The sequence below is a fragment of the Anoplopoma fimbria genome, chromosome 8 (assembly GCF_027596085.1).
Source record: "Anoplopoma fimbria isolate UVic2021 breed Golden Eagle Sablefish chromosome 8, Afim_UVic_2022, whole genome shotgun sequence".
NCBI lineage: Eukaryota > Metazoa > Chordata > Actinopteri > Perciformes > Anoplopomatidae > Anoplopoma > Anoplopoma fimbria.
The window spans coordinates 13,646,520-13,777,348 of record NC_072456.1 but is presented as its reverse complement, the minus strand read 5'-3'; the positions used below and the strand labels follow the sequence as shown (position 1 = coordinate 13,777,348).

Here is a 130,829-nt window from a genome sequence, read left to right as displayed (position 1 = left end):
CGTTTGCATTGCAATGTGTTTCACAGATAAAACGTGAGATGCTACTTTTGCTAAAAAAAGAAAGTTGGAGGCTAAATTGGCATCCCAAATGATGAGTGCTGAAGATGTTATGGATTTGGGTATTCAGCCGTATTCAGCCGGAGAGAGGCGGCTCATTCTCCAGCTGCTGTGGGGAAGAAATAGCCGACGAAGACCCTCCAGAATCTAAGCTGCTGAGAACAAGAACCGCCTTGCCCTCCGATGACAACAGCAATGGACTCATTATGCTGTAAAGAATGTATGAGTGGGAAGTTTTTGTTGGATGCTGTTGCCAACTCCAACCCAGACAAAGCAAGCTGTGTGTGCGTTACTATGCATGGAAGTTCCCCCCTCACTCGTATAGAGGTGTGCGGGAGACCTCGGACCCCAACTATAATCTGTTAAAATCAAGCAAAACTAGCAAGGCGACTTTTTGGTGATTTTGTCATTACATTTTTCTAAATGGTCTGCTTCCAAAGACGGAGTTAGAGCCTCAAACAAGGGGGCTGCAATAGCCAGCAGGGCAGAGAGATACAGTGGGGGGGAGTGTGAAGCCGACACATTTTCACATTTTACTCTGTGAATTAAGGATTTATTTTGACCAAACCAGACTTGCTGATTTTTAGATAAGTGGAGAAACTCACCGAGCTGTGTTTAGTGAGTTTTATTTTGTTAACGATGAGTAAACAAGGCAATTAGTTCTTAGTTCAGTGTAAAAGAGAAACTTGAATTTAGTAACGTTAAACCGAAAAAAACGAAAGTACAAAGAACATTGGAAGTAAGAATATGTATTTTATTGTCATTTTTAGGAGTTTATTTAGTATACTTATTAGATTAAAAGAGAGCAGGTTCATGCAGGCACAGCTCTGCAGCAGGAGAGATCAGCTTTCTCATTAGAAATAGCATGACCTATATATTTCTTAAGTGGACTACATTTACCATCAGCACTGTTAGAATATCCATATAAAAAGGTAGCACATTTTCCTTTTAGCTATTGTCAAGCTATTTTGTTTACAATTAGCAAACAGTGATGCTTTCTTTTTAAATTATCAGTAAGGGTTGCCTTAAATTAAAAATTAATAAAATGATCTCTGAAATCACCATTGCTATGTTGTGAAGCAAAACTGAACCAGACATGTGCCTGAACAGTCATGCCAGGATTAATTCTACTTTCATGACACTAAAAGGTCAAACACAACATTTCATTACAGTAGATTTTAAATGATCTTTATGACAATGTGAAATGTGACATTAGGTGACACATTTCCTAAAACACTTTTCAATAATAATTCCATAATGAAACAGGGGTATAAAGTATGAAAGAAGACAAATAGAAATTGTAAAACTAAAGTTACCACTCAGTTCATGATTATTACCACATTTGGTTTTGGCCCAGTCTGATGTGTTGGGTTTATCTTGATTTATTGGAAGATGTTGTAGATACCAGCATTCTTCTAAAGCACAAGACAGTCAGCAGGGTGAAGGTCGGTCTTGTGTTGATCAACATGCTCAAGTGTGACATGGAGGGTGAACCTAGGATTCAAAATGGTAATTTGTAAAGATGCATCCATATGGAATTTCAGGGCCAATTATCTGTTTATTGTCGCCAATAACCTGACCCGACATTACAGGTGGACCCATGGAGACCAGGCCCGCCCATCAAGGGATACGAACCCCCCAAAAGAGAAATCACTATTATTATTGTTATAATCATATTTATTATCATCTATATTTTCTTGGTTGTGATCTACTATTATCATTGTTGTTATTTGACGTGCCTTATCCAAATGTTTCTTTAGTATTAAACTATCTTGCAACATTGTGTATGGAATGTCTTGTTTGTATTGTTATTTATTTTAATTCAACTCTGCAACTTTCTCACTAGACTACAGTGGAGGACAAATGGCATATTTTGACATTACAATGCAAAATCTGAGATTCAAAAAATGCTTTTCCAGGTAAACATTTTTTATTTTTAAGAAATGTAGCCTACTTTGCATATAAAAAAGGTACCAGAGTGCATAAAGAAGCATTCAAATGGAGCTTGTTTATCAAAGAAATTACCAGAGAGGATCCTCCCGGACCGGTAGCTAAGGTAAGCAAAAATGTTACATCATGTTTACTTGCATGACTCTGATGGCCACATCTTGGCAGCGCCCCAGAATATGGCAGCGTTTCCATTGAGCTGCTACATAGGCTAAAGGCCTATCAACTGTCAATGACTTCTAAACAAAAGTGAAAGTGAGTGAAATTTCTGACGTGCATGCTTTAGGGATGTGCTTATAATCGTACAGTCCACCTGGTCAATACACTCATGTGCCACAGGCATGTTTACATTGGGCCTACTTAAGGAATTCAAATGCCCCCACAAATGTATGATAGGTGTGCAGATACTGATAAACAATAATATTAATCTTTGTCATAACATTGTAATAATTCAGTATTAAGTTTAAATAGTACATATGACACGTATCTAAAATATGCGAGGGAAAACTACATATGTTTTTGTCTTAACAAGTGTATTTCTGTAATAAAACACCAATGTTAAGAGAGACTTCACCATACCCAATATTAAGAATACCTTAATTTAATTTTGTTTGACTAATCAATACCATACTCCATCTCCTTTGACAAGAGTTAGCTGAATGCACTGCAAAAACCATTGATCTTCTCCACCTCCCTCTGCTGCTGATGTCAGGCACTGCCGGTACACAGGAGAGGCTGGTTGGTCTCTGCCTCAAGGACTACAAGACTTAAACTAATTTTTAGCTTGTTCACAATTGTCTACTATATGATTGTGTAAAACAAATGAAGTGTGGATTAGGAAGGAGCCAAAGAACTACACCTTCAGATGTAATTATTGGCTGAAATGCCATTATTGGAACAATAATTACATTTTCTCACTTAAACATAAACATAGGTTAAAGTATTTGAGTGTGTAAGTCCCTGGGACTATTTGTCTGTATTTGTTTTTATTATGACAGAGGTGTATAGATCTGTTTCGTTTTAAGAATCACAGCATAACTCAAAATGTGGCCAAGCAGATATCTTTACAGTGGTGTTTATGATCAGTTTTAATTTCTTTGAAGAAAAAAGAGGAACATGCCTAACAAAAACCATGAAAATTTGTGGAAAACAAGTATGCAAAATTAATATTCTTTTCAGGCACAACATAAAAGACACAATCAAACAAAGAGCTGTCTGAGTAGGACCGCCCTTCTCTAAATAGGAATGGGAATTGAGAACCAGTTACAAGAACCGAGCAAGGTTGTCAATTCCTTTTATTGATTATCCGATAGTTGCGTGGTGCAAAAAGTCATGCGTCTGACGTCAAACTCTACGTCTTTGCTGCTGGTAACTTGCAACAAGAGTCGAGGCTAAGAGGAAGGGAGAATCATTGAATCCCTTATGAAAGTTTAAATGTTTCCAATAAATCACCTCGACTGTGGCAGCCAATAACTTTTTTTCTTTTGCTTCCATGTCTAAAAGAAGTTGATCTGTTTATTATTATTATATTATTTTTCAGTTTATATTTTTTCCAACTAATATCCTTTTAAGAAAAGAAGCCTTGTAATTTTTTCTAAAATTTGGCTTCCAGGAATCTTGCATAAAAGATTCAAACATTAGCCGTATTTTTAAGTATAGCATTAGAAAAGCTGTATGTAAACGCCATTAAACTTCATCAATTGCGAAAAAAAGAGTTTGTTTTTATCGAATTCACAAGGTTATGCATTAAATGGATTATGAAATGACTTCAGGGCTTTCTGCGGGAAAAAGTTTATTTGAACCCAAACCATGATCTTGATCATGAACCTTACCAAGTAGGTTTGTTTGCCTTAACCGAAGGACATTTCTGCCATAAAAGCCTACAGCGCCAACTTCTGACCAAACTACGCTGTTGATGAGTTCCTTTGCTCCAGACCTGTTGTTTAAAATAAGACAAATTTACATTTCTTTTTTGGAAAAATGTATCACTCTTTATGTGACTGAGAAGGCCTTTTAATATTTTCTATAGCTAGTCGATAATTCATATTAAAGACTGAGTTAAAAAACTTCAGAAGGAGTTTTTGAGTTGAAAAATAAACTTGCCTATTTACTTATTTTCATGTTTTAATCCTTATTCCTAATCCAAAACTCTGTAAAATGCCTAATCCAAGATAGTCCAGGGCTATATGTTAGCCATCTGCTGAATCTCATTCAACTTCATTTCACTGCTCAACGGCTTCAAAAGCATTTTGAGGCTTGCATGTGAGTGGTGGTTGTTCCAAGAACTAAACTAGTCTTCTGTGACCTCAAATCAAAGCATCGGATTGTTATGTATTTCAACTGAAATCACAGGATCAGTCAAATGCTGTTCCAAGGCATTTAATGCATGGGAATTTGGAATTAATTTGTGTGGTGATTTTATACCTCGTCAGTGGGGAGAGTTAAAGCCTACTCAAGAGCACAAATCTGACATTTTTCCCATGTAATCATTTCCTTCATGGGTGTCTTGAGGCTTCAGTGATGCTGTAGGCCCCACATCAGGGTATAAAAAAAGAGGGGAAGTCATTTCCGAGGCCACGGAGCAAACAGTGTTCAACTGGGCGTATTTCTTTGTATCCTGCGGTAACTTTCACTGAAAGTAGAGTAAAGAGCTAGAATGGAGTATCAACATGCTTCAGAGATGAATGGAGGAGATGAGAGGAACCTGAACATATGCAAACATACAGGCTTTTGCATAGAAAAGAAGGACTCCAAGGACGCTGCAGATGCAAAAAAGCTGTCTCACATAGAGAAGGCTTATACCACCGTACTGAGTGAGCTTGGAGAGGATGTCGACAGAGAGGGACTTCTACGTACACCACTACGGGCAGCCAAAGCCATGCAGTTCCTCACCAAAGGCTACAAAGAAACAACTCAGGGTGAGGATGGATTTCTTTGCTCTACTTGTTGAAAACAAAACTTTCAGTGGTGCTATCTTGATTCAAATCTCAATAGTTGAGCAAGTAAAGACATTCCATATTAGTTTTGAAGAGAATAATAAGGATATTTTGATAGGACTGGGGATGTCCTACATTTTTTTTCTTGTATAAATGCTAGGTTCTTACTAATAAATGAATTATCCACCACTTTTGAAGTCATCCTTTGCTCCTCTATGAATGAAAATATTTAATCCCCAGATGTCTTGAATGATGCAATCTTTGATGAAAACCACGAAGAGATAGTGATCGTCAAGGATATCGAGCTGTTCTCTCTCTGCGAACATCACCTGGTGCCCTTCTTTGGCAAGGTAACTATTCACTGTCCCCAATATCTGTGTGTGTGTGTGTGTGTGTGTGTGTGTGTGTGTGTGTGTGTGTGTATATGTGTATATATATATATATATGATATTTAATAAACATGTACAAGCTTGTTCTGAACTAATATGTATTATGGAGGGTACTTTAATATATATTGCATATCTTATGCATAATCATTACTTTGCTTAATTATTGCAGGCTCACATCGCATACCTCCCAAACAAGAAAGTGGTTGGCCTCAGTAAGCTTGCTAGGTAGGTGATTAAAACCCACCCACACACACACATACATACACACTCACACAAACACGCACACACAAAGGGACATACCAACATCTCTTACACTCTCCTTTTTTCCCAGAATTGTTGAGATCTACAGCAGGCGGCTTCAAGGTAAAAATGAACTGCCATAACACTGTTTACACATATCTTTCTATGAAATGTTTCTAATCTTTTTTTTGTGTGCGACATCTAATGTGTTACTTCCTCTACAGTTCAGGAACGTCTAACCAAACAGATTGCTTCAGCCATCTCTGAGGCGTTGGAGCCTGCCGGAGTAGCAGTGGTGATTGAGGCTGTGTGAGTGTTCAGCTTTTGTTTCATCCATATTAGATCATAATTAGATCTTAATCTCTTTTGGATGAACCAAAAAGTCTATTTTACTTTCTCATGGCTCTATTTATCCTGTTAACTGTCGCATACGAGTAGGGCTGTCACAATCATGAATTTTATTTGATGATTTATTGTCATTAAAATAAATGCAATTAATGATTAAACTGTGTGTTTGTGTTCGTTTTATGCCTCACAGCGGTGCTGATGTGTTTGGCTTTGCAACTAGAGCTAAACCCATCAAAAAAAGTGGTTCAAGACAGTTCATTTATGTAAAAAGAGGCTGGATTTTATTTTTAAAAAGTTAAATATGCAACAGGGAAACACAGTCTGTGTTAACTGTTCCTGCTTCAGCTTCCGGATCGTGGTCGAGAGGCACGGGGGTACTTTGTTTTTTCTCCAGGGTGGAAAATGATGCACACTTCACTATTAGACATTACGTTACTCTGACTGATATCCTTTGAGAGACTGGTGTTGACCCGCTTTGAAGGACATCACAGTACCCTTGCTAGACACTCCTTTTCCTACTTGGCAAACAGGTCAGTGAATGATGCAGTCAACATGGGACTGCACTACATCCTAGAACACCTCGACTCTGCAGGGACATACGCAAGGATCCTGTTTGTGGACTTGAGCTCAGCATTTAACACAATCAACCCAGACCTACTCTGCACCAAACTCACCCAGGTAACTGTCACAGCCTCCACGTGTCATAGGATCAAAAACTTCCTGACAGTCGAGAGGCAGCAGTTGAGGCTTGGAAAAATCCCATCTAGCATCTGGACCATTTGCAATGGCGCCACCCACTCCAGTGATGTGTGCTCTCCCCATTGCTCTTCTCCCTCTACACCAACAACTGCAGCTTAAGAAAAACACTTTGTCTGCTGTGGAAGCCTTTAAGTTCACCTCCAGAGTCAGGAAACCTCACTGCAGACCCTTCACACCCGGGACACAACCTGTTCCAACTTCTACCTTCTGGGAGGTTTTACAGAGAACTGTTCGCCCGAGCAACCAAACACAAGAACAGTTTCTTCCCACTCTGCTGAACACTTAACTTCAGTCATACACGGTCTAAAACTCTGTAACAACAAAATATCCACTGCTGCCTTTATAGAAACACATTTTACAGTTATTTGTAAAAATAAAGTACAAATCATGAACATATTGTACTTGTCACTGACAATATAAATCCTACTCACTATATACAGTATAGAGACATCTTTATGTACAGACTGTACATAATCATCCAGTCTATGTATAGCCATTCAGTATTTAATTATTTGCACTATAATTTTGTTTACAACTTCCAGAACACTTTACTAGTATGTAGATGTATTATTATTTTTTGGGGCATTTTATTTATATTTATATAACACTTATATTTACTCCTACTTTACTTTTGTGAACATAACAGTCCTGTCTATTCTTTACCTTTATCGGTCCTGCTTTGCTATCCTGTCCCTTCATGTTATATCTTTTTCTGTGTACATTCAAATTCAAAAGTACATTGTAAGAGAATCAAAAATGATGTTAAAATCACTTCTGAATCTTTATTGCTAATTTCGTCTTTGCTCAAATTTTCCAAGAGCTGTCTGGTATCAGTGCATCCACTGTCACTGTCTCTCTCTCTCTTACTCGACCACACACTCGCTATGCTTGCATTACGCACTGAGCTATTGCTTTAAAGATCCAAGCAACTCTTATAATATCATGTCTCCATCCAAATATCTTTATGTAACTTATATAATTAGAACAGCTATACATTAGTGACAACTCCAGCATGACTTTCCCCAGAGCTGTCAAACCCACTGCTGCACCTGTAGGGGAGACTCTTCACAATGAATAAAGATACACAGTAATGGCACCTCTCGCTTCGTAAGCAACAAATATGGACTCATATGATCTAAAACAGAAGAACCTTCCCAAAAGCAGTAAGATCAAGACAGCCAGGCTTTATTTCCCATGTTTGTTTTTTCATGACAATGGAACCTTGCACTTTATTTACCCAGAGGAAGAATATTCACCTAATTCACTTTCTATTTGTAACATTGCCGTTACATACCGTTCATAATGGGATATTCGCATTCCGCAATTGTTTGAGCCCCTTAAATCTATTTTCAATGATGCTAAGTGTGAAATTACTTAAATATCATCATTAGCGTCAAAGCAGCACGCGGGTTTTGGTTGCTTAATAATGGTGTGCACGACAGAAGCGCAACTTCCTAAGAAATCTTAGGTTAGAGTGTGAAAGCGGCAAGGCTGGCATTTTCCCGCGTTTTTTAACACAACATGTGATCAGCCCCTAATTGTGGAAGCCAAATATTATATAATCACGGTCAGGCAAAATGTAATGGCTTTCCAATGCTAAATAGCTAAATAGCTTCATGTTGATAAAAATCAACATGAAGCTATTCTTATTTGCTAATCCTTATTCTTTGTTTTTTTAAAGGACAATGTCTTTGTTATTTCAGATGGTATTTCATGCTCTTCATGCTGTCATGCAATGATAGCAGTGGTAGAAAAATCCTATGATCCAATGAACTGTACTGAGAACCCACTATAATCAATCACTAAATCTAAATAACCATAAGAAGAATCATGGAAAAATCATATAAAACACAATTCGGATCAAAACAGAGGCAACAACAACTAAAACCAAAACAGCCATTTAAAAAAAAATACACCAAAGGTAAAACAAGCCGGTTTTCGGAAGGATTAATCAGTTAACTTATTCTCTACTGTATTCAATCTGCACATTTATACAAGTGGTTTCTCATCCCTGCCTGACGTAAAGTACATTTATGCTGACAAAAAACAGTACAACTGGTACAATAAAATATTGGTACACACCATGGCTTCACATTAAGCAACTGAGACACTAGTATAATGTATTTACATGCTTGCTAAGAAGACCTCTTTACATCTAGTTATCATGCCATTACATTGTATTCCTTAGTCACCAACGTTTGGTGGTATTTACTCAACAGCTGTGTCTGACAAGCACTGCAGACAACCAAATTCATCTGTAAACGAAATCAGTAATTATGAGATTACCAGTGACAGAATCTGTTTTAAATGTAGAATTGAAGTATCATTTATTTACAAGTAAAACATGACTCAGGTTAGACATGTTATACTGCCATTACAAACTGAACTGGAAGACCTATCCATCCCCTGGATAGAGACGAGAGGATTTTTTCAGCTAATTAAAGTGGAGAATGAATTTCATTTCATTCTCTTCCTTCCTCTATATTTTTGCTGCAAATATTGTTTGTGAAGATTTAGCAATACTGACAGTATTCACATTAATAATATTAGCTTAATAATAACAGAGATGATAATGTATGACAGAATATAATTCATAAAATATATATTAAAAAAATGCAAGGTATAAGGTAAAAAAGCATACACCAGCAAACAAATTATAGGCAGCATCCTTTAAAAACAAATGTCTTTTATCTTTGCTCACCAGTAACAATTTGTTTAATTTTTAATGCAAGGACCTAATTCATTACAGCAGAACTTGTGAGTATGAGATCGCTATAAATAGAGAAAAAAATCATCTAAATAACAAGATATTTAGGGGATTTCTTCAATCTGTCCAGAGAACAAAAATACAGTGCAATCACAATATATATCGGTGTTTCATAAATATCAGCATATCAGCAATGTCACAGAAGATGAATCGGTTTTCTCCTGTCTGTTTATTCGTAACTGTTCTGACTGGGATACCGTGGAGGGAGTTGGGATGGTGGGGGTCTGTGTCTGCTGTTTTGTCTATGGTGCCGTAACATCTTTTTTAACCAGTTACTTCCACACCACTTCTTTCATTATGCTGATCTGTGAAGTGGAACGTAATGCTGGCTGAGTTGAGAGGTCAGGGGCTCCCGCTGCCTAGATACATACAGTCTAATATTAGAACGTTTCCTTGATTTGTTAGCAGCATCTCTGCTGACTCCTGAGCACATGGCAACAGGCCGGCCAATAGGATTTCAGGAGACCACTAAGCCTCTCGCTCTGTATAGCAACAGTGGCATCCTTCCCTTATTTATTTATTTATATAGGAGTTTTTTTTCCCACCGACTCATTTTCATGCTTCTGTCCCCCCACTGTGCTTCCACACTGTGCTCTCAAACTGTGAAAAAGAGTTACGGAGCGAAGAGCAGAGCTGCTTTTACCTTTGCCTTTTCCTTTACCTGCACAAGCTCTAAAACCTACTTCATTTTTATAGATTTTTTCAAATATTTGTATCGTTGTTTTTTATACGGCACCCCATAGATCAGTGGACTTTTTTTCTGTGCATTGCATGTAAAAGTAAAAACTAAGTGGGAAATGTCTTGGAAAAGGCTTGATTTTCTTGAAGACGTGAAGTGTATCGTTGACGAGGAGAGGAAATACCCGGAGGAATGGCATAGTGGGAAAATGTGGCACTCAGAGGGGATGGACAACTACCAAGTGGAGAGGATCTTTAAAAGATGGAGGACACAGGCAGAGAGGCAGTACGGGTTGGGAGGAGAGGGGGGGTAGAGGGACATTGGATGGCGTGAGGACCGAGGCCGGTGGTTGGTTTGATCTGAGCCACGTGTGCGTCCAGCTACGTCTCTTCGCCCCCTTCATGGATGTTGATGAAACGTTGGCTTCCCCCGCCGCCCGGTCCCTTCTGTCTTGGCCCAGGTAGGTGCGTACTGTCCCGTCCTGCTGAGTTTACTCATGATGATTCATTTTTTCAGGCTGTTCCGATTTTATCTACACCAGAAGTTGCCATTTTGAAAGTTCCGTGCATGTTCAGCCTTCGTATCTCTTCGTCATTCCAAGCTTATAGATATGGGACGACGGAAAGCTTGGAGGCGTTGGGGGAAATATGGCGGATATAAGCCGTCCCGTTTTCGTGATGCAACACTGATCGATAACGGAATACGACCGGAATATTTAACAAAAACACGTTCAGAAGACGGTCAATAGCTAAATAAATACGTTCTCTTTATTTTCTGATCGGGAATTGACGATTTTAATTGGCCGACGTTCGGAAAGTATGTGACAATTTCAAAAGAGCGTTGCTTTAAAATGCAACATACGTAAAGAGATTTTTAGGACTCCGACTTTACTTCTCACTATTGCTTTTCCTTATTTATCCACTAACCCAATAATAATGCATGAGCCTAGCAAACAACATTTACTTTTTTTGATTAGGTCATCATTAAAGCACATCCTAGTTTGGGACAGGATGATTTTTTCATTTACAAAAATAAATAGGAATCTTGATATTGATATCAAAAAAGGTCATCAATGAAATAACCAAGTACGATGGATGCACATGGAAAAAAAATTTTTAAGAAATTATTAAAACATTAGAAAATTGGCTTATGTGATAAAGATTACAGGACTTTGTTGAAATCAGATTTAGTATCTTGCATCATCTCAACAGGATCTGGACACAATGTCCCATGAACATCAAGCCACAAAGACTTCATGGCTGCGTACCATTGGAAGTATTTAGACGATGGCGACGCCATTTCCAACGCTTTGACTTTTGATCTGCATATTTCATCACTCAGTAAATTTAGATACTACCATATCCTTCTTTTGTAGAAACAGAACAAATTCTAAGTAATCTATCTAAACAGCACCAATACAAGTTAAGTGAATTTGAGTTGTCACATAATCTATATTTTTCAAGTTTTTTCGATACATCCGATACCAAAAATAGATGCTGAGAAGCATTAATTGAACAGATTTAGTAATTGAGAAAAGGTTTTAGTATGAGAAGTTAAATGAGGTAACTGAGTTTTTTTTCAATTGCAGTGTAGGTAAGTAACTTTAACCTCTTGTTTTTCTATTAAAACCACACCTACTGTGAGAAAATCAGATCAATCATTGTATAAAAATAATCTCATCTTTCATTCAGATTTATTTTGATGACAATTAAATTACAGTTATTTTACTCTTATAACGCAGATGATACCCCAATATCAAATCTCTTGTCACGTTGTAAAGGGTATAGGAGGATAATAATCTGCTGACTAATCCAAGACGCTTGGGAGAGGAAGAGGATTTTAGTCACAGTCTCCTTGAATTCTTTACTATGTAATGGATTTCATGATATAACACTGTACAGTCATTATATGGAAAAATTATTAATGCCGACTTCCAAAAAGCAAATCCCATGGCATCCCGAAAAGCAATTTCCTATACTCTCTTGTACATTTTCTGTAGCATATAATCTGCTTAAATATGTTTCCAGTTTACATTTATTGGCAGCATTTCCCACACAAGTCTGCCAGATGTGTTAATGGATATAAGTATATGCCAGTTTAAACGTCATAGAAAAATGTCTGTCTTTGATAGGTGTTTAAACCATCATTCTGCGGCTTCAATTTGTCAGACATCTATGGTGTTGAACGTTTCAATGCATTAACATGTCAGTAACAGAAATGATTGCGTTTATATAAATCTGTTTTGCTGGAAGCCCCGATAGGTACTTTGACTGATAATGCCAGCGGTTAAATTTAGAAATGTCTTGGCATGAACGCACTGGGTAGCAAGTCTGAAACATTAAGCTGTAACAAGTTAGGGTTTAACTGCCTACAATATCAAATAGGGGACAGATTTGTGATACAGTGCAGATTATTAAACCATTATTTGGCGAGATGTTTGCATGCAAAAAAGGCTTATTTTCCCAATTTGCAGTACTGATTCTCCCGCTTTATTTGTGCATTTTTTGTTTTAGGTTTTCTGAAATGAGATGATGCGTGAGTCCTTGAGAATTACAATCAGACAGTCGTGCTTCAGTCTGTTACTCTCCAGTGGGTTTACAGCTCAATAACTAGTGTCAAGGTGCCTATGAAGCAGGCAGTCAGCTGTTCAGTAACAAACTGTGGTTGTTCTGGGTAGCTACAAGATATGAATCCCTTTAAGAAAATGATTGTGAAGCAGAACAGAGAAAACTCCCACTGAGTACATTAAGGTCAAAAAACAATGAAGCAATGTCATCGCTCTGCTCTGTGATGAAGTTCAACCGGGGATCCAGGCTGAGAAACATGCTCTACCTCCACAACACAGGGCAGCCTTGAACTCTGCACCGTCACTCTCTATCCTCAGCCATGAGTGTAAGCTGATAGTATGTGAACAACAGCGCTGTGGCTCCCAACATCCTGCTGCTTCTCCAACTCAACAAAACCTAGCTGGAATATTCAGTCTGTGAAAATGGCAGAAGAGGGTTTCCAGCTCAGAGCGCTAAACTGTGCAGAGGACAATAAGCCTCAGCCAGCTGACTTCCCAACGTCATCACTAGCATCCCTCCATCTCAGGGACGAAGCTGTGGTCATCGACGAGAGCACCAACCATATGGGGGATGATCCCGAGCATCATTCTGTATTTTCTGTGATGTCATCACCGCTTAACCAATCTCAACAGCAGACAGACATATCCACGGCTACTAGGCCTGAGCCTTCACCAGCAGTTCAAGGTAAGATTTGGTGCTATACTAAGCATTTCAACACATCAATACTGATATAACTTTGATAATAGTAATTGTGATGCACATGAAGAATTATAGTAAATGGATGAGAAAATCATGCAGGCTTCGCTAAAATGTCTTCTCATCGTTTTTTGTGCAACAAAGCAGAACATATTCTATCCATTTAATGAGACATTAGAAACTCTTAAGACATTCCTGTCAGTAATGACTAAGTACATTTATTTGATGTCAGTTTGTGTCATCCGTGTTGATATGCACAACTGTTACTCCACTGGGTGACGGTACAATTTACAGTGATTATATTGCAACCTTATAAACTATGATAGATGGTATTCATACATTTACAACAGAGTAGAAAAGTGAAGTTATTTCAGTTATCAAGGGCTCAGGGAGCAAAAGCCACATTCACTTTTTTCTGTCTTTTTGAGTCATGCCAAGGCCTGGATAGGCATTAAACATTAAATGAGTGGGTATTAAAATGATATGGTTCTTTAATGCAATACAAACAAAGTGAAGGTGCAAAGCCTGTGGTACATATAAACTAAAGGAGAAAAGTCAACTACGACGCCGAAGAAGCTTTGCAGTAAGAAACATCAAATTGAAGCCTAATTAAAACTTAATAGAACTCAGTTAATACATTCAATAGTTAGAATCACTTTACTCTGTAATATTGGCTTAGTTTTGAATAAATTCGAGAAATAGCAGCTTCCTATTGACCTTTTTTAATGACCAACAGTCCCAAACCAAAGTATTTTCTCAAATTATTTTAACAATTAAATTAAAACATATTTGATATTTGATTAATGAATTATCAAAAATGTTGGCAATCGATTTTCTTACAATCTTTTAACAAATTTTAACAATTTGACAAAGCAATTTTAGCAGCTGGGATCACATAGTTTCAAAGGCTTAGTGAGTTGAATGATAGATTTATTATTTCTCAGGTTTCTACTGCAGGCAAGTTTTGACAGAGCTTCACTGTTTGTTGGCCCTGGGTTAATGAGTTTACGCCCTTTTCTAATTTTACTACAGTATGTGTGATTCCTCCAACATACAACTCTATTTGCAGCAGCAATTTAATGCATCTCCAGACATACCATCACAAGTGCTGAAGGGATGATTTACATCAACTGCTAACAGCACGCCCATCACATACTAGTAAACACAAACAATTCACACATAAATGAAATGCCTGACAGACAGATTCTCACCTTCCACTGCTCTCCTAATGCCACATTAACACACACACACACACACACACACACACACACACACACACACACACACACACACACACACACACACACACACACACACACACACACACACACACACACACACACACACACACACACACACACACACACACAGGGACAATTAACTCAATCAGACAAAGCAACACATCATCAGCTCCCGTCCTTCATGCCCATGGCATCTTGCTGCACACAGCTGTTGTTTGTTAGGCAAGGCGAGGCGAGGCAAAGCAAGGCGAGGCGAGGTCGAGCCCTGGCAGGGTCTGGCTGAGTGTTGAGGAGTGCCCTTTCTGGTATTTTAGGCAGTCAGACAGTGTCACCTGTCAGCAGGCTAGTCTGGACAAACTCTCCCACATGGTGCAAGACTAAGCAACACAGCGATATCTCCCTCTGGAGTCCTTGTCAGTGGGCCAGCAGTGTGTGCTGAGCCACCACAAAGTGCAGATAGCCAAATACAGATCAACCTCGTTTGACATCGGGAGTAACACTGGGTCGTTGTGTGGTTGATGCAGCAGAGTCCTGGGAGCCTGAGATGGGCCAAAACGACGGAGAGCCTCAGTCTTGCACCCAGACAGCATTCCTGCAGGACTTTTCCTCCCCTGTCGATCGTGAAGATGTGTTTGCTGCTCTAAGAGCCAACATTGTCAAGGAAGGAGGTAATCTCCAGCATCTCTTTGTTCTGCTTGTTAAAAGTATAACAGATCTTTTTTTGTTTATCTAATCCCCTTTACTCTACAATAAGCAAAAGGTACAACAGAGCACAAACGGCTCATTTTATGCCTCTCCTGTTTTGTAATTTAGTTATAATTAAAATCATGATGTAATGTATGACCTGCTGCTGATCAACAAGAGTAAAAAAGGATAGAAGGGTGGGGACTGATGAATAATCTTTTATAGAAGTACTTTTGTATACTTAGTCTTTGAAACAAAATGTAGGCCTGATGTCTCCCACAATCCAGACTTAATAATAATAATAATAATAATAATATGACCTTTCTTGTTTATTAAAGATTACTTGGTTAACTGCTTTTGATTTTATTTTTTATTAAACAATTTTTGTCTTTGCTATTCTGTGGTCAGAAATTCAACGCAAGAACAACATAACCAAAGCAATGGCAGCATGTGAGTCCAGCGCTGATGACAACCATCTGTCTGATGCCGAGTGGTACTGGGGAAATACCTCGAGGTATTGAATGTTTTCATACGGCATGTTGATGATTTGATGTACCACCTGCTAATATAATACTGAACAATAATTTGTTTTGTTTGCAATATCTAAATGTTGAATTTGCAAGTCAATTTCTTAAAACTCCTACATGAACAGTTTGAAACCTTAATGCCCTTCTGTGGTTGTCCAGAGAGGAAGTAAATGAGATGATGAGAAACACTCCTGATGGCACCTTCCTGGTCCGAGATGCTTCCAGTAAGGTTAAGGGGGAATACACTCTCACATTAAGGTAACTACTTTTAACTTCTTTGTTGTGAACACATGCAAAAATCACATTTCAACAACTGGTTAAGAGCTCTGCATGTGTAATAAAGTATTTGAGCTGCTAATAATATAATTATTAACTCTGTATCTTGTGGGAAGGCTATGTTGAAAACATGTAGTCAGAGGTCAGTTATTATTTCCTGGTTCCAAAGTCTAACTTGAGTTGTCTGGTTTCAAAGTCTAAATTTAGTTTTACCGGTTTTATACTGTAACTTTATACATTTCTGTTTCCGTTTAGTTGAATCACGACAGACTAGGTTTCAGTTATAAAGCTTTGTTGATCTGAGCGTGGCAACCACTCCAGTGGTCAGAAACATAACACCTTTTTACACGTGTTTTTCTAGTCATTCGTCTTACTTCTGTCTGACAGACCAGACACACTCCAAACAGTCTTTACATTTTTGAGAGAGGACACTTTGTTGGTTGGTTGTTGGAATTCAGGTAAAGGGTCTGTACAGTACAACCGTTTCAGTGCAACATCTGTGCTGAGCTTTGCAGGCCCCGGGAAATGTTTGAATCACACACGATAAAGCTATCAGGCATGTGAAATATATTGCTAAGCAAATATCAAATATTGATTTCTTATGGCTACCTCGCTTCACCATCAGTTTTTTTAATTTGACAGGGTGTGTTGTTGAATGGAGTTGAACAATTTGAAAACATAATACGAAAAAGTGTTACGAGATGTATACAATAAAACAGAAGTCTGAAAATTGACAAAATGGTCCTCTCAAAATAGAAAAAGACTATCACTGAAAATGAAGATTTTTCTTTGACTAGAATCGGCCTAAAAAAGGCACAGTTCTGTAATGGCGCTTTCATACCTAGGTCTGGTTAAAACAAATTATTTTGCCCACTAAGTACGGTTCATTTGGGCTGGCATGAAAGCTGTTCATTGACCAAACGGTGGAATTACAGTTTTCGGGTCCGTCATGTGATGCCATGGTGCCCAATAAACTTTTTCCCACAGACTTGCATTGGTAAAGAGACATATGTAACTCAGTGGATAATTCGTATTGAGATGAAACAACTTCCCAGTATGAACACAAACAGCCCCGTTTTAAATCATTGGGATCTAAAAGAGGTCAAATCAAATAATAACCAAATCCAGAGTTATCTTTCCTTCCTCTGTTCTATGTTGACCGCAAGAGATAAGAAAACAATAGTTTTACTCTAGACAACTTTCTCGTGATGATTTTCTGTGTGATCAGGGTCAGAACTGGGGTTGCGTGGCAGATTTGTGTAACAGTTATGGTTTAACTATTGTAGGAAAGATGGCACCAACAGACTGATAAAGATCTTCCATCTTGGGGGGAAGTACGGCTTTTCGGAGCCACTGGTCTTTACCTCTGTGGTGGACCTGATCAAGTATTACCAGAATAAGTCTCTGGCCCAGCACAACTCCAAACTGGACACACAGCTACTCTATCCCATAACCAGATACCAGCAGGTGGGTTTATGATGCCTTGAGTTCTCAATTTGTGCCTTCTTATAGTACAACTGTATAATTACTGAATATAAAAAGGAAAACCGTGTCAGTTTTTTTATTGTTGAGGTTTATTGTTATTGTTGGGATTTATTTGAAACTGTGTCGGCCTTTATGTGATTTTGGCAGCATCAGAGCCAGTATCAGAGATCATGAATAATGAGTTGATTTCAAGGATCCTTTTAATTGCCCCAAACCCTTTGTAATGTTCAGATCAGATGAATTGAATCATTGGAGCTTTAAAAATGAACCTGGTCCTTAATATCCTCTTGTATCTTTCTAAATATCTTAATCTATCTCAATATTCTCGTCTGTAGCAGCAGGTCGTGATTGACGTTGACATTGATGCAGTTGGAGAACAGCTGAGGATATTTCAGGATCAATACAAAGAGAAGAGCAAAGAGTATGATCGTCTGTTTGAGAAGTTTAACCAAACCTCTCAGGTACAACAGCATCCTAATCATTGAGACTTCATTTTACTAAATAAATCAGTTGTTTTATTGGTAAAAGCCAAATCTTTAAGTAAATATTTTACATCTAAATGCTTTACCTCAACTGAGCCTGACCGTAAGGCCTTGAATGGATAAGTAAAGATGTGCTGCTTTTCCTCATCAGGAGCTGCAGAGTAAGCGGACAGCCATAGAGGCTTTCAGTGAAATCATTAGGATCTTCGAGGAGGAGTGTGAAACACAAGAACGCTACAGCAAAGAATACATCGACATGTTCCTCACATTGGACAGCAGTACACAGTCAGACAAGTATGCTTTAAAACACATTTTTTCCAATTTTGTGTATTCAATTTGACTTGTTTTTCAGCATTTAACGGAAAAAAATGAAAGGCAATATCAAAATTTAAAAAAAAAAAGGTACTTGCTGCTGGCCATGCCCACAGCAAACCAGCAGACTCTGAATTGTTAACTGAAGTTGTTCCATCTTATCCTCCTCCTCCTCCTAGGATTCAAAACAATTCAGAAGAGCTGCAGTCGAGGGTGGAGGAGATCCACAACAGCAAAAAGAAGTTGGAGGAGGAGCTGAGGAGGAAGGCGTTGGCTCACATTGAGGTCGACAAGAAACTGGACAGCCTGAAGCCCGACCTAGTGCAGCTCAGGAAGATCAGAGACCAATACCTGCTGTAATTAAACCCTACGCACCTCATGCTCTAGATTTTTGTGTGCATCACTTGTAGCCATTTAGGACACAATGCCATGGACATAAAGCCCACAAATAGGTATTTGCATAGTTTGAACCTATGCATTTTTCAAGAAGAATATTAAAACGTCATTCTTCGCAACTGTTGACAGCCTAGTCTGTACAGATTATAGTCAGATTAATACAGATGTGATATCTTTAACCTTTTTTCATTTAAAAAAATATCAACTACATGAAAAGCACAAAAATGAGCAAAATAGGAGAAAGCGTGCAGATGTACTACAGAGCAAGAGGGGGGAAGCAACTGCAAGATGACTGTAATGTTGGTAAATTGAGTGTTTGTGATAGTGACCACACTCTTCATTTTACTGTACCAAGCAGGTATATCTCTTACTGTCTGCTAATCAGGTGACCCCACAGGGGGTCCAAAACCCCAGGGCATATCAGATGTGTCAACATGACTCTTAATTAGAGTCTAATAATTATCATGAGATAAAATCCATCTGATATACGATTGATTTTAGTTTAGTTCAAAACAGTCATACCAGTGACACAGCTGAGTTGTAAACATGGAAAAAACAATCAGCTATTCTGCATCATGTTGCCTCATCTGTGAATGTCCAGTATGCTCAGCACAATGCTGCCTGATGCCAAGACTATATAACTGTCTTTATAACTGACTCAGTCTTCAGTAGATTCAAATGAACAGATGTGTCGTGTTCAGGGTTTTTCCTTCAGAAATATCCCAGTGTGTTGTTGCAATGTATAATGGGACAGCTGCATATTCAAAAAATATTTTATTTGCTTTGTGCCTAGGTATTTTATCTTGTTTTTTATCTTACTGTGTTTCAGCTGGCTCACCCAGCAAGGCACTACACAGAGCCAGATAAATGATTGGCTGGGTATCAGGAATGAAGAAGAAGAGTGAGTATCCTAATTAAACTTTTTTAAAGTAAAACAGAGGAGTGAAGAATGTACAAGAATATATTTTACTATTTCTATTTTTTACGAGTTACTCCATATGCCACTCACAAAAATCTGAAACATGCTTTTATGTGTGCAGATCTCATGCAAACATCTGTGCCTGGTACAGATAGAATATGGCAGCGAGGGATGTATGCAGTATACCAACAGCCCTATATTCTATTACTTAAAATGTAATGGGCATAAATGCATTAAAACACAAGCTAAAGAAGCTTTTTTTCACTAGCTAACTTTAAAAACAGTGCCTCACTGTGCCAGTTGTATTACTATTTTTTATACTGGTACAATAAATTAGGGCAAAGTGTCCTTATGTTTGTACAAAGGTATCAGATGAGGACTTATTATTGTTTATATTTTTAGAGAACAGTATGCTTTTAAATACATACTTCCTGACTAATCGAACTTTTCCACCTCCCCATCGTCCTTTAGCCCGTACACTCTGGCAGATGATACCGACCAGGAGGAGAGGAGCTGGTACGTTGGTGGTATGAGACGAAAGGAGGCAGAAGAGCTGCTGAGAGGGAAAAGGGACGGGACCTTCCTAATCAGAGACAGTCAGACTCAGAGAGGCTCCTTTGCCTGCTCTGTTGTGTGAGTACCATCAAATTTGCATATTTTGTGTAAAAATCACATTGATGGATTGTACATTTTAACAAAAGTGGGTGCAGTGAGAGTTAAACTAGTAACCTATCCTGTGTTGGATTTGAGCTCCAAACTACCATAGAGCATTCATATCATTATTATTATTATGTTTTGTCTCCTGCAGTGTGGACGGGGATGTGAAGCATTGTGTGATCTACAGAACATCCACAGGGTTCGGCTTTGCTGAGCCCTTCAACCAGTACCCATCGCTAAGAGAGCTGGTCCTCCACTATCGACACACATCCCTGATCCAACACAACCAGCAGCTGAATGTAACCCTGGCCTGGCCCGCTCTCAGCCAGCAGCCCAGCTGAGACACACCAGCATGCAACCCTGATGGCACTTTCCCAAAGCTTCACTATTTCCACCATGGATGCACCAACATGGACACTGGCTCTCACAAAGTACCGGTCCGTGTTGTCACCATACGTCACCGGAAACGGTTTCAGTGCTCAAATCTAAAAATCCCACAGTGGTAAGATGTCACAGCAAACAAAAAACAAAACTGTCACTCAAATGATTTGCTAAGTCACGTGAAACTGATTTTGAACACCTTTTCTCCAGTAGTTTTGAGGTTGATTAGTTGATGTCAGCTTTGTTAGTTAAATACGACGGTTGCATATTGACTGCAGCTCTGTGCTAAGCTAGCCAATTTCTTTTGTAAAGCTATTATTCCTAATACTGGAAATCCCATTTGCTCGCCATCTGCACATACAGCTCGCAAAAAAATGACAATTGGGATTAAGTACTTAGCTGAATTCAACATTAAACTAAATCTTTTTGGCAGTACTGAAGTAGCACTGAAATACTGCTATTAAAGTTAAAAACTCTTAACAGTGCAGTGGTTTATAATGACAATATGAGGGTTACACAGGATACTACTCTACTATAGAACACTGATACTAAACTGCTTTCTATAAGTAGAACAATCAAAGCAATTGTTAAAATTTGGCTTGCTATTTTCAAGTATAAAAGGGGTGGTATGTTTCCCTAGTGGAGAGAAATTGATTGAAGCTATCCAATAATCCAGACACCACATCTTTTATGAAAGTAAAGCACAAGAATCATGAATCCATAAATTAAACATTACGTTTCATATATAATTGAAGTCATGGTGTGCATCAGCCATCATCCCTCCTCAGTACATATCTTAAATCCTTAGAATCAGTGATGTTGCAGTGTTTAAGGTGCTTCTTGGAAACTGAGCTCAGGATGGAACTCTGAATTACCATGCACATGTGCATTATGGGTAGTGTCATATAGAAACTGAGGAGACACACAAGCACTTTATCCAAACGAGACAACCAGAACACAGTTAAGCACAGAAATGAGAGTTGAAGATTTGTGAGACGCTCATTTCACATATTGATGTTGCTGGTTAAAAAAAAAAAAAAAAAAAAAGGTTTTATTTTAGTGGAATATAAAAGTTATTTTCTTATTGTCATCTTCATTCTGCACTTTGACAGTATCTTCGTTACATTAAAAATAATAGGAAAAAATAGCTGTGCATGGGGGACCTCTGTGGAGTATTTATACTATATATCCCCTATGTGTACAATGTGTTTTGTCATTATAGCGATTCAGTTATTGGTAGATGAAGATTTGTGTTCATAGAAAAATGAGACAATCAAGCTTAAGTTCTTGTGATCTATGTAAATGTGTCTGTTTAACACTTTAACGTGTTAGTTATAATATATGAGCGGGTATTAACTGTGAAGCAGCAGACACGAGGCACAAGCAAATAATGAAAGCATTTCTGTGGGTGGTGTACATGCCTATTTTTGAATACCAAGCCAATAAGCACAGTTACTTAGGCCTATGGGAGACCAGTCTGCTTTAGAGGAACCTTCGATTAATCAGACAGATGTATTTACATTTTTTTTTTTTTGAGGATTTAGCTGGATTGGTGATCCAAAAGCTTTGATAAGTCTCTGGATGTGGCTAGTGTTGATAATACACGTTTAGATTTTGGGTTGAAAAGTGCCCTTAAGTGCTCCTGTTCGGCCATCATAATTTCCTTTGTGTTACTCTCAGATGTCGTCTTGTCCCCTTTATGAGTATGATGGTGGTTAACAGCAATGTTCTGATGAAACAAACACTGAGGTTGTGTCTCGCTGGATACAAGGCTACAATAGCACAAATACCTTAAAGCACATTCAAGGAGAGTATTATTATCAAAGGTAATTATTATCCCTATAATAGTATCATATTAAAATCTTTATATTTAATAGGGCTGGGTATACTTAATACCTTTAAAAGGTATCAACTGAGTAGTATCTAAACTTCTCCAGTCAAATGACACCTGCTATCGATCCTTTTTGTGCCCAGATCTAGAAAAAGTGATCATTGGTTTTGCTCGCAGCCAATCACAACAAGCGTTCTTCTATTCAATGCGACGTGTGATTGGACGGTTACTGCAGCAGCTACAATCTATACTGCCTAACAGTTTTTCCCTGGGGAAGAACTGAAACCCTCTAGGGCGTTACACTTCCCAACGACGTTGGTCTTGCCACTGTGGGTCAGGGGACGGCATGATCAGCGGTTGACACTGTATGAGTGCTGTTCACTGCTCCATCTGTTAGCTACCAGTGGGACATACGCACTGTTCCAATGCACATTATGGGTATCAAATTAAGTACTCTGTTGGTATCGGTATCACTTTAAGAGTACTGGTATTGGTACAGGCATAGTGATTTTTAAACAATACCACGCACTAATATTTAACTATTTTGTAAACGTGATTGTCAAATAGACCTCATTTCCCCAGGCGTTGCCACTAGTGACTAGCTAAAAAGATAGGATTCAGGCTGTGGATCAAATAGTCTATTCTTTGATAAAAATGGGACAAATTATATTGTAATTAACTGGGTTTGATAAATGTTGGAAGACATCAGCAGAACATACCTGAATACCTACTGAAAGTTGTTAACGTTTCAGGCCCATCCTGGTCGCTGTGGCCCTTTAGGGTTAGGTAACAGGGACTCCTTTGATAGTGCACTGTGTGTTACATTGAGTTACAGTGAATCATTTGAACTATTTTTATAAGCGAAAAAACATTAGTCATTAACAATGGCATTGTTAGTTTGGGGTGCCCGTTAATGTATTTTTTTCCTGTTTGATGAGTTACTTTGAATGCAGTTCTCTCTGAGTGGTCATATGTCAAATGCTTGTTGATCGTTGCACACTAGGAAGTTCTCAGTTCTGTGAGAGTGTTAGAGAAAAAAAAATGGTGTCCAATTCATACTTTGTGGCACTGAAAAGGTGTAAATGTTTGATTTTGCATGTCATTGTTGTGTAACAGATTACCTTGGAATTATATACACTTACAATTTATAATATAATATAGACATGATGGCTGGGTACTGTTTTGATACCAATTCTGGTACTATAAATTCACCACCAGCTATAAAAGAAATGTTGTTCGCTTCTTTGATGGGTTAGCCGTATTCAGTTTTTTTTGTGGCTTTGTCTCCATCATTGGTGCTAAGCAGCCATTGCTGTAGTTTTCCTTAAATGCACCTCTCTGAGATCACCTGTCAGTCATACAGGATGAGAATCATCAACGTCAATGGAAAAGCTTTCATGTTGGGTGTGGTCTGTTGTTCTTGTGACCACATGAATCTGCGATATAGTGTTACACAGCAGTAAAATGCAATGTGCTACATTGCACAGGTTGTGGACAGAACCACTAGATGGCAGTGCAAGTAGGACTTGTACCCTGTGTAGTTACTCTGTAGAGCAAAGAAGCTAATTTTGAAATGTTGCTCAGCTATTTATGCTGTTTTGTGATACTCAGGTCTTATGGGCAAGCAGTAGCATACTCCTGTGTAGAAATAAAGAGAGAGAGAGAGAGAGAGAGAGAGAGAGAGAGAGAGAGAGATAATTCACTTTACAGTTGTAAACTGTGTGTGTGTGTGTGTGTGTGTGTGTGTGTGTGTGTGTGTGTGTGTGTGTGTGTGTGTGTGTGTGTGTGTGTGTGTGTGTGTGTGTGTGTAGCATCAACTTCGGCCGGGTTCACTTAAGGTGGACTGATCTTTAAGGGTGACCAGCTTTTCTCTGCTCCTTGACAACCAGGTGAAAAATATCACTTCATTACCAAATTGAAGTTGAAATATAATAAAGGAATATAGTAACAAGTCACAAAAGTGAAATAAAAACGGTCGGGACATTGAGAATGGTGTCTCACCCTCCTGTCCACTCATATTTATCAACATTAATCCCAATTAGTATGATTGTATGAACAAACATGATGATCTGCGTCCCTTGTCGGTCATGTTGATCGTTTGTATTCGCCAACGGCCAAATAGTGCTTCACTTCAAATATTTCTGCTGCATGGAATTGTGGGACAACATTACCTCCTTTCCCTTTGTGTATCCTTTGCTAAAGGAGATAAGACTGAAAGCATTGAAGCACATTTCATTAACATTTAGAGGATTCAACCAGCTCTTATCACGTCTACAATTTAGATACTTCCGGGTCATTTTACTCAAATTAAGAACCTTCCAAACAATAAAGACTATTGGACCACAGCCTAAGACTATGTTACAGTATTGTAGTCTTAAAGTTAAGGGACATATGGCTCACACCTGCAATCATCAGATGGTTGAGCATTGATCTTTATTATCCTAAATTCCCTGCCTTACAGAATCATTCAAATTCAATTTTTTTTTCATCTTATAGTGACTTAGTAAACATGGATGAATGCACCTAAATTACTGTTTTTACGTAAGGCATGTTGGGTGCACATCTGGCATGTATAAATCAGTTGCTTGTTATATAGGATATGTCCTTTTTTTTGCACACTCAATAGATTGATCAAGTGTTGAATTTAAGTCCATAACTTGCATCATAAATGTATTTAATAGTGTGAATTATAAGAAAAGAAACTTAAACCAATCATGGGGTTTAGATTTAAAGCATAGTGTTTGCACAAGTATCCCATGCGAGGTGGAGATACAATGACGGCCTAGATGTACAATTCCCCCCTGATGCTGAAGCAGGTGGTGGTGCTAAATATGGACAAGTTGCCTGTGAGATTGATATGTTGTAGCAATGATGAAGCACTGATACGAGTTTACAAAAAAATAAAAAAATCTCTGTCTCTTTAATGAGCTGACCACTTAGTAGTATTTAGTTAAGTCAGACATCTTTCTTGTAGGCTAATTGTATATGCAAAAGTTGGTCTTTTTCTCTTGTCACTGTCTCACTTTGTAACTTAACTGTTTCGTCATTGCGGGGGAAAAAAAGAAATAGAGAGATAATGAAAACACATTTCAAAAAGATCAATGCTTTGTAGGAGAATAATTGGTGTCTCATATCATAAAATGATGTGCTTTCAGCTGCAATCATAGTAGTGAAGTTTTTTTTTTACCAATAATGATTCATAACATAACATAAAATTCAAGATTTCTTCTTCCTGAGCACCTCGTGAAAGTTTACTGAAATTTAGCCGTGGATACGATGGATTTTTGAAATGTAATATTAAATGAGGCCGACTTGTGTATGGTTAAAAAAAAAAAAAGATCCAATTGTTTGTCAAGTTCTGTGGAGTAATGAAATGGAGATGGTTTTAGTGGTGATAATGCTCGCTTTAATTCTTTGAAGGGGAATGTATTTTTTAACACAGTTCCTCCTTCAAATGAATGAAGTTCATATTGGAGGTGATTTACATCAATGCAAATGTTCAGCAACAAGGCAGGAAGTAGAGAAGCTGATGGTATTGTGTGAAAGCTGAGATAGTGGATTGGCATGTAAGATGTTTGATTTTTGATACTGGAGAATAGTGTTTGCTACTTGTCTAAGACCAAAAACTAAAATTTGCTTTTTTTGTACATTTAACCATGACGACAGTCTTTCCCTCGACCTTAATGAAGTAGTTTAACTGGCCTCAGTTTAAGCATACTATTTCTTTTGGCACAGATACTGTAGGAAAAATTAATCAAAACTGTCTGCGCTAAATGTTCAAAAATGTTTGCAGTGAATGCAAGTTTGAGTCTTTTACAAAATTTGCCAAGATCAATGTTCTGTGTGATGAATCGCTTGCGTTACAGAAATGTCTGTGTTTAGGGTTATTGAGTGGAGTAAAGGAACTGGAAATTTACTGAAAGTACAGTATAAGAGGTACAGGTGGGTTTGGTACGTGTCTAGTCAATGCGTTGGAATCGGATAAGGTTTAATAAGTGAAGGAATGGTAATGTTGATTAAGGGTTTGGTGTGGTTTTGGGTAGGGTTGAGAGGAATGAGGTTGTCTAGTAACTGATATTTTCATTCACACAGTGCTCTGCTCCATCAACTTTCTCCCATGTCATAAACATGATTTAATATATAACATTTGTTCCACAAACTACGACATTTTAGGAGCTAGGACGGTTTTTCATCTCAGCCTGCGTTAGATGCAGGATCATTCTTTATCAGCTTTTTAAATGTTTAAAATCTAGTCATTTGATATGCATAGACATGTTTTCTTCGGCTGTGCATATGATCAAATACCTCTACGCTGCATCACATTCAACATAGTACTTGATGTTTCTGTAACTCTGACTTATTTTTATTTTTTTCCCCATTGTGGCTGTATGGACTCGTCTTTCTGCTTTTATTTAAAATATTTAGCTGCCCTTTGTTAATATTGCTGTGAGAAAATACTGTGAGTGTAACTGCTTATTTAATATATTGATTATTAAATTACATTCAGATTTTTTGAAATAGCTTGTGTTTCATTCAGGAGTCATATCTAAAAAAAAATGTTGGTTTCAAATTTTTTTGTTGGTGCAAAACCTGACTTTACCCACTTCAGAACATCATTGTTCATGTATGCACTTTCAGATCCCCAAATAAATTTGAGATGATGGTTCAATGAATTGTTGCGAGTATTATTTGATAACCTGAGGATTTTAAGACTTACAATGTTAGAGGTGGTATTGGATCAAAACTACAAGCCAAGATGAACAAAATATAAAATATACATGACAAATACCATTTACTAGATTTAGAGCAAAACACACAATTAATACATCATGTGCTGTACCACATACTGTGGATTTACAAGCATCTAGCGGATTTACTGCACATTGATTTACTGCACATTGATTTACTGTACTATGTAGAAATAATACTCCAGGTCTCCGTTGCAAAACAGATTTCAAAATCAGTGGGACTTAAATATGGTTAAATGGAATATTCCAAAACACAACATGCCTTCCGCCATTGATTTACTGTGTAAACAATTTTAATGTTTAAACAACAACCTACAACCTAGATTTTAACATGTACTGTGCATAGGCCAAATAATTAAATATCTACCTAAGCAACTTGAAAAGCTGCAACTAGACTCACAGCATCGTAAAAACATTTACCACTTCCAAAGAGCAACATGGGCTACCATATGTAAACTGCAGTGTATCTATATGTTCTAGTGCAGTGGTTCTCAAATGGGGGTACGTGTACCCCTAGGGGTACATGAAGGCACTCCAGGGGGTACGTGAGATTTAAAAAATATATATTTAAAATTAGCATCCATTCAAAAATCCTTTAAAAATAGTTATTTAATAAATATTTAATAAAATATAAGTGTAAGTTCATAAACTGAATTCAATGCAACAATGCAATCTTCAGTGTTGACAGTTTAATAAATCAGACACTGATGGCAGAGCGCTGTGTATTACATCTCTTTTTCAACCAAAAATGCTTTGCGCTGGTTAGGGGGTACTTGGCTGAAAAAGTATTTCACAGGGGGTACATCACTGAAAAAAGGTTGAGAACCACTGTTCTAGTGCATTTATGTGCCAGCCCCACTTTTATGTTGCAGCAGGTTGTAATGAGTTCATATTCACTGGTGGGTGGCTTGTGAATTTACCTCCGAGGATGGATAAAGTGTAATATCATTTTTTATATAACACTTAATGTAGCGGAGTCACATTTTTAAATTTTTACTTCTGAAATGTAGTGGATTTGAAGAATAAAAAGTAGCAGAAAATGTGAATACTAAAGTCAAGTACGAGTAACCTTACCTCAAAAATGTACTTAAGTAGTTCGACGCTGACACACCTGTTGGTCAACAGTTCATTAGTCAGTCAGTCAGACAGTCAGTCAGTCAGGTCGTGATGTCCCGCTGTCACAGGCTACAGTTAGACTCTGTTGGTGAGAAACCATTAGCTTTCAGCTCACTAGGTACAGCACCATTTTGGTGATTAATTGTGTTTAAAACCCAAAACTGATGCGTTGTCAATCACCATTTTCTTAGTAGCTTCCCTAACGCCATTTTTGTCTGACTTGGGCTGAGCCGCTGGCCGCATGTTCCTGCTCCGGTCCGCAGCGGTTTGCTCTCGTTTAACGTCGGCACCGTTGACGTTGTAGGTGAAGCGTTCACACGTCATGGTGGCTTTTTGAGCAGCCAGACTTAAATTAAAAGAATACGAGTTACTTATTCGGTTAATAATAAAAACGCAAACAGGCGATAGGGCTAGTAAATGTTTCTGAAACACTTGTGAAGTAACATAAACGACCCGCAGAACCGGGGTGTAGGTAAATGGACCGCTTCGCGAATTCCAAAATCCAAGATGGCGTACACATCGTTCCGCACCTCTTAACGGCTTTCTCATGGTCCGCTAATCGATTTCTCCTCTAAGCTGAAACACGTCCCGAGGATTTTGTACCCTCATTGTGACCTTAATGTATCTGCAATTGTAACTTGTAAAAATGTAAGCACATCATCAATTCATCAATTCAACAAATACATTTTTTGGGGATTAACAGTGAATAACTACAGTTCCCAGCAGGCCCTGCTTTTCAAACTCTACTTCAGTTAAAGTCAATATACAACCTGTTGGTTTACATATTAATATAAAAATAAAGGTGAAGTTGATAACATGCCCGATGGCTCTGTACCATTAGGTCTCTCAGTGAGCCAGCATGCACAGTACCAAGGCCTCTCCTATTAATACTCAATGTTATTGAATACACCTTTGCTGTTCCTACTATGGCATGTCAAACGATCTGATGTTGAAACAGTCTAGCAGTAAAATATAGACATCAGACGCTTTTCTGCTTTTTCCTGACAAGGGCCCTATCCCAATCTCCACACTCTCGGACTCAGAGGAGCGTTCCCGCAATGTCTGTGAGGGTTTAGGCCTGTCCCACTGTCAAATCGTGGAGTGTGTGAGGGCTCTCCCAGACATTTTGAGCCCTTTATAAACACTTATTGTAAATCTTCATTCCTGCTGACTTTGTCCAAGGGATTAACCCATAATTCATATCAATGTGATGTTGCACATGGGGTTACCAGTGGAAGGGTCCAAGCCGGGGACTTAAAAAAAAAAAAAAAAAAGGTAAACAAAGAGTACGGCAGATGTTCAGCCTGACGTATTCAATTTACACAGAAACATGACTGATTAAAGATGGTACAGAAAAACACATGAAAGCAGAGGAATGCAAACATACTCTATTACACAGCTTTATTCATCAAACATTTATCTTTGTTATTGAAGCTGTTTTTACAAAAACATGTAAATAGATGAATTGACAATTACCTCTCATTTCCTGAGGCAAGCCTGGTAGACATTGAAATCAGAGAGTAAAAAGTGTGAAATAAATACTCACAATTGAACATAGCATGGTGTGACTTTATCATGGTAATGTGATGTCTGGCAGCAAAGTGGTGTCCCATTTGTATTTACACCATTTCAAGCCTTTAGAGCCGTTTCCACTCAACCATTTGACATGTGGCGTCAGGGTTCAGGGTTTATGGCTTTAGGGGGGACATTGGGATTGGGTCTATGACTATTTGGTTAAAACCACACAATTTCCTATTTATTTGTTCTGCTCATATGTCACCACCAGATGGAGGCGAATAACCATAATACCAGTATGTTTACTTCATGTGGAGGCTTCATCCCCATTGCCTATTTTAATACACCCATTATATCATGTTTTTTTGTTGTTGTTGTGTATCATCACGCATATTTGTCAATAACTACTAAACGTCATTCTTCACCATTTAACAAAACTAATCAACCCTCATTTTTGAGCAGCCATATATTATTTGTTCTCGGTTTTCACATATTCACGGAGCCAGAAGCTTGATCTTTCCGAGGATCTCTGAAGGCAGCAGCAGTCAATCACACCTGGAGTTAATCAGCGGATTGTGCGGCTGTGAGGAGGAGCAGCTCTTAGTTATTCGTCCTCGGTTACTACTCTGACTCTTGGTATCAAACATGAAGCTGTCAGCACTGTTGGCCGTGTTTTTACTCCTCGGGACCGTCCGGAGGAGCTCCGGGATGTCTCACCCTAAACCAGCCTGCCGGTACCCGCCGTCTCAGTGGTGTCGCTCCCTGGAGATAGCCATAGCGTGCAATGTGAGTAGAACAAACGCACTGCATGGAGTATATGGACACGAGTCCATTTAGAAAATGCGTAAATATGCACATTAATAGTAAACACAATCAATTAATTTTTCGATAATGTGTAAAAATAAGTGCTTGATATAATGTTTCTCTCAGTGGGATGTTCTTTACTCATTATTGCTTAAAACACTGTTAAAATGTTTTGAAATGTGAAGTTTTATACAGCTGTATTCTCTTGCAAAATAGGAAAAAAAACAGCCAAATACTTAAAGATATTTTATTATTATTCAATTTTCTTCTTTTCTTTTTATCTTTTGATCGAATTCCAGGCCTTTTGAGTTTTATTCGAGTGAGAATTTGCATTATGAAAATATCAATATTTAATACAGTTATATATTATATATATAATATATATATATATATATATAAAAGGAAAAGCGTAAATTCTCTGAGAACTGTGATTAATTTAACGCAGATAAATGAGAACCTTGTTATTGATATTGTCGGTGAGTGTCTTCGTCCCAAACAGGAAAACATCCTTGTCTGTGTTTTAATGAGAGTCATGCTTCAGAAATTGAAGACCAGAGGTTCTTCATGTGACCGGCAGCTCTGGCTCAAATCAAACAAACTCTTAATCAGTTGAGTGCAAAAAACACAACAGTTTATTTTACTTTGAAAGTGAAGCTGCAGACTCAGTGTATACAAATGACAAAAATAAAATGCCCATTGGCACTGATGTCTAAAAAATGCTTGTTTGACACCACAAAGTTCAGTTTACAATAAAACAAGTCAGGAGTAAGTAGTAGCTGGAGTTTTAGCTGTTTTAGTGAATCTAAACAGTCTAAATGTTTTTGTAATGTAATCTGGTACAATTTTACTTTAGAATCAGAGGATGGATAAAAATTGTGCACTCCTTTTCATGTTATACTAAAAAATAGTTATTGTGTATTTAATTAGTTGTATCAGGATCTCACTTGATTATATTGTAGAAACAGATTTTATTTCACTTTTTCCTTTTTTGAATCTTTTTTTGAATTCCCTGAAAAACAATTAAAACAAATTTAATTCGACACGTCAGAAACTAAATTAACTGTCTGTTTTATTTATTTATTTATTTTATTTTCCTCGTGTAGGTTCAGAAACAGTGTATGGAAGTGAATGCTACCAGACCGAACCAGACGGTTCCTCCGGTATCTGTCATTCTGTACTATGAGAGTTTGTGTCCGGCCTGCAGAGTCTTCCTCACACAACAGCTCTTCCCCACCTGGACGATGCTGCAGGACATCATGACCATCACTTTGGTCCCGTATGGGAACGCTAAGGTACACTGATCCACGTCCTCTGCTGAAAAATAAATTAATATCATCACATGTCTACTTAAATTTGACACCTTTCTTGTAGGAAATCCCATCAGCAAATTCTCCCTTCACCTGTCAGCATGGAGAGCCTGAATGCCGAGGAAACATGATTGAGGTTTGAATCATTCCTCACCTATGCTGAAGCTCTGTCACATTTAAATGAATACACAACATGATGACGTTGGATTTATTGATCCGTTCCTCAGGCCTGTATCATCCATTTAACGGGACACTCAGCATTTCAGATCATCGACTGCATGGAGTCGGCTGCAAATGTTCTCAACGCTGCCCAGCCTGTGAGTACCTAAAGAATAAACTCAAGCCTTTCTATTATTTGCAAAAGAGAAAAGTTTTAAAGAACATCCCATGCTATTCAAATCTAAACCAAACTATTTGTAAGGTAAACAAAGGGAAACGTACCTGAAATCCCATCTACAGCTTTTCAAAACTGAAAGTACAACTTGACAGTAATTATTGTAATGGTGTTTTGTTTAATCAGAGATCAGCTGATCTGAATCCACTGAAAGCTTTGCAACAACTTTTTGATATGACTCCAATCACCTGGTCAGATTCTCATTACTTTAAAGAAATTTGATATGAAAATTAGAAAATAAAATCCTAATGAAATTACGTTTCTTCAGGACCCGAGTGTAAAAACTCTCAAAACATCAGACAAAAGGCATGAAAATCATCAGGACGGACATGTCCGTCTACAGTATAGGTGACAGTGATGAGGTCTGCAGTGAGGAAACACTTATTATTTAATCTAATGGCTGCGTACTGTTGCTGATGCTCTGTCTCAGTGTCTCCAGCTGTTTGCTCCCTCCGTCTCCTGGTCGAGTGTGGACTCCTGTTTGAAGGGAGGTCTGGGACACCGGCTGATGCACGCCAACGCTGTCATGACCCGAGCGCTGAAGCCCGCACACACGCACGTCCCCTGGGTCACCTTCAACGGGGTAAAACACTCTGTACTCTCTGATTGATGGATGTACTGAAGTGTTACAAAGATGTAAAGTTAAAAAAAAGTTCTCACTTCTGCTTTTCTTGACTAAAGGGGCATAATAACACTTGTGAACTAATTTATAATGTTGAAAACATTGTAGTGACAACCTGAATATGAAGTCTGAGCTGCACAGGATATAATGTTTCAGTCTTACACTGGGTTTGCATGTTGTTCAAATTTTACTGAATGCATCTGAGTAGATTCTTTATTTTAATAGGAATCATAGTTTATTTTTTTAGCACATATTGTCCAAAAGATTGCATATCACTGTAAACCGCAGAACGAAGTTTTGAGTGTATGAATATTGAACCCAATTCTAATCTCATTTCAGTGAGTTGGAGATGAAAAAGTGCAGGTTGAATAAGAAGGAACTCTGGTCCAATAATCTAGTCAAATGATTATCTAATGGAATTCTTATATTCATCATGGAAATGTAGTTTAGGATTAAACTGTACACTGCTTGTTTCTGTCGGTATTCAAGAGCTTCTGATGAAGCTTCGAACAGTTCACATGTAAAGAGGACTAAACGTTGTATCTGATTGAAGGATCATAAACTGTTTGTGTGTTTCAGGAATACACAGAGGAGAATGAGGACAAGGCCATGTCGTCTCTCTTCCACTTGGTTTGCCAACTCTACAAGGTGAGGACTGTTTTTCCTCGTTACTCTGACTCCTATTAATTTATTTACTTATTTGAGATATTGGTGCTGGTAGAAATACATGTGATTTACTTTGGGAAATCTTCTCCAAAGGTTGAAGTTATAACTTAAGCCTGAGAGTGAGAGGAATTGATTACCTTGAAATTAAGATAATAAACTGAGCCTATATATTTGTTTATTACTGCTCAACATGACAACATGTTTAATCACTAAATTGCTAATTTTGTCAGTATATTTGACAGTTATTATTAACCTGTTAAAGTCAGTTTTGTGCATTGTAACTGGACTGAAACGGTGTGTTGTGTCTTCAGGGGGTGAAGCCTCCAGTCTGTACTGGAGCTCCGGTCAGACTGAACAGAAGCTTCTGCTGAACACAACGAAAAACACTTTAACATGTGTGAAAATGGCAAATCAACATATATAAAGTACCAAATAACACCATCAAAATCATATCAATATGTTTAGTTCTTTGTTTGTAGTTGATAACAATGTGGGTGTGAGATCATAGTTTTATGTTTTATTTTTAGTGTACCGCTTGGTATCAGATTTGAAAGTTGAATATTTCTGTCTTGTTTTAAACATACTGTAGTTTTTGACTGACATTATTTCCATTTGAAGAACTTAATAAAAACAACCAGTCTGAATACATTTCCATATTATTTATTGGCATTTTCCACTTAAAACACCCTGAACTCCCCAGAGTCTTTTGGCTTAGAATGAGAAACAAAAATATAGTTATTTTTCTTTGACAAAAACATTGGAGTGGCATATGTATACTTTTAAAGTATACTTGATTTTTAGGCTCCAGAACATAAAATCAAATGTCCTATGTTACAGTACTTTGTCTCGACAGACATGTTTGAAGAATAAATATCTTTATAGAAGTTTGCACGACACGGGCTGAGAAAACATGGACAGCATAAACATGGCGGCAGTATCAGTGCGACACACTAACAGAGAGAGAGAGAGAGAGAGAGCAGGGTCTCTCCTGCTCCTCCATACATTTAACGCTTTGTGGCAACGATGTCTTCCTGTAAAGAGCTACACTGCTGTGCTTTAACATGCCGATGGAACTCCTTTGATTCCTGAGCTACAAACTACATTCAGCTGACTGAAATCCATTGTTAAACGTTTCAAATCCACATGATGAAAATGCCATGACGACGGTTCGTCCCAAAGATTTGACACGTTTTCTTTCCCCAAAATGGAAGAATTTTATATTAAAAGTATGGCTGTAAAAATGTCAAACTTTTTTAGTAATAATGTATAATACTTCCTGAAAACAAATATTTTGAATCAGAAGTTTTAAAAGATTTTTTAAAAAGCCCAACTAGCCCAACTTCTAAAAGTCCAACTAGGGACGTGTTAAATATTAGCAATAGCTAAAAACTCTGTGCAGCACATCAGATTCATGTACTAAAAAAATACTTTTCAGAAAGACGGCAATAGTTTAAATCCAAGCTAGGATGCTATCTTCATGACTACACAAAACAATATGACTATGCATTTCATGTAAACAGACAAAAACATGTTTACTGCCAGGGCCATAAGGGTCAGAAAATATAAAGGCGTCATCTGTTTCTTTATGTCAATCTGCCCACTAGATTTTGTGTTCAAGTATAAACTTTGGCCAATTGTGACTATCCAGAAGATTTGATCCACATTACTTTCTTCTGATGCGGTTGTCATGGCATTTTCATCATGGGATTTTGACACTGGATACTAAATGAAGTGAGTAATCGGGAAAACACAGAAACTAGACATATATTTCTTACATTTACATTTAAAACGTTTTTTTAAAGGCTAGAAATGAGCAGTTTTTTTAGGATCAAACGATGCCGTGAGGCTCGGCATGTTAAAAACAGCATAATGGTCCTCCTAAACTAGGCTCCAACCACTTCTATCACATGTAAGGCTGACCAGTAAAGCTTACTAGCTGAGTTAATAAAATACTGATAGACTAGTGTCTTCTACGACTAACCAGGAAGTACGCCATGTCTTTGTGTAGTGCTTGTTTACTTCCTGGTCCTTCTATCTCAGCGACGGCGACAAACACGGCTCTAGACTGAACGTGGAATCCTGAAGCTACACACATTCTCAAGTATCAGCTATCTGATTAGGAAAGGGCTGAGCAGACTGACCATGAGCTGCACAAGAACTAACAAACGGTCTGCTTTAAATACTGGAAACACATATCATTCGTAAAAGCTAACACTATAAAGTCATTGACTTTGATACAATCATCAGGTTAAAATCTCTAGTGTAAAAATGTACAGCATCGTAGGCTGGCAGGTGTTTGTGTGTTTTCAACACTTATGGCACACAGTAATCCCAGTCGAGCGCTATCTATCAGATAAGACTGAAACCTGATGGAACACAATCTGTTTAGTTTGATCCTATTCAGACACTTCTGATCTCTACAACAGATCATACCGGCAGGGCAGGAAAGAAACACCATGGTGACTTATTTGGAACTATAAGATCATTTTAAAACAACAAACAGGTCTTTCATTTGTGGCTGAAGTTTAAATGTTTGTGTAATATGTTAATTGAAGCTGTTCTCCTAGTCGTAGCAAAGGAACAAACAGGCTCGGATTCATTTCAGATTTGAGCAAGGAGGAGCTTCTCCAGTCGACGTGAGGATATAATGACACGTCATAATTAAAGGATAAATGTGGTGATATTCCATATTTTTCTTACTGTCAACAAAGCCCATGAAAAGACATGAAAACCCACAATGAACTCATCAAACTAACAAGTATTTCTGAGAAGTAGCTAATTCCTCTGTGCCATAGACCTCCATTGTACTATAAATATTAAAAACACAACAGTGAGCCACAATGTTGAGACATATTCCTTCAATTAGAACTTGTCCACTGTAGTTTGATTTGGATCAATCCCACATATACTGTCCTGCTGCTGTAAATACATAACTAAGCAAATGTGTATTAATCCACAGCTGAAGTAGTCGTTAACTCCTGTCGAGAGGCACGTTTGATAAAAACTACAATTCCCTTTTTAAAATGAAAATAAATAATACTTAACATATTTAGTTTTAAAAGATTTACGTCCTGCGTGGAAACAAATGGTCTTGGGTCTGAGAGCCAGAGAAGGGAAGTCGAAAGGTATTGAGCGATGAACTAAAAGCTTTTCATGGAATTTGTTTTCAACAAAAAAAAAAAACATAAAATAACAACAGAAATATCCTTAAAAGTTTTTCCCAAAATAACACAATGAAATCCCATCACAGCAGCTCAAAGCTTCAGTGCTGCTGTCAGGCATTGATAATACATTGTTGTTAATAGAGTGTTCTCACATGTTTTGCCCAAATCATATTAATGTAGAGGGTTCAGTAAAATCTAGAGAGGCTCATATCCTGGCTGGACGGTGCACTTTCTATCAGGAGGAACTGGCATCATCTCAGAGAACGTTGCAGTTAAATATCACCAGTGAGTTTCCTGCTCTGCCTTCTGGTACCTCGAGTCGGACCTCCTGTACTGTGTCTGTGTGATCAGTAGGCCTACAGAGGACGAAGCCCTTTGTGTGACTGAATAGAAGAGCTGAAGGGCAGAGATGGTAAAGTGCTACTGCGGACCAGAGGCACTCTGATTAAAAAATGCTTTTCAAGCACATAAACACAGACAAGACCAGCAAACATACAACATAGAACTGTTCAAAACCCTAAAACAGTGACACCATTTGAAACCATCTCAGGTTAAAAAAAAAAAAAAAAAAAAAAAGCCTAAACTAATTATACAGGTGGTGTCTTTTGTGTTTTCAACATGTGAGACTGGGGCCCAGTCTGCTTCAGTGTTTAATCGCTGTGGTGCTACAAGCTGGTTTAAATACATAATGTTTGATTGCTTCAGATGCCAAATGTTCTATTAAAGGGCTTAATTAAATGTAAAAAGACACACAGGTTAAACAAAGTCTCAGTTGTCTCTGGTTTGGAGGTAAATCAAACAGGAAAGACAGTTTCAAGGGTCAAGGTGAGGGTTACCCACTATATCCGTGCTACATTAGATTTATGTTTCTCTTCATACCCTGAGGTTTAGGTCCATCAATTTTCTCTCAACTACATCATGTATTTGGTAAAATGATTCATCTCTCACATCATTCTCAAACAAAATAATTCATACTCACTTATTTCATCCGGACTCAGTAATTTGAAGTCCTAAATCAAAACTATGGTGCAAAATAATTTCAAGACCCTGTCAGACCACAGCGATCCTCATTCTCATGTCTGAATGTCATAAACAGTTATTTTGGAGGAAGACATTTCCTTTACCTTTTGTTCTTGCTAGAGAATCTCGCCTTGGCTCCGCTCTTCTTCCCAGTTAAATTGCAGCAGTCTTTGTCAGAGACGATCTAAACTCAAGCTACAACGAAAGCAGGACGGGACACAAAGGTCAATCAGGCACCCAGAGAGAGGCTGAAAGGATTCTTCTTGTTAGAATATAAAATAGAGCAGAGGGGAAACGTCCCTCTGTTCTCCAGAGCCGGTGTCTCCAGTGTAAAGGGACTGTAGTGATTTTACAGACTTTGTTAATTAAGGCCTGCCCTGCCTCCTTGTCTCCATAATCCTTACTCGTGTCCGTCAGGCGGGGCAGGTTGTGCTGGTTGTTACGTGCCCATACGTAGGCACGCCACCCCGTCGCCCTCCTGGCTCAGTTCTCTGTCCATGACGGCGCCTTCCCGACCCGTGGAGGCCAGCGTCCTGTGGGGGCTCCGCACCGACATGGCAGCCAGATTCAGGTTCCGTGACGGGTGAGGCGAAGGGGGGCGGTACCTGCTGCTGCTGCTGCTGCTGCGGGGGTCTGGGGACAAAGACGGGGAGGAGGAGTCCCGGTGCTGCTCCCCACCCGACTGGGACTCCCCCTCTAAGGGGCTCTCCAGGTCAGACTCAATCTCCTCATCATCCTCCTCTTCTTCCTCCAGCGTGAGTTCAAACTGGAACTTGTCCCCTCCTCCTCCTCCTGAAGGGACAGCCCCTCCTGCTCCCACAGCTCCTCCTCCTGGCATCACCTCCAGATGGTGCTCCTCTGGGCTGGAGGGCGACGGGCTGCGGGGGATCATGCTCTGATACCACTCCCTGTTGTCCTCCAGAGTGTCCAGGATGTCCTGGGCGTCAGGGTGCACCAAGTCTGCCCATGTCTCCCAAAGAGGGTGGACAACGTAGTCGATAAAGCCCACCTAGTCATAGAAATTATATTAATAATTCCAACAATAAAAAAACAACACATATATGAAAAAAGTAAAATATGTAAAACAAATTAAAATGGCAAACCGCTTCATAAAAGCTTTTCTTGTGAAGACGAAGGCTGAAAGGATGCAGTTAAAGGTTTCCAGAAGACATTTTGGATGAATATGAATAGACAGAGGGAAACATATCTAGATATTATTGTATTACTTGAATCTAGTTGGCCTTGGGTGTGTGGCCTCAATACAACAATTTCTGTAGTGACAGGTTAAAGGTTGCATTTGCAACTATATAAATATGGGAGGCCAATTCTAAGCTAACGCAAAAACAACAATTCTTAGTTTCAGGTGATAATACATTAATAAACATATTTATAAATATTATATTCCATTTCTGCCCTTAAATTCCCCTAAAGCCAACAAACTTCCTACTATCATTCCAATTAATAAATTCAGCATAAGGATTATGTGTGCTTACTTCTAGCCGTTCAACGTGTAAACGATTGGTAGGACATTAGCAAAGGAGGAGCATATGTGGTGTTGACACTTGAGAAATTCATTAAAAACTAACATGGTCATAGAAATGTTTACTTTTTATCATTAGATTACTAGAAAATGTTGCCTTTTTTGCCTCTATGTCTCTGTTGTTAACGTGCATGTTGTAAAATCATCTCAACTCTATGAAGTTTATAACAATTCCACTATAATCCTACATCACTGTGTGTCAGCGGGCGTTACCTGGTTCTTCTCTATGGAGGCGTTGTGTTTGTCACACATGGGACTGATCTCCATGCCTTTGTCCCGCTCTCGATCTCCCTGGGTGAAGAACTCCACCATGATGCGGTCCGTCCACTTGCGGTAAAGCTCCAGCGGTTTGGTTGGGTTGCTCAGGTCGGCACAGTGGACCATGTTCTGCAGAACCTGGAGAACAGACGCTCATTCACACTCTGCTGATAATGTGCCCCGTTTTCAAAACCTCACCAACAAATGCTCAGAAAAAAAGCAGCAGTGATAACTTGAGAGATATAACTAGTATTTATTTTAATTTCATAAGTAGATATTTTAACCCTGTCCTGATTCTGACAACACCTCAACATATCCAGTATAGAGTAGTGAGCTCTATTCAGATGTAATGACCACTATGTGTCCAGCAGGCAGCAGCACTTTCACATTTACTCCCAGGTTGAACCAACAAACAGCAGAACAATTTGTTTGTTTTGTGTGTGAAGGATGGTGTGAAAATGTGCGGCTGCTAATATCTGAGATATACTGCTTATTATGTACAGCTCGTCTTAGCAAAAATTAATTCAAAGTTTCTGACTATGGCCACAGATTAATGATCCATTTCTAAATCCTGACTCAATTCCCTGATGCTGATAAAATACGTCTCTTATTGAGACTGAAATGTAAAAGCATAAAGTCTAGATATAAAGTCTCTGCTGTTCAAAATACTGTTTATGAGGGATTGTATGTGAAATATGTCATAATGATGATCAGTTTCTTGCATTGTGATGTTTACTAGTTAGCATGAGGTAAAAATGTGTAATTACTGTGTCACTTTATAAAGCGATATATTAATATTTTGTCTGCATGGCATCTCTAAAGTATCAGGTACTTATGAGTACTACAGTATATATATTTAAATATCCAGTGTCAGAGGGCGTTCTCACCTGGATGCGGTCGGAGTAGTTGTCTAGCAGCAGGACTCCGAGACTCGTCACCTTCTTGGTCTCCACCATTGTCTTCATGTCCGCCAGGAAATTCATGTGCTTGGACATATCTGTGGCGAGCACCTTATGAAGAAGTTCAACACATCGTCAGTCACTCACGTCGTAATGTGGCATTCTTGTTTCCTATATTTCTAAAGACAACTGGTTCTGTGAGTGTTTAAAAGTTATTAGTGAATGATGTAGGCCATGTGTATATGAAATTATATTATATTATTATTTAAAACTGTTTTTGTGTGTTGCCTCTTTCTCAAAACTTTGCCTTGCCACATTTGTTTGTTCCATACAGCTGAAGATGAAAAAAGCAAGCTGTAACTTACATCAACTACATTATTATATTTTGCCAGCAGCCTTTTCAAAGTAGCCTGTGACCAGATAAATAAAGCTGCTGTATCGGCAGAATTTTACTGTACACAAAGTTTACTGAACCATGAACAATGATGAAATGAAAAGCCTCACTGTGAAGCAGCCGTTCACGTACAGCACGGCTGAAACGGATATCAGAGAGTCATGTTAAAAACAGCAGCAGTCTCACCATGTCAATCACCATCTTTCGGAGAGAGTCTTTCTGTTTCTTGCTGAGGTTTTGGAAGATGTCACAGTTGTCTTCTTGCAGCAGTTTGAAGCCCACAGCGAGGTGGTGATTCTCCAGCACCGAGGCGTCGTTGTACATCAGTGCCAGCTCTGAACCTGTGGTGGGTTGGAAGTTGGATTTAAATTGTTAAAATAGTCTAACAGGACACCTCGAACATAATTACAGTTTATCTGAATCAGTGCTAATGGGAGCCCTGTCTAAATAAGATCCTGTGCCATGCTGGAAATATAACCCAGACCCGGTTCAGGTGCAGGTTAAGTTAAAAGAGTCAAGATATCACCTGATTACTGAGGCACACAGCAAACCAAACTGTGTCTCCTCAGGTGTATGAAATGTTTTTTGTTCTGAAGCATGTTGTGGTAATTGTGTGCAGAGACAAAGAGAAACCTACTGGTGTTTATCAGGAACTGGTTGGTGACTCCTGGGTGGTCGACATCATGGATGGCACTGGCAAACAGAACAGCCATGATCTCCAGGTCTGTGAACACCGCCTGGGATGAAGAAGAGAAAAGACATTAATTCAAAACAATAGACTGATATTATATCGTAACCACGAACTACAGCAACACCACTTTCCTTAGCTCACCTCTAAAGCCGGGGTGGACAGGAGGACGTGGATGGACTGCACCACATCAGCTGCATGAATGTTGTTGTGATAAGCTACGTCTCCATGGTAGTGGTCCTCCAAGGTCATCATTAAGGTGATAAAGGTGTCACTTGGGATCTTAAAGGTTTTCAGAAGGTCTCGCTCCTGGAAGGGTGAGGAGGAAGAGGAGAGAATGATTCAAATGGCTGGGGACATTGCCTAAAGTTTGCCTGCAGCCATCACATTCTTTCATAATCCAATTTGGTGGGTCACAGCGTAAAACACTGCATTTATACCTATGTATGTCTATATCATGTGAAAAGACTGAATTTATATCTTTTTAACTTTTATAATGTATCTAATTCTCAGACTTGGGAATTCTCCTACCTGGAAGATGGAGTACATGATCACCGTCAGAGGGCGGTTTCCTGAAAATTCTGCTATCTTGAATATATCCAGACCCCAACGATCAATGTCCTCGACCTCCTGGAGAAGGAAAACAGGTCATCTGTAAGACACATCGTGTATCTGTGTGTGTGTAATGTGTGTGTGTGTGTGTGTGAGCTGAGTGTCCACCTTGGCCAGCATGCTCTCGTGTGGTGTGCTGACTCCAAAGCGGGGGATGCAGGCGGGTGCTAAGCTCGGACTCTGTGTGGCCTTTTTCACACCAATGATCTGTGACATTGGCCTCTTCTTCTTCTCCTTCTCCTTAGAAGTTGGAGAGTGGATCTCCACGTCATGTTGTTTCTCTGCAACGTGTAGAAAAACACAGACGCATAGTGTTGAATAGATATGTCTGTCTTCCAAGTCATTTCAAATACTCAGACTGGTGATTGATCCTATTTTGCCACACTGTCACATTTTCAATGGGAAAGTATCAGATTTCAAACTGGTATCCTATCCACACAATTGCATTTAAATGAATACAGTGATTGTAAAGTTTTTATAGCACTGTTGATGTTCTTTAACAATATATGACCACTTCTTGAATTTAACAAAATGTAAATCTGTGTAGGAGGTGTCCAGGTTTTCATGCACGCTTGTTTAGAAATATGATATGACTCTGCCTTTATGCACCTCAGCTGGTAGCAACCAATGATTATACCATGAGTTATAATCCATACTGTAAACCTACCAGTAGTAACATAAATCATGAGATGTGTTTACTAGTTATTAGTCCTATTCAAATTGTCTCTCTTTTCCTCTCCTCCCAGTAGAGACTGACACAATGTCTCATCTAACCAGCTTCAGTTTACAAAGATTTTAAAGGTAAAGCTCCTATATAACTCGCTCTGAAGGGGATCTATCTTGACCCATAAGTGGATGTCATCTGCTGTAATAATTGTTATTATTCAACTTGTCTAATCCTTCAATTTCCAGTACAATTAGTGCTGCTACCAACTATGGCTGCTACCATTATTACAGTAGCTATACTACTACTACGATTCTGCTACTATCAACTACTTATATGTTTATCATTACTGCTGATATGACTACTAGTTTTATACAGTCAGCGTTTAATCATTCATCCCTAAAGGATCCCGAAAGCTATCACTGAAAATAGTATAACTAGTGACTGCACCAGCTAATACAAATTCTACTACTAGTACTGCACCTACTGTCACTATAACCGATACTAATATGTTACAGCCTGTACAAATGTGTGCATTACTGTACATATGTCACAAAAAGTCTGTGATAACATGAAACCTGTCTTCTACAAAGCACCAACACAATAAGTAGGCCAGTGAGAATGAAATCGCAAGCAATGAGACACTAGACACCAACTGATCACAGCTGAACTGAAACTAGTCTATTTGTGCATCTTTTCAGCTGCGGTAAGACGGTCAAAGTTAAAGGAGATCTGTCCAAAAGTGAAGATGGCGTCACATACAGATCTTCCCCTAAATATAAAAATGTAAATGAATGAGTCACTTTCATTATATCAACACAACAATATGCCTTCATTGGATAAGCACGCAATTGCGTGTCTTTTCGGCATAAGCTGTGAATAACTATACTTTGCATCACTCAAAATCAATAAATTATAAATTGAAGGTAACATGAAGTATGAAAAATGTAATTGCAACTTAAAAAACTTTAAGAAATATGTTATTTGTGTATACGGTATATACTGTATATAGACCATGGTTAGAAGGTCACCCACAAACAGGAATGTGTGCAGCTTTAATGAAGTTATATAGCTATATAATCGGAGCACCAGTAGTAGAAAGCTAAGGATGATGGGTAAAACCTGTCAGCTTCTCAGGAGCTCAGCATTGTCTTGAGCGTGATGACAAAGCGCTTCTCATGCTTTTCCAAATGTGGGTTTGAAAAGACTTCATCACGTCTTCAGGTTGGAGATTTATTTTCTGACGGACAGGGGAGCTCGTAATCCTTTAAGTTAAAGCATGGAAATGATCAAAACAAGGTTTCCACCGACAGCATCAACATAATCTCCGTATGACTTGTTGACACAAAGATGCTGTCCCGGCATACACGATAATGTTGAAAATGACTCATCCGTATTTGTACAAACCAAGGAAATAATGATCCCATTGTGACATCGCAGACCGCCTGCTTTACCTCACGTCCACATATCATCCTTAGTATTTCACATCCACGTTTTTTTAATTAGCACGGCAGGAATGAAATCCAGATCTGAGCCCAGATACAAGCACACACGCCACCATAGGGATGCAGAGAGACCTGAGTGGCAGCGTCACACGAGGCGCTGTCTGGCTCTCTCACCTCTCTCACAGTGCCTCCTCTTCCTCACACTCAAAACCATGGGGTTCATCTCCAAACGCAGTCGGGCTTGACGCCGAGGCGCTCATGTCAAAACGGCAACCGACTGACAGCTCCATCGTCGTCGTTCGGCTGGACCTCCATCCTGCCGGCAGGGCTGTAGAAGACTGAGCCTCCTATTGATGCAGCACGCCGTCTAATAATATTGCACCCTGTTGCTACGACAACGCCACACAATGTGTCCGGGAATGCTGTCTGTCGCTGCGCTTCCTTCTCTTTTAGGGAAGGAAAAATCCTCACCTTCTCTATTCCTCCCTTTTAATAAACAGTCATCTCATCCTTCCTCTCCTTTAGAAACATGCTCTCTTTATATTTTCAGTTTTAAAAAATCTTCCTCCTCTCTTTTCTAGCCCTGAAAATGCTGAAATTCTAGTCTCCCTGTTTCTTTATAAATCCTCCTGTTTCACTTCCTTTCCCTCAAAAGCAATCTCTCTTTCCTTTCCCTTTTTCAAAAAATCTTGCATTTCATATCTTTGACTTCTCATTTTGTCAACTTCCTTTCAATTTCCTCTTCCATCTCATCCTTATTTAAATCATTCTCTCCTCATTGTGTCTAAATTGAAAATGTCTTGTCTCCCTCTTGGTTTACATTTAAAATAACTTTTTTTTCCCCTTTTCTGCTCCTCTCTTCCCTGATCCTTTTATAACATATTTCTTCTCTGCTCAGAAAAACACAAGTAAACTATTCCAAATCTTCAGATTTAATTTTCTCCCCAACCTCATATACACCATGCAGTGCAGCAGTTTGGTTTAATGCTCGTAAAATACAACTGAGAGCAGCCTATAAGAAACAGGCAATGCAATTATGCAAATGCACTTCTTCTTTTTAGCAGAGCTGGCCAGCACCACAGACATGTTTGGGATAGTACCATATGTAATTTATCTTATTTAAAAGATTTTTTGATGGGCACACCATTCATATCAATAAGAGTTGACTAAATGTGCACATCAAAGTATAAGGCAATACAATTCAACAGCACCACAAACATCAGCCTCCAAAATGACCAGTTGAATCAACGTCTCTCTAAAAATCATAACTTTTCTCAGTGTAGACTTCTCTGCAGCGCTGTTGTGTTTGCCTGCATCAGCTTTAGCTAACTTGACCTCATAAACTCTTTAAAAAGGGGTAACAACAGCTTCCCTTCCACAAAGTGGAGGTAATTTCATTTATTTACATCTGGCAATAGAACTCACCTAGGAAGGTGTTGGCGATGAACTCTGACACCTGATTCCCTGAGCGGCTCGTCTCTGATAGCTGCGTCAGCTCGCGGTTCAGCATCCTCTTAAACTGTGTGGACATAACAAAGGTAAACATGTTGAAATATTCACAAAGAAAAGGTGCATGTGTAGCACTATAAGGTAGTGATGTTTCAACAAAGTAAACTCAATTGTGATACATTTATAAAACCTAACATATGAGACCATGGTGAAGGTTTTGTGATTCAACAAACTTACACCATAATTCGCCTGTGTTGTTCCCGTCCCCTTCCTCTCTATGAAGAGGGTAATTATGTTGCAAGGGATTTCACAAATCAGCTTTAAAAACTCGATTCTTCAGACAATGTATGAACGGTGCATGTTATGTTTCCTATGTTGTCATCACTTTACTTTTACTGAATATTTCCTGTGTTGCTTTCCTGTGTGTCTTCACCTTGTGACTCTATGTGTGAGTCATAGCGGCAACATGGGCTTCTTCATATGGTGAACTACCAAAGAGCCAGTTTTGAGTACTTTTCCAGTTGTTTATAGTTCTGTCTGTCTGTCTGTCTGTCCGTAGACAGATTCTATCACCACGATATCCTCCCCCCACTTCACGTCTGGCCCGATGTGGCATCTTTGCTGTTTTATTGTACACGGTTAAAAATGCTCTGCATATAAATATATTTTTAAGTTGAACGTAACTTAGCTTAAATTAAAACATTATTAGTAAGTAATGTATTTACAGTACATTAATGTTATATGGTTGGTTGATTAAATGTATGCTCCATCATATTTGCTGTGGTTTGAAAGTTAAACTACAACATGTGGGGGAACTCCAGCATTGCAGCACATTTAGACTGATGCTTACAGAACTATTTTATCTCATTTATTTCTATGTCTACATAGCCTACAGTGCAAATTGACCCTTTTATTAATAACATAAGTTAAGGAATCTGCACTGTGGTTGTAAAAAATCATTGGTGAAAGTTTTTCAAACACCAAAGTGTTTAGTGTTTCCCCTGACATTATCGCAGCGGTGGCTTCCACACTGATTATGTAACAGCTTTGGCACGTGGTGACCGAGGGGGGGGGGGGGGGGTCTAGGTGTGAGAGTGCTGCAATGGCTGCTATATGACATACCTATGGGCACAAACAAAAACATACATACTGACATACATCATAATCCTGACGCTTTAACCAAAATGTGCCTGTTTATCATCCGCTTTACTTCTCCTGTAGCTTCTCAACACAACTGCTCCCTCTATCATGCTTTTTTTCCACAGGTTTTCTGCACACACACACACACACACACACACACACACACACACACACACACACACACACACACACACACACACACACACACACACACACACACACACACTATCTCAAATGTTTGATGTTTACAACAAACATGCAGCACATTGCATATTGCAACACTGCTTTAAATTATTTTACATTTCTCAAAATCATGTCAGCTACTCCCTCCAACATAGTCTTCTGCCTTTGTTTCCATTATTTCTGTTTCTCATACACACTCACAATCACCCACATCCATAGACACACACACACACACACACACAATCACCCACACACACACACACACACACGCACACACAAAACAATCACCCGCATGCATAGACACACACACACAATCTCAACATTCAGCCAGTTTGCAGAACCGTTCCTAAGTCAGATCTGTCGGGCTCGCTCACTCAGCATTCAGCCCCCCTGCAGAGTCTGCACAGCCGATAGATCCGATGTAAACAAGACGAGCCAGCAGCACTCCCATGTCTCACCTGTCTGAGTCTCCAGCACAGACAAACGCAGAGAGCCGATGCAGGCATGTCAATCCACTCATGTTGATGTTAGACGAGAGCTAAAAAATCCCAAAAACGATGAGCAGACAAGTTTGCTTGCTTACTGACAAGCTGCTCACTCAGTTCTGCTCCACACTCAGCAGGAATGGTTTGAACAAGAAGAGAAGAAGCCTGTTTGGAAATGTAAAAAGTTCCCACAGTCACATGTCCTTTCCTGGAGGTATCGGAGAGGGAGGGTGGGGTGGGGGGAGGTGGGGGATGTGGTCTAGCTTCGGGGAGAAAGGGTGTGGACTGCAGTCGTTCATCCAACTACTGTCACACACTGTAATTTAGAAACATAGAGCGGGAGAGGTTTGTGTGCTGTCATGATAAAGGGAAGCTGATAAAGGGAAGCTCAGAATTAAATTGTTATTAATTGGAAACTCTTTTTGATATGAAAAGCTTTGCTTACATACACCTGTTCACTGACCCATTCTGAAAGAGTCTTGATGAAGACAAGGCAAATGTCCTCTCACCTTATTGGACGCCATCTCGCCGACTGAGTGCCTCGTCTGCAGCGTTTCCAATTGGTCCAGACACCAGTCCAGCTCCTCTAATGTCTCCACCGCCAGCTTCTGATAGGGCTCCTCTGAAAGGTCAGAGGTGACACATATAATTGTTACAGGTCAGCTGTGAAAACATCCACATGTTGAACTTTGTCAAGCGATCCAGGGGTGTGGTGAAGTTCTTATGAACAACTGTTTCCTCTGAGAACCACCTGAGAAATCATTGAGAAAAATTGGCCAGCGCGTTGCTTTGCACCTGCAATGGTTCAGTCATTTAAATAAACAGCATAAACCCATTAAGATCACAATGTTTAACATGTCTGGTATGTTTATTAATATAGTAAAGTATCTTCATAAAAAAAAAAGAACGAACTGAAATGGTTCACAGTTGTACATGATAAATCTCAGGGTTATTAACACTGACCTGTCAGACATGGCTTACACATGGGCGGCTGGTTGCTGCTTGACGGACGCCTGGAACAAGTAAACAGTTGAGGTGTTAGTAAAACGAGAATATAAAAAGCAGTCAGTCATTCAGTCCGTTTTCCTAGGTCTTACTTGTTTGCTACACGATCTTGCAGATGTGTCAGAACACCAAAGTTAGTTCTCACTGTTCGTAGACTGGCAAGAACCTAACGAGGAAAAAAGAGAGGATTCAGTTTTCGAGCTGTATGAATGGGTTTAGATGGAGACACCTGAGAGCTGTCCCCTTAATATCAGGAGTACAAACAGTAGTACAGTTTAATGGACTTATAAATTAATCAGATGAATAAAATTTCATATAAATAGTTTTATAAATCCATTTAATTTACAAATGAATTATATTTTGGTGCTTTGTTTTACTGTCCCTAATGCTAAACCAAACTTTCGACACTTGACCACTGGGGTTGGATTGTGTATTTTGTTTTGACTTGTCAAATTTGAGGACATTGCCCAGTACATTTAGGAAATTTCTGCTCATACAAAACCAGCAATACAGACTTCTACTAACCTGTGCAAATGGAGTCACAATCATGTCTTCTCCATGCCTGTGAAAACCACAGACAAACATAAAACAGACATCCAGTGAAAAAGCAGTGTGTGAAGCCATGTGATACAAAAATAACTTTAAAATACAAACACACAAACAATGACAACAAACACGTCTGTTTGTTGTCATCATCTTAATGTGAGGAATGTAAAGGAAGAGTGAAGAGTACAGTGGGTTACGACCCTAGGTTGGTCTCAGATATCACACTGGACATAAGGAGGGGAGATTGTTTTAGTTATACAAATATTTCTTAGAGGCAAAATGTGCAGCTCACAGTTAACCCTCAGAACCAAAGAACCACTGCTGTATAGAAGTTCAAATAAGACAATATAAGACAAAGAGACAAAACACTAGTAACTGGCAAAGGAACATTAATCAATACTGCATAAGTGACATTTTTAGAATAAAGTCAAATGACAGAAATTACAAATCGTAGCTCATTGTTTTGGTTCTGTGGTTTTGAATCAAGCTTGCCGTGTAAAACTGGCAGTCTTTTCAGCAAACAAGCTCAGACAAGTTGAGTGTCTGCTACCTGTCCAACAAGAAGAGGCAAGACGAAGACAACTTAATCCAAGTGATTGGTCACATTCTACTGCAGCATTTATAGTATTTGTCTCAAGAGTCGGTGGAGCTAAAAGGCTGGTGAATATTGATATTGGCGACATTGGGAGGCTAGACACACTAATTTTGCCTTGTGTCCACTGGATGTGTCAGTAGACAAACATTTGCTAATAAGTTAGCATAGACAACTAAATAACCAAATGTCTGGCCTGTATTCCTATGAGGCTCAAAATCACTTAATGCAGATTGGTTCCTGTTCTTACAAAAGTTTGCCTCCAAGATATATATTTGTACGACAAGGTGAGGAGTTATTCGTGCATGGGGTGCTGCGAAAGCCAACTTTTGGAGAGGTAGAACTTTCTGGAAGCTTTAGGGTCTCAACATGTACCTTAAAACCATTCAGACTTTAGGGTAAATCCATGCTGCCAGTGAAAAGTACAGCGTCAGAGTCAGCCTGTCCAGCAAACATTTTGACATTGAATAACTGTAGATTTGGTTTTTTTTCCACTTTGTTAAATGAATTATCAAAAAGCTTTATTTTGAAATTACCAAATGCTTTTAATTGTGATACCAGATCACCATCTGTCAAATGCTTGCAAGGAAGGTTAAAAATACTTTGCAGGGGTGATCACTTTGGAGTTGAGCATCCATCATATGTCTCAGAAAGAGAAAGGTCACGTGTAAGGGGGGTGGGGCTGTGGAGGGGTGGAGGCGTAGGTGGTAGTAGGTTGGACTCATGACAACATGGCAAAGCCCAAAGGGATGGACAGACACATCACAGCAGTCGTTACACTATGTCTCACCGAGGCAGCCAATTGATTTCCCAATGCTTCAATCCCTCCTCCCTTCAAAACAAAGCAGCGACAGCTATTGGTGGTCGAGGCCCCATTTACACTCTGGCTTCAAAAAGACTGCTAGCTGCACAGAGAAATCTTTAGCTGTATAAACAGGCAGAAACTGGAAGAAAAACTACTTCTGAGTTTTGGCTTTAGTTGTACGTACCAAACATGAGCTCTGATACCAAAAGCCTCTTTAAAGCCAGATGCCAACAATGCACTTTTTAGGGTGTAAATAGGACAGGAATAAATATTAACAATAATTTCCAGTGTTTCTACAGCAATTCATAACAGAAGTGATCCGATCCATGTGACCTGATGCTACATATTGTAAAATGTACCTATAAATGAAGTGCGTGAAATGCAAAATCAGTGCCTTTCCCTAATAAAAGAGTCACACTTTAGAGCTTCATTTATCTGTTGAATTTTTTTAAATATGTTTAAGTAAGTTTGTACATGTATTCCATTTTGGTATTAAAAAAAAACTGTGACATAAATAGTTTATTATTAACCTAAAATGTTCACTGTGGAGGAACACTTCTACTGAGTGACTTGGGAAACACAGAGATTAAGTAATGTGTTGGAATCCAGGACCAGTACCTCTGGACCATTATAAAAAATATAGTAAATAACAATAATAATAGGCTCTTTCAAGCCTTCCATCATCTGCTGTTATCAGAAAGTTTGTAGCCGTTTCTTCTAGAAGAACAGCAGTCACTTCATTTTTGGCGCTGTGAAGCAAAAATATATTTCCCTCCAAATCAGCAAACCCAGACTGGTAATTGAACATGAAGTGGAGGATAAAGGCTGGTTGGTTTATTGACGTTAAAATGACACAGAAAGTACATTTTAAATACTCACAGGTCGCTGGCAGTGGACGAGTTGCGGGACATGTTTTTGGGTGAAAGGTCGAAGTCTGAGTCGGAGCGGTAGAGAAAGGACTCGCGCCGTTGGCTGTGGGGAAAGTTGGCTTGAAGTACCAGACCAGAACTCGGGCTCGTCTGGGAGTCCAGTGGACTGCGACCCACCGACAGGCCATTCTCCACATCAAAACTACAGAGAGGGAGACAGGAGAAACACGTAAATACTATTGTTACTGTTTCTGTAGTTTCCACCTGCTAGTTAGCCCAGACTGCTATGATTTTTCAGTTCATTATTCCTTTAATTGAATGACTAATGCTACTATTATAATAACTACTACTTCTGCTACTGTTACTATTTCTATTGCTACTTTTACTGCTGATGCTTTTAAGTTACATTTGCATACCTCAATATCATAAGAGAAGTGCATAACAAAAGCAGTTATCAAGTTCATAAAGAAATTAACAAAATCAATATAAAAAAAGAGTAATGAGTAGAAGATTAAAACATACAATGCAACTCTCAGATCTCTTCAGTTACCATTGCTGCTGCCTTCTGTTAATATGTTTTATTATTTTCTGTTTCATTCACCCAAAGTACCTACAGTACAAACACTAGATCACAGCACTCAATAGATATTATTTGTTTAACTCTCAGATCCAAACCATGGATACCTTAAGAATCTGATCATAATATAAAACTGCTTTTTCAGCTGCTGACGACACATGGAAGTACAGCATGCAAAGTGCTGCATGTCCAAATATCAAATGTTTTTCAAATACAGCTGCATGTTTCTTAGTCAGTTGAAATTGTAAAGTAACACAAGAACAGGATGTGTGTAAATATTCATGTGGCAGTATGAAAAATCATCTTAATTACAAGCACAAAACACTTTGGTTTGAAAAGGATAAAAAGGTTAGTTTCAAAATGTCTACCCTGACTGTGGAAGTCTTTATAAACTGGTGGTGACCTTGTAATTATTCTTTTATTTCCACAATCGAACACACTCTCACACACACACACATCTTTGCCCCTGCTCTCTCTGTATGACGTCAACGCTGACTTCATGCGTGGTGCGTCAACCCTTCGCAGCCTCCGCAATGAAAGGCACCCCGGTAACTGAACAAAGTGCTTAACGTCTACAGGTATAATTTTCAAAATTGTATTTTATTGGAATGATCAAAATGAAATTGTATTAAAAAAAAAAAAAAAAAAAAAAGTCTGCTTTTTTTTTGCCAGCTGGATTCAGTCAGAATGTATTTAAAAGGCACCACAGCTCGATTCTGACCTGTTTTAATCCCTTTGAATCCTTCCAATCAAGAGGGATTCAGCCTGCAGGGCCTGAAGACGGTTTGGTATCGAAAACATTCACCCAGTGGATTCCTTTTTTACCCCAAATTTCCCTTCCAAATTGAAACTGTAATGGAGAATTAAAGCTTATTAACATGGAAAGTTCCTTTTTTGAATTTTTTCAGCTTCACCATGGTCTAGATTTCCTCAATGGACCTGTGCCTTGCTCGAGGACACACAGACTCGACGACTGCACTCTCATTTTAAAAGAATGAAACGAGCGACCACTTGGTTACAACTATTCACTTCTTCTATGACCTGAATTCTACTGCAAAACATTATTGGATTATGAAAAAAAATGATGTATCGTGATTCGATTTTTAAGCACCATTATGTTGATACTTGAGTGGTATTTTTAAGGTATTTTTATGTATTTTGTATCAGTTAGATCAATTGGTATCTGTTATAATCACCCCCTCCTCCTCCTTGGTCATAACAATAGAAACAGAGCACCAAAAGAGCACTGGAAGGTTGGTTTTGTTTCTATTTTTAGCTCAGCCTGCCTCCAGCGCTCCAGCAATAGCAGTGCCTGATAAATGAAAGACGCCTATTATGCAATCGATGCTGAATGAGAGACATAATGAACAGAATCAGAGTGACACAGACACAGAGGAGGACGAGGTGGTGGTGGTGGTGGTGGTGGTGGGGGGAGATCAAGAAGGCTGTATCCAGCACGGTGATGTGGCTCAGCATCCCACACCTGATTGGTGTGACATGGCAGAGGGGAGGGGGAGGGCTGCAGCAGGGCTTACCTCAATGATAGCACCCCCACCCCCACCACTCCACTACACCCTCACCCAACCCCAGCTACACCCTCACCCTCCCCCTGGCTCAGTGTAGTCGGCCGTGACGAGGCTCCATCAGAGGAGACCAGTGACGTCAGAAGCTATAAATAGATCGAAAGAGGGGAATGGGAGAGTTGTGACGGAGCTTACGTAGGTACCCCCCCACCCCACACACACGCAGGGTGCAGATGATTTCTCCCCTCCTCATGAATATATACATGAAGGATTTTCTATTTCATTTTAATTGGTTGAGTGCCTCTATATGACTCCAAGTAGAAATACAAGATCATATATCTTATATATCTTATTTCTACTCAGCAGGTAGGATGTGGGAGTATCACTTCTCAAGGACACGTTGACAGTGTACATGACCGCTCCTACGGTTGAACATGGTCAAATGTATACGAAGATGACTGGACAACAGATTTCTTAACACAAAATATGATGAAGTAATTAATGCAAACGCGACGACACTGAGAAAGGCAGTTTGAATAATTACATATTGCAGAAGACTTACAGTGATTTTGTATGTTTTTGATAGCATTTCATTTTCACAGATACATTTTCATCATTGAGCTCAGCAGCAGCTGGAGGTTCATCTGAGCTCACTGCTGATCAATGGCATTCATTCCCATTCAAAAGTAGCAGAAGCCAACAGGTTTCTGATAGGGAGACAGCCCCCACTACTGAGGAAAACGTGGTACTGCAACGTCCCATAAACAAGGCTCTGCTCAAATCTTTATTGTGTTAATTTGAGCTCTTTTTTTAATCATTCCTAATAGTATTTTGTTGGTAGTTTTCATGCAGAACAGTAGGGCTAAAAACCATCTGGTGCAATAAATATGTAAAATAAGTTGGAACATACATTCCATTATTTTTCTGTAACGTAATGCAATTGTACCAAGCATTTGTTTCTTTCCATCACAAATAATATTGAGTAGTATCGAACAGACAATAGATGACAATGATATGGCTCCCTGAGAGCATATCAAATGTCTGCCGCAGGAAGGATAAATAATGTCAGTTGTAGAACAAATGTAAAGGATATCAAGCCAACAGGGAGAAAGGACAAAAGTTGGGCAAATAAGTATTAAAATTATTCTTTACAATTTAAAATATAAAGCTGTGGAGCACTTCTCAGGTACCACCTCTGCAATGCATACTACTTGTTATACCATCGGTACTACAAATTGCTAAGACAGGCATTCCCCCTTTAAACAGACGGACAGGCAGACAAACGTACAGACGGACAGGCAGCCTGGCGTCTTTTGCAGTTGCAGCACACATAACAAGTTGACCTTGCTCTGTCTCCTGCCTCCAGCATTGTTTTCCATTTCTCTGACGTAAATGAAGGCTCCCTTTTCTCTCTTTAACTCTGTTTTACTAAACTTTTCTCACACACACACACACAGGACACACACACACACACACACACACACACACACACACACACACACACACACACACACACACACACACACACACACACACACACACACACACACACACACACACACACACACACACACACACACACACACACAGCCCTCTACACCCACATCCGAACTTCTGCTTTGTTCCCAGGATGTTTAGTTTGCACCTCGTCGGCATATTGAAGAGGAGGGCTCTAATTGAACCCAAACGAAAAAGACTGCATAGTTTAAAAGTGGTAATCAACAAAATGTCCATTTTTTTATCAAGCAGAATAAGTGTTTGCTCATTTGCCTTTGCTGAAAGCTGAGTGATGCTTTAAATTACTTGATTAATCAATATGTCAACCAACAGAAAATGTATCAATTACTTAATTTTCAACTATTTTGATAATTGATTAATCGTTTTACGTCAATCAAGAGTGCCACACATTCCCTATTTGTCCTCCTCAGTTGTGAGGATTTGTTGCTCGACTTTATTTTATGTTGTAGTAAACTAAATATATTTGGGTTTGTGCTTTTGGTCAGACAAAACAAACTGTTTCAAGAGACACCTTGGACTTTTCATTATTTCTTTTTTTATGGACTAAAATATTATCTGATTAGTCGAAAAAATAATTAGTTGCAACCTTCCTTTTAGAGTTAGTGATGAGATGATTGTTTTAATTTGGGATCAAATCTGTTTTACTTACACTATGATATAAAATAAATATAAGGGATTAACAGTCATACCGCAGTGAACTGTTACAGCTTTGTTAAAGCCACGGCGGACTTTATGTCATCCTTATGAAGGTTTTTCTCAAGGTTAGCCTCTGTAGCTGCACAAAAAAACTTAAAACCTTAGAATAGGAAACGCAAAGTACGGTCAGTTCCAGTTATTGTCCGTGCAGCCACGGTTGTGATGTACTCATGGGAACCAGGGCCGAGGGATTTAAGCAACTTTCTGTTGTGAGTGATACAGAAAACAAGCATCGAGGCCAGATGTTATCTGATGAGGAGATGACACAGATCTAGGGTTAAAGGTCAATCCACACACATGCTCCCTCCTGTTTTCTTTCCTTGTAGCGTGGGAATTGGCTGAGAGGGCTAAAGCATCACACCAGGAAGGAGGCAAGAGGTGAGCAAAAAAACAGACTAGGGAAAACTTCATGTGATTTGCATGCATGCCTATGAGTGTGTGTTGTGTGTGTGTGCGTATTTGTAAGAGGGTTCAGGGAGTAAAGAGGGTTTGTTTGTTTGCTTTACACCTCAAACCTATTGTACATTTGATCTGAAAGCAGAAGAAAAACACTGTGCTTCCCTCTCATCCAGCCCCTGACAAACAGATCCTTCCTCCTTTAAAGCACCACTGTGGTGGTGCTTTAATGGGTTAATGCCAACTTGGTTACAGCCATAACTACAGTCTAGTGTCTAAGCTATCTGTTTCGGAGTTAATCACAATTGAAGGAGCAGTATCTACCCCCTTATCTACCTTGTTCTGATAACATAAATGCTTATCCTAAAATATATCCTATTAAATCATTAGTTAATAGTTAAGACGCAGACCATGAACGTTAAGCTGAGCAATATTGTCAATTTCTTCTATCACGATATAGGCCATCCTGATAACAATATATATCATGATATAGCATGTTTTTTGAAGTTCAATAAATAAATAGTTTATACGAAATAGCCACATGGTCAAAACTATTTTTGTATACTCCTGAGTGAATTAAATACTTGACAGAATGTTCTCCCATTATTTAAAACTTTAGTGCAAAATGAACATAATAGTTTCAAGTTAACTTATTGAGAAAATAAATATATATATTTCCAGCTATACCCCGACTAGGTTTATGTGCATGAAAACGATATAATTAATCAGTTTGAGGCAACAGCAAAATACAGTTAAAAGTGTGCAGAACTTTTCCTATGAATGATGAAAAGTCTGTCACTTGCACCATGTTGTATTCAAGAAAAGTGAACATTTCAGATCCAACAAAGATCATAGAGATCACAAAATGTTACTCTTCTTTTTAGAAAACTACTTTCATGGTTGTATACAATAATATTGGATTGAAGCTGAGTGCCACACCTCCATAAAGAGCCAGTTGCTCTTTCCATCCACCTGACCAGCCACTGTGGATAGCTGTCCAAACAGAGCAAACACTCTGTGTCCAACATCAACATCTGATCTCAGAGCAGCTCATGTCTCTCTAAATATAGCCAAGGGGAGGAGAAGGTTGCACCGAGTCAAGCCAGCTGCTGTGTTATTATTTTTCTGCGTGACCTTTGACCTACAGGCAGAGGAAGGACTCTTAAAAATGGTGGGAGGCTGTACGTTACAGGCCTTGATCCATATCCTTGGGAGTCTGGAGGTTTGCCAGAGCTGGCAGCGATTCGCTGTTTGGTCAAAAATACATCTGCAGGGCAGTTGTTTGCTGTCTCGTGTGATTGAACTGTGGTGCTGCTGTTAAAGAAAAGTCTGCTTATGAACAAAACTCACAAAAACAATGATGAATTTCAGCAGACTGGCCCTTTAAATATGAATGTGACTGGGGTTGTGCTCAAGTGCTTAAATTTCTGGAGTGCTGGGTGCCTCAAAGGTTGATTCACTCCTCCGGACGGGTATTGATCGTGGAGTCTATGTGCAGTGATTAGCTCTGTCCGTCCAGCCGGGGAAAAATCCATACAGTGGCTGATCAGCATTAACATGATTAGAAACTGGTTAGTAGGGTAACACACTGGGACAGAACCACACAAACACACACACACACATGCACCAACACACACACACCGACACACACACACACACACACACACACACACACACACACACACACACACACACACACACACACACACACACACACACACACACACACACACACACAGGCAGTGTGTGATTATAGCCCCAGCAGTAGAGATCTAGATTTGGCTCCAGAATCGATCTGAAAATCAAACAACCTTACATCACATTGGTGCGCAACTGGACAGGCTGGTTCAGGGCACGAACACACACACACACACACACGCACACACACACACACACACACACACACACACACACACACACACACACACACACACACACACACACACACAGTCTGTCTTTGCCCAGCAACGGAGCCCGAGTGCTCCTCTAATCATGTTCATACTGCACTAATTGGCGTCTTTCGGTATACAGCGATTGAGCCCGGCGGTGAGGCGGGAGTGTGCCACTTCCTCCACTAATTAGCCGAGGGGCAAACCGGGAGCGGCCAATCACATCGCTGATCAGCGGGGCACGGAAAGATGGAGACAACGGGATAGTGTGTTTTCGCCTTAGTTGTTTGTAGGTGCTGACGCCATGTAAAGTTTATTTCTTATTATCATTAACAATAGTAAGCAAGATTCTAACTAGATAAGATAAGATAATCCTTTATTAGTCCCGCAGCGGGGAAATTTGCAATTTCTGAATTGAATAAAAGATCCACTTTGTAAGGTCAGTCCCCTGACACTGACCTTACAAAGCGGATCAGGTATCGTCCTTGACATTACAGACTAATATTACATACATTACGTGTCTGAATGTGATTACAAATTTTAATAAAAATAGCATTCCCTGTCTTATGTTACTTTGAAACTAGCCCAATGAGTTCCAGTGAGGTAACAAATTAGCACTGGTATCGGATCAGTACTTGGTACTGGAAGAGAAAAAGTTCAATGGATGCATTCCTATATTTAAGATGTATCATTAATCATGCATACAACATGTTTATTTTTTAAGCATGAATAACGTCACATGAGCTTTATAAATACACACAACACTAGATAAAAATCTAATCTGGTATTCATAGCAATAATACGTGCAATAGTCATTTATTTTGTCAAATCTCATCTACTTAGACATACTGCAAGAACCAGAGCTTCAACATGACCGGAGTCAATGTTCATGTATCATGTAGCATAAACTGATGACAGCATCTTTGAAGCACTCACATACACACACGCCATCGTTTCATATCACTGCAGTCTTTGTAATCTCTATAACAAAAAAAGATGTGGAAAGTCTCCTTCAACACCCAGACGTTTCCCTACCTGGCATCCTGCTGTGAAGGCAAAGCCTTGAAGTCTACGTAGGTGACCAAGTTCACCTGTGAGAAACGGAGCTGAAGCAGTCTGCATGTGGATGCCTTATTTCCTCATTCGTTTGGATAACGTAAAAGTCAATCAACTACACTATGGTCTAATCCTGCAAAAAAAAAAAAATTGTATCTGTCCCTGAGTTGATCATCATTCCCCTAGTCACAGAGACGTCAGGATAACACTCAGTCCTCTATTCTACCAGTGATATTCTACACAAGAACACACACAGTCACACAAACACAGTCACACTTGTCTGCTGACGTCAGTTGTGGGTTCATGACTGTCACTGCAATGTCGATCGACCAGCTCTCAGGCCTGCAGTTATTCCTGACCCAACACTCTGCTCGCTGCTCACTGCAAATATGAATCTTCACAACACAAAGGATGCTATGAAACACACAAAAAAAAAAAGATACGAAAGTCGGAAACCAGCTGGCTGAGCTTGTGGACGCAGTGGGATCTCTGTTGAGGCCTGTGTGCAGAGGCGTTCTGTGGTTCAGGGGGTTGAGGCGTCAGCGGGGAATTGCGTTAACAATCTGGGATCAAGTCCAGTGACCAGCCACTGGCACGTCAATATTTCCTTTCAGCCCTCACCAAGGGTCAAAAAATTCCTATCACAAAAGTGCAAGACTATTAGCTGAATACATGAGTCACTGTATGTACTTTTTAAGTAGGGGGGGGTAATGTATATGTATTAAGATGTATATATACTAAAGATCTGGAGATCTCTGCGGTTAAACCCTTAAGAAAAAAATCCCCGGAGCGGAAACTGGAGGGATGTATGACATTATCATGACATCACTTGCAACAGCTGTGGGGAACACCGCAGCACAGCTGTGAAATGTTAAGGATCCTGGATCTAGAGACTGAATGAACATAAACAGACAACAACAGCTGTCTGTGAACATCAGACCAAAACCAGTGACAGCATGGACTGGGAGGAGGTAAAAGTCATCGATGAGGAGTCAGTGGATGGGGAGGTCATTTACATCTGAGGCCAGACGCCCTTATTGAACAGACAAGTTATGGTCCCCCCCCCTCATATACGAGCACCTTTTAACACGTGATCTAAATGTCCAATACTTAGTTGAATACTTTTGATGAAAAATGAGTAAAACTCTATACTCTGGGATTAGGATTATGAGATGTGGTTAAAAGCTCCAGTAAGTAAAGTAAAGTGGATTTTTTTAACTCAAACTATGTAATAACTATATCAAACCAAAATACTTGTCTCAATTGTTTCCTGCCATCCTACTCAATCAAAGAGGAAAAAGCTCAAGCAACTCGTGCAGTATGAATAACAACTTCTTATTGTGAGATCACTCACAATAAAGTTATTATTTAAACTACAAGTATTCCTTGAGTTTTGACCTCTTCCTAATGCACCTTGGAAGTGCAGTCGGTGAAGTTGTGCCAGAAATCTCTACTGTGTTTCTACAGTAGCATTCTCTATTACTCAGCCTCTTCTCTACAAGCTTATCCAGGTGCTTTGGGGAAACACTTAAAGTGTAGGAGATTATAACCCATTCTATTGCATAAACGCAGAATTCAATGTGGGGAGACCAAACCGCCTTAATCCAACCCATCAGATCCATATCACCGAGATATGGGATAAAAAAGGCAAGAGAAGCCTGTGACCAGTATAAAAAATAAAGATGGTGCTAGAGTCTGTGGAGGGAGGAATCCATCAACATTGACAGTACAGGTGAGATAGGTCTTACCAGCTTCAGGGGCAAAATGAGACCACTGATTACATTGCAGTCATTTAGCAGACGCTTTTATCCAAAGCGACTTACAATCAGTAGTATATTACATATCATTCACCCATTCACACACTGATGACAGGCTACCATGCAAGGTGCCACCATCAGACTCTAACTAACATTCATGCAACATCCAGTCCACACCGATGGCAAGCCTTCGGGAGCAACTTGGGGTTAAGTGTCTTGCCCAAGGACACATCGACTGCCGAAGCCTGGTATCGAACCACCGACCCTCTGACTGATACAGACTGAAACCGTTACTCTTAGCTGTCCCATACTCACAGAGCCAACATGACTCTTCGTTTACATTACGTTGCAACATGCTGGTAGCCTGCTGTGACCTTTGACCTCATGTAGAGTGAGCTGTGCGTCACGTCGCAGTGTGCTGACATGGGCTGAGGCCCCGAGGGCGGCCAACCTGCTGTGACACCACCAAAGGTCAGATCTCATTACAGAACTGTTTGGAGGGTAAGGCTGTATGCAGACCAAAAGTCAGACAGTACCTGAATGGAGACTCCACAAGTTAAACTGATATTTGACTCAAATGTTGGCCGTGAGTTAAATCTCAGATATCAGTCAGTCGCTTGTGTCCTGATCTGATGAAGGTTTATCTATGGTGGAGGTTTTTGTCTGTCTGCAGCCATAGAAACAAAGTTTAAATTCACTTAATTGCTCATAATGTTATTTTAAATTAGTTCTTGAGGTAACGGCAGAGATGTGCCCCAGCATTTCATTTGCTAAAAGTTGAAGGGAGTCAATAGTTGCTAGGTGTTATCCTGCTTTTAAAAAAGCTTCTAGCTCTAAACTAATTTCATCAGTGTGAATTAGAGTTTTTTTGGTTTCAGGCTGTAAGAATGTTTCAAATTATTGGGCTTTTATCATGAAGCAACTGCAGAAAAATCCTTTGTTTAGGTTAGTTAAGCTTTGACTTAGGTTAAAAATCAACAGTTAGATATATTTACAGCAGATTTGTCAGTAGATCAGTTTCACTCAAATAGACTAGATAAAGAGCTGCAGGGACTTATTTCACTGTGGCCAAATCTCAGACCTCCAACACACGATCTGGGTCAGCAAAGCTGTTCCCTGAGCCTTCCTTTAGCTAAAGGGGAAGCTTCACGTTAACACCTACGTATTTTATACTGTTTCAGATAAGTTTCCACCTTGACTATACACAATTAACTTCATGAGGAAGGAATGAGTTTGAAGAATTTTGGAATCAGCATAGTTCAAATTCTTGTTGATACACCAACAGGAAAGAAACAAGTGTGACAACTTGAGAATGAGAGCAAAGATAATCTGAGGTACTCAAAACAACAATATGAATATCAGCACAAAATCTCTGCTATTGACAGTTTGAATATAAAGAATTATCGAAAACCAGACCTGCTCACCTTCAAAGTAAAAATTAGTTGACCTCTTACTACTTGACATGAATAAAAATAAAAAATAAATTAACTTTCATGGGAGAACACGTGTGTTGTTACTTCTTCAAACACTCAGATCTTTAAATACTCCCATTAATATTAAAACACAAATGGGTAAGACTCATTGAAGCTCTTTGTAAAAACTATGAAATGTGTTGTGTTTAGTTTGTCGTTTCACAAGCAGCAAGGATCACAAGGCTGCACATACACGAAACATTTCATCATGACTGTCACCAACGTGCAAAGTGCAAAACGTTTCTGACCTCAGCAACTCAATCCTGTCTACAACCACCTTCAAAAAAACATCACATCAGAGCTCTAATTCATGTATTAAATTAATCTTCTTAAAGTACTTCAAACACGCTGAAGAACAGCGATTATTGGAGTCAAATACGTTCTTCCATCACAGGACATAGTTGATGATAAAAGCCATGTGACCGATATCAACAGCATGAAACTGGCAAAAAACTGATGTCAGGTGTCCCTCAAATGGAAAATCATGAATATTTGTTTTTATTGAATAAATATTTCAATTTAGATCATTCATTAATTTATTCATTATCCGTAACTGCTTATCCTGTTATTGGTCACGGGGGGGCTGGAGCCGATCCCAGCTTTCATTGGGCTGATGTATAGAGACAAACAACCATTCACATCCACACCAATTTAGAGTCTTCAATTAACCTAAGCTGAATGTCTTTGGACTGTGGGAGGAAGCCGGAGAACCCAGAGAGAACCCACGCTGAAGAACCCACGCTGACACGGGGAGAACATGCAAACTCCACACAGTAGTCCCGTCTAGCCCGGGAATTGAACCTCTTGCTGTGAGTGTGAGGCGACAGTGCTAGTCAGCACACCACCGTGCAGCCAATTTAGATCAAATAAAATAAAAGATTTAAAAAAAAATGAATAAAAAACATATATCATCAAGTATGGGATCTTATGGGCCTTAAATTGCTGAGCAACTTTCTTGACTGCTAAATTAATATTATTACTACAAGATCATCATTAATACAAGATCGATGAGCAGTTAGCTCCTCTTCTCACTATGAGTCAATGTTTATTCGTACTGGGAATTAGATCATGATGAGTAAGTCAAAGGCTGATGTCATTCTTCATCATCATCATCATCATCATTGAAGTTACAAGTCTATTGACGAAAACAGCAATAATGACCAGAGGCTTGTACTACGTACCAAGTTCAACATAAACAGGATCTCTTTTTGTTTTCTGGCTTCACTAAACCTAAAAACCACAAACACACTAAGCGGTCACATGATGAATGATATCCACTAAACCAAACCAGGGCATCCTCTGTGTACTTTTTTGACATGTTTAGGCTACTTTTAGCGCTCAGCTAGTCCAAAATCGCGTACATATCTTGGTAGTTCCCCAGAAAATAGCTGTGCTCCATTTCCTAGGCTGCGTTTCCACTGACTATATTAACTGTCAATGACTTCACTGTTGTTTCCAGATAAAATAAAATACAGTCACGCATATGCTACGCATAGATAGGGAGGATGTGTATCTAACTGTACAATCAGCCCTCTTATGTTTAGTCTGGTTTCACTCAAGGAAATAAAATACCCGCCCACGGATTGACGTCTGCCGCCAGCACTGACTCTATGATTCACAATCTAGCTATGAGCGTGTTCACATAAAAGGGACGATTTTTGCAGTATATGACCTGCAGTAAGTCTACTGTCAGCAGAGCAGCATATTTTAATAAACTACAACTTTACACAAATACAAAGAAGTTGAAAACATAATCAAGGCTAAAAGCAACACAGTTGCAGCAGCCAAATGCAGGTGGGACAGCAGGCAAAAACCACCGAATGTGTGAAGTGAAAAGTAACAATCTAGAGTACGAGTAGATCTGACTATAATCACATTTGTGTATTCAGTTAAATTATTGTGTTGCTTAGATGTATTCTCATGGCGTGTATGACAATTTAGACCTTATTCTTATTCTTGTTTGTGTCCCGTGTGATACCAGAAGTAAATGTTGACTTTACGCGTCTTACGTAACATTGTTACACTTACGGTATGTTATGTTATAAAGTCAGCAAGGGGCCGTTGTTATTTATCTACGCTAGTTACGTTGTTCTAGTGGTTACATTAGGTTGTTACCTCAATTTGAAAAAATACTTAACCAAGTATGATTGTAGGCTAAACCTACCAATGGTTTCACAATGTTAACGACATGGTATTGTCATCTCTGCAAGCAGAATAAGATGCTGATATGAAACATATTTATGAAACATATTTTTGATTCAGAAGTCAACAACATGACTGTCATAAACATGACTGACGAGTTATATTCGGTAAAGAAAACCCTAACTCTTATAATCCCCTTTATACACGTTGATCTCCTATCTCGAACATGACACGCTCTGGAGCAGGTACGGTGTGAAGCATACACGTTACCATGGCGATGTACCTTGGTTAGAATTTAAATCCAGGGCTAAACCTGAGGAGACCTCATCAACCCCAAATCACTCTTTGTAGTAGAGGCCTCAGGACAAGATATATATGGCCAATTTGGATAAAACCTGACATGTGATATTATATGGCAAAAGCAATATTAATAATGTTAGAATATAAGAATCTATATGTTTGTTTAAAACAGCAGATTACTTTACAAAGCACAATAATTCATGACATAACCAATTATCAATCCAAAATTGGATTGATTATCAAAACAGTTGCTGATTAATTTTCTATTGATTGACTTATGACTTAATTGAACTTTTTTTTTGCTCTACAGTCCTGTTCCCAGTTAAAGCAACATCGCCCTAAGAACAACAACGGCCTGATACACTTAGAGACATTAAAGAGCTAGAACGGTATAAACAGTATGCCAAGCTGACACGTTTTGTATTGCCTTACGTTATATGTCAGGATGGAGCAAAACAGCTTAATATATGACAGTCACACACAGCAAACTCTATGTCATCATAACACTAAAAGCAGGAGCTAAATACCTTCAAAGACAGACATGAATCTCTGTTCGTCAGATCTAACTGTAAAACCTTTGACTTAAAGTGGTAAAGCATGGCGATGAAAGCAGCATGTTTGTGTAGAAGAATCAATGGAAACTACACAGGATGCAGGGTTAGAGCGATTTGGACGATTGTAAAGTGCACTCTACTTTTCAGCGCCGTTATTTCACACATGTGGTTGATCCATCAGGCTTATAAATACGTCAGAGTCTGCGTTCATTAGCAGTTTCTCTTTGAAGGTTTTTATTAGTGGGTTGACATTATAAAGACACTTTGATCCCCCTCCCCGCCCAACAAGGCTGATGTCGTCATAACTTACTGAAGGGTCGGCTGCAAAATTAGTTACATTTTCTTCAGTGACCCTTAAGTGAGTTGCTGCCTTTCAGTATACTCTACTACCACTATACTTATAAAAGTGTGTGTTCGTGTGTGTTGTGTGTGTAGTAATGCATGAGCGCTGGGTAAACAATTAGTTCTTGTTTTTTGTCGTATGCTTTAAAAAAATGAAAATAAAAATATATCATTATTTTAAGCAAAACTGAATATTTTTTTATTTGATAAAGCAGCATTAAAATGTTAAACATCTACAACTTTAATTTTACATTAATTTATTTCAGTTATTTAAATACTATACTCTAACCTATGACCCTAAGCCTTCAGACTGTATGTGCACAAAACAAAAAAATAATGGATAAAGGATCAAATATATTTTTATAAAGATTTAAAAAGATGGACAAGGCAAGTTTATGTTTCTTTGAGTGTACTGTATGTGTGTTAAATCATTGGGGAAATGCGTTTGTGTGTGACAAACAAGCAGATCCTGTATTGTATTTCTGGTGTATATGTTTCAGTGGTAATAAATAAATAAATATTTCAATGTCTTTTGCTACAAATTATGAAGTAATTGATGACGTGAAAACTGACGAAACTTCAAGCTTCACAACACACACACACACACACACACACACACACACACACACACACACCAAACCCACACACTCAGATTCAAGAGATTCTTATTCAGAACCACATCACTCCATCTGACTGACCATTACACTAATAAAAAAAGTAAAAAACAAACTCAGATCATTTATTAAGTCTGAGGTAAGCTTCACTATCTTGTCGATGTTATTTCCACACCCTGGTTAAAACTTATTTAGTTCTGAGAAGAAAGAAAAATACACATATGTTTTAATCTGTCACCTGCAGATTGCATACTCTGACCCTTGACCTTCTGACACCTGATTGTAATTTTGACAATAAAGGAAAAGAGACTTAATCTTCTCTCTGATCTCACAACATAAATCAATCTGGCTGAAAGACAGCTAAATCACTCAGAGCTAGTAGTGAAAATTGATTCTACATGCTTGTGAAGAAATTATCTGATGAAATTGTACTTCCATAAGTTAAAATGTAAAATAGGTTCCCGTAAACCTGAGTGGCACAGACAAAGGGTGACTGTAGGGATATTTCAGGAAATGAAATGAAATATCACCAAATACGATCAAGTACACCGAGATCAATTTAAACTCTGAGTAGCACTGACTGCATGTACTGTGAGTCAAGTATGAATGAATAGGAAAGGAATATCATGAAAGGATACAAATGCAAGGCCACTATAAATATCACATGCTGCTTATCAATGAAACATTCTTGATCTCTTTAGGAGTTTTACAGGGGAAAAAATGTTCAGAGGTAGAAATAACAGAAATTCTACAAGGGTCACTGCAAGAATATTCTAGTGCAATCATACTGTTTCTATTTCTTTTGAATAATTTTTTTTTTAAATTAAATACTACATTGAAGTTATAGTGATTGTATCGTATCTTATTGGAGTGTTTGTCAGCATGAGAAGTATGAAACTGTTTGTTTTTTTTTAAAATAAAAAAAATAAAGTTGTGTGTTTAGAGTTGTGCAACTACAACATCTGGATCAAAACCATGTGTGGCCTACCGCCTGCGTTTCTGCACAATGTCGATGGGCCGGTTGACAGCGCACGGCGACCCGCAGATATTCCCGTTCCTCACTTTGAGATAGCGATCCTGGACCGAAGGGGCCGGATACACACAGTTAGTCGGTAAACTCATGTTTGTGGCTGTGTTTCTTTCTTTTTTTTTTTTTTTTTTTAATCTCCCTTCTGCTTTGTCCTCCACTAATCCTCCTCTTCCTCCTCCTCCTCCTCCGGCCGCTCCTCTACTCCTCGGCTCTCCTGCGCTCTCCTCTCCTCTCCCTCCGCGCCACGCCAGGTTTCCATTGAGGCGCAGGCGGACGGAGGAGAGTCCTCCTCGGTGTGTTTGGGCGGCATGCCTCCAGTCCAGAAACAAGTCAAGGGGTAAAAAAAAAAAAAAAAGAAAAAATAAGAAAAAGAGGGGATGAAAGCAGAGTGGGCTTTTAACGAGTCATTTCCTCTGCGCTGCTGGTTTGGGGTTTTTATGCGGGTTTGGAGTCCTGGACGCGGAGAGCTCGAGCTCGTGGATTTCAGATCCACATTGAGGAGTTGAGCCTAAACTCTCTCTTCTCTGGAGATACACTCCTCCCTCCTCCCTCCCTCTGGCTCTCTATGGCTCTCCCTCTGCCTACACATGGACTACTGAGGCTTTAAAAAAGACATGAACTATGAGTGAGTGTATGTGCAGTATGTGTGTGTGTGTGTGTGTGTGCAGTATGTGTGTGTGTGTGTATGTGTGTGTGTGTGTGTGTGTGTGTATGTGTGTGTGTGTGTGTGTGTGTGTATGTGCAGTGTGTGTGTGTGTGTGTTTATGTGCAGTATGTGTGTGTATGTGCAGTATGTGTGTGTGTGCAGTATGTGTGTGTATGTGCAGTATGTGTGTGTGTGTGTGTGTGTGTGTGTGTGTGTGTGTGTGTGTGAGTGAGAGAGTTAGAAGGGGGCGTCTGTGGTCGTAGTAGTAGTAGTTACATCACGTGTATACGTTGTGTGTACAAAGTACAGTGTGTATGGAAATGTGTGTGAGTGAGAGAGATAGAGAGAGAGAGAGAGAGAGATTTAGTGTAAATGTACAATATGTAAATGTTTGGTGTATGTGTGCACTTAGAAACTCTCTGTGGATTATTTAACTGTTAACAGGCTCAGCAAACACGCACACGCACACACACACACACACACACACATTTTTAACAGCATCAACATAATCAACATATTAAATCTCCTACCAGGCAAAAAACTAATCTCAAAGTTTTTAATCACAATTTAAACCATAACAAATGAATCCTTGAACACTTTACATGAATCTTATGAAAACTCATTCATGCATTTCCATGGTTTCATACTGTTTTATATGGTCGTACTGAACTGTCTTTAGAACAGTTCACTGCAGCAGGTGTAATTCTATAATAAGCTCCAACATGCAGTGAGCTTCAGCAGAGGAGCACCAGTAAGTTTCACCAGTCCGGGAGCGATGGCCTTGCTGGACCCGATGATCTCACTAACTAACCATCTTGCTGCTGCTGTCGACATCGTTGACAAATATTTGTCTTTGAAGAAACAGGGCAAACGGCCGAGTAGGACGTGCTGGTAGGCCCATGAGCGAGGAGGTGGAGTGTTGGGGGCTTTCAAATGTCAAGCATTCATTTTCTACTCTGCATATTAAAGCAAAAGTGCAACATTAAGATGTAAGAACTATATATATATATATATATATATATATATATATATATAATATATAGACGGGCAACACCGGCATAAATTAATCTCCTGAACTACTCGAAAGCAGACTTGAACTTCACACTGTGTTTCATCTTATTACAACGAATGACGCTGAGCAACTTCTATTGTGCTCACACAGTTCATGTTATGAACACAGAGACATTGCAGGTAGGCTTTTCGCACATCAACTCAAACCCCAAGCAGAGTCTCGTATCATTCCACAGGACAAGAAATCTTCAAGCTCTCCTATCTCATTGATACCTTAACAGTATCAATGACACCTTTTAAACTTTTACTGATCCCTTTATTGCTTTGAATCTTAATCCGACATCACCAGTATGAGCTGATTTTTAAAAAAATCTTGAAGCCCCCACTTTAGACCCCGGAGCTACTGAGACTCTGGATGACAAAAATGTTATCCGTGGCAAGAAATTTGAGGCGTATCCCCAGGGATTTATAATAAATTTGCAAAAAATGTAATCAAAAAGGTAATAAAGGAGTGCATGTCGGAGTAGATGGAACATATTGTTTTTGTTTTGACCATGGAATCAAATTGGGTATCAAGGATCATGGAATTTCACTGGTATTGGTATCACCTACCAACTGTCTGATAGTTTGACGTCCTTAGAAATGAATAAAAGAATAAAATGTCTGACATTTAAAAAAAACGGACTTGACTGTTGACTGCCACATCAAAAGCGGTGACATGTTGAGGATGTGGAAGCCGAGTCAGATGGTTTACCTTCAGCTTTTCTCTCAACTTGCTAAAGTGCAACAAGTTCAGTTGTCGGCTCGTATTATTTAAATACCAGTGAGTTTGAGTGTCGGACCTAATGATGGCTCAGTTGTTCAAAAAACATGACAAAAAGGAATGTCAATCAGGCTGATTCAGCAGCATGTTATGGAGACAAACTCGCTGTCTCTGAAATGGCATACTAAGCTTCTTCAGAACCGCTTGTTGCGTGGTTGAAAAGCTTCGGAAATCCCCCTCAAAGCACACCCTTCTGTGATGTCAGATTTGTTGTGTGTTGCGGCGCTATGTCGTCCATCTCAGCCGGGAAACGGAGACATTTCTGGCTGAGTCCCTTCCACGTCATGTCACGCAGACGAGCCAAGCCAGAGCCTTCGTCACCGTTGCTTCTGACGGGGCACAACCCAGGCAGGGTTCACGCCGAGCTGTTGATTACTTCCAAAACTCCGGAGCCCAGAAAACTCCCAAATGTAAAGTCCACATTGCTGTGAGAGCTGCACCAATCCGTTCCATTGTCCTCGTTCCAAAATAAGTTCCTGAGACACTTGAACATCTCAACTTGGGGGAATCCACTTGCTCCCAACCCAAAAGGGGAAATTATCAATTTGATTTGCCTCATAGGTGCTGACCCATATCTGAACCACTTCACAGTCAAGTGTTAACTGTCCCGGGACATGCTGTCAGTCACATTTCAACACCTGTTTGGCAATGGACTGTCGCTTACTTATGTGCACAGAGTGGGGACTGTCCATTGTGTGTATCTGGCCCACGTTTCCCTATACTCACTATAAACTGACTCTTTCCCAATGACATTGTATCACAGAAGTTCTTGATTTGCTCCTAGAATACCCTGCATGAGATAAGTTCGCCTTCCGGAGACCCTTAACTGGAGTTACTGGCTTGACAGCATATGCAAGCCCATGCGCTGTGACATGGTGATTTATGGAAGTCTCACTTTCAAAATGCTTTTAGCAAACAGGTGCTGACTTGATTTTAAACTCGTGCAATGGAATAACCACTAGATGATTCAAAGGACTGAACACAGACGGACAAATTAAACGAGGCCTTCCAACCAAAAACACAACTTTTTCTTTGTGACCAATTCTTTTACAACGAGCCATGTAAGGAACAAGTATTACGTTTTCGTACAGTGATTTCCAATATCACATTGAGCTGTTTACCATGTTTTGACTTTTGTCTTAGTTACACTAAACTGAAACCCTAGCTGTACCCCTCCCAACATGGTCTCCTCCCTCCTTTTGCAATGTGCTTGAGAAACATGTTAGACCTCGAAACAGATGCCGGGGTGGAGGTTTGCTGAGAATGAGATGTGTGTGAGGCCCCTGTGTAACCAAATCCACCTGCCATATGACTTATAAGGCCCAGCTGGCTGCTGGCTCTGATGACAACATGTCTGGTAATGAGAATAAGCTGCCAGTGGGGAGAGTATGTGTTTGGGAGTATGAGAAAGTGCACAGCTAATTGTTTATGTGCATCCATACCACGTTTATAGTGAAACACAGTATCAAACTTATATTGACCTTTTATCGAAATATCCGATATCAGTCAGTCTGCTGATGATATGATGGAACTTCCCAGCTACAGAGAAACTGGCAGCAAGATCTTGCAGTCCAAAGTTTATTTATTTGCATGCATAAACACTCCACTGAGGCAATAGGGCTCCAGACTCTGGGCCTCATAAGCCATAACAGATGAAGAGGAAGCTCATAGTACAGTTGGATATATTTATAAATTCTTCTGTAAGACTGACTGTGCTCTCTTTCAGACTCTCTTACTTTATTTCCCTCGGCTAATAAACACTACATCCCCAGTATACACTCATCTGCAATATAACACCTATAAAATTGGACAGACAAAGACTTAATAAACATGTTTAACTGAAATGGGTGATTCATCTTATTGAAATGTATCCGCTTTTTTAATGTTGAAATTCTTTAGATTTAATAAACAAGTTTATCAAACAATGTGTACAGTGAACCCATCCTTTCAGTGATGTTTCACAGCATGTTAATGGTATTTAAAGTTATGCATCCTATAGACTACAAACAGGTTCAGTGATTGTGGCTGTCTTAAAGCCCTGGCAAAACTTTGTCTACACATGTATGTGTTTTATTTACTGCACGTCATTTGTGACGTCAGAGGCGGGAAAGACTTATGCCACCTAGTGGAGAAATCATTCAACTGAAACATTTATTTGGGTGCAGTGACTTGCAGCCGGATTTCAATGGTTAACATCACTTTAACCAAACAGGAGATGATTATCAGAGAGCTGTTTTAGTCAGGATACAAATTACAAATCAACTTCATCTGTCTTTTCCAATAATGGTTTGTGCTGCTTTTACATGACGTCCTCTGATATTTGTCTGATTTGTGGTAGTGACACTGGTGGATGCTGCTTAGTTGCACATGTTTATATCCTCCTGCAGGATCAGAGTTGGACTGCTTCTCTTTTAGCTCCCACAAAACACACAGCCTGCTGTTACAGTTGACCAGAATGTGTTATTTAAGAAGTTAGTATCTCTGCATTTGGTTGTTGTTTGGCTTGAATCTATATTTTTTCCAAGATAAATTGACTGAACAACCTCATTCATGTTCAATAAGTTCATACAAAGTTAAACAGTTTTATCTAGGACAACAGAGAATGTTGATCTAAAGCCAAAGAGAGTAAAGTCTCAGTGCTGATTTAGTCTGCTGAAGATGGACTGACTATCCAGTAGGGGTCCCTCTCTTCCTAGAAACTGCTGTTCATTTACAGACAGGAGTGAAACACACATATATAGACACACGAAGCACAACCACAACAAGGCAAGGAAAAAATGTTATAAGGTTGATATGACTACATCAATTATGACCTCTTTCTTTCTTTCATTTTGCATTTTCATCACTGAAAAGTTATTAAAAAAGTCAGAGGTGAGATGGTGTGAAAGATGAAATGTTTCAACCCTCTGTCCAACAGACCACACCCTATACACGTCTCAAGTTCAAGAGCAAAGCTGACTCAAAACTTCTCTCAACACAACACCTAATTTGGCAACATGACCTCAAAATACTAAAAGCAATTCTCTGGTGGAACAATCAATATGGATTTTGGGACGGGTGGCTATGGCAGGGTGTGTGTGTGTGTGTGTGTGTGTGTGTGTGTGTGTGTGTGTGTGCACGAGAAATGAGAAACACATGTCACATTCACGTGTTATGTGCTGCCAGGCTGGCGGGGCTGAGGAACTATTCCAGGCTTGGGGGTTTTATTTTGGTGGTCTGTTATTGCCCCCTCCCCACACTCTGCAAATCTCCTACTGGGAATGCACTATACGATAAGCTGGGACCAATATGGGACTGAGCAGGCTGCCTCAGTTTATATTTATATTTACTCATTGACTCTATTTACTCTCTCCAGAAAATGATCATTTGAAAAGTTGACGTATTCTCCGTCGGCCTCATTCATCACCTCCCAAGTCTGCTTCCCAGCCGACAGCTCAGCTCTAACTGCCGGCCCCGCTTCACTGCTTCACTGCTTCACTGCTTCTCAACAGACATTTCTCAAATAAATTTGCTTGTGAACTTTGCACGGCCCTGTGCGAGTTCTGCTTTCCGGTCCTTACATCACTGTACACAACACATCCTGCACTTGCACCAAAGCACGCTGGGTTCTCAGTCCTTTTGTGTAGAGCAGGTGAATATGTGATGGTGAAAGAGTGAGTACGGGTGAAAGTAATGCATCAAACACAGCGGCCCATCCTCTTGATACAAATGAAGTGGACAAAACATAAGAATCACCTCTCAGAATATCACAATACAATTTAACAAAGGACTCAACAAGAACCATCATCGCTTCTCTAAAACAGTTTGGAAAAAAACCCCACTCTAAACCTCATAAAGATAGAATTGATTGTAGGGTTACAGTATCAGACTGCATGTATTTTAAATTAGTGTACAAAATAAATTGGGAACTAAATATGTATTGTATTTGAGTATTCTTTCCTATCAATGGTTAATATCACTTTTTAGCCACATGGTGGGAGCTTTGATCTACTCTACACATACTACTACATACCTTACTGATGGGTTTATTCATACATGTACAACTTGTGAACTTACTATTCTATCCATACTAACATGCTATTTTTCATAAATATGTGCATAGTTCCATTATTTGTGTGTATACAATGGAGAAAAGCTGTGATACAGCATTGTTTTCCAGGAATGTCGCCACAAACACATTTCGTAATACTGCAAATATATAAAATTGCAAATCTTTTAATAATTGGTCAATCACCATTGAGTTAACTCCTTGGGCTATAGATTTGACAAAACGGAAATTTATTTCAATGAAAATCTTGGAGATTGCCCCAGACATTGGTGTGAAAGCAGCACAGATTGCTGTGGTTCCCAGTGGACTGGTTAACATTATAATGAGCCTATACAGTCAGATCAAAGTCTACAATTCATATTTATATTAACCAAAGAGGTTATATACTCACAATTATCTACTGTCTGCTGTAAGATGCTTTGAAGGAAGTTGATAAATGATTAGACCATGTGCCTAGGATCAAGTGACTAGGCTTTTGTTATTTTGCCTTGTAAAAGTTTCTCAACATGGCATGAGAGAGCATTTTTAACCATTAACCCTATTTAATGCTTCTGTTTTTAAGTGGATAAATTGCTATTTTTTTGTTTTGAACTTATATTTGGTACACCCACATACCTTTTTTAAAAAGTCCCAATCTTGTGTTTTTAGTTTTGGTGGTGTGGTTAACTCTTAGTTTACATTTGAACTGCAGCTTGAGCCTTTTTGTCTTAACTGCAATTCATGAATATAACCAAACATTGATAGTTTGTATTTAAATAAAGATCAACAGGAGGTTCCGAAAGTGAAAATCAGATTCATATTCTGAATCAAGGTTTTCGATTTTTAGCCATTATGTCATAATCATCCAACGTAGCCTCACCACGAGCTATGAGATTGTGAAATGATGGTCAATGGTTCTGTAGGCCACAAGTCCACATAGTATCAACCTTGTGTAGTTATAAGAATGTGGTTAAAATACATTTTCAACCTCTACACTATCAAAATTAGCATTGTGATCCATATATAGATTATATGTATATATTCAATCAACTGCTCTCCCTCAATCCCACATGACTTCTGGTTAGTCTTTCTTGATGCAGAAATAAAAAATGTCAATGTTATGTATATTTATCTATATATTTTTTTTATTGTAGTGTTTACATAATTTTCCTAAACATTAACTCATTGGTGGCTCTAACCTGCCTCTTTAAACTGCAGTTTGAATGTGTAAATTATCTGGATATTCTACATTTACAGTTTCTGTCGTGTGTTAGCATGAGTCATTTTACTGGGGAAGTCATTCTGATGACATGCTAAATCATAACTTTGAATTCACCCGAATTTCCCTTGAGTAGATCAGTCTATCTCTATGTGTCTGACAGATATGCAAAGCTACAAGATAAGATTTTTTACACTTTTAAATGCAACCTGGAAAACCAAACGTTGTTTACTTCAAGAAAAACCAAAAGATTTGGGCTTTGGTTTGTGTGGTCTGTGACTTAGTGTATATCAGATAGAGACAGTATTAAGTCTGCTTGTAGCTGTGAAACAAACTCTTTCCTCTTTGAAATCAACTATGACATGTCTTTGTCATTTGAGGGAATTGTAACATGGTAATCAAGAAACCAACGGCATTGAATAATGTTTGGCATTAAGACTGCAACGTTTTTACCATCCTATTAGCTGGCAGGTTTGAGTTTGAATGGGAAAAACCCACATTTGTGGATATAGCAAATACAAATAACAACAATCACAATAAAGAACCAGTGAAAATAACAAAAATGTTCCAAGCTTTGACTTTTTAAAAATCATACACACTGTGTATTGCTTTTGTCGGGCAGAATATTCTGTTGTACAGTTGCAAGTTGATGTAATTATTTTCATTATTGTTTTTCTATAGTGTAGATTTTAATTTACAAAACTACAGCCACAGGTGGTTAAAGCAACATACTACAGTATGTAGTAGTGCAGTCTAGTTCTGTACGTTAGTATTCTCAGTCTCTTCTTTTACTGTATGGTTCTGGCTGGGGGTGATGGCAGGGAAGGGGGGCATGTGTTTGTGGTCATGCTGGAATGTGGTATGGGAGGAGTGGAGAGCCGGGCGGTGCCCACCGATCCCGGCCCAGTTTGATGCTTAGCAGGACTGAAGACAGGAACAGGCATGAACACACGAGGGAGAACACGCACAAAACCCACGCATGCAGTAGGAACATATAGGTGCTTATCTTTAACTTTAGGGAGACGCACAGACACACTGAAGGCACAGTGTGTGTTTTAGTAGTGTGACATGAGTCAGTCCCTCTATGTACATCAGCAACAACAGGCGGGGATTTCTATTCACCAGAACCCTCTCTCTGCTCAGACTGACAACAATGTCTCAGGCACAACATACACATATTTAAACATAGTGTCAGAGAAAATGCATTATTCAACAAATTGAGGCACTTCCACTTATAGAAATAGAAAATCTCCCCTCTGTGCTTTGTTTTCACTCAGCAGAGCGTTTGTCCCTGGGGCATCAAGCTGTAAAATGTCTATCGGAGACTTTCAGCGATAACAGGAAGTCTGTTGAATGAAACTTGCCACTAACAAAACTTACTTCCTCTCAAAGCCGTTGGGTAAAATGCCAGCAAATCTAAAAAAAAAAGAAGGTGCATCTCAAGATCCACCAAGTCACACACTGGGCTCAAAGGTCAGGGTGCTGTGTGACACACATCCCACTATATGAGCCCATACAACCCGTTCTACTGTGCAGACTTCTGTTAGCATTGTCTATAAAATAACCATTCTGAAAGTTCCTGTGTGGAATGTTTCTCCATCAAATCTTCTTTTAATAGGTTTCTTCAATCTGATGAACGTGTTCAAGTTCATTAAAGGAGCTGTATTTAACATTTTAACATGAATATAGGATCAAACAACTATTTGCTATTTAAATATATAGTGGAGTAAAGTCTATCTGAGCAGAGAATGAAGTCACTCTCCCTCTGTGTGTTTGTTTTTTTTCATTAACCTCAACATCCTGGTTGTAATTCAAACTGGGAAACCCCTCCTTAATCCAACTTAGTGCAAAAAATAAAGTGACTTAAAACCAAACCGTCATGAATGGATTGAATCAGCCAAAGTTTGTCATTTAAGGAGCAGTAATTAAACCCAAGTATGAAGCTACATCTTCAATTTACAATATTTATAAACCTTATCAGACCAATGCTACCATCCATGCTATATCCATACTTTCATTACTAGGAAGATGAATATACGGTCATCATTATTCCACATTGTCTCAACTCACTCTTGTATATGCTGTTAAGTACAGTCTAAGCTTGTGTCTTTCCATGAACAAATATATGCCAGTTCTCTCTGTCAATATTCAAATTCTAGGTCTGTGAGCCCAGCGTGCAACACGTATAGGCACTCCCACTCATGAATATGAGCGCTGAAAAAGATGCAGGATGCTTAGTATAGGAACATACCCCAAGCACGAGTGTCTCCGACCATGTCCGAAGCCGGTCGGCGCCCCTTTCCTTGCCAATCGGAGTTCTTTGTTCATCGTCCTTTGAGCTCCTCACTCTTACGAGACACTAACATAAGCTGAACATCTGAACCGAGCCTCCTGTGGATTCCTGAATTTAACAACTTAGTCTGTTATTTTACTGCCATCATCCACCAGGTTGTTCTGGATTGACTCCATGAGGTTTGTATTGCCATAAACCATAAACACAGGAAGTTTCCAGGTGAGAAACAAAACTAAAACTGACAGTCAGATGGAGGACAGATCTGATAATCCTCAGTGACTCAGAATTGAGGAAAAATCTTGAGGAATGTTGCAGAGTTCTCACACTGAAGTCCCAGACAAGCCTCAACAAGGCTGACCGGAGAACGATATTCAATTAGTCTCTCCAGAAAGAAGACGTAAGGAGAGAGCTGCTGTAACTGAAGACGGCATTGAACAACTTTCCACAGTTGGCTGTCCTCTCTTACTAATTTGTTGTTGTTGTTGTTGTTGTTGTAAACACTCAAAGTAATCCAAGCCGTGACAGTGACTACACTCCTAAAAGGGACTTTGGAAGCACAGCTCTACATTGTAGAGAAGATCTGGAGAGAAAGTTTTTCAAAAGTGGCTTTGTTACTCGACTTCTGTCAGTCACTCACTCTGTTTGCAGGGAAAGTGGGGGTGGTTGAGTTTTTGCATAAGAGCAATGATACAGCATAGCGTCAGCGAGGGGTTGACCTATTCCTCCGGCAGTGTGAGAGCATGCAGAGTCCCCTGAGGTTGCTGTGGGAGCTGTGGACAGCCCACCAAGTCCTCAGGAGCTGTTGAGGAGTCTGTTTTGGACCCGATATCCAATGCCAGGACAAATGTAAAAAAAAAAAAATCAACCTAAAAGTTTTGGATCAAGTCAAAGGTTGATCTTCTTTTAAGCAAAACATTTTGATATCTAAGACAAAGACAAAACATTGGGTGTTGTCTCTTTCTGAGCTCTGAGAGACTAAAACTACTCCTATTTTAAGACAGTTACAGAGGAGCATTTTGCTGAGTCCCAACTTGTCAAAGGGAGGTCTGACTCTACTGCGTGGCTGGCGGGTGTTTTTGTGTCTGGCAGAGCTGGCCTGGCTCAGCCTTCTTTGACACGTGAGATCACTGGGCCGCCTGGGCCGCCTGACCCGACACCCTCCTTCTGCTGCCCTGCAGCTACATCATTACAGGGGGATATTGTTAGAGTTGGTGCTGGGCATGGTGGCAAACAAACACAAGCTCACATTTACAAAAACTATACATAAAAGAGTTCATTAAAAGCTTTAGTGTCACATACTGGTATAAATTAGAGCAGCAACTAAAAATGTTTTCATTATAGATTATTCAGCTTTTTTTTGTTGGTTGATTAATCAATTAATTGTTAAGGAAAAAATGCTCATTACAACCAAGACGATCTTGGTCCTTAAATGTCATCTTTTGTTTGATCAACAGTCCAAAACCCAAAGAAATTCAGTTTACAAGCAACAAATCATCCCCCTTGAGGAACTGGAACCAGAGAATGGTTACACTATTTTTGCATGAAGAATCAATTAACATTAAAATAAAATGCATTAGCTGCCAAAATGTCTCAGTTTTATTAGGCTAATTGTTAAATCATCAGCTCCAGTCTAAATGCTAAATTGAGGAAAAACATAATACTAAATATTGGCACAACAACCAGTCCTAACATAGAAAAAAAAGTTTGCACACACACACACACACACAAGACAGTTTGTAAAGATCCCAGGGGATCCACAGAACTGTTTGCCTGAGTGAGCAAGGCGGTCGAAGAGAAGTGAGAAGATGAATTTCACAACTTCCCCACACTCATTAACTTTTCACACAATATGTGATAGTACTATCAGTCAGAAGCTAAAACGTAGGATGGTGCTTCAGCCATTAGACTACTGACTCAGAAGGGAGACAACACCCCTGCCACACACACACACACACACAGACACACATACTCCACCTGAAACCAACAGATATTACCAGCAACAACGTTTTAACCTAAAAGAGACAGCAGTGAGATCTCACCAATACAGAACTGCTAAAATGATGTGTTAAAATAAAGACGGTAAAATATTTGTTGACGTTATCGTAAATGATGACGTGTTCCATGTGACTTCCCCCGGAGGGAATATTGATGTTTTTTGTTCTAGACTTTTCTTATCGTTTTCCCAAGCATATTTTAACCTCAAGAAAAATCTTTCATCCCTGTAGTGTCTTTTTAATCACGGAGGGGCAGTATGACTGGTAAAATGGCACACCAGTAGATATATAAGCAATAATATAGATTTGGCTACGGCAACCAATCAAGAAAGGAAAACTTCTTTAATTTACTGTAATGTTACCATCATTTTTATTTTCACATTGCTTACAACAGAAAGGCGTGGCCATTTTGAGGGCAGAGATAGCGCTTAAAGTTCTGGTTCAGATAAAGGGAGACTTGTGCCATGGCAACAGTCAAAACCACCAAAACCACTTCCCTGAGCAATACGACAACACTGCAAACTAGAAAGAGGATATTGTATAGAAGAACATGATTATCTTAGAAATGTGGTACAGCTTGTTTGTCATGTGGTCAGTGAATTTATGCGAAGTAATAATAACTAAAGGGATAAACTGAAGTAAAAGAAGGATAAATAAACAGACTTATGAACCTGATACAACAGCTTACAAGTAAACCAGCACATTCAGATCTCTACCCTTAAGTAGTGCCTTGATCTGATGCATTGTGGGATATGTAACCTTTTATCTTTACATTACTCAGGAATTTGTATTGTCTTTATACACATACTCAACTGAAACACTTACTCGACTATTACTGTGCACATTTTTTTATTTGTTTATAAAGCTTTTGCAATACTTGCGGTATTTATAAAAATAAATTGTGTATTAAAGGTGCAGCATAAATTAAGTTCGCCTGATTTCCTGACATCTGTGGATCTAGTCTCTCTACCTTCATTTCCTGTCACTTCCCTACTGTCCTCTGTCAAATATAGGTAAATATGGCCAAACAATATACAAAAAATATTACCTAGTAAACTAGAGTTTTACCAAGAGTGTAATTGTATTTTTGGTCATTTTCATTTTGATCTCCATCACCAGAACTTACATGTATGATTAAGCTGCTTGCTCTTTTTTTTTTACTTTGATGATGAACTTACCCTAAAATGGTATTATTGTTTTATATAGGCCTATTATACATAGTCCAATATACTGTAGGTGACTTCAATGCTCAGTGAACTATTACAACCTTTCCTCTGGTCATCTCTCTTTTGGTTGACCCTCAACCTGCCAGGGTGACTTCAAAAAATAATACAATTGCCTGATTTTACTCTTTGACACACCTGATGAAAATTGGTTAAATTGAATTGCTTTTTTTTCTGACAATGACTGTGAGTTAGATAGGCAAGGAAGCTTTTCTCATGAGGGTTTAATCAGAAATGTGTTGGTTGAACGGGCTCGCGCAATAACTGGATTAATGAGGAGCAATGAGAGAAAGCAAAGGTGTGTATGGTGTCTGTGGTAAACTCTGTGCACTTAACCGAATAACTCAGATGTGAATGCCACACTACATCATATAATAATAAAAACATTATTCTTGGTTTTCAAAGGTTTATTAAGCACTAGAATGTTTTTCATTTGGCTGTAATCTTACGTGTATGTGCTGTATGTGAAACCTACTATAAGGAGGTTAAAACCATAGGAAAAAACAACACTGCAAACAGCTCACAGTCATGGAAGAGATCTCCTCAGCCTTATGGCCACAGCATGTTAATAATATCAAACGACTTAGGACAACATTGTTGAGATAGCTGTGGGAAACGCTGTCATTTCTCAGTATTAAAGTCCTCTTTAGATGAGCAACATTAACTCAGATAAACTGATAAATGAGGGCTTTAGACAGCAGGGTGAATTTCCTTTCTAGGAGTTTCCTCAAATGACCTACAGGTCATGGTTGTGTACATGGAAAATCTATTTCATACGTCACTACCCTCTAGTACTGCCCTTTCTCGCACTAACATCGTTAGTTTCTATTTTAAAAATCAGAAAATGGCTTCAGAAAGTCAAGCTGATATCTATACTTAACATTCTGTTCTGAAATTAATAACAATCTCCACCCACCACAATACAGATCTGCCAATGTCTTTTAAACATTTAAGACATGTATTTCCAATTTAGGCATTAAATTAACTCGATTTTTACTGACGTAGAAGAGACGCATGCTGTCTATTTTCAGTCACGAGGAACAAATGGCACAGCATTAAGCATCAGCCTTGTTTACTGCGGTGAGGTGTTCATGATCCCTCTGAATTCAGCTTTGTGTCTGCTGAACAGAAACCTCGGGTCAGAGACAAGCAGTCCAGCTCCTCCTATAGCCTCTATTCTCCTCACTATTTGACTTACGCTGTGCAAGCTGAACGTGGCGCTGAACACCTTAGGCACAAAACACCTTAGGCACAAAACAAGACACTCTCTTTCATTGCAAGAACAACGAGGTCCATTTAGATGGCACCGGTCCCGACGTCAACAAAATCACGATTTCCCACAGTTACCTTCTGATCAGACAATGGGCCTTTTTTGCCACAGCAAAAACCCATGACACACATCTTGATGACGTGAAAATGGAGCTTTTGTTATTCTCAGATATGCTCTTTTATCTTCAGCAGCTTCTGAAACAACTTGAGTTCATCAAAGTTCAGAAAGGTGGCTTCTCTGAAGATGACCTCTGATTACCTTCAAAATGGATCTATTTTATCCATGTAAAACTACAACTTCTCCACAGAGTCCTGTAAAGTCCTGTAAATCCTGATAGCGTAATATCCATGCCAGAGGTTTGTAATTGTTAATACTACCTGGGTGTGTGTGCCAAGGTGAAGCGCCTCTGCAGGGCCATGCTGCGGTTCATGAGGAGCTTGCGGAACAGCAGAGGAGAGTGGCGGGGGGAGTTTCGGGGCGAGTTGCAGGGGGACATCCGTGGGGATCCACAGGGTGATCCGGACGCTGACTGTGGTTTCAGCTTGATGGGCTGAGTGCTGCTGAGTGGGAATGAACCAGTCTCCCCGGAGCTTTCCAAGAGTGCCTCACTCATGCTGCTGTATAAGGAGTGTAACAAAACTTGGTCTCTTATGCTGATATCCTGTGCAGCCCTTGCAGTCCTATCAGGTAGTGCAGGTAGTCCATCTCAAAGCAGCAGTATTCTTCAAGGGAATTCATGAAATAACTCATAAGTCTGTCTTGTAGTGATGCACAGCATCTTCAGAGACTTGTGGGAGTCTCTAAATTCTTCAAATCCACTTTTACTATACAGCTTAAGAATCTTCTTTATCTTTCTCAACCGAGCTATGTAAAAGCACTGTTGATAGACATGGACACGAGTGCAGGAGTGAGCCCTCCCCTCAGCAGTTAGCTCTGTTTACATAACACTGAGTCCTGCCTAAATATGGCCAGGCCTGAATTATAGCGTTGTTAGCTTGTGCCCAGGGTGAACTAGCTGTGTCCAGCACTCCCTTAATGCAGGAGTCAGATGGCAACCGCCGAGTGCATCAGTTAACATTTGTTTCCTTCCTCATCAGTGCACAAACATTAAGCAGTGACTTCTGCTCTGCCTGTGTAGACACATGCCAGACCTGTGTTGTGTTGAGAGGCTGCAGCTCGGATGGATTTTCATCACGCTGGTCAGTGTGACCCCTCGCTGTCTAAAAACAGAGCCCTCTTGAGATAAAAGATAACAGGATCCCCAGAAATGTCACTTTAACTTTTAGTCGTATCTCAAGTGAATACTGCTTTCCCAACTGGGCAGAAGGGAGATGGAAAAAAAGAGATCAAACTGAATTTCATCTTTGACCCACAGACAGCCCAAACCTCCTCTACCCAAAACAAAACCTTGTGGATTCAGCCAAGGTACACAAACTAAAGTCCTAAATCTGCTTATACTAAACATTTCCCTTGATAAGTAGTATGCTCTAAATACAAGTTGCTCCTATCTCACACACATAACAGTTCAGATCATTAATACTCAGTCAGCACACCTCACATGTACCTCACAATACATTTCCCGTCTATTCTTATCATTTATCCTCGACAGAAACTTCAAACTATGCTCAAATTTAGGGATTCAAAGATCAGAAAGGTTGTCAGTGGTTGGCTGTGTGTCAGGGTGTATCTGCATATGGGTGACAGGAGTATTTGTCTTGATGCTTATCACTGATGCGCTGAAGATGGCAGCAGACAAAGGCAAATATGACCCTTATACTGGTGTATTTTGACTCTAATTATGATCTGAGAACAGAGCTGGTAACATCAATACATTTCTGTCTCAGTTGTATAACTCCCACATCAGAAAAGTACAATGGAACTGCGAAACATACATTCAATTTTAATTCTCTATCACTGCTTCATTCATTATTTCATTTTTTTTTACCTCTTTTATCCTTCTTTGTTATTAAGATGTACGCTCTCTGCACTGCAATTATGATAGATAATCTGTCAATCAAACTAGTGTGACTACAATTTTTTTATACAGAGGTTTTATGTTGAATAAGTCTGAGTTTGCGTGGGTAGTGCCCTTTTCTTTTGTCTGTTCAATCACAGCAACATGTGAAGTGTTAAGAGCAGCAGATGTTAAATTGAGTCAGTGGTTTAATCAGTGTTATTGATAGCATTGTGCCATGGGGGGCCGAGTTCAGGTTTAACAACAGCAAAACTATACAAAATCTCACACAACTCTTGCATGCAATCCAAGTCTCGTTTGTCCAGTCGTATGCTCACTACTTCCCAAACAAATACATCGTAGCTAAAACCTTATTATTTCAGAAACACTTTCTCCGCTACTGTCTCATGGTTGTGCCTGCTTGTGAGAATTACTGAGCATATGACTGGATAAACGAGACTTTCATTATACTGAAACTATAGTTGTGTGAGAGTTTTTCTAAACAGTTAATTAAACCTGGACCCCATTTACTTAAATTCACCAAGGATTTACTTTGTTTTCAAATTCTCCGTTCAAGAAATTCAAGGTAACACGCAGTATACTGTAACTATAACTGATAAACAAATGTTCACGTTGTGGGTGAAGTATTCATTTTACACCTACAATTACTGCCTTTTACTTGTGTCTGTGAAGTATCTAAAGGACATTAACATGGCAAATCAGAAAGATTGTCCAACATTTATTATTTATATTGTCATTACGTCTCTTTGTCATTCTGCATCCATTTTAATGAGGCATTAAAGTAGTGAAATATAAGGGCTCTTGAGCCTGATGGGCCGACTGCCAAAGTACAGATTTAATTTGGGAGGGGTCAGCAGGGGTCACTGCAATGAGCTCACTAACAGAAACACAGCTGTTGTAGGAAGTCCTGCCAAATGTGACCAGCAGATGGTGCCCACACACAAAGATAGAGCAAACACACACACTGATGCAGACAAATACACAAATACAAACCACATGACATAAACTCAGGATTTAAAATGTCAAATCATCCTTTGGGGGTTTAAACTTGGAGAAATTCAACTTTAGACCATTAGTGAAATATCTTTCCAAGTGACCTTACAACATCATAACTACCGCCCAGTGCTTTTTTTTACCTCACACTCTGGAAACAGTCCACTTCATCAGCCAACACAGTCTACCATCACGCCTGTGACTGAATAGGAGGTTTGGCTGAATAGGATTAAATAATTCTAAACACAAAAAAAACAACTGATTGCGTGGGCAAAGTCAATTAAACTGTTGCTATTATGAGTCAATGGGGCGAAAAGGCGAGGAGCTGAATCCTGGATCTTTTCTTTAAGTGACTAATAACGGGATATGTGGAACTATTTATTCAACTGAGTCACTAACCCTTCCTCCTCCCACCACCAACACCAGATCAAACACACAAAAGCAGTGCTGTTTTATCTGACACACACTCACACAGACACACAGACAATCATGCGTTGGTTCCCTGAAAAGCATACTGCTTAATCCATTAAATTCAGTATCTGTAGGTGTAAGTGCGTCATACTACATGCTCAACCAAGGCCGTTCAGTAAAAAGGGATGAAAGCAACCTAACTACATAATACAATTTCATTTGAGCGACACACTTTTCTCTTCCTAAGCCAGAAATTGCTGCTATTAGCAGCTTATCTCCCAAGGCTGTGTTTTTAATAAAGAAGAATTTCCTTCTGAAGCGTGTGTGTGTGTGTGTTTTAAGCAGTTAAGCTTCCATAATGAAAGACCCTTCAGCTGCTTAGTGGTGATGCATCGAAGGTGGTGACAGAGACACCCGCTTTCAAAGGAGGAGGAAAAAAAGGTGGGGTTATTTAGATGTAATAACGATGACATACACAAAATGTGTTTCACCAATGAATTGCTTTTCCTTGTAGATTTCCTGCGATTCTCAGGACATCTGACAAGACCAGTACGCATGTAGCATTTAAGGGGATTTATTGGAAGAATCGGAATATACTATTAATAAGTATGTTTTCTTTGGTGTATAGTCGCCAAAGGATTGTGTCTCAAATTCAGCTTATTCTTTGTTAAGATTTATCTACAGTGTTACCTTATAATGTTTCCTTCAAAGCAGAATTTCATTACTGCTGGCATTTAAAAAATCTGAACATTGTTGAGCTTTTTTCTGAAATGGAAGGACATACGCGCACGCACACACGCACGCACGCACGCACACACACACACACACACACACACACACACACACACACACACACACACACACACACACACACACACACACACACACACACACACACACACACACACACACACTCTTCTCTTTCATACAAGTACAAGCAAGCATACAGTTTTGCACACATACACTTATTCCCTTTAACTAAACCTGGGTGAAAATTTTCATCATATTCTATCATTGTGAACCTTGTGATCTTTTTTACACTTATAGTGCTGTGAAAAATACAACATACAGACAATTTACAGAATAGATCAACTTACACCAAGTATCAGTTTTAGTTAAAAAAACAAACTGTCTTCCTTTAACGTGAGTAGAATTTGCTTATTGAGTGTTAAAATAATAATAATTCAACCGTTTGGCCTGTTGCTGCTAAGATGCCTTCCAGCTCCCGCCTGCAGGACTTTGTTCTGCTGTTTCCGCGCCCTCACAGCAAACAATGTGCAACACCCAATATGAGGTTTCATCAACATTAACCTAGGATGACGGCAATAAGCTTATTACAGTCATGAGGTTCAGCATATCTACTGTAATCCACTGTGATGATATCAGTATGGAAAAAATTAATTACTTTCCGGCTCCCCAACCTCGTCAGTGGCTTCAACCACAAGCCCATTTGTTCCTATTTAAGATGTACATTGTTCAGAACAGGTCAAATATATAGTTTATAGTTTTTTTTTCTTTTAAAGGCTACACTGGACACTGAAGTAAATAGTGCTTTTTTTGGGGACTACTGTTCATTGCTTTGTTTGAGCTAGCACAGGTATCAGCAGGTAGGCTTTGTCTACAAAGAAAATACTTCCATAATCTGCTGATTTACTGGTAGTTAATTACATAAGCATGCATGTGAAATGCCTAAAAGCTAATGAAAAGGTAAAAGGGTAAAAACAGACGATATCTGGTTACAGAGTGAAGAGAGATGTACAGAGCGGCGGTAAGCTCGTCCAGATGGAATGACTGAGCCCCAGCCAGCTCCAGCGGGAAGAAGAGCCAGGAACATGAAGAGCCTCATTCTGGACGACTTCTTCTGAAAAAAGGCTGAGCGCTGGCATCAAAGCCAGCATCCTATGCTTTAGAGACCCTCAGCAGGCTTTCAGCACATTCCTGCTGATCTGATGACTACAGATCACGTCCACACATTGATACCTGTCTGTGTCTACGTTCAAATTTGTCATCTTTGCGTTAATGGCTGGTTGTGGAGCACCAACTAAGCCTCGCTTTGGTCTCTAATTGACGTACATATTGTGCTAAAAGATTTGCCATTCACAAATGACAAATGACCAACAAAAAACGTTAATGTTACGGCCTAAACGTGGGTTTTTGACGACTGTATGGATGATCAGTTGGGTGATCAGTGTGATTGACTAACGTTACGTTACGGAGCTTTCAAGTTCCAAATTGGGCAAACATATTTTTTCAGTTTACAACTAAATGCAGTGCTGGATAGTTGTGTCTATAATTTTAGTTTGATTATTAATATGTTTTTTATACTAATTTTGGCTCAAGGTGGTAATAACTGTTTGCATTTTAATCTGGGCTCATTTCACATTAAAAAAAGAAAAGCTGCAACACAATTAGATGACTAATCGATAAGTCGTTTGAGGGAAAAATTTATTTGACGACTATTTATATAATCAATACATTATTTACGTAATTCTAATGCAATAATGGCAGAACATGCTGTTTTAAGCGTCTCAAATATGGGGAAAAAGTTGCACCCAAATAATTGTTAAATTTCCTTTACTGACTAGAACTCGAGGAAAACTACTTGATTAGTCCATGAATATCAAAAACATATACAGGTCAATTAACCTTCTCAGTCACTTCTAGCAGCCATGTTCAAGGATTCAAGGATCGTTTATTGTCATTATGCAACACAGGGATGCACAGCGAAGATCAGTAATTACATTCATGTGTAACTCATCTGAGCTGTTAGCCTGAAGTACAGCACTACTCATCTCACAGAGGTTCACAAAGCAACATGCATCCATCACATATGAAGGCTGTCAATATTACATGTCTTTTGAAATAACACCCTTGTTGGCAGATTCTCAGCATTGTTGTGTTAGATCAAGCAGTCATCATCGTATATATAATGACACATGGTTCAACATTATGCCATCAGTTCATGAAAGTCATGATATATTATCTACTGAGCAAAAAAGTCAAGTAAGATACAATTGACTGGTCATACATGTTCCTCACTAATATGGTACAATACCACATTAAACTATATACATTTTTTTTGCTGACAAACTACGTTATAGTTTACTTAACACTGCTGTCTGTTTATCTGACCTAAACTTTTGCTTATGGTTTGCTCTTAAGATGAATGACTCAGCCAGACTGTCAACTAGAAAAAGACTCAACCATCATATTTTTTCATCACACAGCATCAGATCCAACTTTCTGTCAGGATCCACTGCATCTCCTAGGCAACTGGGAGCTGCTCAATAGCAAACAGTATGTTGTTATCCAAACAGGACGTCTGTTGAGGCTTTATCAAGGCTTGCTGACCTTGCATACACCTGGTGCAGCAGCCACAGTTAAATATGCAGATCTGAAGACAATCAACCAAGAGAAAAATGAAGATGCACTGGATGAGTTAGGAAGGGAAACATTTTTAGATGTGAAATATTGATATTGTTATTGTCGTTACCATGTCATGATTATATACTTATCCATAAATACAACCACTAAATGTACAACATTTTGTCTTGTCCTATACAATGAAAAGCTAAAAGATGGCAAATGGACTTTAACCCTTCTTGTCTTTCGACCACTCGGAGCGCTTTCACTGCTTGTAAAAATTCACACACACACACACACACGCACGCACGCACGCACGCACACACAAACACACAGCCTTACAGCCTTGAGGAGTATCTTGCCCGGGGACTGGAGGAGCCAGGGATTGAACCGCAGCTCTTCCTGGGAGTGGAGAGACCGCTCTACCCTCTGAGCCCACCATGCCTTTATGCTTCTGTTGCTGTCAATAAGACTGTGATCTGTGTCAGCCTGCCTTGTTAAAAAAGGTGTTATACAAGTTAGAATACTCATGTGAAATTCTGAATATCATTGGAAGAAACGACACCCATGTTAACACCCCCCGTCCTGGTGGTCTGGTCCCCCTCTCAGCTTTTCTGCTCAACAAAGGAGAGCAAATGATGTATTTTCTGCAAGGCTATATCACTCGCAAATTGGATTTTCTGTTGCCTTGGTAAGAAATTCTACTGATGTCTTTACTTTTGTTAAGCCCTTACATAACCTTTTTTCTTTTAACCCCAAAATTCACATTGCTGCTCCTCTGTTTTTCAACAGCAAATCACAGACATCCATCTGTGATTCGCTGATAGGAGATTAACTTCCCACTACTGTCATTTTAGCTCCACTCAGCTGACCAGCAGCACGGACTCCACAAAAACAAATCACCTGGTGAGAAATAAAAGCCAGGGCAGAAAAATAAACAAGAAAGGTCTGCGCTGACAAAACCTCTCAATCGATAATGCTTTTGGCACAAGGATTCAAGGCACAGCAGGCAGATTTTTATATTTGTGTGGGCGTTTCTGAGATGTCATATGTTTACCTACGGGGTTTAAAAAATATATATATTACAGTAAAATTGATTGGTGTTGTTGTGTATCCTTCTGTCCTGTAATATCTAAAAGTGTCAGACAAAGGACAATTGCTGTTCTCTGTACAATTAGCAGATTTTTTTGTTTTGCATAATATTGAGTGCAAATTTTTTTTTTTTAAATGTGGGTAAAAAAATCTGTGTGAAAGGTCTGTCACAATAGTTAAACACTATAATTTACAATTGACATATATTTATTGAAGAAAGATTAAATCACAAAAAAAGAGAATGAATTAATTGGTCTACACCTGTGTTAAGCAATTTAGGGTGCCGAGTGGCCTGTCAACAACTTCCTTTTTTTTTGTTTTTTACATTTAATGTAAAGTGCATAAAAAAGCATCCAAATAGACTAATACTGTAGAACTTGTTTATCAAACTACCAGGAGAGAATCCCCCTGACCCTCTAACAGAGATCTGGCCTAAGCCCATAATGACCATCATATTCATTTGAAAATAAAGAATTGTAAAGTTAAAACTGGCCCCTGGCCTTCTCTCATTTTGCAAAAGTGTTCCCCATGTAAAGAAAGTTGAGTATCCCTGTCCCACAACCAGGTCAAACGTTAACCATGAACTGGGCTTTGTTGAGATAAAGCCACTTTTAATCATTATTTCGTCCAACTTTAATTCAAAAGAGTTTGATTTGCTATAGTTTCATCAGCATTGAGACCACTTTGGGGAATTAGCTTTATTTAGAAACTGCATATGTTCTTCACTGCTGGGAGGTGGAATGTTTCAACACCGGATAGTGAGGGAAGTAGCACCAGAATGTGTTACTAAAGCTGAGGAGTGTACACATGACCAATCTGCTTCCATTACACTGCACCTCATTTACACTCCATGTTTGCTCATCAGCAGCACTGAGAAGAGCCTGACAGGTTGTCAACCTTGGCGTTATCTGGGATAGTGTTCAAGGGATTTCATCATAGCACATTTAGAAATCTAACACATGTAGAGTAAACAGGATACAATGTCATAAGAAATCTATGTTTCGCAAATTAAAGTATATCTGAGCTTCTCTAAGCCTTATGAAGTAGTTGTGAAGATGAGAGAACAGCAGGGAGGGTCCGTCTAAATCCAAGGTAAGTCCTAGTGAACACAAAAACAAGATATGTAACCAAAATTTGTGTCACTGGAACTGTCAATATACAACAACAAAAGGAAATCTAAATAATGCTGAATAAATTAGTGAGGCAGCATCCTTCAAACGTGTTCTGATTTTGTTTATCCAACTCATTGTGTTAGTCATATTCGATGTTTTCGATCTATCAAATTTCACCTTTTAATTATATTTTCAGTGTCAACACTCTATTCATTGAACAATATAATTTTCTCTCTGTATTATTTACGGCAAATGAGCTGCGGTAAAGGTTAAGCTTCCAATCACAAGCGCCGCAGAGGCCCAGCTGGTTTAAAGCAGATCTAATCCAACAGCATTGCTATTTACATATAAATGTCATTTTCACTAGCTATAAATTTGGAAGTTTCATGTTGAAAATCCAGCCAATTGGAAACCTATACTGTAATAGTTTTTGCGTTGTTCACCACAGATGATAAAATTGATAAGAAACATTTATAACGTTAAAACAGTCTCATAAGTATTCACAAACAAAGGTCAAGGTAACATACAAATCCACGTTACTGCAGCTAATATCCTACCTGATATTTAACATTTCAAGCGCCCTCCAGTACAACTCATCGTTAACACGGAGCATAACGGCAGCTTGTGCCAGGCCACCTGCTACTGTTTGAGCATCATGTGATAGATATTAAGCCATGGATTCAACATACCAGCTGTTGGCACTCCAGTAAACCATTTTCAACGCCTTTGCCACTACTACACATGCTCCATGCTGACATGGCCAAATGGAAAGCGTCCAGTGTTTTTCAGACTTTGTGTCAGGAGTTCACTGAAAGTGGGATTCAGGAATTAAGATTAGTGCCATGTTCAGTGTTAAAAATGTTGTTTTGTGTAAGCTTGATGCGGATCCACTGAATGTCTGAGCTTGTTGGTCTGTGATGCAGATTTCAGCAGCTTCTGGGTTTAAGGATGGAGATGAGCCGGAAAGATGTGGTCTGTAAGATCGTTGACATTTGGAGTCTGAAATCGTGCTTGTCTGATATCAAATATTTAAAAATTATTGTAAGAATTGCAGTCTGTGATTGGTGTGAAATATCATCCTCATAAACTTAACATTCATATATGGTTCAAATATATTTTTAATCAAACGTTACTCGTGTTTAGGCTTGTTATCCAAGTATGAGCCGACAACTAATTAGGGATTGGACGTAACATCAAGATTGCTGACATACACAACAGGAAAAGAAGTGTACTCATGCAAAAGAAAGATTAAATTTGATGGGTCAAAAAGCCTAAAATAAAACTGCTACAAGATCTTAGCTTATTAGGGGTCACAGGTTGCAGTTATTTATGTTGTACTTCATGCCTGCTGGGTATGTTGTTTGTACTTCATACCGAGCTTATACTGTTTTTAGTTGGTCAAATCTAAATCTGTATTATGCTCTTAAATTCAAAGTCTCAAAATCTTCCTTGAATCTGATCAACAGCATCTCCAGAGGGGAACATGACCCTGCCTTCTCTTTACAGCACCAGTTAGGGATTCAGGCTGTTTAGGTGGGTGCATTTTAAAATACAAATCTTGCCTAATGCAGCTTTTATTCTGTTATGAATAAATAAAACACAAATTATTACTTTAATTAATTATAACAATCTCTTGAGGCAGAGGGTGTCAGTTTGATGGCTGTTAGTGCAAAGCAAACATCGCAGGCGTACTGTGAAGTGAATCTGTGAATACAACACAGACATGTTTTGTACCATCGAACACAAACTGTAACATGGACATGGATGCTGACATTGGGCAAAGGCAGGGTTCACCCTGAACAGGCTGCCAGACCATTGCAGGGTCAACATATATAGACGCTCACATTCAAACCTACGGGCGATTTACAGTCATCAATGTGATCATCTAAGCTGCATGTCTCTGGACTGTGGGAGGAACTGGGAGAACCTGTGGCAGGAAGCCAGAGAACCCGGAGAGAACCCATGCTGGGAGAACATGCAACATGTTGTGAGGACACAGGGCTAGACACTAAACCACCATGCAGCCCTAGTCATGCATCATGTGAAGTAGATCAGATCCTCAATATGTTGAAGAACACACAGACAGAGATTCCTTGCTTCATAGTTAGGAGTGGCTCTGGTCAGCCTTAAACCTATTTCATATCAAAATATGATGTATTTACAAGACAACAAGAAAGCCAAGACAACAATACCTGAGATGGAGGTAGGTAACAGTATCATTTTTAAGCACCTTTTTCCTCAAATCAATATAAATACATATTTCACATAGAAGGCCTAGAGGTATTTTAAGAACATTTATCGTGCAAAAACTGCAATAATAGATATAAAAGAATGCCAAAGCTTTTTGTCTTGCTTGGTGACTCACTTGCCTGTTTTTTAAAGGGCGCATTCTTTAGCTTTGCGTTTATTTAAGAAGTTATTTCGAAAAAAATATTACTTGTATTCATCCCTTGCAACCACTGTCCCCCAAAATAAAATGCAGATTCTGTTTTAACCATGCCAATATAATGGAAGTTGCGCCTGCTTTTTTTTTTTTTTTTTTACCAACTCATCCTCCTCGTTATTTGCAGCAGTTTCAGCCATTTCTTAGTTTCCAAACGAAGCAGCGCTGAATCTGCCTCCACGTTTTCCAGATGATTTGCTGGCACAGGCTGATGACGACAGATCTTATATGTAATTGTGTATTGTGTGTACTTGTGTGATGTGTACTGTGTTAGTAAAGTTTGAAAAAAAAGGGCTTTACCGGTCAGCACCTTATAGTCAAAATTCATACTGTAGGGCCAATTCATACGAGTGTCCTTTCTTTCCATATTATACTTACCACCACTAAATGGAGGCTATATTGTGTCTCCAACACAACCTCTTTTGTGTCTGAAAATTAAATGAAACTGAAGGAGACCCCTGCAAGATGGCCAAGCCTTCCTGCTTAAACAGGAAAATGAATCCCGTTCTCTGCTTGTGTCAGAGTAATCTGCACAGAGATACCCCTCCACTCCACACACCAACAGATCCGCATCGATGTGATGAATCACAGCCGTTATGCCTTCCGCCTCCTGTTTGCTCTTGGAATGGATCTGTTGTCCTGACTTCTCATATTAGCAGTCCAACTAAAGCAATTACAGATATTACAGATTTATTGTTTCTGTGTGAGGCGGAGAGCAAGTGGGAAAGGTGAAGATGACTAATTTGTAGCCAACAAGCAATCAGCAGGTGAAGTGTTAAGTATCTTAAAAATGGCTGCATTTGAATAAAATCGCTGATGTGGCTCACAGTACCAGATGTTGCTGTCAGCGTACACAATGTTGTTAGTCTTTTTTTTCTTTTTGTGATCATTTGTATGGTCTTCTTTCTGTATACACTGTGCACTGTAGACTGTATATGTATTATGTAAATGCACCCCCAAGATATACGGAGTAAAATATAATTCTCATATCAGCTTAAATAGGTATTTTGGTGCCTCAGTATTTCATGAAAATGTTAGGTTGTTTGGGTAAACATTAAACTTTATGTTCCTTGTAACTGAGGAGGTTGGGCAGGATCCAAATCCTAGTTGTCTATCGAGTCGGGTTAAATCACATTCTGTCGTTGCAGCTCTCTGTATGAGTATCCAAGCTTTTTGAAGTGAGAAAGAGAAATATGAGGTGTGGGAAAAAAACGAAAGGTATCGCTGCTCATATTGAGCGAGGTTGCCTGGTATTTAGCCGTGACCGTCACATGACTAGCGATAACACAAAAGGGATCATTTGTTTTTAGATTCTTTAGAAACAGGAGGTCTACAAAATCTACATTTGAGTACACGCAGCCAAATCAAATTGTTTACAGGACATTAAACCTTTGATTCTTTATAATGAATTCAATATTTGACTTTCTTTACTGGGCTTGTATAAAGGAAATTTATTGGCCATGATTATGAGATATGGGTTTACAGTTATTACAAATTCTTCCTGTGCGTTGTGGAAGACGGTTTATGCCGTTTTGACAGTTACTGTTGTTGTCTTCTTGGTTACTCACAGTATATTTTGTTTTTTACGCCCTCTGGCGTTTTGGATAATAATGCTGAGGCGATTGATTCATCATAATAAAAATATTTTTCATTCGTTAATTTTGGTGGCTTTGACTTTTGGAACTGCTGGGTTTTGGCAGGTGTGTGCTATCTGAGCGCTCCCTATAGTTCGACAAGATAAAAACATTAACAAGGGGAAAGTGTAAGTCCCTTCTACCCTACCACTCAAAAGGAGCAGGAAAACTAATGAAACAGGACTCGTACTTCAGCTTCTGACAAGAGTGAGGTTGAGGCAAGGACAGGGATACCAACGTATTTTATTCACCGAGCATTGTTTGGTTATTCATCAAGGTTTATCGAGAGCAGTGGAGTTCAGCTCTGTGATCTGCTGTACCTTGACTGAATCAGTGGGCATTGAATATCCATCGACAAGAAGTGCTTTACTCATCTCTTGTAGTGCTCCATCACCGAGCTATTGCTGTGTTGCTGCCAGATGGATCAGAAACCCTATTTGCTGTTGTGATTGTTTGCTACTCAGAAATACACGGCACGTCACCACACAACCCACAATACTGCAGATAAAGGGGGGAAAAAAAGCCTTTGGCCTTTTCAAAATAATAACAAAGAGCTCAGTTGAGATTAGAGGCTTCCCCTTCCCGGAATCATCCTGTGTCTATTACACAAACAGAAAGTAATTTCCATTTCTACAAACTCACTAATTTCCAAACTACAGGCTAGGTTTAATTAGTCAAATTATACTTCCCCCGCCAAGCGGCTGTGGCGTAGTGGAGAGCAAGGTAGTTCTCCAATCAGAGGGTCGGTGGTTCGATACCCGGCTTCGGCAGTCGAAGACACTTAACCCCAAGTTGCTCCTGAAGGCTTGCCATCGGTGTGGACTGGATGTTGCATGAATGTTAGTTAGAGTCTGATGGTGGCACCTTGCATGGTAGCCTGTCATCAGTGTGTGAATGGGTGAATGATATGTAATATACTACTGACTGTAAGTCGCTTTGGATAAAAGCGTCTGCTAAATGACTGTAATGTAATGTAATGTAATTCTGAGACCCATCCTTTTAATTTCGATGCAGCGAATGCCACAGCACAGCACCGGAAATAACAGGAACATTTCTAAAACCCAACATATGTGTCTTTTAGTATGAAATGGACAGGGAGAGCATGCTGTCATCCACAGTGACTAAGATTGAACCGCCTGCTTTTGCCATTTGGAAACAATTCACTTTCTCTCTTGTTAGTGGGATGCCACTGGAGAGATAATAAAGACATTCTTAAAATAACAGATATTATCTCATTTCATTTTATTATAATTTTTTTCATTTCCTGTTTATTTGACATTCAAGGCAATCATAATTAGTTGTCACAGGCTGACTGGGAAGACTTCCGCTGTGGGCCTGTAAGTACCAATATCCTATTTCTGTATATTGTCTTCCGATATGAATCACTACAAGGAATAAAATTAGCAAGTGTCACGTTGCCTGACACTCGTTTTCATTCCGAAGAGCCCATGTCAGTCAGGACCAGACATTGTCGGACTGATATTGTGTAGTCTGATCCCTGTATAACGCAAACTGTCCCATCAAAGTCACTTTGAGATGGGACCAATTTTAGGTGGTGCTTTAAGTGACAAAAAAGAAGGACATTAAGTGGACCTTAGAGTCGAGATTTTTTCAAGATCAAGAATAAGTCTCCATGCTTAAGTCACAAGGTAGGCAATCAGAAAAAATAACGCTTTAAGGGATCAAGTTGTTATGTTATCGATCGGCATACAGTGTGAAACATCCAGAAGTAATCCCTTTAGTCCCCGATCAGACAGAGCTCTCTTTAGCAGCCTGGGTCGGCTTTTTGTCATGATGTCTGCTTCGTACATCGTATACATGAGCTTGTCAGCGCTCAATCTGACACCCTTAGAGCAAGGAGAGACGTGGCGTACGGTAATAAAAGCACAACACTCACCAGCAACATTCAGTGTGTGCCGGGCCGATCTGCTCCCACAAATGGGCGTTTTTTTTGCAGTAAAAGTACTAAAAAACAAAAACAAATGAACTTGTCTGTGAGTTTACTTCATAGTTTACAAAAACATACAGGCTGAGTACAGGTGACTCACTCTTTGCAAACCGTACGAGCGCCCTGTCTGACCGGGCCCTTAGTATGCATTTCTTTCACATATCCCAAACCAAATGAAATACAGTTGCTTTTGTTTACTTCAAAAGTAATCATTGAAAGGGAACTTAAGAGTGAAAGTCTGCACACAGCATTTGTGGTTGAATAATGTAGAAGTCACGTTTCTACTCAGGGTGGCTTCATCCAACAGACCAAAGACATGCAGATTAGGTTAGTTGATGACTCTAAATTGCCTGTAGGTGTGAAGGTAAGCATGAATGGTTGTCTGTCTCTATGTGTTAACCCTGTGATACCCTGGCCACCTGTCCAGGCGTACCCTGCCTAAGCCCAATGTCAGCTTGGACCGGCTCCAGCCCCCCGGCATCCCTGAGTAGGGTAAAGGGGTTATAGATGATGGATGGATGTTTTTACTGATATTTACAATGTATAGCTTTGAGGTAATTTAATTTTCAATGTGGTGTTTTTTGATGGTTTATATCAAAGCTATACCCATGTTGAGGTCTGAGAGAGTCAGTGACAAATGTATTACATTAAAGTGTAACGGCATCAGAGACCATTAAACATCACATCCTGAGTTAAATCAACAAACAGGTTTATCAAGCAGGCAACAACCCCAGTTTCCGAGAAACGCCTGACCTGTTTCTGCCACGGGCATCTGGTCTGCCTTGGAAATTAATAAACACTGTCAGTTCTGCACAAGCCTTACTACCAGCTTGAGGCAAATGCACAGAGAGCAGGAAGGCAACAGGCATTTGTTAAATTAATGTGCCTTTACATCACAGCTATGTGTCTGGTTTTAAACTCTTTTGTTATGTATGTCAGGCTGAAAGTTATTCTGAATAAATAAATCAGTGAAAGAATTTGCAGTATTTGTAATAAATGATTGTGAAGAAAATGGCTGCACATTCAACCTCTGTCACAATACATGAACTATAAACTCATGTTGAGAGGGTTTAAATGTCTGATCATCAAACTGTAACGCTGGCGTTTACTTCACTACTTGACCAATGGCTTCAACAACTGAAAGCAATGATCCAGGGTTCTCATTGAAATGTGAATTAAGAAAACTAATGAAGCATTTTTAAAGGAATAGTTCAACGTTTAAGTATGACACGTTGATTTTTTCAATAGTTAAATGAGAAGATTGATACCAGTTTTCTTGATGAAGTTTGCCTTGGATAATAGTTAGGTCGCCACCTCGGTCAAAACCAGCTGAGCAGAGACAAACTGAATACATGTTTCTTGGATGTCTATGCCTAAAAAGACGTCACTATATAAGAAATGACCTGCAGTAGAAAGCTGAGAGGACAGAAACTATTGAAGGATTTCATCTCATCTGTATCTTTCTCATCATTATTTTAGATGTCAGCAAACCAAAAACCCAGTGGGGCAGGGAAACAAAGTCTCAGCCGAGCTCTGTTCTCCAGAGGATGAATTGCATTCATTACGTATTATGAGTCTGTTTAAAGGAACAAAATGGCCTATTACATTTCAGTTGGACACCAACTAACGATTATTTAGATAATCAATTATTCTGTTGATTATTTAGATTAATAATTTGTTAATCAGAAAGGAAGCTTTACATATATATATATTTTCGCAGTTTTTTTATTTTCTTTAAAGTCTTATATTCTGACTTTGAACGAATTTTATAAAAGCTACTTGTGACTACAAATTCAGCCCTTTCCAAAAAAGAAGTCATGGTTAACAGTTTTTTCAGCTTGTCTTCAACCTGTCATTTGTTTGAAAGCGGCTCTCCAGATTTCCGACTAATTGTTACTGGCTAACAGCCGAGATAAAAATCAACCTCGGAGACTGAACAGTGTCTCCGTAGACCACTCTGACTGTCTCAGGCTGACAGCGTGGGGGACGTGTTCAGGCTGCTATGCGTTTCCTCTGTCAACTTTCCAAAAAATAAACATGATGATAACAAATCAATGTTCAGGCCACCAGACACTGACTCAGAGGGAAATATTATAATATGTACTTCAATACATTCGTTTATGAGTGAATTAAATACATTGCATTCTTATATAGTAAATAAATCCAATCACAAGATTCATTCTCAGTGTTTATTGTGACATGAGAATTACTTTTATAATACAGAGCCTTTAGTGGAGCCCCAGCGTTTCAGAGCAGCATATTACTGCTTATTTTTTCACTTATCTTTAAATTATTCAAATTTGGCCGGGTGGTTAAACTCAGATTACATATATATTTTTTGCTTTACCCAAACTTTAAATTGTGATTCAAGTGGGGGAAAAAAAATCTTAACCACTTGACCACAATCATTTTAAAAAAACAAAAATATTCCAATGATATACTTTCTTTTTTATTAAACCACTTTCGATCCACACAAAAAATAAAAGCAGACTGACCCACAACACAGTGGCAATTTCCTGAGTCTTACACACATTGGAACTAAATTGGCAGTATCCATCAGCAGCCTTTAATTTCACTGGACAATCACATCACAGTGCCCCCAATGGCGTTAAATGGTTTCTATTAAGTATTGCAACTCGATAAAAGCAACATCCACACAGCGTGTGACATCTACAGGGCAACTCATGCAGCTAAATGCATTGAACAAGACCAGCTTACCTTTTACTAATCCGCCCACCTCGAACTGCTAATACGACATGCTTTTGTGTCTACTATAAAATTGGTTAGATAACATTCAGTTTTTCTGTCTCGATCAGCCAAGAGAGAAGCCTCATCCTATACCAATGTCTGAGAGGCAATTTACTTTGTAGTGTGCTTCTGCCCTGTTGTTTTTGCCAGCTCATTCTGTGACATCAATGAGCCTGTCAGCGTTTATGAAAATCTGCTGAGGTATACAAAGACAGGTTGTTTACCCTGCAGTGACAATACAATTATTTCTTAACATTTTAAAATAATTAAATGCTGCTCAAAAACTGAGCTTCCTAAACCTTTTGTAGAAGCTTATCTGCAATACATCTTGGCACATTATTATACTAATGAAAGCATCAGAATAATGAACAAATTGTAGTCTAAAAAACTAGTAAATAATGGTAACAATAAAGCCTAATTGTGTAATTGGTAATCATTGGTTTCACACATTACACTGGAAACACAGGGGCCAATCATCACTGTTTTTATCCTTCAAAACCAGTTCTCACTTAATAGTTTATGGCTTGTTGCATCAAGGTATCCACTGAAGTTTATTGAGAACCTAAATTTAGCTGGCCTAAAAGATACCAATTCATTTGAAAAATAATAGAAAAATTGACAATTGGTGATTAAACCGTATTTCATTAGAAAAATAAAATCCCACTAAATCACAGTGTGTTATTTCATGGGCTTTTAATCCAAAGCACCTGCAAGAGCCATGATTTAACAACCTTGGTTCAGCCTTCTTTATTTTTTTACATGTTGAAAATTTGATTAATATAATTAATCAAGAGAACAAATTATTATTTTATTGCATGCTTTCTGAACTTTGCAATAACAGGTGCTTTCATAATATCGTCCCCAAGGACACATGTTATTGGGGGCAATTTATTCCTCAACAATTTTCTCAGCAGCCAGCAACATCCCAGGGCTTTGCAATGCCCTCTACAAGAGTGGACAGGCTCCAAAAGGTGACTGTAAATCAGTGTTATTTCAATATCAGAGACACTTTTACAAGTCCGTCAATGGAAACTCTGTTGTGCAGACGTGCATTTTGCAAATAAATTGACCTATGTTACAATTTTTTGTAAACATCCTAAAATGTATTAATTGGGTAATGCATGGAAGATGAATAAAAAGATTTTAAGAAAATGCATCTACAAATTACTGGTGGATGCATTAGTTCAGCTATAAAATAATATTATCACTGATTTCATTAAGACATTCCACATAACATGTGATATGCAGAATCGCAGACGGATACAGAATATAGCCTTTATATGATGATGTCAACAGGTTCGCTACTTTAAGCAACATTTAAGGAGAATATTAACATAACATGAAGGTTGACATGATAAGGTTGAGAAATAAAACAGATTCCTGACCATCATAGATTCATTTCAATTTATAGTATTCTATATACTGAAAAGGGAGGAACTCTAATGACCTTATTTGTTGTATTTCCAAAGCGTAAACTCGGAAAATTGATTTATTGATTTAATATCTTAAAGAAATTACTTTTGTGAAGCGCGTTGTTACAGCATAGCTAATAATTAGCATACATTTTAACAGTCAGTGTTTCACCTCACCAACCCGCTGACATTCATCACGGGTTTGTGTCAGCGGGGTTAAGAGGCTCTGGTGGAAAGCAACACAGAGGCAGAGGCGTTCTGCATTACAACAGCCAGCAGATGACCCAGGCTACATCTTGTAACCATGAATATCAATAACATCTATACATTAATAAAGGCACTATAAGATGTGTCATCCCAACAGGGTGTATGGAGGTCATGTAGATTGGAAATGTTTGGTGGTAATTTATACAGTGTGAATATTGGTTCAAATTAAGTACAAATCCCGAATAACTTTCAAAATCATAAAAAACAAAACTGCTTATTTGCTTATGTGGGTGATTAGCAGACTTATGAAAGAGCTGTATATCTCTGTCATTCTCATGAGGCCTTGGCTTAACGTTATGTTTAAATCCTTCTAGATAATCAAATTAATGCGCCCTTTCCGCATATTCAATATGTGTCATGATAGAGAAAAAAAAAAGAGAAGCAATCACAAGTTAAATTTAGCAAACAATTACAGAGTTACAAATGTCAGTCATCAGGTCTCTAGTTGATCCCTTAACGGAGTTTCAGACTTTTTCTCCATATAGCCACGTTAGGTTTAAAGTTATAAATGTGTCTTTATAAAAGATCATTTAAAGTGAACAATCAAGCCGATTTAAAAAATGTAGTGAGCTAAGACTCTTCAGCGCGGTTACCGTCTCAGTGGGGAGGGCCAGGACATGCGGGGCTTCTTCAGCCCGGGTCGCAGCTTCTCCAGGGTCCGGTTGCGACACAGGTACCGCTCGGTGTCCGAGTTGAAGCGCTGTTTGATCCGTATGTGAGTCCTGGGCTGCCGCCACAGATGTTTGGGCGGCTTGGCGAGCCCCGCTCCCTCTCTGCTCAGCGTGGCGACGGTGCACTCCATCTTTTCACCACTTTAGTTTGTTTACTTGTTTTTGTTTAAGAACCAATTTTGTAATGGAGTTTGGAGAAAGACGTCGAGAAACGAGAGACTTTAAAAAAAAAAGGAGGAAACCCCGCGCGTCACACCGTTAAGAGGAGAGAGAGCTGCATGCTGCTGTCCACGAGCAGGAGTGCTGAAACGACTCTCTCTCTCTCTCTCTCAGTCCTCTCTCTCTCTCTCTCTCTCTCTCTCTCTCTCTCTCTCTCTCTCTCTCTCTCCTCTCTCTCTCTCTCTCTCTCTCTCTCTCTCTCTCTCTCCTCTCTCTCTCTCTCTCTCTCTCCTCTCTCTCTCTCTCTCTCCTCTCTCTCTCTCTCTCTCAGTCCTCTCTCTCTCTCTCTCTCTTTTATCTCTCTCTCTCTCAGTCTTCTTTTCTAGACTGATCTATTGCTCTCTCTCTCTCTCTCTTTTTCTCTAGTCTCTCTCTCTCTCTCTCTCTCTCTCTAGACTGATCTATTGCTCGCCATCTTTATCTTTCAGACTTCTTCTCTTAGTCATTTTTTTTTTTTTTTTATCCTGCTCTTTCAATCAATTTTAACGTATTATGCATCTGTAACCGGTTTGCATTGTATGCCTTCTGCTAGAGCAACATTGTGGTGAAACATTGATAATCAGTCAAATGATATCAAATTAAAGGACAACATTTTTTGTAATCGACTAATCTTTTAAGTCAGTAATAAGGGCAAATAACACAGTGTTTGCAGTACCTGAAGAAAGGAAGTCACCTATAGGGCTACATTTCTTCACCAAATAATAATAATAATAATAATAATCAATCCTTTATTAGTCCCACAATGGGGAAATTATTTCTCTGCATTTAACCCATCCCGGAGGAATGGGCTTTTAAGTCAGTAATAAGGTGTCTTGCTCAAGGACACCTCGTTTGCCGGTAGTTTGAACCACCAACCTTGAAGTTACGGGACAAGTCTACCTCATTCACCAAATAATCCACTTAGTATCAATACTGCTTTCCAGGGAGTCCAGAATAAATCAACTGAAAACAAACTGTTTGATATTTAAGTGTTTGTTGCTTCTAAACCTGATTAAAATAGATTTCAGATATACCATATGACAGATGTTGTCAACCACAAGGCCAACTGATGGGCGCCAGAGCGCAAACTAGTCAGCCACTGAACCACAAAAATGGTTAGACTCAATTTAAAACACAATTTTGGTAATCTAAAAAGCAAATTATTTTTTATATCTAAATGTGCTAAAGAATTTCCGTCAATTACAAAACATAGCAATTCAAACAAAGCATTATTTCAATGACGAGTTTGAATATAACCACGTCATTTTAACATTTCAATCATGCAAGCCAATGAAATTCTGTAGACCAAGACAGCTATGATATATTTTTTTTATTGGTAACGAACTATAAGATGCAAATTGTAGTTATTGTAGTATTTATTCATTTAGGCCATTTTTGATTTAAGATTTTGTTGACATTTGGTCAGTACATTTTTAAATAGAAGAAAAAAAGACTACATTAATGCAGAGACAGGGAAATATACACACACACACACACACACATATATATATATAAATATATATACACACACACACACACACACACACACACACACACACACACACACACACACACACACACACACACACACACACACACACACACACACACACACACACACACACACACACACACACACACACACCTTTTACTGACGGACCTCTTCCTGTTGCTGCAGTTACCACGTAGTATTTTGAAACGGGAAGGGCACTTTCATCGTCACCTGAAAACACATCTCACCCTTCTATGTGTCTGTGTGTGTGTGTGTGTGTGTGTGTGTGTGTGTGTGTGTGTGTGTGTGTGTGTGTGTGTGTGTGTGTGTGTGTGCGTGTGTGCAAACAGATAGTTGTTAACTTCAGTGTCACTCAGAAAGCACCAGTTGTCCAGACAGAAACCCTGCTGTTTCCACGGTGTCAAAGAAGGAAAGTAAGAAGAAAGAGGGGCCTCTATAGTCAGAAAAAAAGTGTAATTACTGGATTTTCATGGCTTTTGACCCATTTTTTGCTTACTTTCAATCAACCAAATATCCTAGCAACAGCTTTGAGCTGGATGCACATAATTTTCAATGGTGACGCAGAACAACAGATGTTCCAAATCAAAATCAAACACACCATAACAACAATTCCTAAGATGAATAACCCTTTTCATGAAATACACTGCATGAACTTCAAAAGTGTAGGATTGGCAACAGTCACCACTATTACAAAAACACAATAACCAACAGCAAGAGCGCTTCCATTTGTGCGGTATGTACTGCCTTACAACCTGCACTATGAAAGAAAACCCAACACAGCAATGCAAAGCCGCCAGAGCAGCTTTCATTACGTTTAATAGAAAGAAAGATGCGTAGACGTGTGTGTCACTGACCTGCGTTCATCATGACTGGCCAGTGCGCGTCTGTACAACACTTCCAGTCGGTCCAGAGGCAGGCCGAGGGTTGCAGACGGCCGCCGGTTGTCACATGGGTGCTCCTGGCAGGAGTGTCTCCTCCACAGAGGAGGCAGTAGCAGCGGTCCAGAAAAACGCCGCCGCACCGCCTGGTTGACCGCAGGCAGGGGCTCCTGACGACCCTGCACCCCAAGAGGACGGGAGAAAAAACATGGGTGTAAAAAACATCAATGTGACATCAATGTAAAAGACAGCGAGACATTTTTATCTCATGAAATGCGTATGAGTATAATTAGAGCTTCAATAAAATAAGAATATAAACTAATTTGACAGTTTCTTAAATATACCTGACTAAAACAATTATAATACCACAAATAATGCAATAAATCATGCCTGGTTATAATGTTTTTTGGGGGAATGTTTTTACAGAGGTGTTGATTCAACAGAATGATCATTTTGTTATCATTAGTTTGTAGCTCTGTTTTTGTGAATTTCTATTTTTCTGTTTCATCATCATTATGGACCATGCACAGAATTAGGCTATTATTGATTTATGACTCATTGTTGAGTGGGATTTATCACTACATCACTTTGATAAAATTACCAGGATGCATGGTATTATTGCTTTCACCATCAAAGTGTGGGGGGAAAACATTTCAAAGATCAGAAAATAACACACTGCGCACCAAATGGCCATTATTCATTTCTATGTTTTGTAGTCAGCAGCAAACAGATGTTTCAAAAAGAAAACGAGGAAGCTTATGCTCCAATTATTTTATTTTTTTTAAATCTAACGCAATCGTCTCTAAAGAGCAACCAGAGATGAATGTTAGCTTGACAACAAGAGACACTGATGCTTCACCTGCTTGGATTGCTGTCACAATGGTTGCAAACTGTTAATATTTCTTTGTCCGATATGGGAACCCGCTCTAAAGCCTTCTGTACTCTACACTGGATTCTTAAACAGCTTAAACAGCACAGACTGTTGTGTTAAGCTCAACGATGCTCTGTTTCACCACTCAAAGAAGATGCACTTGGGAAGAACAAAAGCTGAGATGATTACAGTGAATGTTTTAGGGACTAAGTAGAATATTTTAGATGACCCGTCACAGACCAAAGTTGAGGCCGTGTATCTCTCAGTTGCCACCAATGCCTCAAACAAGGGAAAGAGAAAAATGTTGTGCTTTGCAGTGCATGTTACTTGACCTTTATGAAGACAGTTATGAAACTGCAAATGGCATACATCAAGCTCTGATGAACTGGATATCAGACACATTTTCAGGAGATATTATAAGATATTATAACTGCAAGCAAGCCTGAGACCAGCTGTCAGTGGGGATTGAGTCACTTGTTGTAAAGATCTACATCATGTCATGTAAAGAAACGACTGCTTGAATCAGTCAAGAGCAGACAAAAAAAATATATCCATGGAATAATAGGGGTCGAGTCACGATGCCCCCCTATTCTTCTTTTGCAAGTGTTGTTTGTTGTTTTAGTTGTTTTGCTGTAAAGGTCCAAATTGGGATTTCTTTGATCATATATTTTGAGGTTTATTCAGATAAGCTTACATAATTACACTTAATAGTATTGAAGTTATAAGCTTTGGAATATACACATTTATTGCCTTTCCAATTTAATAATAATATCACAACATCATACCACACCGCCCTGGCACCATGCACCCCCCCCCCCAACCTCTATATATTAAACAACATACTGTGCAGTATACAATTATAGATGCATTTCATAAAATATGGTCGCAAAATGTACGCACTAAGTATGCTGTGCAATTCAAGTAAACAAATGACTCAGAAGTCATTAATAAAACATTAGAGTTGAGACTTAAATGTCCCACAGTTATTCTGAAATATTATCTAATTAGTTACAATTACCATATGTTTGCAAAGCGTTGCTGTTGATGAACAAATATATTATGTATGACATATAGCTCAAATGAGAATTAGAAGGGTCCTGCCATAACAAACTAAATGCTGGAATAATTTAGCTGTCTCAATTTTAAACAGTTTAACAAATAACTCGATAATGAACTAACATGTATCATTTCAGAGACGTGTGGCATCGGCTCAATCGGCCCTGTGGGTATTGCAGGCATAGCACAAACACTTTTCACTTCTGACATTAAGCAAGTAGTTTGTTTGTCTCCTTCCCTGGTCATTAAATTGGCTGTTTTTGTATGTTCCCCTGCAAATCCATTTAATATCCTCCGATGCACCCTAACAGCAGATTGCAGTCGTGAAAGACAACTGGAGAGACAGCAACTTTGTCTAGTTGACATACATCACTATGGCAAATCCAGTGTGAGATTCTGTGTGTGTGTGTGTGTGTGTGTGTGTGTGTGTGTGTGTGTGTGTGTGTGTGTGTGTGTGTGTGTGTGTGTGTGTGTGTGTGTGTGTGTGTGTGTGTGTGTGTGTGTGTGTGTGTGTGTGTGTGTGTGTGTGTGTGTAACAAGTACATCATCAACAAGATGACTTCTTCTCATCATCAAAAAGAGTCAAATGAGAATGAGGTGGCCCCAAAAATCGATGTTCATTTTGGGCCCGGCAGCTCAAAGCCATTGTTTCTATGTAATTTGTGCTACAGCAGAGTTAGCAGGGTCGTTTCCTGGTGAGAGCTGTTCAGAGGGAGGTGATGGATATTGATCTATCTATCTATTGAGCCATCCCAGGAGCTGCAGCAGCTAGCCTCATTTCCCTGATTGGTGCCGTCAAGCATCAAAAACCAAACATGTCATGACAGTCCTGCCCTTCACATCAAACTACAATACACGCCTGTCATCTCAGACAGTCTTTGTCTCTGTTGCTATTGGATATCGATACAACTTGGTCCTGTGGATATGAAGATTTTGAAAGATCTGGTTTTCTCTTTGGTCATTTTCTCCTAGTTAGAACAAATAAAGGATTTTAACCTGTGTAATGGATATAAGGCTCCAGAAACTGCATCTAAAGGTTGTGTTATGCTTGAAAATAAGTAGTTCGTTCTACCTGATGTCTGATACTGTTGGCAATCAAAAAGGTTTACATCCAATCCGAACAGCCACACTCAAAGGCGGGTTGAAAAGCTGGTAGTTGACAGGGGATATAAATGAAATAACCTTTGATTTGTGGCCAAGAATGAACTGTAAAGCTCATCATCAAGCAAGTTGAACAGAGGCTCAAGAGTCCTTGTCAGTAACACCAGGTGTCTTTGTTTGTTGCTTACGTTTGTTGCTTTCTGCTGCCATTATTATTATTACTAGTCACATTACTATTACTATTACTATTACCTGTACCATTAAGCATTTTAGCTTTACTTCCACCCTGAAGCCCTTTTGCTTTCTCGCTCTGCAGGTTTCCATGAATCGTTGTGGTACCTGGACCGTAGTCGTGCCTCCTGCTGTGAGCCGACTGACACCCACTGCTACTTCGATTATTATTATTAGTCACATTACTATCCCTATTTTCATGGCTATAATTCTACTGTAATAATTGCTGTTGTTATTATAAGTAGTCTTATTATATGAATCATTTATGTCATATACATTGAATGTGTTGTATCTAAGAACTGTTATGCTGTTCATTCTGTACACATGACATCTATTGCATTCTGTCCATCCTGGGAGAAGGATCCCTCCTCTGTCGTTCTCCCATAGGTTTCTTCCTTTTTTCTCCCTGTTAAATGGGTTTTTAGGGGAGTTTTTCCTGTGCCGATGTGACAGAGGATGTCACATGTGCACAGATTGTAAAGCCCTCTGAGGCAAATTTGTAATTTGTGATTCTGGGCTATACAAAATAAACTGAATTGAATTGAATAAGAACTACAAAGGCTTTTTATTTGATTTATTATAAACTTTATTTGAGAAATCTTAGCAAATAAATAGTGTTGGTGTCCAAAGAATCAACTCGCACTCAGAGAATTCAGTTCCTACACTGCAGTACGCTCACATGCACTCAAGAAACCAGGTGACCAAGTGAAATCAGGTTATACAAACCATCGTCAACATGCAACCAGTCAGTAATAACACTTCTCTATACCACAACCTTATTTTGGGATTACTGCTTCCTGTTCTGTGTGCTGGTGTCGAGAGCTGAACACTGTGGCTGAGCTAGTTGAGCAGTGGAAGTTTATTTACAATGCCTATAAAAAGTATTCACCCCCCTTGGATGTTTTCCCCTTTTGTTGCTTTTATACATGAAATCATGGTCAATATAATTTGGCTTTTTTGACAAGAATTTGCAAAAAAAGCTTCTTTCATGTCAAAGTGAAAACAGATTTTTACAAACTAATGTCAAATAATAAAAAATATATAGTGTAAAATAAGTGTTTGCATAAATATTCACCCCCTTTAAAGTGACTGACCTAATTCAACAGAGGTCCAGCTAGTTGATGCCAGCAGTGTCACAATTAGTGAAATGGAGATCACCTGAGTGCAGTTGATGTGTGTCAAGTGATTGTAGTATAAAAACACCTGTGTCTGGGAGGTCCAGTCTCTGGTTCATCAGTATTCCTGCTACAATTGCAACATGAAGACAAAAGAACACTCCAAGCAACTCAGAGAAAAGATCATTGAAAAGTCAGGAGATGGCTACAAAAAGATTTCCAACTCACTGGACATCCCATAGAGTTCAGTTAAATCCATCATTAAGAAATGGAAGGAGTATGGCACTTGTTCAAATCTGCCTAGAGCTGGCTGTCCTCAAAAACTGAGTGACCGGGCAAGAAGAAGACTGGTGAGGGAGGCCACCAAGACACCTACGACCACTCTGAAGGAGTTAAAAGCTTCAGTGGCTCAGATGGGAGAGACTGTACATACAAGAACTGTTGCCCGGGTTCTTCACCAGTCGAAGCTGTATGGGAGAGTGGCAAAGAGAAAGCCACTGTTGAAAAAAGCTCATATGAAATCTTGCCTGGAGTTCGCCCAAAGGCATGTGGCATATCGCCAAATCCTGGAGGATAATCTGACTCAGTCTGCAAGAGAACTAAGACTTGGGAGACGATTTATTTTCCAGCAAGACAACGACCCCAAGCATACAGCAAAAGCTACACAGAAATGGTTCAAAGACAACAAGGTGAATGTTCTGGAGTGGCCAAGTCAAAGCCCAGATCTCAATCCAATCGAGAATTTGTGGCTGGACTTGAAAAGAGCTGTTCATGCCCGATCCCCGAGCAACCTGACAGAGCTTGAGCTGTTTTGCAAGGAAGAATGGAGAAAGATTTCAGTGTCCAGATGTGCCAGCCTGATTGAGACATATCCACACAGACTCAGTGCTGTGATTGCAGCCAAAGGTGCATCTACTAAATACTGACCTGAAGGGGGTGAATATTTATGCAATCATTTACTTTACCTTATATATTTTTAATTCATTGACATTATTTTGTAAAAATTAGTTTTCACTTTGATATTAAAGAGGTTTTTTTTTTTGCAAATTCTTGCAGGTTCTTTTTGCAAAATTCAGGTGCGGAAACCAGGTCTCTTGTTGGCATGACATTTAAAAAAAAAAAAAAAATGCTTCCTGGAGTTTCAAACCATTACCCGCTTGCAGGCTATTGTTTTTTAAACCACTGTCTTTTATATTAAACTTGTTTCTGTGATACAGACAGATCTTTCATTCTGGTTTTTATTTTCCGACTCACTGACTGAATATTTGTGTCAAAACAGGGTAAATCAGTAATACCATCACTACTGGATCAACATTAGTTTTCTCTGTATTGCAGAACACTGCTGTCTTGCAAACACGTAGATATTTTGCAGGTTTGACATTTTCACATGACAACAACACAAGCTGACTTAAAGCAGCACCTTTCTATACTCAGCATGTTGTTTTTCATCTGAATGACAAATTCCTGCAGCCACTCAGCAGCAGAGAGGAAACAGTGGTTGTCTTATCACCTTGCTGATCTCCTGCCATGCCAAACACAGGAAGTGAGAATGAGACGGCGGCAGTAACGCTGGTGTGTAATCAGAAGGGACAGCAGGTGCTCTGCCGCAAAAAAAAACCAATGAGCTGATGGGTCTCGTCCTTGCCACACTTCTTCATTAATCAAGAGTGTTTCAACACATATGATTCACACTCAGTCCCAAATTGCTTGTCGTATTTTCAGGTCAGTGTGGCAGGACACAGTAGGAATCAAACCCTAAACCTCAACTGATCAGTGTTCAAGTCGCTGACTAGTTGCTCATCGCAGCTCAGATGTTTCATGTGCCAATAACATCAGTACAACAAGAAAGCAATTACTAAAACCTCAAACTGCTAACGTGCTGAACTGAGATTTGGCAACATGGTTAAAATTAAAACGGTTTAGCATCAACTTGTTAGCATTATCATTGTGCGCATGTTAGCATGCTGACATTAGCAAGAGCCTCACAGTAGTGCTAGAATGGCTATTGTTAATAGACTGTATGCACAACTGAACTAAATAAATCTGGTAATTCCTGGTATGCGCTGGACTTTCTATTGTTATAACTCAAATACTGTAGCTGCATGTAGTGAATGTAACCAGTGTGACAAAGATGCATGTTTACTCTACATTTCAATCACAACTTAGTCACCAAGCTTAGCAACTGAGTACCAGTTTTAGATTTGGACATTTTTCATTGCTTTGTAATTGGCAGATCTGTTTTAAATAGCTAGGGAGGGATATTGCAAGGACAAAATAGTAAAGGAAGATAAAGCCACAAACTTGTTACAGAAAGAGTTGCAGATGACAAGTTCTTATTGCAGCGATATGTGAACCTTGATGGTCAGGAGTCGGCCTTATGGCACCTGAGACCACACCGGACAGTGATGTCACTGTTGCTCTGATACAACCTGGAGTACGCTTCTACATCACTGCTGGAAGTTAAAAAAACACGATGTGCACTTAGTACATTTATGGTATTAAGAAACATGAGATCAAGATAATCACCTCTGTTCAATGCACTGTTGCATCATCATGTGGAAAGACATTGCTGTCATTATGTCATCACAGGTCCTATACTATGCACAGATATGAAATATATAGTCTATATACATGTAAAGCTAGCTATTATTAGCTACTATTTATATTATGCTCTTTGTAATCCAATAGTCAAACAGAAGGTCTACAATCTGCTGGAGAAAATAACATTTTAGTGCAGTGGAAGCTTCTCAAGCAAGTGTTGTTCTGAAATTTCTCTCCATTATGAGAGTTTATTTTCTCTTTTCATCTTGGATTTATGATTTATGCCCTCAACTGCAATTAATTAAAGATCCTTGTGATTTAGCTATAGACACCCTCCACCAATCCTCATCTTGCATATTTTCTTGTCACGACTCAGATTGTTTGTGCTCAGTATAAACGTTGATGGGTGTTTCACCTCATCAGCAGAGCAGACCGCTTAATATTTAGAATCTGTATGTTGTACGTCTTCAGCAACATAAGAAAAGTAAAAGATATCACTGTTGAGGATAAAAGCCACCCGTAGGTAATAGTGTGTATTTTGACTGCTAACCCTGCAGCTCAGACATCTTGCTGCTCTGACCAACATGAAACCAACATGCATCCGAAGTGTATTGCCACAGATATCCCACAATCATCTGTGCTCCTATATGCTCCGAACAGCATATACACACACATATATTCTCATGCTTCAAATATAGCATGGTATATAGTTACAGATTAAGACATTGCAGGTTCATGTTAACATCGTGATGATATAATCAAAAAACTTTTCATGGCACCTTTTAATGAAATCAATCAAACCCACTGCTGTTTTTGTAATTGGAAATTGAATATTAATTCATCCTAATGGTGAGAGGAGCAACGCTGGATAAGCCTTCCCAAGACCGAGTAATGCGTGACATGTGAGCGTATAACAGCCAGAAGAAGTCTGTTCCCCTGATGCAGAGCAGCAAACATTCACCTGTATGTATCATGACACCCGGGGGTGCAAAGAGTATGATTAGCAGTGCTCCATAAATAGAGCTGGTCTCCAATCAACCCTCTACCTCTCTCTGTAGGCGTGTGTGCGTGATTAACTCTGCAGGCACACAGAAGCAGAATCCTTAATGGAAGATGGAAGTTTTGCACTAAAAATACTTAACTTCTAGAGCAGCTAAGGGTAGAGCTGTGGGGGTTTAAGGTTACATGTGTTAGTTCAGTTTCCTAACTTTGTCTGTGATAGTAAATATAAAAGGCTGAGACGGAGTAACGTTGCTGCATCCAACCAGAAAACACCAGTCGGAAATAAAAATAATAAAGCATAATGACAACTTTCTGCCTAGAATTTTATTCGTTTTAATATACTTCCAATCCTTAACGTATGATTGTTTGATCAAGATTTCGATGTTTTGAGGTCAATGTTGATGAAAATGTTGTTTTTATGCACTTCAGAGCTTCCTTGAATTAAATAAGTCACAGATTAAGAAGGATGTTGTACAGTAGTTCTCTAATAGTGGAAAACATCTTCTTGATGACATGAGTGGTTGCATTTTCTCTGCAGCTCAGACAACAAGGCACTGACACGGAGGCCATGTGCACAGAGAGGGAATTATTTCAGCTTTCTCTTTTCCACAAGAAATGTCATCATGTTTTTTTCACTGTAAAGGCAACTTTCTTAAAACACGCACCTTTATTTTGTATGGACAGTGAAAATGGATCTGACTTCAGATCACTGACTTGTGGTTTGTTGTGCATCGTTTTAGCGAAGACTTAAGTTAAAGTAAACACTTTCGTGTGGATGGATCAAATGCAGTTTTTGATTTTTTTTAATGGTTACTGGCAGGAATCTGATGGAAGTAGGATACTTATATTAACATCTACTTTGTCCTCTGACTTGTGGTGTTTGCTGGGGTCCCTTTTAGACTGTAATTTGCTACAACAGTTCTTACCCTCTGAACCCCAAGCAATTTTGGGGTGTTTTTGCTCCTTTCACATTTTACTCTAGATGGCCTCATTTTTCAGTGCAATATTTAAGTCCTACACCTCTATGGAAGCAGCACAAGCATGTCTAGAAGTAGAGATAACTCAAAAATGGCTTTTATGCAGTAGCACACAGTTATAATGTTATAAATCATAAAAGGCAAGTTTAATTTCTTTGATAATTTCTTTTATGAAAATTGGAAAACAATGGAATCATAATATACAAGCTTGTTTTTTTAAATGAGGCTCCACATGCTTTACATAATGAACTATTTACATTTTTACAACCTCTGCAATCTCTCCTGTTCTCGGCTTATTTTGGGGAATTTTTCATGAGACATGTAGAATAAAGTGAAATATCACAATTTTGATTTGGTTGCTTTTTCCTACAGAAGTGTTCATCACACATAATGTGATGATGCCCACTGGAAAGTTTAAAATCTGACGTTAATGTCTGTTTTTACAACTAGATGAATGGTGTAATTTTGGCAATTATTTAAAGAAACATTTTCTTTCCCGTCTGGGTTTTGAGGTTTACAGGGAGTGCAGTCAGCATCAGTGAAAGAACATCTCAACTCATTTTGTTATTTAAGCTATAAATTTTACAGCTAACACGTGAAACCCAAACTTTATAACAGCCGCCATTCAATATCTAAAATTACTTTGAAAAAGTAATTTGCCAGGAAGTAAAACATACTAGTATTACATTTGGTACTTCTATAGAAAAAGTTATTTAAGATTCAGATTAAATTAATAAAGACCAATATGCCCTTGAAAATGCATTTACCAAACAATCTTTTAAGCATTATACAGTGAAAGAAAATAATTAAAAGCCATTTAAAATGCCTCTTTTACACAACAACTGACGAGACTCTGACTAGGTCACGGTCAGAGACTCCTTGTGAGTATATATGCACGTGTGTGTGTGTGTGTGTGTGTGTGTGTGTGTGTGTGTGTGTGTGTGTGTGTGTGTGTGTGTGTGTGTGTGTGTGTGTGTGTGTGTGTGTGTGTGTGTGTGTGTGTGTGTGTGTGAATGACAACGGCAAAGTAAGCTCTGAAGTAAAGATAAAACTTTTATGGCTGCGAGGTAATCAAAGTCCAAAGCCAGTCATCATTACATAGACACGATGTGACGCACAGCTGCAGTCATACTGAGGTTCAGATGTTACGTAGGACTTATCATAAGGCAGGTAGGAGGGGTGTGTGTGCGTCTGTGTACGTGTGCGTTTGTGTGCGTGTGTGTAAGAGGGCAAGTCATGAACCTTATTTACCTCAAGCCAAGACATGAATGCTGGTTGCTTGTTGACACAGCGAGACAGCAGCTGAAACAAAGAAAAAAAAGACAAAGAGAGGTGGTTTCAAAATGACATTCATTACTCTTTGTGATCTAGTTTTGTCGGAGGACATTACTACAAGTGGATCACTATGAACTATTCTAATAAAACATGTTCGTCTCATATGACAAGATGAACAGAAACTTTAAGTTATTGCTCAATAACAAATGAATCGTCCATTACTTCACCATCTGCAAGATTTCTTGAATTCAAAAATAATGTTCCTGCCCAAACAATTATCACTTTAAGCCTTTACTTTGGTTTGTATCCATGAATCAAATTAATCACAAGCCAAATAGAAAATAAGTAGCATAGGAAGTAAAAATGATGGTCTCTTATATATATGAAGAAAAGGCCTATGAAAACTAGACATTAATGAGATTCCCATCTATAAAGTATTCATGTGACTCATCAACACCAACTGGCATTACCATGTGCTCAGTGATGGCGGATGGATCTATGAGCTTGCCTCAGGCATCACGAAGGCCTAATAAGCCATTTTCTCCAGCCAGAAAAAAAAACCATGATAAAGCACTTTTATTACTTTGATGAGACGATTTGTTTATTTTCAAGTCACGCACACAGAATGCTCAGCCCACAAGATGCAGTGGCAAAACAAGGTTTAACACAATAAGCAAAAATCATTACAATAACTCAACAGCAGGGACAAAACATGTCCTCTTGGCGTTCGAAGCCAAATTAAAAAAGAGGACACTCTTAAGCGCTTCAAATGAGGGACAATAAATCATAAAATGGTAAATTGACAGCACTGATGTAGCGCTGTGTCTACCATTAAGGACACTGAAGAACCTGGTAAAGTTTACATTTTAATTTAATAAATTAAATTGAACATTTTTGTGTCTATATATATATATATATATATATATATATATATATATATATATATATATAGTCAATATAGTAATGTAACCAAATAAATAACATACATGATTTTTGGTGTTGGGTCAACTTTTTCTTGGGAAAGAGGGACTTGACCTCAGTGCTTTAAAAATCTGGCTACGGCCCTCCTCACCTTCACACGTACACACATTAACTCATCAAAAGGGTTTGGGTGCTCAGTGTCTTGCTCAAGGAAACTGCCAGGGATTGAGCTACCCACCCTGAGGTTAAAGAGGCACTCCAGCATTCAAGTAAGCTATAACACTGGGGAGTCACAAACAATAGATTTTTTTTTTTTTTAAATGGTCCAAATCAAAACAGCAGTCCAAAAGTTTCCCACAATGCAACTCAGTAACATCATTCATTAGATGACCCTTGCATCCAAACAGCCAATGTCTTTCTGATCTACACCTGCGCTGCAGTAAAAAAAAATTCATCAACACTATAGTGCGTATTTGTGTTTTGTCACAATTCCCATTACATTATTCTACTCTGGAGTCCAAATTTGATTTTATTTCTGTTAGAAACAACCTACAGTAGCTCCAGGGGAACACGATATGAGGAGCTCAAACACAGATTTGTCTGTTTCATCAGTTTTATTTTCCCGTTGTTAAGTCAATGAAGGTCATGAATTATTAAACTTATGTATAACCATAATAGTACATTCAGTTTTATTTTTGTACAAATATCATAAGAAACAACAGGGAAACCTTCCACTGCTTCCCGATTAGAATCCCAATCAACTATATCAAGTTATCCAACATTCTTTGTAAAAGAGAAGCATCTCCAAATTTCCACTTATGCCCTGTGTGCTTCTTTCCAGTGTCTTTTAATGTGTTGACCCAACATTGAGGCTGAATTGTGTATTTTAATTTGGAGGACTTGTTGGCTAAATCCCACCTTCATTAAGATAATTATGATCAGTTTTGGAAAAGATTGTTTTTAAGAGATGTTGATTAAACTTCATGGTCTTTTTGGAGACTGTAGTTTATGGTGGTGTTAAACTGTAAGGCATGTCTAATGTTTTGTCTTCGCCCATTTACATCAATGAGGACTGTTTTTATTTAATTGAACTCTATTGATACGAGGGCTGTGGACTAAAAGAATCCTAATTAACAGGTGTGAACTGTGAGAATAGAAAACCAGCTTGTGTACCTGTTCACAATATATTTTATTCTACAATACCTTCATCAGATTTATTAAACAGACCCATACAGACATTTACTTTGGGATTAAGAGGGCATATTTGTTCCTTTCTGTGTCTGACTTCTGGTCCAAGACTGGTGATATTGTCAAATGACTTGGTTCCCCAAATCTAATGCAATTTTTTACTTCCTACCTACCAAAAGGTAAATCTTGGCTGCTTCATTCTTGCAATATTATTGTGTTCCCTTTTTGTATTCTGTGACCTTACTTCAAATGGCAGCTGGTAAAGCCTGCAGTCGCAAAGTGTATTGGCAGGTTTATACTTTTTATTAAAAGGCAGTGTCACATTGTGGTTGTTTCCTTGAGAAACATATATGTCTTTGGTACTCATCACTCTCATGCTGCTGCTTTCATAAGAAAAATGCAAGTCTCCATAGAAAAACAGAGTGTGCTGTTCACCAAACCCAACAGTAAACAGGAGCTGCTGTTAAGCTTCAGAGCGTTACTGTCTGTCTGTCTATCTATCTATCTATCTATCTATCTATCTATCTATCTATCTATCTATCTATCTATCTATCTATCTATCTATCTATCTATCTATCTATCTATCTATCTATCTATCCATCTATTTATCTATCTATAAATAACAAAATCAATGATGACTGAATTCACTTAACTGCTTTTTCTTTTCAGGATACTGGCTCACTCTCATGGTTTAATGGGACACTTAAATTTTTTCCTAATTTAGAGTTGTGAAGTCTGAGGGACTGAGTTTATTTTGTATACCCATTTCAGAATGACCTTTTAACGAGATGTTTCAATCATTTAGGTTTATGTAATTGCCACTGGTTTTAATTCCCATTTTGCTTTTGACGAGTCATGTTATGACTCAGTTTGGCGGACGGATCTAAATACTACTATATTGTGAGTCTCGGGTACTTTTTTTTTGCACGTCATAGGACGTGAATCAGTGCGTTAGCAAATTCAAGCACTACATTGTCCAATGGAACAGGCGACATATTTGCTGAATAAATCCAGTATGTCATTTATTTAAACAGCAGATTTTGGTTTTAGTTTTCTTAACACTGTCATCTTTGGCTTCTGCCTGCCAATAGCAGCGCACCAAACAATAGTTTAATCTCTTTGATGGAATTTCTTGCCAAAATGAGTCAAAGTTAAATTCAAAGTCTACAATCAACGTTTCATCAAAGAACCAGATATTTTAGTTGTTAATCTTTCGGACTGATCATTAATGGATAGTTTTATGCCGATACGAGTCAGGGAATAACTCCATCTCTGAGTCACATAACATTGTGTTTGGTAAAAAAAAAATAAAAAAATGAATGGGACTATTACTTCAAGAACCAGTGATGTTCAAAATAGCGCTGCCCACTTCGCAACTCTGGTGTTATCTGGTGTGAAAAAGCCCTACTATTTAAATGTCAGATTTAGAGTATTGTGCAGCTTTGACAGCACACTGAAAAATGTATAACTAAACAACATGAATCCTTCCTCATGTTTCAGCCTTTTGAAACCAGCTGCATTTTCTTTTTTATTTATTTTGCCTCCTCCGCTTTCAGGCTCTCTAGTGGACCAGGAAACCCTCTGGCCCCTTTAATCTCCACTACACGTCACCACGCGCCACCTTTTTTGATGGTTTTCCCAGTTTCGAGATGTCTTTTGACAGCGTCAGCCACACTGCAGCTACATTACATTACACATTGATACATGTTGGTCAGTTTCTCTGTAAGGCAACCTTTCACTTCTAAGGAGTACTGACAGCCTGCTTCCTCTTTGTCGTGAGCTGACATTTAAGGATGAAGACTTTCTTTGCAGTGTTTTCACCAAGGAGCCATCATTAATATAGTCAGGGATATTTGCTGAAATGACAACTTATGACGTCTAGTTAGGGTCCTAATTGGTTAGCTCTCAGATACTAAAGAGTCTCCTGATTAGTGCTTCATTAAAGCAAGGTGCATGAGGAAGGTCAACCAATTCAGTCTTAATGATAAAACATGCAAAGAGAATCCAGTTGAAAGGCAAATATACAAGATGTTGTCTGTGATAGCTGTTTACAGTCATACAAATCTGGCTTATTTTCTGGGTTTTAATTCAAAAGCATTTCTCTGTTCACTAACATGTGTTCAGTACTAATATGTCACATTAAAGAGCAGTGACTTTAAAAGTGGAAATGCTTTTTTTAACAATTTTTAAAACAATGACTGTCCATCCATCCATCCATCTTCCGTAACCGCTTCTCCAGTTAAGGGTCGCGGGGGTGCTGGAGCCGATCCCAGCTGTCAATGGGCGAAGGCAGGGTTCACCCTGGACAGGTCGCCAGCCTATCACAGGGCCATGCTGACAATGACTGTCAGCATGGCTTATTTCACAGCTAATAAAATCCTGTCATAGTGGAGTCTGTAATGATTAACCATCTCAACAGTGGTGTCCTTGTCTTAAATTCTACAATCAACTGTCATAAAGTTAACACCAAGGCGTCTTGTGACGCCGTCCTTGTTGTGGTGACGCACATTGGATTTGAACTGATAAGGACCGCAAAAAGCCTGAGCAACGTTCAACAGTGTCACTACGAAACCAGATATCTGTGATTCACATCATTTATCTAATCTCACACACCACTATGGATTATTACTGGAATTTAGGCTTAACCTGCCTCAGTTTTGACGCTAGAATGAAGATACTTAAATTATGTCATGCTAACTTGTCGGGAAGAGGGCCAGATAACGCTCAAACATTCTGAACACATATATTCACAGGACATATGGCCAGCTTTCAGATGATATATACCTCCTCTATGTGGCATATAACATTGACCCGCTATCTCCCCCTAAAGATCCACTGTCCCACCCAAAAAATAAATAAAAAGACAAAACAGGTCTAGGTCTATTTAAGAATTAATTCAACATTTTCTTGCTTAATACTTAAAAAAAGCAACTGCTGCCAGCAATCAAGTGTTCCCCATAAAACCGCAACTTGACCTTTTTACATTTCAGTTTCTTCAAGAATTAAAGAATATATAAGGTTTTAAATATTGACCTTTAGAGGTGCTGGTGAATTTCGAAACCTGCACAGAGCCAGGTTAGCTGTTTCCTCCTGTTTCTAGTCTTTGTGCTCATCTAAGCTACCTTTCTGCTCATTCTAGCTTCTTAATTAGAGTACAGTGTTATTCCCAAAATGTTGATTTATTGCTTTAACAATTTCAAAAATATATTACTTAATTTGGCAATGTTGCATTACACATTATACTTCTATATTGATGTATGTGATAAATAACTTTTGATGTGATGTTAATGCTGTTGTTGTGTACTGGTGTGTGTGTGTGTGTGTGTGTGTGTGTGTGTGTGTGTGTGTGTGTGTGTGTGTGTGTGTGTGTGTATACACATATACATATATATATATATATATATATATATATATATATATATAGACTACAGAGAGAGATGTCTGACCTCCACTGTAGCCAAATATCTTTGCACCTCACGCCTTCATAGCTAAACCAACATGTTGGTTTCCAGCTCAGAGTGACTCAGACCAACATTCAAATATAGTAATTTAAAAAAACACTGCTGCTGTGACAAACTTAAAAACTGACAAATAAAGTCTGACTTTAAGTCACCTTTCAATAAAAGCCCAGGGTTTGTTTTTTGCTTCTCACCAGTGATTTCTGAGGAATCGAAAAGACAAATGCTCTTTTTCTATCAAATTACCAGTGAGTCATGCAAACAGACAGAAGCAGATTCAGGCATTGGCTCTGCAAATGATTGCAGATAAAACAGTCTCAGATGGTGATGGATGACAAGAGCAGGAGGAGGCGGCTCAGTGCTGGAGCAGCACGACATCTAATGGGCGCCAACAGAACGGCCATGCCTGGTTTTCTGTGTTTATTGTTGAATTGATGACACTGAAGGATTCCCAAAGGTTCCCACGTCACAGAAACAGGTCTGACAGAGCGGTTTTTACCCTGAGGGGGCTCAGTGAAGAATGACATGATTGTACTCCAAGTGTGAAGATAGCAGCTGCAGTAAAAATAGTCTGCAGTCATATACAGCCACTGCATAACTTTCAGACTGAAACTGGTCTAAGATTAATTCCTCAAACATCTGAAAGGGAACGCCAAAAAAATGGCAAATATCCCTCACCTCTTGAATGGCAGACATTAAGAAAAGAGATGAGCAATTCATACTAAACTTTTTTAAAGTTCTCAATTGTCATTCAACAAACTTGCCGGTTTGAATCTACAGGTTGACTTGAGCAAGGTACTCGACAAATAGACCCTACAGTACCTAGACAGCAAGTACATGCAACGTTTAGATGAGATCAATTAAATAAAGAAGGTTAAAAAATTAATGAAATAAATTATGAATGATAAGAAACACAAGTGAAGAGAAAAATACTATGTTTAAATGCTGAAATATGAATTTACTGACATACTTTTTTTAAATTCCCATTCTGTAAGTGCATGAGTGTAAGAGATATTATGAAAGAAAGAAAATGATGCAACTATGTTAAACCTGCGTGTGTGTTTGTTGTAGAGGCAGAATGAAGGAAGCACATATGGAGGAAGGAAGGAGATAAAGACAGTAGGAGGGATGCATAACTATTTTGGGGAAATACATTCCATTTCGGTTTGTTCATGAAGCTGAATTATTCCAACCGTTCAACAGACACAGTCCTGCTTACAGTACATAACAATACAATACAACTGTGACAGGTAAACACAAGGCCTACCAATGAATATATGCTACACATATCTCATGATATGTACTGTATAGGTACATAAACAAACAAATGCACAAATAAATATTTCATGTTTTTGCAGGAATATCATGGGCATATTAAAGAAAATAGACTTTAAAGCAATGCAAACACACTATTAAATATAATTAATGTATTATAGATAGGAGATCATACATTAATTAAGATTGTATCAGTCTAAACGCACTCAATCACTCAAAGGTGCCAAAGACACGTTTTATGTCCCTATAGGGATACTACAAGAATTCATAGTATACATAGTACAAGACTCCCACAGTGAAATCCGTGATTTTTCAGACGCTTAGTTTCCGAGGTGCAAACTGTCACTCAACTACATTAAATACTTTTTCATTGCAAACAAGTGTATTTTGAAGCGACGGCTGCCTCTCTGACCGAATCTACCATCATATAGTTTTAAAGTTTAATTTTAAAGATTCATTTCCACTCACCGCAACGACCGGCCGTGTTCTCTAACGGGGCTTTTCTTGCAGGAAAATGCCACTGCACCTGTCTGTCAGGTAATGCTGCACCAGTCATCCCTCTTTTCCATTTTTATTGCAGCGGATTAGTTAGTTAGACTTCAAACTTTGCTCCACGCTGCGCTGCGTGCCCCGCCGTGACTGTGACGTATAAAGCCCTGGATCACATGACAGGAAATGTGGCAGTTGGACGTAAACAACTTGACTAGACTAACCACGAGGTCTGCTGAAGTGGCTTCCTTGACGTTTTACCGGCCTCATAACGCACAATGGAGCCCATCAAATGTTGTATTATTGAAGTTTATATAATGGGGATAGGGAAATGTAATGTTTTTAAGTTATTTGTTAAATATGCATTCAACCAGGAAGTCTATTTATATGCACCATCTCTTTTTAAAAGAGGGATTTGGCAATATTGTCAGGTTAAAGATGTAACAATAAAAGTGAAAAAGAAAAAAGTACAAATACCCTCCTTCCAGGACCTTTGCTTTTCATTTAATTGCCAGTAGGTTGTTTTTTTCCACAGGCCAAATAGAGATTTTATGCACATTACAACTGAAAGTGGGTAATACAGGAAAAATAGAATTTAGAACAATATAAAAATGACAGCTGAGATAGGCTCCAGCACCCCTGCGACCCTTAACTGGATAAGCAGGTTACGGAAAATGGATGGATGGATGGATGGATAAAAATGATGTGTCTGTCTTCAGGTCTTATGTGAAAAAATGTCCATGCCAACATCTAATCTCAATTTGTGTCTGTTAATCAGATTAAAGATATCAGGCAAAAAAGTTGGGCCAGTTGTGATCAGACGTCTACTTTGTTTTTTGTTGAGAAATGTCTCAGCAATTTCACTCACAGACGAGATCACTTTCATCATACATGCTTTATCTTTGGAGTGTGTTTCATCTCTCTGGAGAAACTTGATGTTGAAGTGTGGGTGAAAGACAACTGACTGGGTGCTATTCTGAGTCAGTGATATGGAAAAGCAAAAAAAACTGCAATGTGTTTTGGGGGAATATTGCTTTTATTTAATTGAAAACATCACAACTATGTGCTTTAAATCTGTCTGACAGCAACTGTGTGTAATGCTCACAGAAGAGGCAGGTTTATATGATGATGATCCAGATTTTTAAAAACATAGAATTACTGCAATCCCTGAGTTTAAATATCCAGCATATTAACTTTGGCGAAATAGTATGAAAGTAATCTTAGTATTTTATTCCCTATTAGAAGAAGGCTTGTGAGTGTCTCTGTTATCAGTATAGAGAGATGTATGTTAACATAATTTAAAATCAATAAATGAGAGCAGCTTTGCCACACACTTTAGATTTGGTAGAGCATTGCATGTGTCAACATTGTATGTAAAGAGATATACGCTGAGAATTAAATCCAATTTGACTTTGAAAAAAGTGGGGAAATGCAATGTCTGTTTTGCTTCATTGTTTTTGTTAAAGGCAAAAATAATGTAATTGACTAATATTACAGTTAAACAAGTGCGCCTAAAAAGATAAACTATTTGAATTTGGAAGTTTAGTGATCCAAAGTACAATTTGGTACTAGTAGGCATTATTTCTAGCTAGTTTTCAAACTTTACCCTCCTCATTTTTATCTCTTTACTTAGTTGGCAGTCTTAATTTCTTGGCCATAATAATTCAATACATGCACTTGTACAAAACAATTATACTCACTGTATGTTTCTCTTGAAATGTAACTGTGACTGAAATGTACAATAATACTTATATACAATATACAATTATTGCCTCAAAAGGCATTCGTACATGTACATAACATTTATTTCAAATACCTAAATCATCATGGAAACTCCAATTTAGTAAACATTCAATTTAATTTTGTACCTTTTAGGTTGATTTCTCAATAGAAACTATGGAGGAAGAGTTATTGGTTGACGGTTGATTCAGCTTCAATCACCAGAAATAAAAGCGGCAAACAAGAAGGTTAAAGGTCAAAGATGAGGCAGAAATACTCCACTGTCATTGACAAAAGTGCTTTGTAAAGTAATAAGAGCCTGAGAGAAAATCATTAACATGTTTTTTCTTGTGTGGACAAGTATCTTTTTGTCTGTTCAGAATCATCAGAGTTGTACAGCAGACCGGACCCCTTCTGGATTTCAGCGTCCGATGAAGTTTCCTCTGTCATTTTGAGTACTGGGCGAATGGAGACCCCTCGTTCACTGTGTTCTAGCGAGATGAAAAGAAACAGCAGAGGAGTTAAAAGGAGCTAAACTATTTATTATAACCTTCAATCAGAGTAGTATTAAAATGCCTGTGTTGGATGTCTGGTGTTACAAACGTTCTTTACATACTAGACAATGAGGCTCAAGAAGTCTGCATAGCTGTGTGTTGCTCTACATTAAGATTTATCTTATTTTATATTATCCATTCTCTTTATCAACTTACTTCTATTCAGGATAACAGGAAGAAGAACCATAACCAGTCGCTGCGCTGAGTTAATTTAACTTAATTTAATTTTAGGGATTGTAAAAGTAAACACAGCAACATTTTGCAAACCGGGTTGGTTCTGGTTTGTGTATCAACAGAACACAAGACTTGAGGGTTTGGTCAGCAATAGGACAGCCAGTCACTGACACCTTTGTCTTGACCTTTACAGAAAGGTTCTGCTTTGTTACTTCTCTGCAGTGTTGCACAAATTTTAAGATAAGTTTGAAAAGATGAGATTGTAATGATTAATGGATATTTCAACAGCAGACATTCACTTTATCCTTGCTTTGCTTTCAAAAAATCAAAAGATAAGATAAGACAACAACATATCAGAAGATGTGTGATTCTGTTCAGAAGCTCAACATGAAGGAAAAAATAAGATTTTTACTAAACAACACTTACAGTTGCCTTTCAAGATACTAAATATAGTCCTGTCACTTATTACACCTGCAAATTATCTGCTCATCATCACCTGCTCAGTTTGTAAAATCAGCTGTTTTTGTGTTGGACCCATACGTTGTCCTGCACGTGCTGCTGTGTATGTTCACATGCAGCACACTTTGTTCTACTCAGCTTTTACAGCTGCTTTACTCAATTGCCAATAAAGATTTAGAGATAGCTGGCGACAGTAGTTTTATTCTAAAGTGTTTTGCTCTCTGTTTTTCAACCGGTAGAAACCTGAAGCTTGATCACACTTTAACCTGATATGACACCTGAAGACTCCAAGATGCTGAGAGTGTCTGAATACCTGCTGACACACTGATTCAGATCTCATTACTCATCATCAGCACTTTTTAATTTCTAAAGAAGGTGCTTCGTCATTACATGCTCACCACACACTGTCCTGTTTCTGAAACTTTTTCTCACACTGATAATGTTTCAGCGGGTTTCCTGTTTGCGTAAATGAGAGAGCAGCAAACCACTGTGTTCACTGTTGAAGGGGAAAAGATGAAGATGATGACACATGGCGGTTGAATATGTTTTCAATAGAAGCTCTTATACAATGCAAGAGTTCGCAAGTCAATTCCTTGTGGTGCAAGACATTGTACTGCCGCCAGACACCCTTTGTTCATGTTTTAATAATTTACACTATCTCATGCGAGTGTTGCCCCCTGCTGGTGCAAACAGCAGAAACTCAAGACATTTATGTCATATCATCATTGTTTATTGTGTATTCTTCTTAGCTCTTTTTCTCAAACTACTTATTTGTTAGCTTCTATCTCGGCTTGGAGTTGAAGTTTACATGTCTAATCTAACTGTGGTTACAACTGCGCAAAATGTGTTCAGATGTTATGTCTAAATGCAATGTCTGCAAGAATTCTGCAATCAATTTTAGAAATAATGGCATTGAATATAAAATAAGACTAGGAGTCTACAGCCATTCTAGTTGCTCTGTGAAGCTGTTCTTAGACACAGAGGTATTTGGACCTGAAAGCTGATGTCAGCTTCCTAACAATGTTCACAATGACAATGCTAACGTGCTGATGTTTAGCAGGTATAACATTTACCATCTTTACCATCTTATACTGGTGTGGCAGCTTGCTAACATCTTAGTTAAATTAAAGGCGTCTGTCTGTCTGTCTGTATGTATGTGTATGTCCTTGGATTTTCTCAGCAACCGTTCATCCTATCGACTGCACCTGGCAGGTGTATTGCTGAGGACCAAATGAAGTGCAGTGTTGAGTACAAGCGCTTGAGATCTACGGGACATATTTATTAGTAATGCTTTATGTACACATTGTTTAGTGTTTGTAGAAGGGACCCCTATTAATTTAGACACCGCTGAATGGCATGCTGGGTACTGATTGCCTGATGTTCGTGTCAGCTTATGGGACCTGAAATGAAACGTATAGCATTGCTGGGGGATGCAACTGACTATATCACGTCAGGTTATTGCTCAGGACTCAAGTAAGCACCATTTGCACTTAACACACAGCCAAGTGTGGTTGGACCAACCAACCGACTGGCATACCGATACACTGATAGCATGGCAAAAAAACAAGTCTCATCCAAATGTGTCATGTACAAACTTTTGTTAGGTTTGATTACATTTAAGTATCTAAAAAGCAGTTTTACGAGTTAAATCAAACATCAGGTTCCTTTTTTTCTAACTCACCATCGGCACGTCTTCAAGCCTCTCAAAGTTGGACCTCGGTGATCGGATACATTTCACGGTGGCAACCACCAGCACAAGGGCAACGAAGATACAGAAGATGCAAAGGATGGCCACGAGGCCAGGATTTGCTTCCAAGTCACCTTTTTCCCACTCCTGTGGAAGACCTGTGGGTGAGACAAGCACAAAACTTACTTTATTAACAGTTACGTTTCCAAAAGATCCCTACATGTAGTTGGTTTTCTGACACTACAGCAGTTGGTTTCAGTTGAACATTCTGTTGCTACGGTGACAACTACTGGCAGAGTTCCATGGCCCTCTAGCTGACATTGTTACATCTGCCTTTTATCAGATCTGTGACCAAGCAAATGTTTCATCTTCTTCATAAGCATCTTTTATTTTATTCCCTAATACCTCCTGTTGGATCATTATCTGTATCCCATATACTATTTTATCACAGCTGTTTAGTGAATGACTTAGTAGAACTAAGTGTCCTGAAATCAGTTTACTGCTAACCACTACTAGCCACTACTAGCTGTCTGATGCTAATTGGTTGCTATCACAACATTCTTAGTAGATGTTTATTTGGTTTGGGACTAACTGTAGTGTATTTTAGTCCTTTTAGTTTTACTGTTGTTGACTCTTTGTGTATGCTTACTTCCTATAGGGACTTAATTTGGATCTTTGACTACTACAACTGGTGTGTTGCTGTTGTTGGTTTTCACACTGGTATGGCCTTCGCAGGCCAACTGGTATGGTGTACAGCACTTGTTGTAAATTTATTTTCTATTTATTTTTTTGTGTTTTTTACTGAGTTTGCAATCACTATTATTTAATTTATTGTCCATTACTGTTTTCACAGTTTCACAATTGCCTCCAGTAAAAACCTCAAAGGTCATCTGCTGTCTTTCATTTTTACTGGAAGTGTGTTTAGCGCTCTACATAGTTGTGCACCTGCATACGAAGGATGAGGGCAGAAAATTAAGGACATTCATTTTTTCTTAAGATTGTACATAGAAAAGACAGCCTGTGTGGAATCTGTTTACCAGTTGTGAATATCTTCTGTCTCCTAGTCACCGAAGAAAAGTTGCTTGTGAACTTATCTCTTTCTCAGCAAGAGGACCATGTCAGAATGAGGGAAATAGTTGTAGGTTTTCTAATTTTGTCATTTTTAGAGGTGTAGATTTAGAGGTGTAATCTTTGCTCCCTGATTCATTCCAAATAATTAAGCATCAAACCTTAAGCTCTAACAGCAGTCTGACCTGGGCTGGTTGTGTTTACAGTGGTGGTTGCAGTGACGTTTGACGTTTCAGATGCTGATGGGAGTGTCGGTACGTGGGAAACTGTCTCGTTGGATGTCTGGTTGGTCGTTGTAGTCTGAGGAGTGACACTGAAATGTGTTTCCTCTTTCCTGTTGGGTGTTTGTGGGGAAGTCGAGGGCTGTGGGGATGATGACGCTTTTTCTGAAGTGACTGCAGAAGTAATCTGGTATGTTGTTGTTGTTGGAGATGGTTGGGTAAAGACACTGGTGTGGTGTGCAGCACTTGTGGTTATCTCTGTTTGGTGTGTGGCTGCTGTGGAGGTGTCTGCAAAGGAACAAACAGCATGAAATCTCTGGGAGGATGCACAGCATTTGCACACGATCAAGATAGGCTAGTTTGTTGCTATTTTCATGGTTGATGACCAAACTGATATTTTGAACTTCAAGCAGAGATGTAGTTGTAAAATGTGCCCTATGCACAGGAGGTGACTTCCTTCACTTTATAGGTTCATTGGATGACACAGCATGCATAAACACAGTACTACACTTGGACTCACCCAAGTTGACTTTACCCTCCCACACAATTTATTGACCCACCTGCAGCCATATACATGAGTTTCTGAAGTGAAATGTGTTGATCGATTGCATTAATACAACAGTGTACTAGAGCAAAGAAAAAGAGAGTGCATTCATGCACTATTTTGTGTCTCAATTTGTTGGACCAATTTTATAAAAAAAAATTTGAGCTGCCAGGATTGGTGGCTACCATGAAAACAGTACTGGACATTTTAAAGTCATCGGGATCATTAATGTAGATCCAGCCAAAGGGACTGGCAGTGACACCGGCAGTGATGACTGAGTATGACCCAATGGCCTACACTCAAACCGTACTCCATTATTGAACTGCATGTCAATGGCATTTTGTTTTTCAGACCCTTGAAGCCAAGACAATGCCTGCCCCCCTGAAAAATATACAGAAGAGTACAAAAGTAGTGCTTTAGTATACTCTCTGTAGTACTGTGTTAGTGACTGATTATCTGCTCTTTCCTACCCAGTGACAAAAGTATACTGATAACGCTTTTATTTATTAAATATGACAAATTTAGGGCGTGGCTAGTTCATAGCTTTCGTGCTACAGTGACACAACATTATAAAGCACCAAATTAACTTATTTTTCTACGTTACTTTAACATTTAGCTGGACTTTCCTGTTTTTAAATTACTGTTCATGATTGCTGTTACTCTTTCAATTGCTAGCACTCATAGCTAACGCTAATCACAAGCATGCTGTTTATTGTTATGGTTATAGTTAGCTAAGTGCCATAAAATGTCTATTATAGTGACGGAGTATAAACTCAAAAAATGTGTGAATTTTGACTTTACATGCAAAGCTGGGATATGTTTATGCTAATATTTAGCAAAAGTAATTCACAGTCTAATTAAAAGGGTAACGACCGTCATTTACAGGTATTAAAAATTCCATCTGCATGTTTAAGTTACTTAGACCAAACCCAGCAGTCCATGGAGTTTTGTTTTTAATATCTTATGATGTAGCATGAAAGCATGGTGGATGGTTTAATCTTCAGTGGGTTGGAAAAATTATAAACGCTAAAGGGGCCTATCCCAGCGAGCCCATTTTGCGAAGGCAGTGTACACTCAGGACAGGCTATCAAAGGGCCGAGACTATGCATAGAGAAAGCCAACCATAAGGGCGATTTAGAGAAAACCTAAGCCATCAAATAACCTAAGCTGCATGTCTTTGGACTGTGGTAGGAAGTCAAAGAACCCGGAGCGAACCCACGCTAACATGAAGAGAACATGCAAACTCCACACTTGGTGCCCTCTTATTTGAATCATAAGGAGCTGAGAGATATTTTCCTTCCTCTGTTGATGTGAATAAGCCAGAGAACGAGGCTGGACTGAGGGCCGGTAGGGGGTTGCTCATATTGATTTTCAGGAAGAAAAAGTGGTTTGGGGATTTAGTTACTCTTTTTAAGTGTATTTTGGTATATCTAGTAGCACAACTGATATATATAATTAGTAGGCTATGCTAAGTACATTGTTAGTATATCAAAAAACAGCACAATTTTATATATATATCAATATATGTCTATATATGATGACATGACATTGTGTTCATGTGTCTGTGTGCCTAAACGTGTTTGCAGAAGTAGCAGACACCACAGGAAACTTTTTATGATTTATTAATAGCAGTTCATACTTCTCTTTAATAATCTGTATCGATAAAAAAATGCAGAAAGGCAAACTTGACTTGTATTTTAGGGTAACACACCTTAATAAAGGCATTTGGCTTAAATATAAAGATATCTGTTACTACATGGCTGATTGTTGTCCAACTTTTAATTTTAATTTCAATCCTGGCCTCAGATATTAATGTTATAGGCATAAAGATGTTGCTAAATACAATGTTTTCCTAATCATTGACAAAAATAATACAACCTGCGTCTCGCCAAGGAAATGTTGTTTTTGCATTACTTTGCATCTTTATAAGATTTCAAGATGAATTGAACTATTCAAAATCTCAAACATTAACTAAACAGGTAAAATGTGACATAACGACTTACCTTTAGAAACAGTCACTGCAAACAGGGACACCAGCACAGTGAGGTGCATTGCTGCAGGCATGTTGAGAAAGATAAATAAAGGCTGGCAGTCATATCAATAACACACACACACACACACAGTTTACATCCTTGATAGCAGGATGTGCTGAGTGCCTGAGAAGTGCTGTGAATGCTTGGCTGGTGCACATCAACTCCCTCGGGTTGGTAAGTCAATGTTTGAACAATGCTCTGTATTTGCTCTGTATTTACAGTGACGTTTATGTCTACTGACGAGGCTCTGCTCTACAAAGCGAGAAGGCAATTCCTGAAGAAAAAGCGGAGTGAATGTTGGATGTTGAAAAGCTGATGCTAAACTGGATTGATG

At 39.0% G+C, this 130,829-nt stretch overlaps 4 protein-coding genes across 4 annotated transcripts; 3 read left to right on the top strand and 1 right to left on the bottom strand.

Annotated features, from left to right (window-relative positions):
* Nucleotides 1-4,660: 4,660 nt before the first annotated feature.
* LOC129094706 (GTP cyclohydrolase 1-like) lies at nucleotides 4,661-6,954 on the top strand. Its single transcript, XM_054602967.1, has 7 exons — nucleotides 4,661-4,922; nucleotides 5,181-5,290; nucleotides 5,499-5,554; nucleotides 5,661-5,692; nucleotides 5,794-5,878; nucleotides 6,448-6,595; nucleotides 6,802-6,954. Exons 1-7 carry the CDS (start codon nucleotides 4,661-4,663, stop codon nucleotides 6,952-6,954), a joined length of 846 nt encoding a protein of 281 aa, XP_054458942.1.
* A 6,157-nt stretch (nucleotides 6,955-13,111) lies between these two features.
* Nucleotides 13,112-20,705, top strand: LOC129094609 (phosphatidylinositol 3-kinase regulatory subunit gamma-like). Its single transcript, XM_054602852.1, has 11 exons — nucleotides 13,112-13,373; nucleotides 15,121-15,294; nucleotides 15,719-15,824; nucleotides 15,997-16,095; nucleotides 17,400-17,580; nucleotides 17,934-18,059; nucleotides 18,232-18,374; nucleotides 18,572-18,748; nucleotides 19,618-19,689; nucleotides 20,179-20,340; nucleotides 20,516-20,705. Exons 1-11 carry the CDS (start codon nucleotides 13,112-13,114, stop codon nucleotides 20,703-20,705), a joined length of 1,692 nt encoding a protein of 563 aa, XP_054458827.1.
* A 9,756-nt stretch (nucleotides 20,706-30,461) lies between these two features.
* ifi30b (IFI30 lysosomal thiol reductase b) lies at nucleotides 30,462-34,274 on the top strand. Its single transcript, XM_054602364.1, has 7 exons — nucleotides 30,462-30,741; nucleotides 31,863-32,051; nucleotides 32,131-32,202; nucleotides 32,294-32,383; nucleotides 32,891-33,043; nucleotides 33,662-33,730; nucleotides 34,060-34,274. The coding sequence occupies exons 1-7, from the start codon at nucleotides 30,601-30,603 to the stop codon at nucleotides 34,117-34,119; spliced, it is 774 nt and encodes a 257-aa protein (XP_054458339.1). The 5' UTR covers nucleotides 30,462-30,600; the 3' UTR covers nucleotides 34,120-34,274.
* A 3,232-nt stretch (nucleotides 34,275-37,506) lies between these two features.
* Nucleotides 37,507-109,458, bottom strand: LOC129094705 (cAMP-specific 3',5'-cyclic phosphodiesterase 4D-like). The gene is made up of 16 exons (XM_054602965.1): nucleotides 109,438-109,458; nucleotides 104,513-104,715; nucleotides 51,517-51,708; nucleotides 49,220-49,256; nucleotides 48,787-48,860; nucleotides 48,653-48,702; nucleotides 48,199-48,311; nucleotides 45,858-45,951; nucleotides 42,432-42,604; nucleotides 42,243-42,341; nucleotides 41,856-42,020; nucleotides 41,661-41,760; nucleotides 41,210-41,364; nucleotides 40,618-40,740; nucleotides 39,686-39,868; nucleotides 37,507-38,941 (listed from the first exon to the last, which is right to left on the bottom strand). The coding sequence occupies exons 1-16, from the start codon at nucleotides 109,456-109,458 to the stop codon at nucleotides 38,372-38,374; spliced, it is 2,352 nt and encodes a 783-aa protein (XP_054458940.1). The 3' UTR covers nucleotides 37,507-38,371.
* Nucleotides 109,459-130,829: the final 21,371 nt, after the last annotated feature.

Excerpts from the sequence above, each read along its gene's own strand:
- LOC129094609 (XM_054602852.1), top strand. The coding sequence starts at position 13,112 with ATGGCAGAAGAGGGTTTCCAGCTCAGAGCGCTAAACTGTGCAGAGGAC. Across the intron at positions 15,825-15,996 it reads TACTGGGGAAATACCTCGAG|AGAGGAAGTAAATGAGATGA; the intron begins GTATTGAATGTT and ends GTGGTTGTCCAG. Across the intron at positions 18,749-19,617 it reads ATCAGAGACCAATACCTGCT|CTGGCTCACCCAGCAAGGCA; the intron begins GTAATTAAACCC and ends ACTGTGTTTCAG.
- LOC129094706 (XM_054602967.1), top strand. The coding sequence starts at position 4,661 with ATGGAGTATCAACATGCTTCAGAGATGAATGGAGGAGATGAGAGGAAC. Across the intron at positions 5,879-6,447 it reads GCAGTGGTGATTGAGGCTGT|GTCAGTGAATGATGCAGTCA; the intron begins GTGAGTGTTCAG and ends CTTGGCAAACAG. Across the intron at positions 6,596-6,801 it reads TCTGCACCAAACTCACCCAG|CCTTTAAGTTCACCTCCAGA; the intron begins GTAACTGTCACA and ends CTGCTGTGGAAG.
- ifi30b (XM_054602364.1), top strand. The coding sequence starts at position 30,601 with ATGAAGCTGTCAGCACTGTTGGCCGTGTTTTTACTCCTCGGGACCGTC. Across the intron at positions 33,044-33,661 it reads CCTGGGTCACCTTCAACGGG|GAATACACAGAGGAGAATGA; the intron begins GTAAAACACTCT and ends TGTGTGTTTCAG. Across the intron at positions 33,731-34,059 it reads TGGTTTGCCAACTCTACAAG|GGGGTGAAGCCTCCAGTCTG; the intron begins GTGAGGACTGTT and ends TTGTGTCTTCAG.
- LOC129094705 (XM_054602965.1), bottom strand. The coding sequence starts at position 109,458 with ATGCCTTTGGGCGAACTCCAG. Across the intron at positions 42,605-45,857 it reads CATCGCCAACACCTTCCTAG|AGAAACAACATGACGTGGAG; the intron begins GTGAGTTCTATT and ends TACACGTTGCAG. Across the intron at positions 42,021-42,242 it reads TCATGTACTCCATCTTCCAG|GAGCGAGACCTTCTGAAAAC; the intron begins GTAGGAGAATTC and ends TCACCCTTCCAG.